This window comes from Malaclemys terrapin, chromosome 14 (assembly GCF_027887155.1).
Source record: "Malaclemys terrapin pileata isolate rMalTer1 chromosome 14, rMalTer1.hap1, whole genome shotgun sequence".
In the NCBI taxonomy this organism is placed as follows: Eukaryota; Metazoa; Chordata; order Testudines; family Emydidae; genus Malaclemys; species Malaclemys terrapin.
The window spans coordinates 6,941,426-7,084,512 of NC_071518.1; the positions used below are offsets into that span (position 1 = coordinate 6,941,426).

At 45.6% G+C, this 143,087-nt stretch overlaps 4 protein-coding genes across 8 annotated transcripts; 3 read left to right on the forward strand and 1 right to left on the reverse strand.

The window, feature by feature from the left end:
• Nucleotides 1-7,995: 7,995 nt before the first annotated feature.
• On the reverse strand, nucleotides 7,996-24,357 carry EMC8 (ER membrane protein complex subunit 8). The gene is made up of 5 exons (XM_054048543.1): nucleotides 23,896-24,357; nucleotides 14,739-14,815; nucleotides 10,440-10,509; nucleotides 9,800-9,894; nucleotides 7,996-9,465 (listed from the first exon to the last, which is right to left on the reverse strand). The coding sequence occupies exons 1-5, from the start codon at nucleotides 24,112-24,114 to the stop codon at nucleotides 9,306-9,308; spliced, it is 621 nt and encodes a 206-aa protein (XP_053904518.1). The 5' UTR covers nucleotides 24,115-24,357; the 3' UTR covers nucleotides 7,996-9,305.
• Nucleotides 24,358-24,468: 111 nt separating this feature from the next.
• LOC128848569 (cytochrome c oxidase subunit 4 isoform 1, mitochondrial) lies at nucleotides 24,469-32,007 on the forward strand. Of its 4 annotated transcripts, none has more exons than XM_054048544.1 (5): nucleotides 24,469-24,574; nucleotides 26,407-26,481; nucleotides 28,537-28,704; nucleotides 30,782-30,913; nucleotides 31,732-32,007. In XM_054048544.1, the coding sequence occupies exons 2-5, from the start codon at nucleotides 26,409-26,411 to the stop codon at nucleotides 31,866-31,868; spliced, it is 510 nt and encodes a 169-aa protein (XP_053904519.1). In that variant the 5' UTR covers nucleotides 24,469-24,574; nucleotides 26,407-26,408; the 3' UTR covers nucleotides 31,869-32,007. The 4 variants fall into 4 exon arrangements, with proteins under 4 accessions (XP_053904519.1, XP_053904521.1, XP_053904522.1 ...); XM_054048546.1 differs by having other exon boundaries at nucleotides 28,540-28,704; XM_054048547.1 differs by lacking the exon at nucleotides 24,469-24,574 and adding an exon at nucleotides 25,588-25,700 and having other exon boundaries at nucleotides 28,540-28,704.
• A 3,843-nt stretch (nucleotides 32,008-35,850) lies between these two features.
• On the forward strand, nucleotides 35,851-81,303 carry LOC128848797 (dual specificity protein phosphatase 22-A-like). Of its 2 annotated transcripts, none has more exons than XM_054048959.1 (8): nucleotides 35,851-35,980; nucleotides 36,120-36,195; nucleotides 43,808-43,841; nucleotides 50,012-50,094; nucleotides 59,178-59,227; nucleotides 70,091-70,165; nucleotides 70,819-70,990; nucleotides 78,098-81,303. In XM_054048959.1, exons 2-8 carry the CDS (start codon nucleotides 36,175-36,177, stop codon nucleotides 78,302-78,304), a joined length of 642 nt encoding a protein of 213 aa, XP_053904934.1. In that variant the 5' UTR covers nucleotides 35,851-35,980; nucleotides 36,120-36,174; the 3' UTR covers nucleotides 78,305-81,303. The 2 variants fall into 2 exon arrangements, with proteins under 2 accessions (XP_053904934.1, XP_053904935.1); XM_054048960.1 differs by having other exon boundaries at nucleotides 35,851-35,976.
• An 8,714-nt stretch (nucleotides 81,304-90,017) lies between these two features.
• On the forward strand, nucleotides 90,018-110,222 carry IRF8 (interferon regulatory factor 8). Its single transcript, XM_054049426.1, has 9 exons — nucleotides 90,018-90,101; nucleotides 95,758-95,932; nucleotides 98,604-98,787; nucleotides 100,610-100,698; nucleotides 101,306-101,417; nucleotides 102,200-102,250; nucleotides 104,145-104,531; nucleotides 106,254-106,369; nucleotides 108,904-110,222. The coding sequence occupies exons 2-9, from the start codon at nucleotides 95,759-95,761 to the stop codon at nucleotides 109,078-109,080; spliced, it is 1,290 nt and encodes a 429-aa protein (XP_053905401.1). The 5' UTR covers nucleotides 90,018-90,101; nucleotide 95,758; the 3' UTR covers nucleotides 109,081-110,222.
• Nucleotides 110,223-143,087: the final 32,865 nt, after the last annotated feature.

Sequence of the window (143,087 nt, forward strand, 5' to 3'; positions counted from 1 at the left end):
ATGAATTTGTTAAAGCCTCACAGTCCCCTTTGGAGGAATGTGTCATTATTCCTACGTTAGACACAGGTAAACTGAGGCACTGAGGCTGGAGGACCACACAAGGAGTCTGTGGCAGAGGCAAGGCTGGACGCTCAGATCCTACTTCAGTGCTTTAAACAGTACATACGCTATGCTTCCTCTGTCTCAACCCTGACATCCTTTCATTTCCTGCCTGCAACTGTAGCTACCACTAGTGGTCTCAAGCCTGGGACTGCGAGTTGCAATACAGGGTCTGAAGGTGTTTTTTAGCGCTGGTTGGTGTAACCAGCTCCACTGCCATTAGAATGGCTGTAAGGCAACAGGCTCATGGTTTAGTAACTTATTTAATTGTGGACATTTATCTAGTACTAAGTATCGTCAGGGAGAGGCAGACAGCAGCTAGATTCCCTGGATGGCATCTTCTGGGTGAGGCTGACAGTAGCTTGATTCCCAACTCTCCGGCTGTCTGTCTCCCAGGTGAGAAGTTTCAGAGTAGCAGCCGTGTTAGTCTGTATCCGCAAAAAGAACAGGAGTACTTGTGGCACCTTAGAGACTAACAAATTTATTAGAGCATAAGGTTTCGTGGACTACAGCCCACTTCTTCGGATGCATCCACGAAAGCTTATGCTCTAATAAATTTGTTAGTCTCTAAGGTGCCACAAGTACTCCTGTTCTTTTTTCCAGGTGAGAAGCTGCATGACCTCTGGAGCGGTGAGCAAAAGTATTTAGATTTCCTCAGTGTGCCAGCTCAAATACGCATTGTCCCTAATGACTACCAGGGAAAGGCCTGATAGTCCCATTCCAAAGGAGCTGGGAGGGTGGTAGCAGTAGATTGGTTTCCTGTGGGAGGGTAGTAAGGTCTGGCTCTGCTCCAAGGGGTAGGAGAAGCACCTCACCTATTAACCACTAAGGAAAGAGAGAACTGAAATCTATAAGTACATTAGTATGAATTATGAATTCATATAAGTACAAAATAACTGCACCTGCCAGTACTCCACACTGTGCTGCCTGTAACCCATGCAAGCAATCACTATCACTCAAGCATCCCAAGACATTTCAAACAGGATTATGAACAGAACTTTACTCGTCTCACATTTGAAGAGCTAGGTTCTTTGTCTTCCTATTCTTTTCCCTGCCAACCCGCCATTTTGCTACCTGGGCCACCACTCCCTGATAGATTTTCCTCCATTCTATGAACATCTAGCTCTGACTTCACCGCTATTAACATGCAGTAATGACAGTTGCTGGAGGTCATTATCCAAGAGCATACTGGTTAAAGGTCTGCCATATAGCACGTGGGTTGTTTTCTTCCGGGGGTTGTGCTTTTTTACTGGCTGGTTCAAATGACCTGATGCATTCAATACATCTCATAATCTTCCCTAGGCTAAATGTTAATTAAAACTAACTGAATGTAGTGCTGGTGAGGGGTGCTGTATTGATAGCATGAAGTCTTCTATATACCAGCACCATGGGAACCAGCAGAAGTGGAAGTTTCCCCTCTGTCCAGCCAATGTGCTTCAAGCCTGAGCAAAAGAGACCACATATAGGAGCGGGAAGGGAGCTCAGAACTGGATTAGAAAGCAGATTGCTTGACTCCTAGTCCTGTCCTTTAACCACAAGACCCTGTTCATATGGTGAGGATCAGAATCTTGGTCCGAGGGCCAATTAAACAGTTTGGATCAGTGAGTTCAGAGGACAACTTATTAGCTGGACTTTGGAAGACCCCAGGTTTTTGTCACGGGATACTTGCTTCAATGGACCATTTGAGATGTTTCACTGTTAAAGCATCATTCGGGGTGGCCATATATATACCTCCTTGAAGACCATCAAACTCCAGTAGAGACGTTTGGGAAGCCAAGACAGGATTGTGTCACATGAATTTTGTGGAACCTCTAGGACAGTGGGTCCCAAACTTGTTCCGCCGCTTGTGTGGGGAAAAGCCCCTGGCAGACTGGGCCGGTTTGTTTACCTGCCGCGTCCGCAGGTTCGGCCGATCGCAGCTCCCACTGGCCGCAGTTCGCTGCTCCAGGCCAATGGGAGCTGCTGGAAGCGGCACGGGCCAAGGGACGTACTGGCCACCGCTTCCAGCAGCTCCCATTGGCCTGGAGCAGCGGACCGCAGCCACTGGGAGCCGCAATCGGCCGAACCTGCGGACGTGGCAGGTAAACAAACCGGCCCAGCCCACCAGGGGCTTTCCCTGCACAAGCGGCGGAACAAATTTGGGAACCACTGTCCTAGGATAGTGATGTAGAGTCTTGGAGAATCACTGAGTACAGAAGCCAGTGTGTCTCATTAGGATCTCACAAATATTCCAAGCCAGTAATGACTCACACTAATTTCAAGGAGTTGTGACTATAAAATATTTCTGGCCCATGTCATAGTGTGTTTCAAATCTCCAAGGCATTGCTAAGATACAATCAGAGTTTTAGTGCACCAATTAAACATTTCATGTGCTGTCAGTTCCAAAAATCTAAAGGCAGTTGCTATGTTTCCAAAGGAACTTTAACACACACCTGTCCCCTTGGTAATCAAAGGGCTGAAGAATCATTTCAGTTGGAGAGGTCTTGTCTACGCATGCTCTGCTCAATTATCCATCAGATGATTGCAGCTTTCACAAGCCAGTTTTAAAGATGAAATGGCTTGTGCCTTCCACCTGGAATCATCTAATGGCTTTATATTACTCTGGAATTGTACTCTCCAGGCTGTTGCCTCCCTTCCATCCATAGCCTGACAAGGTTGGGGAAATGCCTAGCCCATCACTAAAATTTCTAAGAGACAAAGGCCACCTTGACCAATTGCTGAACAGCCACATGGAAAGGTGAAACAATTTCACCTTTCACACAATCCTATTAATGGAAACCCCAGACTACAGCTGACTTTCTGTCTCAGTTCACTACGGTTTTATATCTGTAATCTTTTGCAGAGTCAAAAATGAACTCAAGGATAAAACTGCCAGTGCAGACGCCGTTCTGATGAGAGAGCCAAGCTGGGTTAAAATAAGGGCTAAAGGGGATAAAGACAATGGCCTCAATCAAGCCCCTAGTGGATACATGTACATGGTGCAACCCCTACCTATTTTGGAATGTTTAGCATCCGAAGAAGTGGGCTGTAGTCCACGAAAGCTTATGCTCTAATAAATTTGTTAGTCTCTAAGGTGCCACAAGTACTCCTGTTCTTTATTTTGGAATGATTGGTTCAGGGGAGGCTAGAATGGCAAGGGATCCAGCAGCACGGAATTAAGATGTATTGGCAGGGCAGCATGGGGGCCTAAAACCAGAATTATGAGATGTTATGAGAGGGTAGGGAGAGCAAGAAGAAGCAACTCGCACAGCTTCTTTGGTTCAATAGATGGCCGGTGCTTTACAGTTCCCACACACAACTGTCAGTGGCTTAGGCCCATTAGGCTCCTCTCCAGAAGCTACATTAGCATGTACAGCAGAAGCACTGCTCACAAATGCAGGGCAAGCAGATTTCATCTCAAGAACATTTTCCAAGTTCCAATAAGATTTAAGTTACCAACTATTAAAAGCTTCCTGCATTTAACATTTCACTTACTCTTTCTCCATTGATAGCACCTTCCAGCTGAGGATCTCAAACACTTTACAAACAGAGGCAGCCCATGCCTCTCTTTCTCCTTCCACCCTCTCTGTGTGTCTTCTCCATTTAGATGGTAAGCTGTTTGGAGTATGGGTTAGTAAGCACCCAGCCTCACTGGGATCTGCCTCTCTGCACCGTCATACAAATAAAACACTAGCAAGTTAAGCCTCATCACACACCACTGTCTCTACTGTCTTTGTCTAGATGGGAAAACAGAAGGAATTTGGCAGCCTGGTTTTCAGAAGAGCTGAGCAACCACAAATCCACTGAACCCCCTGGCAGCTGCAGGGGAGCAACACCTTTGAAAATAGGCTCCAAGGCCCAGATCCTCAAAAGCATTTAGATGCCTAACTCCCACTGGCCCAATGGCAGTTAGGTGCCTAAATACCTTTGAGGATCCAAGCCTCACTGATCTGCACAAGATCTCACAGCAAGTTTGTGGCAGATCTGGGAACAGAACCCAGTCTCTGGCATCCCGCTCTATTTATCTAGGGTCTTATCATGCTGATGGGCCCCATGATATCTGAAAGCCAAGCGCTGTGTTTTGACCACTCTGCATCATGTGTCTCCTTATATAAACATTTGCTGTTGCAAAGAGTACCCTGATTAAAGCTGGCACAAGGCAGCCTTCGTGTCTGGAATTATGAAGAAGAGACGTGGGTCAAAATGTGCCAATTTGCTTAGGCTAACAGAAAACTGACAAAGTGCTCAGCCTCCCACTTCAATTGCATGGTAGCGGGAAAGGAAAAAAGCTTCGTCTTTATTTACAGCACAGCAAACTACATTATATAGGATAAAACATCCCCTGCAGGCCAACCACCATCCCCTAGTTACCAGATATTTGACATTCCTTTAACCATCACTGAGCACAGCCATCCCAATGTGCCACAGTACTTGCAGTCATGTGTACTACTAAAAAAAGAAGAACAGGAGTACTTGTGGCACCTTAGAGACTAACAAATTTATTAGAGCATAAGCTTTCGTGGACTACAGCCCACTTCTTCGGATGCATACAGAAGTGGGCTGTAGTCCATGAAAGCTTATGCTCTAATAAATTTGTTAGTCTCTAAGGTGCCACAAGTACTCCTGTATGTTACTCTGAAACATGTGTACTACTGATTACCAGCACCTTTTGATCCTACAGAGGGAGACCCCTGCCCACACAGAACTACTTAATCTGGCACTGCCATGCCAGCCAAGACTTTCAAAAGTGTCCAGTTATTCTAGGTGCCTCCATTTTTTGGGGTCTAACTGGGAATACCTTTCAAGTGGTCTGATTTCCAGACAGCAAAGGCTCAAGCCTTTTTGAAAGAGGTCCCTTTGAAGTGTCTCAAGCTAGACACCTACAATTCAAAATAAGTCACTTTTGAAAAGCTTGGCCCTGGTGCCCAGTGGTTAGAAGAACCAGGGGGCAGAGATATGGGAGTTGCACGCTGCATGCTCTTTAGCATGTCACCTAGCCTCCTTGGTCTTAAGTCAACTCGGACAGCTGCTTGGGAAGAAAGCAGGATTTCCTTCAAAACCATATGCTGCAGCGAGCCAAGCTCCCATCTTCACCCTGAAAGACTCCCGAATTAGTGCCCATTATTGCTCCGGCCACTAAGCCAGAGTCTGCAAAGCAGTAAATAGCACATTAAAAAAACCTAGCCACTTTACATTCAAAATCATTCAGAATAGCATCATTTCTGGTGCTGATTGCCTATATTTATTGAAAAGCAGCACTTTACAGATCAGATTGAGCTGGGTTTTTCCCTCCTTCTGTGCCAGTTTTCTATACATTCGTTATTTGGTAGAACTGTTCATCACAAATCTTTCAAACATTAATATAGCGGGAAAATAGCTTTGTAATACCAAGACAACCAGGAGGGCTTTTCTGCATTTCCAAGTGCTCATACAATGGTAATGGGTATTATGGAGAACCCTAAGGCAGGCAGACACTGCGGCAGGGCTAGCGTTTGATTTCTGATCATAGGAACTTGGGCTGGCAAGTCCAAAAGAGTGGTAGGAGCAGAAACGTAAGACATTTGTCAATGGGAGGAGGAGGAAAAAGACCTCTGCATGGCATTCACTGGCAGACAATTGGGGCGGAATAAAGGAAAGAGGGATATGCTCTGGAAGTAGTCTTCCCAGCCAGAAGCATGGTGGCTGTGACACTGAAGTAGACGTAAAAAAAATCATCAGGGTTCTCATAGGAATGTAGACTTTCCCCCTCCCACCAGCTTTTTCTTCCCTGAAAGTTAAAGTTACCTTGCATTCCTTTAATGCAGTTGCTGCCCAAGCCAAGAAATATACTGCTGCTCATACAGATCAGTGACCTAGATTTGCAGCAAGATCAACGTGTAGGCAGAGAGCCGTCCTCGCAGAGATTACCTGCTTCCTCTCTTCCTTTCACATGCAACCAACATGAATCAAAGCAAGTCCAAGGTTCACCTTTATAACTTTTTGTCCAGCTTTCAATGCAAATGAGAGGGGTAGGATGGAAATTGTCCAGGTGATGGGGCAAGTCTCATTGGTGCCCTGCTGCACCTGCCCTTTGTTTGTTTAAAACCAGCCTCTGGCTTTATTGATGGGCAAATGTCCAATGGACCTCACTAGAAACCTACAAGCAAACAAAAGAGGGAGAGGTGGGAGGGGAGGATAGCATATGGTGCTTCTCTCCTGTCCCTTCCTGCAAAGTCTCAAGGTTTAACAATACACTACTCAGCAAGAGCATTTATCTTTTCTATCAGATTAGAGCCCCCAATGATACATATTTTGCTTTGAGTTAATTTTATTTGACAACTATAAAAAAAATCGATCTTTACAAAACATTTATCATTTTGGGAAGCCTTAACCAGATAAGAGCTGAGTATCTGACAGAACGAATTAGAGTGTGTGAATGCATATGTGGCCAAATACTTGATTACATGACATCTAGTTAGGAAGAATGAGAAATGCATTTCCTGTAGCTTCAAAGAAATACCAGCTTGTATTTCAGTGCTGTTTAATGACTCTTCGTGTAACCAGTTCAATTCCCAGTGGCTTGTTAGGATAATGTTATCAGTTAAGTGAAACTTTGTTATGGGTTCAGTTTATACCTCTAAACTGATCTCTGAATGAGTCCCCCCTTTAAGTCAATTGTAAGAGACAGTTAAGGGGCCACCCTTGAAGGAGAGCCTAATAGTCTGCTCAGAAACTAGCACCAAGCGGGCAGATGGTTCGACTGGGTATTGTGACTGTGTGCGCGTTGGCAGGAGATAACACACACAAACTGAGAATAGACTGAGACAGACTGAAGAAGCAGCTGAAAGCCTGTGGCTGGACCCTGGAAAAAACCTGGAGACTTTTTTTTTGGGTCGGGGTGCAGGGTGAAAAGGCTGCTCTTGGTGAACAAAAGAAGCTGTTTCCTGTTATTTGATCCCTTCTGCATTCAGAGACACAGCACTTTGTACAGTCTTTGTAAATAAACAAAACTGCATTGAAGAAATACCCGACTATCACCAAATTCTGCTCCCAACTAGATCACCCACAGGGCCATAAACTTTGATTAGCCACTCAGGTCAAAAAGGGGCAAACAGTAACATCTGTCCCTGGAAAGAATAGCATATCATAGGCTTTGCCTTATATTCTGCAAACATCTTGAAAAGCTCTGTTTATACAATGTGCATGATTGGTAATGTTTTTTTCTGTACATGTACTACGGGGAACACTCCACGAGTTAGTATATTTAAATCTGTGGAATAGCAGCATGTTTTGCTGGTTGTCAACTAGATTTCAGTTACACTTGTTCAGCCATGACTATTCAGCATTTTACTTCCCCAAATGATGTCTGCTTCATCCTGCTCCAAACTAGTTTATCATCACTGTGAAACAAAGGGAGCACTAATTTCTGTAATCCTCATTCATAACAACTATTACTTTAGAATGGGATTTTGGCCTTAATTCTGTTCCCGTTGATATCAATGGTAAAACTCCCATCGACTTTAATAGGAGCACACCGAGGTCAACTCAAGAATGGTTTTGAAAATCTCATCCCTTACTTTTTGCCCAAGTTTCAAAAGTTTGCTTTAAGAAAAAAGCAAAAAAATTAGGAGATAAATACTGCATCTGGATCTTCATTGTGAAGGGTTTGTTTTGGTAGGGAACTTAGGAAAAGACTTTGAGCGAACTGTGTTGCAACGTGTGTGTGTGTACCAAATACTTCTTATGAGCAAGAGACCAAATTCTCTTAATTTCTGATCTAATTAAGAACTGAACTCAGGTCTTTCAAGGTCAAAGACAAGTTAGTGCATTAACTGCACTATGCAGTCAGTAATTGAGTCTACTTATCTTCCGCTCCTTTCCTCCCTACCCGCTTCTCTCCTCACCCAGCCCCACCAAGGATGCCACAAAAGTATCTGATTGACATTCCCCATATCATCAAGTTTATTTTCAGCTGGTGGGGGACAAGCTACAATAGCAGTTGGTCAGCGAAAGCATTTTCCTTCCATTTGTTGTTACTGTTAAAAAGTGTTGAATGATATAAAATGTATCCTCTCAAGTTCATTCGGTTCCCCAGGTTAAGTTGTTACAAGTTCTATAGTAACATAGCTAAAAGAAAGAGACAGAAGGTAAGGTACAATGCCTTTGGTGTACTTGTTACAAAATAATACATATAAAAATGACAAAAGAAATTCTGCTATAAAGCTTCCCCATCAACTGGTAAACTTTTGTTAGAAACAGATATTAATTAGATAAACAGATAGATTTAAGATGAACTAGAGTGTTTCAAGGTTCCTTTGAGTCATATGCTAAAGACAAATCAGTTGCCTTTAATTTACAGATAGGTACATTTCAGTCCTATTTGAATGGATGTGCGAATCAGCTCAGAATTAAGAGTATCTGTTTAAAATCCAGATAGAAAGATTGCATATAATCAAGATGGCATTTTACTCTTCTCTTGTTTTCTCAACTCCTACAGAGCCTTGTAGCTGATTCAAAACCGTTACTGTGCTCCAAGTCCTTCACAAACCATAAAGTTAAGATTTGTTTTGGCCTTGGTTGTAACTATTTCTGTAACTGTTTGTAGTCCCAGTGTGGTTGGGAATCTCTGCAGCATTTGAAATATTGCTTTCAGTATATGTTATTCTGTAGCTATGATATGCTAAACTGCTGCAGAACAAATGTAATATGTGCACAGAGTACAATCTTTAGCAGTTAGCATTATTCTACTGCATCAATAATAATGCCAGTTAAGAACCAGGTCAAAAGACCAGTTACCACTGGATTTTGTTTATACATTTGTGACTTAAAGAGTTTAAAAACATCTCATCTAAGGACAAGATTCATTTTTGAAAGATATTTCATAAATCTTTAAAAATTACTCTCTCTAAAGATTATAAAAGGTTAGTCAAAACTTTTTAATATGAACAATTTGGACAAGCAGAAGTAGTTCTGGTTTTAAAGGTTATAGCAACAATCACTACAACTGGGAAGGAATCCACAAGGATGGCTATAACTGACAGTTTGTATTTCTTCTAAGGATTCTCATTAAAAAGATTTGACTGCTTATGGGCACGTTACCTTTTCCAAGTGACATGCCGTTCTTTTTAAATCTGCTGTTGGCGTTCCCCAGAATGTACTGAAGATAACTCTATTTACATTCAAAAATATTTTTTTAAAGTATCTTCAACATAGTGGAAATGCCCATAAATCAGTCAGTGGAAGCCTCCCTAACATAGGTGTAGGACAGCTTTGTTGATCTCTGGGTTTGTCCAGTCATTCCGGATGTCATCTAGGTGATTATCGAAATCCACAAGGGTTTCGTAGGATTTGCTGTCCAAGAGAGATACGGCGATCCTCTGGGCTTCAGACCAGTCTTCACAATAATCACTAGAATGTAAAATAACTAGGAATTAATAGTTCTCAAGGAAAATGATCTCCACCAGCTCTTTCAATTAAAACATAAGCCATTGCACTATGCAGTGTGACTACAGCTTAGGAGGCAGAATACTGACAGAGTTTTGTTTTTATAAGCTAGATGTATCTCTCAACATTATGAAAACCAGGAAAGCTTTCAAAGCATGGTCAACTATTGCCTGTTTTCTTCTTACCAGGTCATTCTATATTATGTTGTTCAAGTGTAATAAGACAATTTTGCTCTTTACAGCTGTTTACACAAAGGAACATCTCTTTATCACAACCTAGATACAAACATATTACTTACAAATGTGGGTCTTTGCATCTCCATTTGTTTTCATGATGCTCATACACATGAATGGCAGGTTCTGCGCACTCCATCGTAAATTTAGTGTTATCCACCTAACATGCAACAGAAACAAATCATGTTCTTTCCTTCAAGATCCCAAATAAAGAGATGATATAAAAATGACAGTGTAGTTTTGAACATCATAGCATCTTCCATTCACCTCCATTAATCCATTCAGAGTTTCATCTTGTTGCTGCTTCTGAAGTGCCAATTTTTAAATGGTCTAAAGTGGCTTCTTTTACACCACCAACATTCCACTGTAGCCCACCATTGCTTTTGCCCGATTGAGAAGGTAAGCCATTATGTCATGAAAGGTTTTGGAAGAATGCCTTCTTTACTCTCCCACCACGTACACAGAATGCAGCAACTCTCTCTATGACCAAGGAGGGCCAGAAGTAGGCTCTCTTTAGAGCACAGAAACTGCTCTGCTGGCCAAAAGGGGTTGCTTGAATGCCCTGCAAGGGACTCCCCAAGGCACTCTGAGGGCTCAGCAAGTTAGTCATCACATTACTCTATTAACAGAGCCAAGAAATGGGATTTAAACGCTCATTCCAATATTGTGATTATAATCAGAAGAGAGATAAATGAAATTATATACCATTATGAGTGCTGGGTCACTAAAGCCCTCTGCAATCCTGGAGGCTACCTTTTCAGCGACCTGGTTTGGACTACAGAAGAAGGTCAAGTTAATTGTACTATATATTTCAGCTGAAACCAGTAGGAAATAAGAGCTGAGAAGAGACATGAGAAAAACAGTGTTGTAGCAAACAGGAACAAGATATTAAACTGATCTAAGTCAGAAGGGTAAGAAAACACTGAATCATCTCCCTTTAGCACATGACCTATATCTTAGCTGTGTTCCAGCAGTAGACATGATATATATTGATTTTAGTAAGGCTTTTGCTACAGTCACATATAAGTTCTCATAAGCAAACTAGGAAAATGCAGTCTAAATGAAGTTACTATAAGGTGGGTGGCACAACTGGTTGAAAGACTGTACTTAAAGAGTAGTTATCAATGGTTCGCTGTCAAACTGGGAGGGTGTATCTAGTCCCACATGAGTCAGTCCTCGATATGGTACTATTTAATATTTAATTAATGACTTTGATACTGGAGTAGAGAGTATGCTTATAATGTTTGCAGAGGACACCAAGGTTGGAGGGATTTCAAGCACTTTGGAGGACAGAATTAGAATTCAAAATGACTTTGATACATTGGAAAATTGGTCTGAATTCAACAAGATTAAATTTAATTAAGATAAGTGCAAAGTATTTCACTTAGGTAGGAAAAATCAAATGCACAACTACAAAATGGGGAATAACTGTCTAGATGGTGTTATAGTGGATCACAAATTGAATACGAGTCAACAATGGGATGCAGTTGTGAAAAAGACTAAAATTCTGGGGTGCATTAACTATGTAAGACAAGGGAAGTAATTGCCCCACTCTATTCAGCGCTGGTGAGGCCTCAGCTGGAGTACTGTGTCCAATTCTGGTTGCCACACTTTAGGAAAGAAGTGGACAAACTAGAGAATGTCCAGAGGAGAGCAACAAAAGTGATAAAAGCTTTAGAAAACCTGACCTATGTGGAAAGATTAAAAAAAACTGGGCATGTTTAGACCTGGGGGCGGGGGGTGGGGGGGGGTGGGGAGAAGACTGAGGTAGACCTTTTGATATGATAACCCTTCAAATATATGAAGGGCTGTTATAAAGAAGACAGGGATCAATTGTTTTCTATTTCCACTTAAGGTACAACAAGAAATAACGGGCTTAATCTGCAGCAAGGGAGATTTAAATTAATTAGGAAAAACTTTCTAATGATAAGGGTAGGTAAGCTCTGGAACAGGCTTCCAAGGGAGGTTGTGGAATCCCCGTCACTGGAGGTTTTTAAGACTAGATTAAACAAACACCTCTTAGGAATGGTCTAGGTTTACTTGGTCCTGCCTCAGAACAGAGGGCTGGATTTGATTTCCCGAGGGCCTTTCCGGAACTACATTTCCATGATTCGACAGTAAATGCTTACTCAGACTTGATGTGGATCCAATAGTTTGCAGCTTCCAAACCTTCCCACCAGATCCAGAATATCATGGTTATCTTTTGCTCCATTCCCAGGAACTTGGAAAAGGATATTTCTAAATTTGCTCACCAATCTACATCTAAAACTCATTCAATACCCAGTTCCACTAGTAAGCAAATGTACTGATATTTCTTTAACAAGGTAGTAAAAGGTACAGTCACTGTGTGATGCAAGGGTATCTTGGCAAACAAATTCATCAATTTAAAGTGAATAAGTGCATAATATTCCTCCAAATTACCCAAGTGCATGTAAAACACACTCCCTTGGAAGATCTAAGTTATGTGCTCCTCTTATGTTTCTAGAAGTCTTTAATGGATTTACTTTGCTCTAACTAATAAGTCCGGAGCAGTGATCCTTAAACTTCCATTATGGGTGAAACTTCTACTACAGATCCTCTTGCATACTAGCTTCTCTTCATTCCCAATATTCCAAATGCACAATTTCTCTGCAGGAGCAAACAGGATTAAGACAGTAGTCAGATGAAAAGTTCACTTTAATGGGATAATTGTGGCTATTTAGGCCGTAGAGGAATTTAACTGTTTTGTAGATTTGCTATTTATTTCTTCTGCCTGCATTTAGAGATTTACATTTAATAGTCCCAAATCTCCCCTCATTGCCTACAGCAATTGCTGCTTTACTCCCTTCAGGTCACTTTGGAATTCAGTTCTGCTGTCCTGTGTTTGCCACTCCTTCAGCCTTGGTGGAGAAAATCTGATCACAGCTGAATTTACCCAAAATAAAGCTGTGCTGGGTGCAGACAGGTGTGTTTTCAGTTTAGTTGGTCCAAAATACCTCTGGAAGTCTTAAAATGTCCCAGACGGTGCTATTATCAGAAGAATGCATCACAACTTAATAAGTGATAGATGCATCACCACCTGAGAAATGCAGTTCTGCAGACCACCAGAAAACCCTCCACAGACTAGAATATATATAAAGAGAAAGAGAGTGTATATAGACAAACCAAGAGATGAAGTTTGTATTTTTCAGCAGATTCAGTCTTCACTGTGAGTTTAGAATTTCTAAAAGGCATAGGCACATTTGCGTAAGAAGGATTTAACCCCTTATCTATTAATATTATGGGTGTCTAGAGGCACTGTTCTAGTCATTGTACATATACAGAGAGAGTCTCTGCTGAGAGTTCCTTAAATGCCTTATTTTATATTTCCTGCTAGTCTTGTGGCAATGTGAAAATCAACCGCAGCATCTCCAAAAATTCATAGCGTCTCTAGCAAGTCATAGGCTGAAGCATATATAGTATTAAAGTATTGTGGAAGTAACCCCCACTCCGTCCCGTTATGTTAGAATTAGTAGATTCCAAAGAAAATCTGCTTGCATCTAAATCATAACTGATCAAACTCTCAACTCCTCTGATAGCTTCAGAGACATGAGAATTTTTATTTGGAGCTATCCCTCAAGACCAGAAGAAATGTTGCTCCAACAAAATGGCTTGAATAAATTAAAATGTTTTTACTGAGAACAAGAGGTTAATATTGATTTAAAATGAAAGCATTTATTTCCTCTAATTAGTCTTAATACTGGATATGCTTAATGATTTAAACATGGGAAGAAAAAATATTCACTATACATGTGTAAACTTAAAATATTGTCCCTTAGGATGACTTTTATTGGTTATTTAATGAGCTGAATTAATGAGATGGAAAATATAGAATTACTCAGTTTTAAGATAAGGTACGCAGTTGCAGATGCATCTGAGTAGGAGTGTGATTTTGAAGCTTTTCCCCAAAATACTATTTGCTGAACTAAAGAGCCTAAGTAACTTGGTATTAATCTACAGCAGTGACACACAAAGCGGACAACAAATTCATTGTGTCACTACTGTATCTCAAAAAGCATAGTGTTTCTGACAGGACTGCAAATAAAATTTGCGGTCTACAGTGTTTTCATTTTTGCATCAGTATAGCTAAACCAGCACAACCCCCCAGTGGGTAGATGTATTGCACTAATGTACAAGTTACAAATCACACAATTCAAGTCTCCTCTGGCACTGGCAAAGTGTGTCTACAACAACATTAGGTGCTTCCATCACTATGACTACATATCAGTGTAGTTATAGTGACGCAAATTTCCCTGGTCTTAGTTGTAAAATATTTACAGTGGACTTTACTTTTAAAAAAGGATTAACACATGGCAGTTACAATTCTATAGTTAATTTACAGTGAGTGCATCTTGGGTAAAATTTACAAAAACAGCATAAGTGAATTAGAAGCTTAAATTCCATTTTCAAAAGTACATTAAGTCCCAATGACTTTCAATGGAATTCAGACTCTGAAATAACTGTTGGTTTTGAAAATTTTACAACTTGTTATTAAAGAGTAATCCTGGGGAAGTGATGAGTAAGAAATGACTTCTGTGCTCTACTTACATGGTGTACCATTGCAAGACAATTAATTCCATGACTAGCTGGCAAAGAGTTTCATAAAAAATTAAAGGCAATTAAATAATCTGATAGCGATTAAATCACTTCAAAATGAGTTCCTAAAAGATCTATAGATTCATGAATAGATCTGTGAATTCTAGTGAATTTCCCGGATATCTGCCAGTTAAACTGATTAGCAAGCACTGAAACATCCAACAATTCTATAACATCTACGATATAGGAGTAATTCTGGAAAAATGGAGGGTTGAGACTACACAAAAGACATTTCACAGATATCTAATAGTATTAAGGAAACAAGGTGAAACCACATGACAGTTGTCAAAGTTAAACAATATTCACAGATTATACGTGCAATTATTTTTGTTGGCATAGTACAAATGCAGCATGAGAGAGTAAACAGGAGGAGATATTGCATCGACACACCTGGCATCTTTCACACGCTCGTTAGCCTGATAATATCCAGCTATCACGTAACTATTCTCTTTGCACCAAGAATCAATCTGAAAGAGTAATCAAAACAACTGTGAGTCCAGAAAAATCACACAACAAAACTACCAAAAAGTATACATCTTTCCTGAGGATAAAATGGCAATTGAAACCTTATAACATTTTAGCCATTTGCTAATAAAGTTAACCAAATGCTAATATTCTTAACCACAACACAGGAAGAAACACAAATATTAGGGAAAAGATATATAAAACATTAATGAAATTAAGTTGAACAAGAAGATATTTGAATTGTGATGTACAGCCTGCAATTCAAAGAACAGAATTTGTTCTGAAGCGCTTGAGTAACCACTGGAATCAAATTTTAGGTGTTACTGGCTATTTTCTGTTAGTATTTAGTTGGCAGTGGGAAGTAGGGAAATGTACAGGATGTGAGACTATAACCCCATTTCACAAGACGGTTGCTGAAAATAGAAGTTCACAGTGTTAAAATGTATACATCTTTATATTGTATAATGTTTTCTTTACAAAGCAACTGATGCCTTAAATTTAAGAACTGAAAGATGTGACCAAAAAATTCTATTGTCTCATTCTTCCAAATCACCCCAGTTGCTAGGGGGATCTGCATTAATACAAGATTCTTTTTTCTTAATTGTTCACCTGTGAGGGTAATTAAACGTTAGACCAATTTACCAAGGGATGGTGGGTGGATTTTCCATCACTTCGTCTTTAAATCAAGATAGAATGCCTTTCTAAAAACAGGCTGTAGCTCAACTACAAAACACAGGCTTGATGCAGGAATTACTGGGGGTCAGACTAGATCAGTGATTCTCAACCAGGGGTACGTGTATCCCTGGGGGTACGCAGAGGTCTTCCAGGGTGTACATCAATCATCTAAATATTTGCCTAATCTTACAACAGGCTACATAAAAAGCACTAGTGAAGTCAGTACAAATTAAAATTTCATACATGACTTGTTTAGACGGTTCTATATATTATACACTGAAATGTAATCACAATATTTATATTCCAATTGATTTATTTTATAATTATATGGTAAAAATAAGAAAGTAAGCAATTTTTCAGTAATAGTGTGCTGTGACACTTTTGTATTTTAATGTCTGATTTTGTAAGCAAGTTGTTTTTAAGTGAAGTGGGACTTGGGTGCATGCAAGACAAATTAGACTCCTGAAAGGGGCACAGTAGTCTGGAACGGTTGAGAGTCACTGGACTAGATGATCATAATGGTCCCTTATTCTAAGAATAAGGCTTCACATATGCAAATACTTTTCAAAAAACTATATAAATTTCCATAGATTTTTTTTAATGAAAGGGACAAATTCAAACCTGGTGTAAAGCAGGAAAAAAATAACTGGAAAACAATGGATATCAGCTCTGAATTTGGTCCATTATCTCTGTTGTTTTGAAAATACACATCTACCATTCCTGTTGCTCACAATTAAGAGTATCAGGCCAGGATAATCCAGAAATTTGGGAGGTGGAGAAAACAACTAGTGCTTCCCTCCCCAGTTACTATGCATTTTAAAAAACCCAAATAGATTGATTAAAATGGATTCCAAAATGTATTTGATGTTGAACTTTGGCATCTGTAAATCAAAAATTTCATATTTAGTAGAATAATTACAGTATTAAACTGTCTAAGCAGAAGAAAGCCATGTGAATAATCCCTCATCCACAGGGGATGACACGGATTTGTATGTTTTATTAAAATGTCATCTTCTGGCACTGAAACAGCAGTTGGCCCTTAACTGGAGCAATTATAAACCCCATTTCAAGGGTTTATGATTTCAGTTTTAATTGCTAGTGGGCTGAAACCTTGGCACTAAAGCCAGCAACCCTGACACAAGTTTCCTTTTTAAAGTAAACTGTCAATTTAAAAATTACATTTGTCTGACATTTTTATTGTGTATGCTACTGAAAACAATTTCAAACAAGTGTAACTTTTAAGTTGACAGTTTTCTTTTTAAAGTAAACTTTCACCCAGTGAAAAAACTTGTTCTGTAAACAAAGATTGTTAACTTTCTGAATTTAACAGCAATTTCACTAGGTTTACACTAGCACTTTTCCTTAAATTTCACATTGTTGCAATACCATCAACTGGCCACTGATGTTTCTATTCCTGTGGTCTAATCCTGATCAGAGCAGGTCAACATGAGACAAGTGATAAAAACAACAATACCTAGCTCTTATATAGTGCTTTTCACCTGTGGATGTCAAAGCGTTTTACAAGGTAAAAATACCAGTGGCCAGTATACCCAAGGGGCAGATCCTCACCTTGTTTAAACTGTCCTAGCTCCACTGAAGTCAGCTTACTCTAGAAGAGGACCTTCCCCCAGAGCTTCTACCATTGCTCCCAGAAGTGGAGCTGCACCCACAGTACTAAAAGAAGAACAGGAGTACTTGTGGCACCTTAGAGACTAACAAATTTATTAGAGCATAAGCTTTCGTGGACTACAGCCCACTTCTTCGGATGCATATAGAATGGAACATACATCGAGGAGATATATATACACACATACAGAGAGCATAAACAGGTGGGAGTTGTCTTACCAACTCTGAGAGGCCAATTAATTAAGAGAAAAAAAACTTTTGAAGTGATAATCAAGCTAGCCCAGTACAGACAGTTTGATAATAAGTGTGAGAGTACTTACAAGGGGAGATAGAGTCAATGTTTGTAATGGCTCAGCCATTCCCAGTCCTTATTCAAACCGGAGTTGATTGTGTCTAGTTTGCATATCAATTCTAGCTCAGCAGTCTCTCTTTGGAGTCTGTTTTTGAAGTTTTTCTGTTGTAATATAGCCACCCGCAGGTCTGTCACTGAATGACCAGACAGGTTAAAGTGTTCTCCCACTGGTTTTTGAGTATTTTGATTCCTGATGTCAGATTTGTGTCCATTGATTATCACTTCAAAAGTTTTTTTTCTCTTAATTAATTGGCCTCTCAGAGTTGGTAAGACAACTCCCACCTGTTTATGCTCTCTGTATGTGTGTATATATATCTCCTCAATATATGTTCCATTCTATATGCATCCGAAGAAGTGGGCTGTAGTCCACGAAAGCTTATGCTCTAATAAATTTGTTAGTCTCTAAGGTGCCACAAGTACTCCTGTTCTTCTTTTTGCGGATACAGACTAACACGGCTGTTACTCTGAAACCCACAGTACTGCAACCATGAAGGATTTTGAAAGATTTGCGAGTATAGATAAGCCCTGAGTATACAGGCTGTGTCACTGTTGCTCATGTATAACCAGTCAGTGGAGAGCAACTGCACAACATCAGGAAAGAGTTTTTAAAAAAAGAAAAAAGTGTGGTTGTAAAACTACAACAACCGGCTGGGGGAGTCAAAGGCAGTAACTGAAACTTTTCGTAACTTGCCTTTTAAAAATGATTTGATTTCAAATTCAAAACAAAAATGTGCAAATTAAGAATGGTGCAAATTTATTCTTTCCAATCCTTTTGCTGAAAACGCCTGATAAACACTATGAATGTTTCCATTAAAGCTGTTGTGCCTACAGGACACACGTGGCTTGGTACATGTTCCTTTCCCCATGTGTAATTTGAAATTGAGCTATGACATTTCAAGTGTCATTTGATATCAATAGGATTTTTTTGGGTATTCCTTTAATACTCATTTTTAGAACTTTTTTTAAATGGACAAGGCTGGCACTGAAAATGTATCCTCTGAACTAAGAATTAGATTTAGAAAATATTAACTCAATTTGATACTCATGCATAACTCAGAAAATCCTCATTCACATAAGCAGTCCATTCACCTCCAGGGTAATGATTACTCACCCAAGGAAGAGTTTATAGTAAAAGGCCTTGGGGGAAAAAAAAATCCCCTCATTAAATTCAACCAATGCTGCAAGACCCTTTGGATATCTAGGTGTTTCTGGAAAAGGACATCAACTTTAACTGCATGAATTTTATTGAATTGTTCACTTAAAATGGTTCCTTAACTCAGGATTTTCCTTGTATTCATATTGCTACATTACATGCAAAACAGGCTCCATTTTAAAAGCCACTACAATGCAGTTACTGTGAGCTGTTACATAAATACTTAGCCTTTGTACAAACAGAGAAAGAGACTTTGGGCTCTTGATAAGTTTTTAAAAATTGACAAGTATTGTAATTTGCAACCCATCTTCATGAACTTTATACTTAAGGCTTGCAAAAATTGATTAATTGTGGGAAAGTTGGGGATTTCATGTCTTTTACTTTTAAAATCAATAACCAAGTACAAATAAGAAGTAGTGAAAAGGCAATAAATTGAGGATTTTAAGGTTTAAGTTACATAATGTACTAATATTTCAATTTTTCAGCTGTATAACAAACAGAATATACAGATTAAGACCCAGATCTTATAACGAGCTTCACATGTGGACCCATTAAGGATCAGGGTCCAATTTTGGATTAAAATAAATAAATAAATAAATAAATAAATCTTCCATGACCAGGGTACCTTTTTACACAGTTGAATCATTCTGTAATTGCACTGTGTCCCAATTTTTCCAGGATCTCCAGATAAAAAATATAAACAACAAAACGTTTGGTGCAGCAGTCTCCCAGCATGTTTGCAGGATTGGGGCTTTAATCCATAAACTCCTAGGTGTTTTGTTTTTAAAAAAAGCTTGGAAGCTACTTGCCCACATAGGGCCCCGACTGAAGTCAGCTGTGTTCTATGGGGCTGCAGCAGTCCCTCTGCATGCCACACATTGTAGGATCAGGAACTAAGAAAACAAGGCCCCCTTCCTAACAGTTTAGAATCTTAACTCCAGAAAAACAATGCTTCTGATACAGGCCAAACACTGAAACACTCCACTGCACTTAGGAGACTTACACACTCTAAGGCAGGGGTCTGGAACGTTTGGCACGCGGCTCGCCAGCGTAAGCACCCTAGCGGGCCGGGCCAGTTTATTTATCTGCTGACGCAGCAGGTTCGGCCGATCGCAGCCCCCACTCGCCGCGGTTCGCCGTCTCGGGCCAATGGGGGGCAGTGAGAAGCAGTGCAGGCAAGGGATGTGCTGGCCGCGGCTTCCCGCCACCCCCATTGGCCCGGGACGGTGAACCGCGGCCAGTGGGGGCCGCGATCGGCCGAACCTGACGCGTCAGCAGGTAAATAAACTGGCCCGGCCCACCAGGGTGCTTATCTTGGCGAGCCTCGTGCCAAACGTTGCCGACCTCTGCTCTAAGGGAGTGGTCCCCAAACTTTTTATGTTGCACCCCAGCCCCCTTACTCGTAATGTAATCTGTCCACACTCCCCTGGGTGCTGGGACCAGAATCAGAGCTGTGCCTAGGGCCAGGAGTGGAGCTGGGCCAGGAGCGGAGCTGGGGGCAGAGCTTCTCCCGCCAACATAACTTCTGTTGCTTGCAATCGATGGGAGAGCACTTCACCAGAGCATAGAGAATCTTCACCAGATGTGCTGCAGCGGAGCACCTGTATCGGTACAGCTGTGCCACTGCAGAGCTGTACGAATAGACATAGCCTGACATACTTATATAGCAATCTGTCTGAATTGAGTACTTCCCTATATTTTAAACCAATTAATCACTGGAAATGAACAAATATACAAACTGTCGCCTAGTTCAGCTCATTTAGACAGAGCTGGTGTTTCTCAAAAGGCTTCGGCTCTTCATTTTGTCTAAATTTTGCTGTTTCAGCCTCCAGTAACTAGACATTCTACAACTGTGTCCAATCATTTTAAAAACTAAGAGACATCATTCTCTCTTACTACAGGCTTAGTTTTCAAAGCTAAGCATCTAAGGCCCCAATCATGGAGTTCTGAGTGAGAGGACCCTTATACCCACATGGAACCGCACTGAAGTCAGTCGGCTTCTACACAGGGACAAGGATCTGCCCTTATGTATCAGCTTGCAGGACTGGGCCAAAATCTGAATTTAGGTATCTTAAAATCCGTGTCTGGGCACCCATGTTTGAAAGCTGAGCCTTATTTTGTTTCTTAAGCATTGTCACATCTTTTGCTTGTCAACACTGATACTTCATAACTTCAAGAGGTACACATTTAATATAATGAAAGCCACAAGCATACATCAGTCCTAAAATATTAGCTCAGTATATTCCAGTGCAACACAAACAATATAATGTGGGACACTCATCAAAGTACCAGGCAATCTGGGAAGTCACAATTTCAGTTTGTTTTAAACTGATGATGCCTGAGCAAACGTTCCTTAAAGCTAGTCATGGTGGGTGTCAGGGTATGTCTACACTACCCGGTGGGCAGCGATCGACCCCCGAGCGCTCTCCTGTCAACTCCTGTACTCCAGTGCCGCAAGAGGTGCAGGCAGAGTCGATGGGGGAGCGGCACCAGTCGACTCATCACGGTAAGTCGATCTAAGTACGTAGCTGAAGTTGCATAACTTAGATCGACCCCCCCCTCCCCCCCCGTAGACCAGGGCTCAGTCTGCTTGCAACTACATTATTCATAGCTCTGAAGGCTAAAAGGGACTGTTATGGTCTAGTCTGATCTCCTACATAACACAGGCCAGAGAATTTCATCCAGTAATTCCTGTATCAAGCCCAGAATTTGTGGTTGAGCTAAATCCTATCTTTTAAAAAGACATCCAATCTTGATTTAAAGACATTATGACCACAACACATCTTAAAAAATACAGTACAACATTTTATACTGTACTTCAATAACACCTTTCATCCAAGGAGCTCAGGACCCTTTAAAAACATGAATGAATTTAAAGTTCACCCATCTGAAGGTCACAGAAGGGTTAAACTAGCCCTATCTACAGAAAGAAATTCACACAAATGTGACTACATTGGCATATTATTGGATTAAATCACAGTACACTGCTGTGGTATAATCCCTACTTTGCACCGGTGCACCATATATACATTAGGGGTTTGCTTTGGCATAACTACACCAGTTATACCAGTGGAAGTTTCCTTAATGTAGAAAAGTTCTGAGTTACCCAGGGTGTCACAGCAAATCCATGGCAGATGTAGGAAGAGGACCCTCATCTCCTGTCCAAGTCCTGTGCTCTAACCACATCAGGCATTATGTAAACATGTATTTCTTTAGCTTCTGTGACCCTGTCTTGACTAGGAAAAACTGGTGCATTTTTAGAAAGAAATGCTTTTTTAACGTAAACATGATTAAACTGGAAGTCATTGAAATCAAGAATTTAAAAGGCCTCAAAAAGGGATTGGATATTTATATGGATATCAAGAATAGCCAAAGTTATAATTCACAAGAATAGATTTTGGAAGGGATATTAAAACTTGTGCTTCAGGGTTTAAGCCAATTTCTGTTAGAGAGCAGGATAACACATAATATGGGGAGCAGATTATCCCAAATATGCCTACGGTGAGGTTCTCATTCCTTCCTCTGTAGCATCTGGCACTGGCCACTGTCAGACAGGACACTGGATTAGATGGACCTTGGGTCTCATCCAGTAAGGCAACTCCTATGAGCTATCTCCCCACAGACCAGGACACACCAACTCAAAGCGGCACCAGACCCTGCCAGAACAACAGATGCAAAACCTGCAGACATATCTCCACTGGTACAATGATCAACACCCACCCACAATACATCTTTCAAGATCCATGGGTCCCACACATGCCTATCACAACATGCGGTGTACCTCATTCAGTGCACTAAGTGCTCCAATAATAACTATGTGGGTGAAATGAGACAATCACTACATTCTCAAATGAACACACACAGAAAAATGATACAACTATCACTCTATATCTGACCTCTCATTCCTCATCCTCAAAGGAAATCTACACATCTTCAAAAGATGAGCCTGGGGACTTAAATTCATAACTTTTCTATACACTAAGAACCATGGACTGAATAGAGACATTGGATTTATGGTTTATTACAACAATCTATAACCCACTATCCCCCTCCCCATATCACTGGCCACTTCACCTTGAATGGTCCCTTGCAGTATGTGTTAACTACTTACGTAGTATTTATTTATTTCACCTTGTATTTAGTTGTGACACTTTGGGTATATTTATACAATAAAGAAAAACCTGCAGCTAGCCCATGCCAGCTGACTCAGGCTGTGGGGTTGTTTCATTGCTGTGTAGACTTCCAGGCTCGGGCTGGAGCATTGCAGGTTTTTCTTTGCTGTGAAGACATACCCTTTGAGTACAGTTCCCAGACCTGAAGAAGAGCGCGTACTGTGTAAACTTGAAAACTTGTTTCTCACAAACAGAACTTGGTCCAATAAAAAATATTACCTCACCCACTTTGTCTCCCTAAGAATTACCTACCTTGACTTAAAATACCATTTGTAGCATGTAAACAAAGTTTAATGCCTGTTTACAACATGACTAGTAACACGATTTAAAAGGTGTTACATTAGATGCTAACTGTTAGCTAACATTTTAAAAAGCCTAGTTTTTTTTTCTAGTCTAGGAGGCAGACCTTGTCTACATGGGAAAGTTATACCTGTAAAAGCAAAGCTGTGAATTTAAACCAATCTAGTTATATTTGTATAACCTGCTGTGTGGCCATTCTTATTCCAGTATAGGAGTGCCTTTTTCAGTTTAGTTTATATCAATTTGGAAGGGGTAAACTGGAATAAGTGTGTCCACTTGGGGAATTATGCTGGTATAATTATACTGCTATAACGGTCAACTTCCTCTTACAGCCAAGCACTAAGTCTACACTAGCAAAATAGGAGCTGTACTTTTCAGCTGGGGCAGGTTTCAGCAGTGAAAAACTCTAGTGCAGACAGCGCAGAGCATCTGTCTGCATGAACCCCTGCTTTTCCACGGCTCAGTCTACAAGCCCTTCTGCGAGGTAGAGTTTGCATCTCTCTCAGCCACTACATGCCTCTCAGGATCCTTTTTGTTTTTGGGCCATTCCGTGCGTCTCAGCAATAAAGTGGTGTGTGTCTTTGTAGACCTGTGCGGGCGCACATGCGAGTCTCCCCCCTTTCAGCTTTGCCTGAGGGAGTCTTTCCACAACCGGGCTCTATCCCTAGCCCTTCCACTGATCTGACACGCGGTCTTGGGGCGGGAAATCGCTGAAGCTACTGCCTCAGTTTCCCCACCTGTCTAGCGCTCTAGGGGAGCCGTGAGGGCGCTGACGATGGGCCCAGCGCTACTCTCGCTCCTTACCAGCGTCAGCGCCACCTCCAGCATGGGGGCCAGGGCCAGGGTGCCGTGGAAGAGGGGGATGCAGTCCACGAACAGGGTGTGGGGCTGCGGCTGCCCGTGGGGCTGCTGGTCCTTGCGGGGCGGCTGCTTTTCGGCCACCAGCAGCCCGTTGACGGCGCAGTGCGGGTACTTGGCTCCGTGCAGCACCATCTTGCAGTAGGCCTGAGTGGTCAGCTTCATCCTGGGGCGCCCTGCTCCGCCGCGGGGCCGGCCCCCAGCTCCGCCCGCCTCGCCTCGCCTCGCCTCACGGCGCGGTGGGGGGCACCATAGGCGGCGGGAGCGGGGGGGGACGCTGCGGCTTCCCCGCCGGGCCGCGTGAAGCTCCTCCGGGCGGCCCCTGAGGTGCCAGCTCCTGCCTCAGTCCCCCGCACGCGACGCCCTCGCTCTCACCGCCGGCTGCCGCAAAGCGCTCCCCAACCGCCCAGCACTGTCGCAAAGCGGCCCCGGAGACAGTGAAGGGGCGGGAGTCCGCCGACGTCCCACTCTGCACCGCGGCGCGGCGCTCTCTATTTCCCTCCAGCCGCAGCGCGCTCCTCCACTATCCCGGCGGGCTGTGCGCCAGAGCGTTTCCGCCTCGCCTCTCTCGTCTCCGGCACGGCAGCCGCGTAGAGGACGGTCGCCAGGTCGTTGGTAGCGGCGGGTGAGACAGGCCTTGGGCCGGGTCAGACTCCGCCTCCGTGGACAGGGGGGAGGGTCCGCCCGGAGCTAGCCCGGTGTGGGGGAGGGGAGCTCGGTGAGGGGAGGGGTATCCCGGGCGGGGGGGGGGGGTGAGGGAGCGCTGTCTGGCCGAGGGGACACGCTGGGGCCTGGGGTTGTTATAGGGCCATGTAGGGGGTGGGGCCCCTTCCCCCCCCCCATGTGCCCCATGACCCTCCGCCCCCCCCCCCCCTTGTCTTGTCCCGCTTCACAGGCCCCTGCGGCCTCCGCTTCCAGCTTCCCTCGAGGGCGCCCCGCCCCCCCCCCCGCGGGTAGGTAATAGTCGGGCTGCCCGTGCGCTGGCGGGATCGGCTCGTCGCTGGGCCGGGCAGAGGGGGCAAGCAGAGGCCGAGTGGCGCTGGAGCTCTGTGGGAGGCCGGGCCCGGGAGATCGAGCTGGGAACTCAGCCCTAATCAGGTGGGGGTGAGGTCCCTAGCAGGAAGAGAGGATTTAATAATTGAATGCTGGTCTCTGGTGGACAGGACACAAAATACACACAGTCCCTGCTCCAGAGAGCTTCCTGCTAGACAGGAGAGATCGTCCTAATTTATTGCCTTCTCCGTGCTCCCGTTACTGTAGTATCCCAGCATTTTGGAAACATGAATTAATTTTTGTTTGGGATGCTTCTGTTGGGTAGGGTACAAACACAGAGATTGTATCTTACTACTAAAGTCGTAGTCTGAGTCATAGTCAGACATAGAATCCATCTTTAATTTAGTCCTAGATCAGTGTTTCTCAGTCACTGGATTCCCCCTCCCCGGAAGTCGCAAAGGGGGGGAGTGGTGTTGGACAGCATTGAAAATTTTATAACAATAATTCAAAGACAGGCTAGCCCTTCCACTTCCCCATACACCCTTACCTTTCAAGGTCACATATTCTGTCAGCCTCTTGTAACACACACAAATGATATAGGCATATTATAATATTTTGTTTACTCTTTTATAGTAAATGTAAGGGGGTCATGAAAACTTTTAATAAGGACTCACCTCATGAAGAAGTTGAGAAATCTGGCCTGAACCAATGCCTTTAACTATACAGTATTTAGGATTCATTGGGAAGCACTGAATAAGGTGTCTGGGATTTTTCTAAATGTATCTTATTGATTTGTCAAGATGTCTTCCTCATATTCTCCTCAAAATGTTATTTGCCTGTAGAATTGAAACCCCCAAAACAGCAGCATCTTGGTAGTGCAAAAACCTCTGTAAACAAGGTTGAAACTAACTGATCTAGTTTCATTAGTTAAGCTGAGGAATGAAAAGTAGAGAGAAAAATAAAGTTACTAAAGCTGAAAGAATTTTTAAAATTATTTTAAAGTGATTTTTAGTAACACGGGCAAAATATATTAAATACTCATCTTCATGGTGACCATTGGCATTATGCCTTTTTTGATGCTTGTTCCAATGTCAATCAAAATCTAATTTTTCTGTTGCTAGTAGGTCTCGTAATGACTCCATGCACAAAGGGGTAAGGTATATTTCACAACTCTTGAAATAATATTCTTAATTATTTGTAACTTCCCCTTCCAAGATTGCATCTGAAATCTCTTTCCTTCTTATCACCCTGTCTGCCCATGAGCCCTGGTTTGTTGAAAGGTCATGAAAGAGTTGAGGGGGTTTTGGCAATTATGTGATTCCTTAGGAGAAGAAGCCTAGAAAAAAACACATCGGTCTTCAATTGCTTTGTTATAATCTAGTAGATGGAGGACCGCATTCTTCCAATTGTATCTATGAATCTGACCTCTTTTAACTGGTAATTTTCTATCTTTTCTCCCCTTAGAAATGTTGGCTTCTAGGGCATTTAGCCTAATTGGCAAGCGTGCCATTTCCACCTCCATCTGCTTGAGAGGACATGGTAGGTAATTTGTTTAATTTTAAATATGACTGCAGAAGTAACTTTTAACCTTTTATGTGCCTCTTCTTAAATCACCCATTATGAGCAGCTTTAAATTTTGTAAAAACAAGCGTTTATGAAGCCCAAGCTAATCACTGGTACAAATAGCAAAGATGCTGGTAGGGGGGAGGGATAGCTCAGTGGTTTGAGCATTGGCCTGCTAAACCCAGGGTTGTGAGTTCAATCCTTGAGGGGGGCCACTTGGGGATCTGGGGCAAAATCAGTACTTGGTCCTGCTAGTGAAGGCAGGGGGCTGGACTCGATGACCTTTCAAGGTCCCTTCCAGTTCTAGGAGATGGGATATCTCCATTAATTATAATTATAATTAAGATTGGAAAGTCCTCTTAACAGAAGAAGCTGTCTTTATTTAAAAAAAAAAAAAAAAAAAAGTGTTTGGAAACACTTCACAAGAGGATCACAAAATTGCATTTAAAGAATTTTTGTAACTATGGCCATTAAAAATGCAATTTATCCTCTATCCGTGTTCTTATATGCTGAGCAATATTAAATTTCTCTGAAAACTTGAGATAAAAGTACACTGAGATCTGTAATTGTTCTGAACACAGACCTAGCTCTGCTATAACAGCAATTTCTATGAGAGCCAAATACGGTTTGTTGGCAGCACACCGTTATTTGGGAATCTTTTTTGTAATTTGGTACTTTAAGGATATTATTTATTGACCCAGCACAGGCTGGGCATTTCAAACTTAAGTGTGTTTGGAGATGATGGGATATTTATGCAAATATCAAGCAGTAACTGTGAAAACAAGGCAGCAAAAACCGAATCAAGGAATGGTGACACACACTGATTTAGAGTTTATCTACACTAAGGACTTGTCTACACTGGCAGCGTTAGTGCTGTCGCAGCAGTGCTTTAACGTGGCTTGTGTAGTTGTGGCAGAGCGCTGGGAGAGGCTACGAGGGGCATAGCTAGGCTCCCAGGGCTGGTGCACTGTCTACGCTGGCACTTTAGTGGTGAAACTTGCTGTGCTCAGGGGGGTGTTTTTTCACACCCCTGAATGAGAAAGTTGCAGCGCTGTAAAGTGCCAGTGTAGACAATCCCTAAAAAACTACATCAGCACAGCTGCACTTGAATTCTTCCGTCAACCTAGCGCAGTCTACACAGGGATTTAAATCGGCCTGGGGGATGCATTGCTCAGCATTGGCCTGCTAAACCCGGGGTTGTGAGTTCAGTCCTTGAGGGAGCCACTTAAGGGTCTGTGGCAAAATCAGTACTTGGTCCTGCTAGTGAAGGCAGGGGGCTGGACTCGATGACCTTTCAGGGTCCCTTCCAGTTCTGTGAGACAGATAAATCTCCACATATTATTATTTTATATTTATTATCTTAGCAACGCCACTCAGGGATGTGGATTTTTCACACCCCTGACACATCTAAAGTGACCTAATTTGCTAATGTAGACCAGGCTTTACTTGTCCAGTAGCAAGAAAGTTTAGTTGATGATCTGTGCCATCACCAGTAGATGGCATCACAGAGCTACAATAGCCCTAGAAGGATATTGGATTAATAGAACCTAGACAGGGTAATTGCATGAAATTGTGTAGGAAAATAAAACTTGAGGGCTTTCTAAGTATTTAAAGGAAGATTGTCAACTTTAAATAGAGTACATTTTGGGAGGGAAAAAATAGTTGACATTAGTTTCAGGTATTACAAGTTCCTCTGAGACCCTTTGCCAATTTTTGTAGTCTGAAAATGTTTACTAATGGGTATTTAAAAAATAAATAAATCTCTCCTTTGATGCTGTGATACACACACACACACACACACACACACACAGAGTACACAAATTGGATAAAGAATTACTCTTTTAATCTTTAAATTATAGTAATCTTAGGTGTTTCTTATAACAATAGTAGTTTAAAAAAATCAGACTGAAGCATTTCCCCCCTTTAAAACTTCTTACTTGGCTTTTTTTTAACCTTAGAAGTTCAGGTATGCTCTCCTGGTACTTTTGGCTTCTGTACATATGTGCATTTGACTCTCTCTTATCTCTTAAGCAGGTGTTGCGAAAGTGGAAGACTTCAGTCTTCCAAATTACATTGATCGTCGTGACATTCCCCTGCCTCAACTGGAATACGTAAGGAATCTCTCTGCTGAGCAGAAAGCCCTGAAAGAAAAGGAAAAGGCATCATGGAGTGCCCTCTCCATTGATGAGAAGGTTGGATGTAGGTACTCAGGGCACTGAAAAATAAAATACAACCCTACTGCCGAGGATGATGTAATCTGGTCTGTTGTGCATACAGTATTGATGGATATCTCTCAGGAAACAGATGAACAAAGAAGGAAACCTCCAACTTTCTAGTCTTAAGCCCTCATCCTGCAAATGGATCTGTGTGGGTAGAGACTCTTGGGTCAGTTTGGAGCCCCATTGAAGTTATTGGAACTCTTCTGTATGCAAAAGCTTCCCCCCCGCCCCCCCCCCCCCCCCCAAAAAAAAAATCTGATCGCAGTATCCGTCATCTGCGGTAGCAGTCTGAGTCCTAATTGTCTCAAAGGCTTGCCTTTTTTAACCCCCTGTGGTACACATTGATCCCTAAACTCATTGATCAAGGCCCCATGGTAGAGTTTGTATAGCGGTAACTCTGTTAGCAAATAGTGGTGTAGATGCAGCGTCTTGGTTACTTCAGAATCACCCTGCAAGTTCTCTCCTTCACTTCAGGGTGTCTCAACTACTTTAGCCAACTGATAGATGTTCTTAAGAGCTCCGAAATAACTGCTCATTTGTGATTCCCAACTTAAGCTGTAATGAGCTTAGGCTGTATGCTGTAGTCAAGGACATCAAGCTGTGCATGTTGCCCTACTGCTTACTCTGGCTTTCTGAGAATCCTCTTGCTCTCCTTAGAGCTTTAGAAGCTTCTGCTTCCTCCCCCCTTCTACATTCCACCCATTTTGCAGCTACCATCTGTGTGTCCGAATCCTTCAGGTGGAGGGGTGACTGCTCAGCAGTCAAAGGCACTTCTTAACTCCCACAGACTTAAGTTGCTGGCTGAAGGAGAGGGAAGCTGGTGAAACCCAGGTTTCACACTGGGTAGTGGAGAACATTAACACCGCTCAACTCCCCTGCTTATGTCATTAAAAAAGCTGAATTACATTATATGATTCTTTATTCTATGATGGGGAAACGGCTGGAAATATCATTTGTTTTTGCTTGTTGCTAACAGCAGCTGCAATTAATTGCAAAGGATACTGCACAGAACTGAAATATTTGCATACATTTAGTCTGTGATTAATAAAGTATTAAACCTTAACATTATTGGCTAAAGCTCAGACTTAGACACGCAGGCATCTAGAGTTGCAGGTGAAACTGTATCTTTATACCAGTCTGTGTTGAGGTATCTTGTGAGGGTTCCCAACAGCTTGGGATCTATGTACAATGTGTACTGTCATATCCTCTTTGCCAGTGGCATGAGTCTTGTGTCACTTCAACATTGTAAGGTGTAATATGTTTGTCTTTCTGAAGCTTCTCTACATATGCAATAAGCACTTTAAATGATATTTTTCAAGATACCTTAAATACGGATGAAACTAAGACTCTTTAGCAGAGTAGAAATAGCCTTTTAAAAAACTTCAAATGCAATTCAGCCCCCAGATTAGCTACGAGACAATTCTTATTAAAACGAAAGAACCATGCAGGGAGTCAGGAGATTTGGATTTTATTCCTGATTCTGTCACTCACTTTGTGACCTTGGGCAAGATCATACAATCACTCTAGTGCCTTGACTTTCCCATCTACAAGTGAGGCTAAACATAGTGTCTTAACTCAGAGGTGCGATGAAGCTTAACGTTTGTAGAGTGCCATGAGATCTTTGTGTGGAAGATGGTATTGAACTGAAAAGCTGTTACAACTTCTGTGCAATTTAGATCTGCTCTACAAATTAGTATCCTCTCTATAGGTATTTCCCCCCCCCCCCCCCCCCCCCCGCCCCCAGTCCTCATGCACAAGAATTTCAGCCACTTCTTTGCCAAGCTGAGTGATTCATACTGTTCAATAAACTGTTTGAAAAGGGGGATTAAAATAGATGTGGCACAGTTGGGTTCCACTATCTATAAACTTGTGGAGGAAAATAAGTGATTAAAAAATATTCCAAAAACCTAATAGACTCCAACAAATGTACTGTAGTTTCTGTAAGATGTATGTTCAGCCTTAGGAGCCATGTGCTAGTTGTTAAAACTCAGGGGAGAAGTCTTTTGTGTAGCGTACAAATAATGGAGTAAAAAAGATTGATGCTTTCTCCTTTTCAGTGTATCGTATCAAATTCTGTGAGACCTTTGCTGAAATGAATAGGGGATCAAATGAGTGGAAGACTGTTATTGGTGGTATGCTCTTCTTCTTCGGCCTCACTGCCTTTATTGTCATTTGGCAGAGACTGTATGGTAAGTAAACGACATGTAAGAACAACATGTTCTTTAATCTTACAAACTAGCTCATCTATTTTCAATTAAAAAAAAAAAGTTTTCCTACTATAAACTGTGCTTAGAACTCCAAATCTTGCATGATGCTGATAGACACTGTGATTTAGGAAATGCTGAAACCTTAAGCCATACTGGTTTCTACAAGGTTCTTTCCTATTGGCTTTAAGCAGGTAAATAGCTTAACCATCCCGGAATCTTAATCAGATGTGTTTGGGGAAACCATATTCATGTACCAGTGATCACACAGCTTTCCCTTCCTCCTTCAAAACACAGTCCCCACACTATAGAATCAAAACTCACCCCCTTCTGAGAGTCTAGCTTTATTTACAAGAAAGTGAAGAATCGTATAACAGACTCCAGTCCAAGCCTTCTCAACATGCTTGGCTGCTCCTAGCGTTCCTCTAACGCTCAGAACTGCCCAGCTCAGATCCTTTCTCCCAAAGTTAACTGTTCTCTGTGATGGAGGTTATGAGTGGCTAACAACCACCTGCAACAGTGAGTTGGCAGGACTCCTCTTGCATCTCCCTGCTAACGAGGTGAGCTACGGGAGAAGGCTGCCCTTTCTTATAGCATCCTCGTCAAGCCACAAATCCGTAACTGGACATTTAGAATTCATGCAGGAAACTAAATAGATTTTATGGGACTTATTCATTGGATGGGTCTTTTAATGTGCATTTATCAGCTTTGAGTTGATAAAAGTGCATTTTTCATGAGATCAAATAGATGACATTGAATGTCATTGTGTCACAATAAAATCCCAACTGAATTTTGAATTGCAGTTTATGGTCCTGTTCCTCACACCCTCTCTGAGGAATGGGTGGCTATGCAGACCAAGAGAATGCTGGATATGAGAGTTAACCCAATCGAGGGCTTCTCAGCCAAATGGGACTACGACAAGAACGAATGGAAGAAGTAAAATCACTCCTGGGATTACTGGACCTGCTGTTCACTTGAATTTGAAATGATTCCATTACCTACATGTGACCTCCCTGCTTATGTACTGGAACAAACTCCATTTAAATATAAATGCTAATAAATGTCTGGTTTACTTGAAAGTTTCTTGTATTGATCTTAAATGCTTTCAGTTGTGCAGGCTGTAATGATTAGTACAATTTGCTAAGGGGCGAAGTCTAAGTATTACTGTATTGTCATGGGTTGATACAGCATTATGGGTTCAGTAAAGGGGAATGATACACCTGTGTTGCCAGTTACTTTTAAGTTAGGGGGTCTTATTTTATAGAGAATAACACAAAAATTAAAAATGCAGGTTAAAAAACTCCAGTACATGACCTCATCCTCACTTATTTTACTGAAATAGTGAAGTTTCATGCTGCTGTGTACCAAGTGATTTTATCTAAGCCACTGGCCCTGAAAGTCCCACTATTAAGTGGTGATTTATCTTTCATTAGCACAAAGCATTTTGGAATTCTTGTTGCAAGGGTTTAACAGAAACAGTCTGAAGAAAATCTATCTAAAGTGTTTCTGTTGCACAGCCAGAAATCAGTATGGCTACATAAAGATCTAAACTGCATTCAGTACAAGCAGATCACAGCAGCTTTCCTGGAAGCTAGCTTCATCCCACAGATAGAATTTCACTATGCAGAACACAGTAGCTTGACAGATTTCAATCTAACTCCATTTGCCCCCCCACCTTTTTTTAAGGAAACTTGGCTGAGAATTTTCACTGTCTAGCTTCTGACCTCCATTGTCATTCTGACCCATGGTCAGTTCCACACTTGTACTGTCATTTTTGGAGGGCAGGGGAAATTTATAATAAAGTGGGATAAGGAGAGGCCATTAGCTCATCTGTGCTTGGGCCTGGACTATTGGTGGTTTTTTTTTTTTTTTTTTTAATGCAAATTAACAAAACTTACTTGAGGGAGAAGAGAAATATCCAAGATGTGGCGATGACTATATTTCAATATACACACTTAATACTTAGTCAGCCTCTCATCCTAGAGGGTGACCATGTAAATGGATCACTTCTTCATCTCTGGAAGAACGTCAGCAACACTAAAGTTTACAGAAATGAGTAATACCTTATCCAATAGGAATGAGCTGTTTACCTAAAATCCCTTTGTATTTACCTAAACTTGGTCTGAATGCATTCCAACGTCACACCCTTTCTCTTGCAGCAATGGCATAACGTGTGAAGTAATTTAGGTGTAAAAACAGTGCATCCAGCTGGGCAGGGGGAAGTGCCCCATAACACATCATGATATTTGATCAGTACTGGTGGCATTGTGGAGTGAGCCACCTCTGGGATCACTTTCTACATCCTGTAGCTGCTGGATTTTTCCTAGGGAGACACTTAACAGTGACCTGTGCCATAAAATTTCTGTGGGCAAGGCTTTAGGCCAAAATATTTACAAGTGGTCTCAGTTTGTGCACATTAATTTTTGGGTACCACACTTGAGTGGGGGTTTAAGTGTTGGTTTTAACTTCCTTTGTCAGTTTCCCTGTCTGCAAACTAGGAGACAGTGCTTCCCCTTCATGGGAGGGTGTCCTGATTCTAAAGCCAGTCACAAGTTTGGCATTCCTATGCTGGGGTGAGGATGGTCAGAGAAAAAGCTATACATCAAATAATTTCTGGTCCCTTCCTTGCCTACTAATGCCTACCCTACCAGAGGTCAAGTGATCAATCTTCGTTTCAGGAAATGAACCTTTCAACATGCATTTAATATAACAATTAGGAGATTTTCAAAGGCAGGCGGATGCCCATCTCCCATTGACTTTCAAGGGAAGTTGTGTACCAAACTCACCTTTGGGCATTTTGAAATGTCTCCTATGTAAACTGGACTGCCACTATTGGAATGTCTATCACAGAGGTGAGTGTGGTATGGTCAGTTTTGCAGTGGTAAACCTGGCAGCAAAATTCTGTTGCTCCTGACTAAGCTTGGAAGAGAATGACGACTGTGAAATTCAAAGCACCTGTCAGTATCCTGTGAACCAATGTTGGTACCTTTTGTGGGTCATGTCATTCAGTACTTTTTTTTTTTTTTGGCAGCCTAAATAGGGGCATTGTCATTTTTTCTCCTCCCATCTGTTTTGGGAATTAGAATTAGGTCTCTACCATTTTATTGTTTCCAAAGAATCCAACTGGTTTGGAAGATGATGATTTAGGGCAGGGGTCAGCAACGTTTGGCATGCGGCTCGCTAGGGTAAGCACCCTGGCGGGCCGGGCCAGTTTATTTACCTGCTGATGCAGCAGGTTCGGCTGATCACGGCCCCCACTGGCTGTGGTTCGCCGTCCTGGGCCAATGAGGTGGCGGGAGGCGGCGCAGGCTGAGGGATGTGCTGGCCGCAGCTTCCCGCCGCCCCCATTAGTCCGGGACGGCGAACCGCGGCCAGTGGGAGCCGCGATTGGCCGAACCTGCCGCGTCAGCAGGTAAATAAACTGGCCCGGCCCGCCAGGGTGCTTACCCTGGCGAGCCGCGTGCCAAATGTTGCTGACCTCTGATTTAGGGGGTAATGCAGACATTCCATCCCATGCTGGAGTGTAGATATTTGATTGCCAGGTTTTAACTACTATGCTGGATTGCTGCTGTTTTGTTTTTCTTAGTGCTAAGGGCCTCTGATGTGTGCTACTGACTACTTTTCAGTTTGAAAGAATGTTGCACCTCTTCAGAAGAGAGTTTGTTTTGGCCTCCACGGACAGGTTGATTGATCTAACACCCACTTTCCCCCCTCACCCGCAATACGTGCTCAATTACTTGAACATCTCCCCCCCCCATTGCAAAACAAACAAAAAAAATCATTTAAATACCATGGGCCAAATTCTGACTGTATCTCTCTGTAAATCTGGAGTAGCTCCACCAAGAGAGACATGCTTTGGAGCTTACACAGAGCTCTTCAGGTCTAGGAAATAGAAGGTGGAACAGATTGTTTAGCAGCAGTTAACATATTTCAAGGTGAAGTGGCCCATTAACACCCCTCCAGTCATAGGGTGGAAAGGAAAGGGGGGAGGGGGCCGTAACTCAGCATTAGGGGTTAATTCTCTAGTTATAACCCTGATTACAACAATCAGCCATAAAACCAGTGTCTCACTTCAGTCCATGATTTGTAGTGTTGAGCAAAGTTATGAATGTAAGCTCCCAGGCTCATCTTTTGAAGATGAGGTGCAGGTTTCCGTTGAGGATGTGGACTGATAGGTCAGATAGAGTGATTGCTTTGTGAAAAGTGTTCACCCGGGTGTTGTGGTGTTTTTATCTTCTATCATTTTCCTATGCGAGTTCATTCGAGAGTGTACACCACATGTTGTGATAGGCATGTGTAGGAACCATGGATCTTGAAAGGGGTGTTGATCATTGTAGTAGTAGAGATTTGTCTGAGTATAGCTTACGTGAGAATAGAATCTGGCCCTAAAAAAGGAGAGAGATGAATTGGTTCTGTAGGAGTTCTAGTCCAGACGGCACTTTAGCAGAACGTTGCCCACCGGGTGAGCTCAGCTGTGCCATGAAGCACTTGGGAGAGCAGTGAACAGAGATGCCTGGAGCAGATGGTGAAGGGAAAGTAGTGGGGGAAGGGAGGGAGACTTAAACTGTCAGGTGAAAGGAGCAGCCGTGGGGATAATAGCCAACTGCATGTGGGTAGGTGTCCTGCTGAATGCCCTGGGAATCTGCATCAGCATAGGGATTGCTTGCTGCTGCTTTGAACCTGCACTAACACAGACAGTGTCTCACTAAAATATTTAAATCCTCTTCCTGTGCTACATTTCTTCACCACCACAGAGTTTTTGAGCACCTTCCTTTGCAGCTGCAGCTGCTGCGGTGAGCTCCAGGACTGGACTGGCAAAGGAGAGGGGAAGGGCACAGTACTGCATGGAGATGAGTGAATGACTAACTCCAAAAGCTTCCTCAGAGCCGGTGTGCATGCGAGAGTCCCCAGAGGGACAGGGAATCCGGAAGAGAAACCTGAGCCACACACATCCTGGGAACCTTCCTTCGTCCAACTCTGCCCTGCACTGTCTGTAGTGCACAGTGCTCCCTCGTCCCGCTGAGACCTAGGCAGAGCTGCTGCAGCTGGTAGGTGAGCTGAATTTGCTAGGGCTCTGTAAACTCCCCCCAGTGCATGCGTCCCACTCTCGCTTCTTGGCAGCTGCACACACAGCTTTGATTTGTTCTTTTGGAGGAGGCAGATCTCACTGTCCTGATTTGTTTGTTTGCAGAGAGTCTTGGTTACGGAGAAGAAACCTGCACCCTTTGCCTTGGGAAAGAGCTGTCATGGGGTCTGGAATGAGCAAGGTACATGCACCTCAACACTGCAGCTGTTACATTTGAGGCAGTAACCCTGATGCTTATGAAGAACCTTTTCCTCCTGTCCCGCCTGCTGCACTGCCAGTAGGAAAGAGGGGATGCCCTAAATGTGATCTGATAAGTCTTCCCCTTCTATGCCCTGTATGATTCTTACAGCTTAGAGGCTAACTGTAGTTTTCCCTGGGAAAAGAAGAGAGATTTTAAAGACTATCATTTTTAAAACAAGCAAGGATCCTTGGGTTGCTTATATGTAGACAGTAGCTCCTTGGGGGTAAGGACTGTCTTTTTTCTCTGTGTTTGTTCAGCACCTTGCAGAATGGAGTCCTGATCCAGGACTGGAGTTCCTAGGTGTTACCACATACAAATACATCATTTCCTGGAAGGGAATAATAAAACCATTAGGAAAAAATGTTAAAAGTTAGATTGGGTCTGGACCCTCATTTCTTGTTCCTGGGGTAATAAGAACTCCACACCATTAGCATCACTAGAGCCAGTACTCACCAATCCAGTTAGCCTATTAAACCCTAATTCGCTATTGTGCCCATGTGAGAGGGAGTGAGGTTGTATTTTTTTCCCACTTTTTAGCCAGTTATACATATTTTTGGTATGTTGCTCTCACCTGAATATGATTCATTGGGAGAGAAAGTAGATTTTTATGGGGTGTTTGTTACTCTAGTGCAGGCAGTGGAATGATTGATTACTGTTCATGTCCCTAAATAACTGGGAGAGGCATGACTTATCTCATTTAAAATTAGATCCTGGAACTAAAATAGAGACACCGGATCAGCACAGACTCTCGCCACCCTGTCCTCATGCTGCTGCATCGTGGTATAACACCAGTTTCACAAACAGGATGGCTGGTATCCCTGCAAGAAAGGCTGGGGCGTTGTTTTATGAGAACTTCTCCAAAAACAGCCTGGATCTCAAAATTGTCACTCATCGGACAAACTGTGGCCCTGGTCCTGCAATAAGAGCTCTGCAGGGGCCACCCTTTCAGGATTGGGGTTTATGTCTTATGGCTCCAAATCCAAACCTCAGAACTGAAAACTCCCAAACTTTGGGGAAGATCAGTGCTGAGTATTTGGGGACTTGCTACCCTGGCAGATTCAGTGCTCTGCTAACAGCACTCTTATCTCCCAGAGAGGAGAGTAGGTATGTTATCCATAGGGCATCAACACTAATACAGAACTCCGATTTCTAATTCAGAGCCATTTTCAAGTCCGCTACTACTCTCTTGAGAGCTCAGTACCTCCATATAGCCATCAGAATCAAATAATACATATTTTTACACATTTTGGGGACCTATTCCACTGTTAAATCTTGTGTTGTTAGATCCTGCAGGTTCAAAGTGGGATTAATTATTAGGAATTATTTCCCCCCCTTTTTTGTGAGATTTTTTTCTACCCTAAGGTGTGTCGAGGCCTTACCTACTGCTGACTGGGTTTATTATACATAATTATTGGACTTTTATGGGGATAATATAGCTGTACTTTGTCTGTTATTGTTACAATAACTTCAGAAGTCCTAAGTAAAAAATACATCTGAACTATTTTCAAAAGAAGGCATTGAGGTGTAGCGGATTGAGGTGTAGGTAACAGGTATGTTGCAGGGCGAATCTCTGGGGAAGGGATATGTTTCCAGGGGCAGGTATTAGCTCTGCAGCAGTGACTAAGCCAGAAGATGAAAAGGAGAGAGCATGGCACCCCCCTTTGTGTCCATAGCCGGAGGAGGGAGCAGCTGAACAAGTGAGATGACTCATGTTGCAGCAGCCTCAGGGAGAGATCTTGGCCTCTCTACAGGACAGAAAACAAATGCACTGAGTTGCCAGTGGAATGATTATTTACTGACGCTTTAATTTTAGTATCCAAGCTTCTGTATGAGAGATCAGGAGTTTTTAGTGATACTTTGTAGAAGCACAGAGAGTAGATTTAAATAATTTAAGCAGCTCTATGACATTTTAAATGTTTATAAGTCAGGGAGACAGTGTAGAGGGTTTGACTGTGCGCTTTTCTGATAAGTTAATATTTGCATCACACAAACTGCAAACTTTTCTGATTTAGCAGAAACCAGACTGAATGACAGAGCAGGTCTGGACTTAGAGTCCACTTCCACTAAATGTGCTGGTGTGACATTTCTGTGCATAGAATGTCTTGTCATTTGGATGCCAGGAGCCCTAATGCAGGTACAGACCTGTGCCTCCTAAGGAACGTGATGACCACATTGTGTATTGTGCCATGATCAGTTGGGAAATCAGCAGTGGGGCTACAAATCAGATTCTCCTACTCCAAAAGCAGGAGTAGCAGACTCCTGCCATCTTAACTGAAGGAGAATCTCTGTTAGTTATTAGCAGTATGGGGCCAATGACGCACAGTTGCACTGTTCTGATTTCATTCAGTAGATGGCAGTGGTGCACATACATACTAGAAAGTTCATTACAATAATTTGCACTAGAACTGGTAGAAAGACAATTTTTTTTCACAAAATAAACAATTTGAAAATTTTCAGCCTTTCATAGTACATATGATGTTAAAGGACTCTGCAAACACTAACTCCCTATTTCCATACTACAATCCTGCCTCCAGCCCCTCTTCCTCAGATGTGCTCGTCGCCCTGTTCCCACCGTACATCAAAGCAGGGTCTAGCTTTCATGGTGCTTCAAAGGGGGGTGGGGTGACAGGAATCAAAGCAAGAGCTTACAGAGCATTCTGGGTGTTTGAGGAGGGGCTGCAGCAGGACAATGATCTGAGACAGGGAAAGGGAACCAGTATTGCCAGACCCAAATGTTCAAAAATCATGAGTCCAGCCCCTCCCCCAAATCATGATAATTGGCTTACAACATGAGGTGTTTTTTTAAAAAATAAAATAAAAGTTGGTTCATTTTCATTTGCCTTCTGGCTTTTGAGCCTTTCAGGTTCTTTGGCTTCCTGTCTTTCTCTGCAGCCACGAGGGCTAGCAACTTATTTACTGTGCAGAGAGAGATGCCCAGCTGGGCAGTAGGTAGGGTGCCCTGCACCCCAGTGAGAGGTGGGTCTGAACAGCCATCAAATGGTGTCCCACAGGACGAGTTCCCAGCTAAGTGGCAGGCAGTGTGTTTCTCAGCAACCCCAGGAAGATGCCCAGCTGTGCATCGCTCCATGTTGCCGAGGAGATATACAGCTTTGCCATGACTACCAGCCCCCTGCTTTCCAGCACTCGGAGTTTTCATGCTGGATGGGGACTCACACCTGCTGCAGGTTTGTTTCGTCCTGTGCCAGATGCTGCCTGTAGTTCGGGACTGAAAGCTGCCAGCCCCAGAATCCCTCTTAGCTGCCTCATCTCTCTGATTGTGGGCTCAGCCAGGTCCCAGCAGAGTGAGGCTTTTCCGGTTGCCTCTTTGTAGAGCGTGACCTTGAGGCAGAGATCCATTCTGGACGGTAGCGATGTCCTCGCAAGGTCCTCCAGCTGGCTGCATGGAGCGATCAGTCATGATGACACTGCCGGCTCGGCTGTTCTACCAGGAGCAACAGGGTGCTTGAAGACAAAGTGCCTGGTTTCTTTTCCTCCCTCCTCTCTCTTAGCTCCTTAGAAGGGCAAAGAGTTCAGTCCTCTGATGTCATGAGAGCTAAAGCCACTGCATAGCCAGAATCATTCCCAGACAGAGCCTAGCCAGGGCCAATCATTGATCATAAACCGTAGGCCCTGTTGGCCAGCCCCAATCCTCGGGGCCATCTGACCCTTGGTAACTGCTCCTCTGGCCTTTGCCTTTCTGATGATGCGCTAGAGGAGCAGAGCTCAACTAAGTAACTGAGCTGTTTCTGTCCCATCTCCCATTGCGTCCCATCTCCTGCCCTGAGCACGGTGCACTCTCCTCCTGCCATTCCCACCTCTGGGGTTTTCACGCTGCTCCCCAAACCTGGAGGAGCCTCCCCTGTCCAGTGCACCAGGAGGCCACGCTCTTCTACTGCAGTACCTCTCTTAAAAGCTGCTCCATTTACCTTCCTGTCTGCCACGGGCTGCTGCTCATGGGCTCTCTGCTCTTCCTGCCTCAGACTCTAACTGCAGCCACCTGAACGTACATGGCTCTCTCCGTCCGTTACCATGGTCTCTGCTTGGCTAATTCAGACTGCCCGCTCCTTGGGCAGGGACTGTGGGCTGGATCCTACCCATCTGTCTACCTCTTCTGACAGATCCCTCCACTCGCCCACTACCTGAGTGCTAGCGGCAGCGGGCCGCTCAGCACAGCCAAAGAAAGGTATGGGCAATGGTGGCTTTGTGCACTCCTGGTCCCGAGGCTGATGGGGTCCAGAGCTGCCCTAAATTCCTACCTGGCTGCAACGGCCCCCAGGAGAATCCTCTTGCAGCCTGTTGACCCAGCTTGAAGAGTGCTTTGTGATGCTGGAATGGTGCGAAGCAACCTTGCCAGGGTCCCAGGGACCCGATTGTTTGTCCCAGCTCTCTAAAGTGCCAGGGAAGGTTTACAACGCTATGTAAATCGTCGTAGCGATCTCCTCTCCTCTTTGGAACCAACAGGAGAGCACCAAAGACAAAACAAGTTGGCTGAAATATCCCCATTGGAAAGTATTAAAAATAGCCCAGGCATTTCCATCTCTTCCCAGCCCTGGATGCATCCCCAGAGCCATCCTTTAAAACTGTTTGCAAGAGGTTGTTGCTATAGAAACACAAAACAAAGTCCCAGCGTCTCTTGGCACAGCCCTGGCTCATCATCATTTAAAGGCAAGCCGAGTCTCTTGAAAGGTCACGGCAGGTGCTGCTTGTGTTTCGGTTGCCATGCAACTTGACGTGCGTGTGGAACTCGGCAGCGGGTCGGGTGATCTGGTTTGGCATTTGGGCCGCATTCCCCATTGGAGTCACTGGCTGGTTGGATGAGCTGGGTGCCTCTTCCAGCGGCGTCGGATGGTTAACATACTGGAAGTTAGGAGAGTGGGCAGCCCGGGACATGGGGATACAGGAAACTTTCGCTTTTGCTGCAGCTCACGGGGTTGTTGATGACTGAAGGTGTGACTGGATCACCTGGGGGAAGTGAGCTGAGATTCTCAGACCAGTTCCTGGTGCTCAGGTGTCCTCATAACACCACCTTCTCAGCCGGCCCCCTCATTGGCAGCCTCAGTGGGGAGGCCAAGGGCTGATTGGGCCATGGAGATTGAACTCCTGTCTCACCCATTGAACTGGACTCACCCTGTAAAGGTGGAGACGCATTGACTTGGTAACATGGGGGTGAGCTGGTCCTGCCACAGCCCATAAGGGACCTGCTCTGGGGATAAACAGAGACTGTCCAGCTCCAGGGGTATTGACCAGCACTAACATTTGGGTTCCTGAACCACCCATGTTGCAAAAAAGGCAAACATCATTCTGGGATGCATTAGCAGGAGAGTTGTAAGCAAGACCCGAGAAGTAATTCTTCCGCTCTACTCCATGCTGATTAGGCCTCAGCTGGAGTATTGTGTCCAGTTCTGGGCGCCACATTTCAGGAAAGATGTGGACAAATTGGAGAAAGTCCAGAGAAGAGCAACAGAAATGATTAAAGGTCTAGAAAACATGACTTATGAGGGAAGACTGAAAAAATTGGGTTTGTTTAGTTGGGAGAAGAGAAGACAGAGAGGGGACATAACAGTTTTCAATTACATACAAAGTTATTACAAGGAAGAGGGAGAAAAAATACTCTCCTTAACCTCTGAGGATAGAACAAGAAGTAATGGGCTTAAATTGCAGCAAGGGCGGTTTTGGTTGGACATTAAGAAAAACTTCCTACCTGTCAGGATATATAAATTGCCCACAGAGGTTGTGAATCTCCATCACTGGAGATTTTAAAGAGTAGGTTAGACAAACACCTGTCAGGGATGGTCTAGGTAATACTTAGTCCTGCCAGGAGTGCAGGGGACTGGACTAGATGACCTCTCGACGTCCCTTTCAGTCTTATGATTCTATGTGTATAAATGTAAGCCAGCAAACTAAATGTGTTAACGTCAAAGGCCTGAGTTTGACTGAACTCTACATTTCTGCATTCCCTTGGGCTTTGGGCAAGACACCCAGGGTCTTTGAAATGTTTGCTTATTAATTAAGGTAGTTTTTAATTATACACATAGCTTATAATTTCTCCAAAGGGTTTGCAACCCCAGGTCCTGATCCTACAAGCACGTATGCATGTGCTTAACATGAAGCCTGTGATCATTCCCATTGAATTCATGCCATGGGACAAATCTCAGGCTTCCAGCTAAGCACGTGCGTGTTTGCTGGATCAGGGCTCGAGAGAGAAGGAAGCATGTGCTGGGAAAGGAGAGAATGAAACAAACAAGAAAAAGTCAGTTATTCCCTCCTCTCTCCTACCTGTGTCAGGGGGTTCACTACTCATGGCTGGGGCGCCTCCTTGTGGCTGTGTCTGGGGAATAGCTCGCCTCTGACGCCCCCTTCCATGTCTCATTTGCACTGAGTCCCGCTCACGCTCCAGGAGTTGGGGTGCTTCCCCTTTGAGACTCGGGATGCTTCCTCTTCGGGACTGGGCCAGGTCATTCTAGCGTTCCCTTTCCTGGGTTTCAAAGTCTCACCAGACTGGCTGTCCGGGTATCGTTCCTGGCAGTCCTCCAGTTCAAGGCTAGGCCACTTCATTTGTGGCTAGAGGGGAATCCGGGCCTGCCCACTACTCAGGGTTCCAGCCTACGGACCTTACAATCAGCAGCCAGGGTCTGCTCCGTCCCAAACCTTGCTGCTGTTTCCCTGGACTGCTTCCTACTCTGTCTCTATCAGGCTTCCTTATCCACAACCCTTCTGAATAGGTGCACCCTTGCCTTAGGGCCCGTGTCCCAGGGCTTCTACTCTCCCCCTGAGTTTCTCCCTCATTCCTCTCTAAGCCGGGAGAGTGACTGCAGGTTTCCACGCTGCAGTCTTCTTCTGCCCTCATGCTTGGCCCCTGCTCCTGCTCAGCTGGGGGCTCCATTCTCAGTCCTCTCCCTCAGGTGTGGTTTATCAGGTAACTTAACCCCCTCTGAGCCACAACAATTTTTTTCAGGCTAGTGTGGGGTGAACACCCTGTCACACCTCAGCCACTGCCATAACCTCAGCATCTGTCAGACTGGTAAACCATTTGGGACCAGGAGTGTATTTGTCTTTGCGTCGTGTACAGCACCGAGCACACTACTGACTAAGCAAATCACAGTAACAACACGGCATCCTTTGTGTTACTCATCGACTAACTGCACCACAACCTGCCCTCAATCCAAATGGGAGACCCGCTGTTCCTTGTAGTTTGGTGCCCTGTCTCTGTCACAGGCCAGAACCTGATGTTTTTGAAGAAAACACCCCTAGCCCTTAGATACCTGGCTCATTGTGCAGAGCTGTAACTGGGGATCACCACAGACCACCACATGTCTTCCCCTAAGCATAAGGTTTCATTGCACAGGTGGGAAGGACAGTAGGGGTCAGAAATGATCCAACCCACTTTTTAAAGTCCAGCCACAGGATTGGTGCCAGGCTGAGTGACATCATGATCACAAGGTTTAATGTCATTATCAGTATTATTGCATAATCCTGCAATTCACCTGCCCCAGCAGCAGGATTCCTACACTGAGGCCGCTCTGAAATCTCTCCTTTCTTTGTCTCTTCTCAGGTTGTTGAGGGCCTCTACCTGGGAAACATCCGGGGTAAGTGTCTTTCGCTCATTCCATCTCCCAAGCACCATGGGAGATGGTTGACTAAGCACTATCAGTGCACTTGGCGTTGTACAGGAAGACGCGGTTCCTGCCCCACCGAGTAAAGAATCCAAGGGCCTGATCCTATTGGGTACTGAGTGCCTTGTGCAAGGTGCCGAGCATCCTCAACTCCCAATGATTTCATTGTGAGTTGAAGGCTCTCGGCACCCACCCAGGACTGAGCCCTTATGAGCCAGAGACTGTATAAATGGGCCACGTGCTATGAAAAAGGGCGCTCCCTTCTTCCCAAGGAGGCTTCTCAGAAGCTCTAGAGAGACCCCCCCCTGCACACACACACTCAAACACGCCTGATAGTCAGCAAGGGCCCTGCAGACAGGTTCCTCGGCAGGGTCCCGGGAGCTGTTCCCCATCGCTGTGCCACAGAGAATCTGCCTTCTGCAGGACTCACATCCTCACACGTGGTGAGACAATGCAAGGTCCCTCGTCCCAGTCCTGCGTGGCCTTTTGCAGAAGGAGCTAGAAGCAGTTCTGGTGCTGAGGAGAGAGACCCGTTCACTGCACTGAGGCCTTCGGCATGTGTCTGGCCCTGGGGAAGTTCAACAGACACGTTGGAGCCTACACCATTGTATTTACTGTGAAATTCCCACCAGGCCAACAACCAGACCTTCTTAGCAGTGCTTTCCAATCTGCTGGGAGCTTTGCCCTTTGTGGGCGGGGAGCCAGCCCCAGGCATCTTCCATGAAAGCTGCTGCCCTTTTAAAGCTGTTCTCTGGGTGGTGATTAGGTGATGCTAGGAGACCCTCTGGTTGTTGCCCATCAGAACAGCCAAGCTGCTTGTTGGAAGTAGGGCCCGGAAGTGTTTTATGTATCTCTTGTACCGCTGATGGCACTGTCATTCCCCTTTGGCTGGGCCAGGAGTTTTTCCACATAGCGTTAGGAGGATGAGGAGTAAAGAGAAGAGGCAGGAGGAGTGAAAAACGGAGAAAAGTAAAGAAAAGAAAATGAACGACCGAGCAGGGATAAGGTTGCCAGTTTTGGTTGGATGTGTTCCTGGAGGTTTCATCACATGACATAATCTTTCATTAAAGGTTAATACCTGGAGACTCCAGGACAATCCTGGAGGATTGGCAACCTGAGAACTGAAGCTCTTTGGACAATGCTAATTCTGCCTTCAATCTGCGTGTTTAGCAGATTGCAGCCAAGTGGAATTTACCAGGTTGGTTCCCTGAGCTGATGAGAGCTAGCACGGTGGAGTATGTACCCGGGCCGAGGTTACAGACCTGACCTAAATAAACTCAGCCCCCAGGTTACCAGCTCCTTGTGTCAGCACTGCTGAGACTGGTGGGATTCTAGCAGAGAAGTTGGCTGCTTGATGTTCTCATTTGCATATCATTACCCAGCGTGCCCTTGCAGCTGCTCTCTTGGAAGAGGCTGAGAGGCACCAGGGTGCATTACCTGATGACAGATCTGAACTGATTTTAATGTGTTTCTCAGGTGTGACGGGCGAATGGGGATAATTAATTATTAGATGAGCGTTTAGGAACTGCCATGCCAGCGCTGCTATGAAACATTGCCAGGATACTGTCTGTGGGCCCTCTCTGGACACCTCACAACCATTAATGTGTTTATCCTGTGAGGGAGGGCAGCATAGGCGCTGGCACTCGGGGTGCTGGGGGTGTGGCAGCATCCCCTGGCTTGAAGTGGTTTCCACCATATACAAGGTTTATAGTTTGGTTCAATGGCTCTCAGCTCCCCAACTGTACAAATTGTTCCAGCACCACAGGAGGGCAGTGCTATTAACCTCATTGTACAGCTGGAGAACTGAGGCACAGAGAGATTATGTGACTTGCCCACGGTCACACAGGAAGTCAGTGGCAAAGCAGGGGATTGAAGCGGGGTCTCCGAAATGGCCCACTAGTGCTCTAAACACTGGACCGTCCTTCCTCTGTGTGTGTTTTCTTTTGTCCATCTGATGTGTGGATCTTCGGTTTCTCCATCTCACTATCACCGGACTGTCTGAGAACCGAGCAGGGAATTTAAGCATGTGTGCGCAAGGCAGAGATTCCATAGCAGGTTGGCTCAGTTTACAAGTAAAACAAAATATTTTCTGGTGCATTTTTAAAGGCTGGTCCTTCGAACTGCTCTGTAAGGCTGCTCGCTACCCATCCCTCCTTTACATGTCCCCACCAGACCCAGCTCTGCTGTGGTGCTGCTATGAAATCAGCTGGGTCAAGGGAGGGCAGATGTCACTTCATCCATTTATAAAAAGAATCCCAAATGTTGTGTCTCTCCTTAATCCTTGTATGGTATCTATTTGAGTATATGCCTACCCTTCCAACCTCACACGCCCCTTCACTTCTTTGACTGTAAACTCATTAGGGCAGAAACAGTGGTTTCATATGTGTTTGTACAGCTCCTAGCACAAAGAGCCCGACCAGGGCTTCTGGGGGCTACCATAATATAAATATTTAAAGAATAATAATACCCAGCTGATATAATCTGCCTATTGGATTTATAGAGGACCTTAAAGAGATGTCATCCCTATGCTCAAACACACCTATAAGGAACCAACATTATATAGGCACTGCAATATATAGGCACCGAGGTCTTTATATTTACACTAGCATAGTGTGGAGCCTGCTCTGTATCCCAGGGCTTAGCCACTCAGGCTGGGTATTTTGTTTTTATTTTTAAGGGTTGTTTTTCAGGCAGCCCTGCACTTTAAGCATGAAGTCTGGGTGTCATGGTGGGCTTGCCTTGTACGCCACAGCAGACAGCCTGCATTTCCTGGACAGGGTGACATGTTTTCCAGAGAACGTGAAGGGCTGAGTTTGGTTCTTCAGTGATTCACACCCCCCTGGATTTCTCTCCCCTAGTGAGTTAGTGATCACCATGCCTGGAATGGCGTGGCTGCCACTGCAGGGCTGGTGTCCTCTTCAGGAGCAGGTAGAGAGGAAACATGGGCCAGTGGTTTGGGTAGCCTGGGCTTAATTTCCTGCTCCGGCAATGCCTTCCTGTGTGACCACAGCCTCTCAGTTCCCTGTCTGTGCAATGGGGATAACAGCACTGCCCTGGCTCCCGGGGGCGTTGTGAGGGTAAGTACGTGAATGGTTATGGGGTGCTTAGATACAGCAGTGATGGGGGCCAGAGAAGTACCACAGAGAGGGGGCTCTAGGTGACTGGTGTGTTTTCAAACTACTACTACTGCCCTGATGGGAAAAGCCCCTTGTTACTCAAGGATTTGATTACCTGGACTGAGGAATCCTTGCCTCCTGTTTGTATAAGAGGAGCGCTCTCTCTAGAGGTCAGGGAAGGGCTAGATGGAAGCTCCGTTCTTTCCGGTTAAATGATTTCTCTTCCCCCAGTGCTGGTTTCTAAAGGTGTCCGACGCTCCCTAAGCGACTGGCCATTGTTTGGGTTTAGATGAAGCAGTCGGGCGACAGAGCAAAGAAAGGAATGAAGAGAGAAGGGCTGTAAGTTTGCATGTCAATAGAACCTCTCCATGGAGAGACTGCAGAAACTAGAAAGGCCACAGCTGGTACGTCTACACTGCAGTCAGAAGGCGTGATTGCAGCATGGGGAGGCATGCCTGAGCTAGATCAAAACTCACTCGAGTAACAATAGTATCGAAGCCTGGCAGCACAGGTGGGTTAATTCTGCCCATCCAGGACCTAGGGGATATACTTGAGTGGCCATTAGCTCAATGCTAGCGTGGGTATGTCTGCAATGTTGACTTACCCACTGTGTGTAATGTGTAGGTGGGGAAGCCGCAAAATGTATATTTTTAGAGAGAGAGAAAAGAAGCATTGCAAAGCAGTGAGGCATCTTAATAAGGAGAGTAGTCTGTGGTTCTGTGGGATGCAATCTGAATTGTGCCCATGCATGGCAGAGTCCCCATGCTGCTAATGGAAACTCTCCTGTGGCAGGGGCCCAGACTTTCAGAGCAGGAGGAAACATGCTGTCTCTGGAGTAGCAGTGAGGTTCTGAAGGACACTGGTGCGCAGCAAAGAGACAGATGCAAAGTCCTGGGTGGGTGTGGATTTGTTCTAGTCCTCCGCACTTTTCATTCTCAAAACCCTTTGACATTAACTTGTTAACCCTCACTCCCCCTTGGAGAGGTAGGTGGAGAACTAAGTATGAGTATCCCATTTAACAATGGGGGAAACTGAGGCACATAGCAGTTGAGTGGCTTGCTTGAGGTCACAGAGGGAGTTGGTGTTAGCACTGGGATTAGAGCCTGAGCTGCAGCATCTACACAGGTATGTTTAAGGCGCTAGTGTGAGCCCTGCCACAGCAAGTCTGTGGATCCAGGCTGGGTGGCCTGTTCCCAGATGTAGTGTAGACGTACCCATATAGACTAGGTAGTCTTTGGAGCTGTTCTCCTAGACCTTCTTGGAGTCATAGCCTGTCGTGCTGCTGGTGGGTTTATTCCTTACCCAGTGTCAGGGATGCCTGAAGGAGACAGGCAGAGGGAACCGAAGAGGAGCTGTGATGGGGTTTGGAAAGTGTGTGGCACTGCAGAACAATCCAGCAGTAGGTGACGATGCCTGAGGCCGGGCAGGATTTGGGACACATGATGTAGCCACTAGAGGGAGCAGTTTATGTCTCTCTACAGGCTAAACCTTGTTGAATTAGTGACTGCTGCCTTTAAACAGGAGAATGGGCTATAATTCCTATCAGCTGGGCACATCTCTGTGCGTGTTTGTGCAGTTCCATGGGGTCCCAGCCCTGGAGGGGCATCTATGGGCAGGTCTTCACTACGGGGGGGGGGGTCGATTTAAGATACGCAAATTCAGCTACGCGAATAGCGTAGCTGAATTCGACATATCGCAGCCGACTTACCCCGCTGTAGGGACGGCGGCAAAATCGACCTCTGCGGCTTCCTGTCGACGGCGCTTACTCCCACCTCCGCTGGTGGAGTAAGAGCATCGATTCGGGGATCGATTGTCGCGTCCCAACGAGATGCGATAAATCGATCCCCGAGAGGTCGATTTCTAGCCTAAGTCATAAGAGCACTCCAGACTTGTCAGTTTTTCAGCTGGGCACAAGGCGGCTCGGCGCCACCAACATGGCTGCTGGAGGTATGAGCTTAATGCTGAGTGCCCTGGCATCTTCCAGAGTGAAAAGACGTCAAAGCAGTATGGAGAAGATGTGTCTGCATCCACAGTCTCCAAAGGGCTGGGAAAGGCTGACTGTAGGATTCAGAACATCTCAAATGCTGCTTCTGCTTAAATGTGAGAATGCACAAAGCCCATGACCTTGCCCACTCTCAAAAGATTGTGGGATTGGATTGAACAATCCCGTCCCTAAATGGTTCCTCAAATACCTAGGAACCCAAGCTGGCGCTAGTAAACAGGTATGTTTCTCAGGGGCTGATGACATTTTTCCATCAAAACTTTTTTTTTTGGACGGAAAATTGGATTTTCAATTAAAGTAAAATTTTCCTACAAAATGTCTTCTATCCTCAGAAGCGTTTCAGGTTTTTTTATTTGTCAGAAAATCAAAAGCCCCAAAATTGATTTTTTTTTTTTTTTGGCGGAAAACTGAGCAATTGGTTTTGGTCATTTTTGTCCAAATATTTTTTTTTGGCAAAGTCAAAATTTTCCACTGAAAATTTCCATGAAAACCAAGCAAAACAAAATTGCATTTTTGTTGAAAGAACAGGTGTACTTGTGGCACCTTTAGAGACTAAGAAATTTATTTGAGCACAAGCTTTCGTGGGCTACAGCCCACTTCTTGTAGCCCACGAAAACTTACGCTCAAATAAATTTGTTAGTCTCTAAGGTGCCACAAGTACTCCTGTTCTTTTTGTGGATTCAGACTAACACGGCTGCTACTCTGAAACCTGTCATTTTTGTTGAAATTTTCCATGGAGCTGGGGATGGGGAGGTGGGGGAAGAGGAGGAGAAACCCAAGGTTCTGACCAGTTTTAATTTCTAATAAGATCAGAGCTATTAGCAATGGGAAAGACCTATTGGATCGTTAATTTCCTGCCCCTCCTAGTGCAGAATGTAGTCAATGTAACAGAAAAGACTAGCATGTACTAAACTGACACTCACTTGATCTTAGCCCAGAGACCAAACGAATATTACTACTTAATGCTTTATGGGCCAGCTTTTAAAGAGAGGGCTGGGTGTTGATGAGACTTTTTCTGCCTACAGATTCTGAGGACAGAGAAAATTTGACAAAGAACAGGGTCACCCACATCCTGTCTGTGCATAACAACGCCAGACCTGTGCTGGAGGTGAGTGGGGGTGCATTCGCAGCTGCAGCCTGGGGAGATGGGAAGGAGGGAAATGTGGGAGGCGAGCATTGTTGCTATCCAGTGGGGATAATAATGCTTCCTGTAACTGGGTCTGTGAAGTGCTTGGAGATCTCTGGATACCACCAGTGAGGAGGATTGCTGTGCAAAGCAGAGGTGCCAGGCATAGACAGGGCCACCAGAGGGCACACCGGCTCTGTGCAGCGTTACAAGCCTTCTTCCAGGCCAGAGAAGGAGCCATGCATGCGGGAGGGGATGTTGCAGCCATTCAAGGGTGACTCGAGTGTTCCTCCTTTGGGATCCTGGCCTGTGTGCAAATAGCTTGGTACACACACAAGCTTGAATCCAGGCCTTTGTCAATTGCAGGCTTGTACTTCTGCCAAGCGCTCCACACGGGGCGGATCGGCGTGGCCCGGGGCCACTTGCGGCACTTCTCTGCGGGCAGCTGCGTTGGGCTCAGGAACCGGGTTTGTGATGGGGAGGGCGATGGGTGGGGCAGGTGCCGGGTGCCTGGCTGCCGTCTGGTAGAGTTAATCCCAGACATAGGTCCCCAGGTGCCGGTGATGGGAGTGGGGCGAGTTTCGGATGCCAGCCCTTTGGGTGTCATTGAGATGAGAGGCCAAATCTCAGAGATCTGTGGGTATACAGGGGCAGCTCGCCCTCCTTTCCAGGGCAAGGGCAGGGCTGGGACTCCTGGTGGGAGTAAGGTGAGGGTAGAATTGCACGGTGGAAAATAGCATGTTAGAGTGAAAAAGTAATCCGGAGGAAACCCAGATCCCATTTAGCCAGCCCCATATCTTCAGGCCCTTCTGCAGCACCCGCTATTGTGTAAATGCACTACTGCCTTCTGGTGGATAGGAAAGCAAATGTGTGTGAACTTTGTACCCATGCCTGCTGCTTCTGGGGAGGACCATGGTTCTGCTGGATGGGGATGCATTTAGCTGATGAGCTAAATCCTTACATTTCTTGTGCCTCTCAGTTTCTTCAGCTTTCTGGCCCTCCGTGCTTGTGCTCCCCACTTCCCTATCTGCTAGTCACTCCCTTCCAGCGACTGTTGTTGTGATTATTTCCCTCGAGAGAGATGAAGCCCCATTGTGCTCGGTGCTGTACACACACTTAGCCAGAGACGGTGACTGCTCAGGAAAGCTTGCAGGGCAAAACAGACAAAGGGAGGGAGGGGAAACTGAGGCACTGAGCCGGGAGATGACTTGTCAAAGGTCATCCAGCAGGTCAGTGTCAGAGCTAAGAAGAAACTCCAGGTTTCTGGAGGCCCAGTCCATTGCGCTACCCACTGGACCATGCTTCCTCCCTGCTGGGCCACTATACTGTTAGTCTTCCACCTCCTCTTGGGCAGGGAGAAGGCTCAGTCCATATCGCAGTGCAGGCAGGACCTTCTGCTAACCCCATGGGCTGGTATGGTAACCTGAGGAGCTCAGCGGCTATTCTGGACAGCAGCATTGCTATTCAAAAGACATCTCCTGTTACTGGGGAAACCCTTTCGGTGAGGGCGAAAGGTCAAAGGGCATTCTCCTGTGGGCCGTTTAATGGTAGCAATAGCAGTTCTGATGGCCGAGGTCTGGTGTCTTTGGCGTGGAAGGTTCTCGGGTTGATCCCTGCCGATGGCTGTGAAGCCCTGTGTGGTCGCAGAGGATCCTGGGATTGTCCCAGCAGCACCGCGCCTGCGCTCCTGGACCTTCCTCCTGGGCAGGAGGATTACAAAGAGAAATAACAGCGGGAGGGCCTCGTGAAGGGCCATTGAGTAATTTGTGGGGTAAAATCAAAGATGTAGAAACGGCTGCGGGAGCAGGGGGAGCAGCAGCTGCCTGGGAGCCGTCCCTGCCAGAGCACAGCCACGCCAGACGGGTGGCGAACCACAGCGAGAGCTTACAACACGTTTGAGCACGTGGGACCAGAGGAAAAGGGGAACCGGAAAGGCATGGTGGGTTGAGCAATGTGTCAATCACAGAGCCAGGCAGGGAACCGCAAACCCCAGTGCTGTTCCCAGGCAGGCAGCAGTGCTGTCCTCTTCCCTCCTCGGGCTGGGGGACCTGTCTCCAGCATGGCAGAGGAAACGGCTAGCAGAGTAGCAGTTAATCCTGGGGTGTGTGTGTGGGAAGAGGGGACCTGCTGGCAAGAAGGCTGGAGACTGTTGGCAGTGCGGCTTCCCTGGCTGCTGGGAAGCTGCATGTCCCAGCCAATACGTTTTTGGTGCAGTTGACTGCTTAGTTTGTTGCTGGACTGGGTGCTCTGGCGTGAGGCCAGCAGGTACCAGGCAAGCTGCAGCTACATGGCCCTGTCAATGCGTCTCGACCACGAGCTGCCGCACCGTGTGTTATTCCAGGGCTGCTCCCAACCTGGCACTGCCAGTGCACCTCACCCCTGAGCAATGCTCTCCCCCTTCACTCCCCTCCTGCATCCCCCGCTATTCTGATAGTCCACTGCTGTCACAGCTCTGCCAATGCACCCCACTCCCGACTTGCAGCCCCCCTGCCTGTCCAGGCCTGGGCTTGCCCCCCACAACCCGCTGTGCCACCGCACCCCAGTTTCCTTCAGCTCTTTGGCAGCAGCTGCCAGTGCGTGGCAGAGCAGACAGTGGTTTGATGATGTGTACGGATGAGGAAACCACCAAACCCCTTTTCCCCAAACTAATGTGGAATCTCTCGATTGTGCGAGAGGCGAATTCTCACGCTATGCAGAGGGCTTATGGAAGGGCAGGGCTCCAGGGTGACGCACCACAGTGCATTACACCCAGCCTTCTCTTTCTGGTTCCTCCGGCAATTCTTCCAAAGTGTGTGTGTGTGTACGTACATGCACACAGGAACACTGAGAAGCTCTGAAAGGAAACAGCCAGCCTTGGGGATCAACAGTTCTGATGGCACCCAGACACCATAAATATCTAGAGAGGAGAGACAGACCAGTATACCTCCGCTCCAAGGGGGACAGTAGAGGAGAGCGCAAGGAGATCCCTGAGAAGCCTCCTCTGTCTCTTACAGTCTGAGAGGTGGATCCAGAATAAGACTTTTCCCATAAGAAAAGGAGCAGAGTTCTTGGCAGATGCACAGGCAGAGCGAGAGATTCCCCAGGGATGGACTGTCTGATTGTTCTTTGGCCTGAATCTGCCAATGGATCCCAGCCAAAGACACGGCCTTCATAATCCCCACCCGTAGCTGTATTGATTGACATAGCATAGGCCAGGCCAGGCTTCCCTTCACCTGCAGGGGCCATCTCTAGGGGTACAAAGGTGGGTAATTCAGCCTGTAGCTTATTTGAACCTTGGCCTCTTAGCCAGCAGGGTGCTGCCCGTGAAGGTAACCTTTAAGATCTGGACAGCTGCCCCTCTAGAGACTGGACTGAGACCACCAAACTGCTTTCCCAGAGCGACTGTGCCATCAGATGCCTGTCTCTGCTGATGACCTGGTAGTGGAAAGTTCCATCTCCCATTCAAAGGCCCCTGCACCTCCTTCAGGTTTGTTAGGCCCAATCCATCCAAGATCACAGCAGCGAGGAGCTCTCCGACTGGAGCTGGGTCTCAATGAACGTTTGTGCTGCTGGAGACAGGAGGACGCCCCGTGCTTGGCATTGGCTGTGCTCACCCTACGAAAGTGGCCTTGTTGAGGACCATGTCTGTGGGAGACTGCGCAGCAGCTGCCCCCGTTGTGCCTGGCTCTAGCCCCCGCATTTTCACAGCTTCACGTTCACTGATTTCTCAAATCACTAGCTATGTCTTGTCCAGCCATCACACAGGGTGAGCGTCTTCCACAGGGCCTGAGCAGCACAGGTGAGATGAACTCGTGTGGAGGAGATGCACATCCTTGCAGAAGACCTGTGAGGTTAGGGTGAGTGAGGAATTGCTTTCCTTTTAGACTGAGAGTGTGCTACCCATAATGCCTTGAGAATACATCTTGGGGTGTATGTGTGTGAAGAGAATCCCTGAGATTCCACAGATACCGGCTGACTCCAGATCCACTTTCCCAGCAGTGAAGTGGTCCCAGTCCTGCTGCAGTGCAACAGGCACCTCCAGCGTCTCCGACCAGGCAACGAGCGGCTAGAACTGGCCCTGCTTGAGCTGACAGTGGGCATGTGAATCCAGGGCCTTCAGCCCTAAAAGCCTCTACTCTTGGACGTAAGAAGTGTGGGCCCAGAGTTTTAAAAGTACGTAGGTGTTGCTTAAAACCCCTTTGAAAAGGAGATTTAGGCTCCTAAATCAGGCGTTGGGATCCTGAGCGCCACAGTGGCTAGATACCTTTAAAATCCGGGCCGAAGTCTATTAACTGGCAGCAATAGTAGACTTTTATCCTCTGATGTGGACCAACCCTTCAGGAGGACTAAGACCCACCTTCTCCTAATCAGAATGACACCAATGGAGGGGAGCTCCCCTGGCAGTGCTGCTGGCGCTGCCTGATGTGGCTGGGACAGCCCAGGCGCCCCAGGTGATGGGGATTGGCCTAGCCAGCGAGTTTAAAGCCCCATGCTGCAGTGACACACTGAAGTGCTCTCCAGGCAGCTGGGGGGAGGGAGTAAGGGCCAGGTGCTTGTCCCAGTTGTGGCACAGGTTCAGATGCTGCGCAGTCCTTTGGCCAGCCTGCATACTAGAGATAGGACTGAGAAAGCCATGCAGGCTGCAGAGGGGCAGGGCGAGGAGGGTGGTGAGTCTCAGGGGAGACCTCTCCATAACTGACCAGGCAGTGCAGCTCCCGGCAGTCGGCCACTCAGTCCTGGCCCGTCCTCAAGACTGGACCCTGTTTCCTATCATGCTCTCAGCAGCATGCAGGGCAGGGGCTCTGTCCTGCTCTTGCCAATGGGAGATGTGGGTCTCAAATCCCCACGGCCCGTCTGAGTCATTGCTCCCGAGAGTCACACGCCCTCGGGGAGCATCAGCAACAGCATCGCCTGGGGGGCGGGTCACTGTCCATTCCCCATCTGTCATTTCCAGGTGAGGTTTGCTGGCCGTGCAAACCCACGGCCTGGCTGCAGCCAGCACACCCTCTTCTGGCCTGCAGAACTCCCTGCCACTGGAGCTCAGGAGAGGCCTGAGCCCAGCACTTTATAGGTGAGCGCTTTGCACAGGCGTCTCCTCCATAACGGAGCATCAGAATGGCCTGGCTAAGCTGGAGATGGCCCCCAGGTAAGCCCAGGCTGGGGCGGAGAGGTTAGGCCCTGCTGAGAGACTCAAGGTGCCTCCTCTATGGGAGTGGGAGGGCTAGAAGAATAGATGAGATTAGGGGTAACAAGCGCCGCCAGCTCATTGGCTTCCAGGGACTTTGTGTGACAGGGCAGTGGGAATTCTGGCTTCTAGTGTGCACTCGCACGTCAGTCACAGTGGGACACGTGCTCTGTGGGCTGGTTCACACGCGGTCTCGTTGGAAATCCCACGGGCCTGGGTTCAGTGTGGGAGCAGTGCCCAGGAGGGGATTCCCATCCTTGCAGACCTTGGACACCAGGGTCACAGAGGCCCGAGCTACTTCATCACCAGAGTCAGGAGGGGGCAGACACAGGCGGCTTGAGGCTCGAGTTTCCTCCACAAGCCAAACAACAGACCTGGGTCCCCAAATCCCATGCGACCTGAGTTACGTGGGGGGCCGGACTCAGCCCCGCTAGGAAGAGAGGAGAGTCTCAGGAAAAGGTGGAGAATGATCTGCAGCCCTGGGAGTGAGCTCTGGTTCTCTGCAGCGTATCGTGAGCTACGCACAGGGTGGACAGAGACGGGTAGTGTTACCATGAGGGCCACGTGTTGTGTCTCTCTGCTGGGCGCATCCCATGTAATAGAAGTTGATGAGAGGGGCTGTGTGGGAAGGTTCTGTGGCCCGGGTTCTTGTGGGTGGTGGGTATAATAGGCCAGAGAAGGCTAAGCCTCCCCAAACCCAGGCCACGGCCCCGCCCATGCTCTGGCATGAGGCCCCGCCCTTGCTCCGCGTCTGCCCCTGAAGCCAACGTAAGCTCAGCTCCAGCTGGTGGCCTGGGGCTCAGGGCAGCTCGGGCGGGCGGGCTGGTGTTTGGGCCGGCCGGCGTGGCTGGGGCGGGCGGGCTGGCTGGCAGCTCAGGGCGGCTCGGCTGGGGCTCCTCCGGCCACAGTGGGGGGCTCGGGCGGAGCGGAAGGGACAGGCTAGGGGTAGGGCCTCGGGTGGAAGGGGCAAAGCCGGGGACTAGCATCCTCTAAGAGGGGGTTCACACGTCACCCATGCAGGTCTGACTAGATGGTCTGTGAATCGATGGTCCCTGTTTCAGACATTCGGTCCCAGAGCCTTGTGTGTTTGTAGCACAGTGGGGTCCCGCTTCACTCCTTGCCGCTACGGTAATACACATAAATAAATCATAATTATAGTCGGTTTCCCTAGGGCCTGATCCCAAGCTCACTGACGCCAAGGCGAGCCTTTCCGCTGACTTCAGTTTGGCTTTGGGTCTAGCCCTGGTTGCTTACGGGTTGTTTTTATTGAAAAGTCCAGTGCAGCTGGTCACAGACACACAGCAAAGAGATCGAAGGAGAACTGCAGCAAACTGGTGTTTACCTGCTCAAACTGGCAGGATTCTCATCCACTTTGCTGTGGAGCGGGAGCCTTAAAAACATCCCACTTTCTGATGTCAGGGCCGCGCTGGGGAGGATCTGTGAAGCATTGTTTTAAAGAAAAGAAGTAAATTTAAACTTGCCCCCTCCCCACACAATGCAGCAGGCCTGATTTTATATATATATATATATATAAAGGTAAATAAAAAAGGAAATAATGCACTGATGAGAGTGATTTCACATGTACATGTTTACACACCATCTTCCTAGTCCAGGTGAGGCACCCATCTCCATGACAACTAGCTCCATGGCAGGCGAACTAGTTACAACGCGTCCTCCCCCAGCTTCAATACAGCATGAGGCCACGTTGAGGAATAGATGGGAACTATCTGCGTTCTAACCACGTTCATGAACTGTGCCAAATTCGTGGCTTTAGCGTGGTCTCAGCACTTGGTTAAAGTCCCGTTTGCAGCACCAGAGGGAACCATGGTGCAACTGGGTCAGGGAAAACTGTGTTGTAACGAGGGCCCCTAAATATGGGTTTGTGAGATTCCCATATGCTTCCAGTAGCTTCACCATGGGAATCACAAGTGCTCCAGAGCTCGTGCCTTGGCTGCGCCATGTGAATTTCACTTTATTTTGGGTACTATCCGTAGAATGCTGACCACTTTAAGAAAGAAAAGCCCCTCTTCACTGGGATCAGGACGGGGCTAGTTAGACCAATTCTGTGTTAAGCAGGTACAGTAGATGAAATCCTGGGGACATGATGATGTTAATGGCAAAACTCACATTAGCTTCCATGGGGCCAGGATTCCACCATGTTTTAAATATGGCTGCTGTTAGCTGGGTTTTAGTGTGATTACATTGTGAGCCCGGTGCAAGGGCTTTCCTTAAGTGCTTGGAAAGTGCCTGGCACATAGTGGATGCTACCCTTAATAACTCCTTTCACCGGTCTGGATAGGGGCTGGGTTTGTCTGAAAAGCATGTTATAAATCATCCAGAATCCACAAACTTGATTAAGCCAGGAAATTCAATGATATATTCCCATCCTCCTCTGGGGAACTTTTACCCATATTCCATCCTGGATTTTGTGTGGCCAGCCTTTTGCTGAGGCCTTTGACTTGAGCAGGGCCAGGATTTCATCCCAAGCTGGTTGTCATGCAGTCTGGAGTGGCTCACGACCGTGAGTGCCAACCTCAGGCAGGGGCGGCTCTAGCTTTTTTGCCTCCCCAAGCACGGCAGGCAGGCTGCCTTTGGCGGCCTGCCTGCGGGAGGTCCTCGGTCCCGCGGATTCGGCGTACCTGCCGCTGAATTGCCGCCGAATCCACGGAACTGGCGGACCTCCCGCAGGCAAGCCGCAGAAGGCTGCCTGACTGCCGCCCTCGCAGGGACCAGCAGGGTGCCCCCCTGCAGCTTGCCGCCCCAGGCAGGCGCTTAGAGCGCTGGTGCTAGAGCCGCCGCTGACCTCAGGGCAGACTGTCAGAAGCAGGGCAGATGCCCCAAACCGGTGCTGTGTTCTATAATTAGATTTCATCAACCTGATAACAAATGTGACCTCCTGGATCCCTGTACCAGTCTTACTATGGAGTGACAGCCCCCTTGGGCACTCCGGTCTATCTTGCCACCCAGGCAGGTTGCACTTGGTGATAAATAGTCACTTACACCAAAAAACAACAAAATATTCAGGTTGCTCCCAGTCCCAAGAGACCAGTCACTTACCCCAGATCAATTTGTACCTTAGATCTCACACCAGAGACAACACTGGTAGTCAATCCTATCGCAAACTAATTAAGAATTTATTAACTAGGAAAAACAAGGAGAGCGTTATTTACAGTAGGCAAGAGATGTGCACAAATGAGTTGCAGTATTTGGCTCCAAAAGCGACAGAGATGTAGTAATCCGTCAGCATTGAATGTCTTTTCAGGGCTAACCCAGGTTGATCCTGGGGATCTCTGCTTTTTGTTTCTTAGCTCCAGCCCTTGTAAGAGTCCAAACAGCAAAGAGATGAAAAATCTTCATGTCAGCTATCTTCATTTCCCTCTTCCAGCATTCAAACCCATGGAACGAGGCCTTCTGCACGTAGTTCCCCATGGATGCATGTTCTAGGATGGCACACCTAATTCTGATAATTCTTCTGGATGGGCGGGGGGAGCCACTCTTCCCATCTGAGTTCACAAGTTCAGAGCAGGCATTTTTACAATTATAAAACAAACATATTTTACCTGGTAGCCTGGAATACAGCCATTCCAAGTGAGATTAACGCAGGAAGCAATTTACAAGCATTTTATAGAGACTAAACACAGCCTTACAAGTCTAACATCGATCTTGAACAATATTAACATATAGGTGAACTGGTCTAGTTTCCAGCTATAAATTTGTCAGTGCTCAGCTGACACCTACAGACTTGGCAAGAGCTGGCATCTGGTTTAACAACGTCACACGGGTGATGCTGCAAGAACAATCTGGGGTGGGGTGGGGGGTTAAGAGGGTCGTAGGGGTTGGAGATTTCTGGTTACAAGCTTCTTGAAGGCATTTTAATGTTGTCTCCTTCCTTCTGTTTCAGGATATGACCTACCTCTGTATATCAGTGTCAGATTCATCCAGTCAAAACCTGTAAGTTCTTTCCAAGTTTTTAACCTACATGGGCAGCAAATTGTCAGTTTTCAATGAATGAAAGTTCAAATTCTAATGATCACCCCTTCATGGCTGGGACAATCTTTCGATCCTTGCTGAGCTTAAAGACAGCCTGCATATTAATAACATTTCTAGATTTGATCTATATGTACATGTGTGCAGAGCTAGTCAAGAAATGGCAAACTCATTTTCCTCAAGATTTCCAAGTCAAAGGATTTGAAATGGATCCATTTTTCATTTGCTTATATTTTTAATTGCCATTTCCCCCCCATTTTTCCCTCCAAACTTTCCTTGGAAACATTCCTGAAATAATTGTCAAAACTTTGCACAAACAAGTGTCGATAAGCATTTGGATAATGTTTTCAACACTGACTCTAAAAGAAACAATTGAAAAAAGGCACATTTTTCACAAAACCCCTTCCCCCAAAATCTGACCAAGTAGACAATTTTTTGCCAAAAAATACTGTTTCTGAAAAAAAGGCCATTTTTAAAAATGAAAATGCCTGCTTGGATACAGGAGAGACAGGGTGGGTGAAGTAATATCTTTTCTTGGACACTGTGTACAACCATTGGAAACAAGTTGAGCACGTCTGTTTGTGTGTGTGTGTTTACACATAGATACATAAAAACATAAGAACGGCCATACTGGGTCAGACCAAAGGTCCATCTAGCCCAGTATCCTGTCTTCTGACAGTGGCCAATGCCAGGTGCTTCAGAGGGAATGAACAGAACAGGTAATCATCAGGTGATCCATTCCCTGTCGCCCATTCCCAGCTTCTGGCAAACAGAGGCTAAGGACACCATCCCTGCCCATCCTGGCTAATAGCCATTGATAGACCTATCCTCCATGAATTTATCTAATTCTTTTTTTAACCCTGTTATAGTCTTAGCCTTCACAACATCCTCTGGCAAGGAGTTCCACAGGTTGACTGTGTGTTGTGTGAAGAAATACTTCCTTTTGTTTGTCTATTAATACTTCCTTTTGCAGCGTATTAATTTCATTTGATGACTCCTAGTTTTTGTGTTACTAGAAGGAGTAAATAACACTTCCTTATTTACTTTCATCACACCAGTCATGATTTTATAGACCTCTCAATCATATCTCCCCTTAGTCGTCTCTTTTCCAAGCTGAAAAGTCCCAGTCTTATTAATCTCTCCTCATATAGAGGCCGCTCCATATCCCCAATCATTTTTGTTGTTCTTGTCTGAACCTTTTCAAATTCCAATATTTCTTTTTTGAGATGGGGCAACCACATCTGCACACAGTATTCAAGAAGTGGGCGTACCATGGATGTATATAGAGGCAATATGATATTTTCTGTCTTATTATCTATCCCTTTCTTAATGATGTGCATTACTTTGCATTTATCAACATTGAATTTCATCTGCCATTTTGTTGCCCGGTCACCTAGTTTTGAGAGATCCTTTTGCAGCTCTTCGCAGTCTGCCTGGGACTTAACTATCTTGAGTAGTTTTGTATCATCTGCAAATTTTGCCACCTCACTGTTTACCCCCTTTTCCAGATCATTTATGAATATGTTGAATAGGACTGGTCCCAGTACAGACACCTGGGAGACACCTCAATTTACCTCTCTCCTTTCTGAAAACTGACCATTTATTCCTACCCTTTGTTTAGGAATAAATGGCTACAATGGGAGGCAGTGTGCTAGAGTGAGTAGAGCACTGGACAGGCTTCTATGCCTGGCTCTGCCACATGACTTCGGATAAGACATTGCCCCTCTCTGTGCTTCAGTTTCCCCATCTGTAAAATGGGGATGATGATCCTGACCTCCTTTGCAAAGTGCTTTGAGATCTCCTGAAAAAAACGGGCTAGCTAAGAGCTAGGCATTATCATCTCTGTGTTTAGGAATAGCTGCATGTGCATTTGGGGCCCTTTCAGGAATCCTGTCACCCCAGCACACGGTGCTGTACTCTGCAATACTAAGGTTTGCTGAGGTGCTACTGCTTTTGCATGCATGCATGATTGTCCTCAGTCAGCCTGGCAGATTTAGTAAATCCCCCCCATGCTCTGAGGTTCATGCAGCTGCTTCCACACTGCAAAACCCTCTTCCCAGGTAAGATATGGCTGGGGGCAGAGCTGATTACATCTCCTCCTTTGTGCTGCAGCGCTTGAAAGGAATGTGCTGGTGAGGGAGCGTGGTGGGTGTTATTCTCCAGCCACTCTGGAGCCTGCCTTCTAGGAACCTCTGCAGTGTTGTAACCCCAGGGAGATGGAGCGGAGTAGTGACTTTCTGCGTCAGACCTAGTAATGGTTTGTTCAGTTCTCTCTGGTGCATGAGTGGGAGGAGCTGTGCAGGCCCGTCTTTGGGATGGGAGTTCTCTCCTTACCCACAAATCCTTTCTGTCTTGCTTCGCTCCTTCTCACCCCATTTTCCCCTGACCCCCATGCCTGGGACGGTGTGTGTGTGTGTGTGTTGTGGGGGTGCAGTGGATTTTCTCTCTCCTGGGCCCCCGTGGGATCTGAAGAATGGGGCTAGTGGACAGGTCTTTTCCCACTGCTGAGCTTCACTCTGCTTAAGGCCACACAGTGCCTTCCAGATCCCAGTGGATCCATGTTAAATTCAGGACCATCCACAGCGGTGACTCCTCATTGGTGGATTTCATGGGCCACCAAACCCAGCTCCAGACAGAGGGTTGTGTGCTTGGAGTTGGAGGTTTTGACTTTTCTTCCCAAGGCCTCCTGCAACATGCTGGCCAACCCTCAGTGCGGTACCATCATCACTGCAAAGGTCACGGTATCGGCCTGCACTGAACGTAATCTAGGGTTACCATACCTCATAAATAAAAAAAGAGGACCCTCCACGGGCCATGGCCCCGCCCATTTCCCCACCCTAGCCCCGCCCCAACTCCGCCCCTTCCCCCACCCTAACTCCGCCCCCTCCTCCCTCCCACTCCCAGCCAGGGGGAAAGGGCTGCCCCAGTGCTACCAGCATCACGGTTTCCCGGGCAGCCCCCAGACCCTGCGCCCCCAGCCGGCGCTTCCCCAGCGCAGCTGGTGCCCGGGAGGGGAAGCGCCCAGCCGGGGGCGCAGGGTCTGGAGGCTGCCCAGCAAACCGTGAAGCCGGTAGCGCTCGGGCTTTGGGCATCCCCCATGCCTCCAGACCCTGCGCCCCCAGCCGGGCACTTCCCCTCCCGGGCTCCGGCGGCGCAGGGTCTCCAGGCACGGGGCTGCCCGAAGCCGGGAGCGTTCAGGCAGCCGGGCTCTTAAACAGAGCCGCCATTTTCCCGGACATGTTCCGCTTTTTGGCAATTCCCCCCGGACGGGGGTTTGACTGCCGAAAAGCCGAACATGTCCGGGAAAAAGAGGACGTATGGTAACCCTACGTAATCCAGTGGCAGAATCTCAAAGTGGCCTCTCCACAACACTTAAATTGCAACCCTTCTGTTCTGGGGCACATACCTTGGGGTGCTCCAAAGCTCATCTTTCCATGCACACACAGTATCGGGGTGCCCCAGGAATGATGCCAGTCCAACATCATCGCCACCCCATTTCCACATAGAAACACCATTTGCACATGCAATCCCGAGGCTCTGAGTGCCCAGAACTGGGGGTGTGAAAGTTCAGAGGCCGCTTTGGAAACTTTGTCCCTGGGTAGGGTGACCAGACAGCAAGTGTGAAAAATCGGGACGGGGTGGGGGGTAATAGGAGCCTATATAAAAAAAAAAGACCCAAAAATCAGGACTGTCCCTGTAAAATCAGGACATGTGGTCACCCTATCCCTGGGTATTTGGAGAGCTGCTAGTGTTCCACTGGAAAGTGCATCTTTCGGAGAAAGAGACATGCCCCAGCCTACTAATTCTGCTTGCTCATGTTCCCACTGAGCGGAAAGAGAAGCTTTACAAGAAAACCTTTCCTCAGCAAGATCAGGATTTTTTTTTTTCCCCTTTGTGACATGTCTACACAAAACTGGCCACAGGAAGGAAGAGTTGTTCAAGGAACTATTTTCTGCACATTGCTTTATACCAGAGATTTCACAATGCGGGAGCACTTACAAAGGATTTCTAAGGAGGGAGGTTTGTGACTGGAGACTTTGGCGACTCATAATGACCTGCATCCTGCATGCAAAGAGGGAATCTGTACCAGTTACTCTAGGAGATGGCTGGAAATTGAATATGTTCCTTGGGGCTGATGCCTGTAGACATAAGAGAGAGGATTCTGGTGGCTGACATAGTTTGGGAAGTCAACTGGGGTAGAGTCAGCAAAAGTGGATTCCCATGGTGAGGAAGTCAGCACTACATTAAAAACCTGAAGCAAACAATTATACAAAAAGGCATGGCCAGCAGTGCATTTCCGGGGCTGGTGTATTGTGGGACGTGAAGCCAAAGGCTGCAAGCTACCCAAGGAGAGCAATAAATCCATCATAAACGAGGCCCTATGTTTTTGGTTTTTATTTTGTTTAAAATTCCTGGGAATGTGCCCGTGTTTATTACAAAAATTAAAAACGGGGTAAAAATTGGTGCAAAAAATTAACTTCACAATTTTCTGAGTAAAAATCCACATTAATGTTAGGGGATGTGAGGGCAGAAAAAATGCAACAAATAGAGAAAGTAAGAGTATTGAAAGTAAATGCAGTTTAATGCTGTGGTTTATTTTATGAACTGTACATTCATAGTATGTACATATATGCGCACACGTGTGTGTATGTGTGTTCCACTGCATAGCTTTACTTTAACAGACAACCTTGCATTTACACTTAGGCTAACTCAGGGGTCGGCAACCTTCGGCACGCGACTCACCAGGGTAAGCACCCTAGCGGGCCGGGCCAGTTTATTTACCTGCTGACACGGCAGGTTCGGCCGATTGCAGCCCCCACTTGCCGCGGTTCGCCGTCCCGGGCCAATGGGGGCAGTGGGAAGCAGCATGGGCGAGGGATGTGCTGGCCATGGCTTCCCACCGCCCCCATTGGCCCAGGACGGCGAACCGCGGCGAGTAGGGGCTGCGATCGGCCGAACCTGCCGCGTCAGCAGGTAAATAAACTGGCCCGGCCCGCTAGGGTGCTTACCCTGGCGAGCCGCGTGCCGAACGTTGCCGACCCATGGGCTAACTTATTAAGATAAACACATCTACTAATGTAGTGTACTGGCTTTTTTTAACATAATCAGTATTTTCATGTAGTTGAATAGTCCAAAGTTAGGGTGAAAATCAGTAAAAAACAAATAATAGCTTTTGTAAAACACGGGACTTTTTCAGTAAAAATCAGTCAAAACTGAAAACAAAGGGCCTTCCCCATAACACAAGGCCAGCAGTGCCTTATTTCTATAATGGAATGGAAAGTATTACAAAGACATTCCTAGGGGTATATGAGCTGGAAGGAGTTGACTCATGGAAGACGTTACCCAACCAGGTAGCTGTATTTGGGCTAATTTCATGACCTAGCCATAGGACTTTGTGATGGTATAGGACAACTTAGGCTTCCTTCACAGCCTTTGCTTTTCACTTCCTTAGCCAGTAAGGGTGAGAGAGCTGGAGCAGCCCCCTGGAGATAGGCGGAAGGGGAGGAGGCATCATGTGACTCCGTGCCTCCTCATGGCCGATTGAAGAGTCAGGATGGTGGCAAGTGGCTGTGACAGGTGGGACAGTTAGAAGGAGTGCGTTTGAGGTGGAGAAAACAGGGGGCTGTTCCAGGGTTGTGTCAGGAATGCAGAGGGGTTTGGGATGGAAATGAAAGAGAAGATCTGAGAGATGATGATAATTTACAAAGCCATCCATTTGTTTCTATATGAGAGACGGCAGGGGGGTGGGGAACTACATAGCAAGACAAGAGGTGCTAGAGGGGAATTGATTGAGGACTTCAGAATGGTGAAGGACACAGTCCCTTTCCCATAACATGAAAGCAATGGGTCCCTGCGTGGATTGTTCTTCAAGTGACATATCCAATATGGAGGCTGTCCACCACCACCACCCATCTTTCACAGTCACAATAGAGTTATAAAACTTCCACTCTCCTTTGGATACCGGTTGATCTGGTGCTGTTTCTGACGTAGCTGGCTTTCTTTCCTCTTCTTACTGGTTTCCCTGGCATCTTGCCTGATAGTATGAATGCTCCAGTCAGGTCACTCTGAGATCAGCGTATCTCAGAAAGATGTGATTGACTTCCTAATGTCTCAAGTAAGTGGGCTTTTTAACAATTCATACTTCTCATTACCTCATTGTGCCTAGTTTTGGTGATCCAGCTCATTTTAATGTTCTTCTGTAATGCCCAAACTCAGACCCTCTGAGTCATCTCTGTATCCTCCTTAAGTGTTCAGCTCCCACATCCCTGGTGGAGGAGTGACCACATGCAGCCCGTCAGCAATCTAGCGTGGCTGAGTAGTGTCAACTTACGACAACCCCGGAGTCTTTGGAAGTTGTTGAATGTGTTTTTTGCAAGCTGTGTCCTTCTCTTGATTTCTTCTTTGCCTCTTCTGCCTGACACTGGATGGGATTGTAAGACAGTAGATGGGGGTTCTACCTACTTAAAAACTGATTGAGAATTTGTGGGTTTGGCTCACTGTTTAATCAGCCTAAGGAATTCACTGTCCCCAGAGGTTAAATAGTGTAGCAGCATTTTAAGATGTATACCTGTGCAACCATGGTCTAGTGGTTAGAACAAAGGACTGGAGTCAGGAGATTTGTTCCTAGATCTTGCCACTGATTCTCAAGGGAAACTCACTTAAACTTTCTGAGTTTTGGTTTACCCAGCTGCTGCATGGGGAATGGGAGACTTCGCTACAAGGTGTGACAGGGAATAGGGGTTAGCTCCAGTGAACAAGGGATTCAATTCCAAGGAAGGCACTACCACTGAGTTCATAGGACTCTGTTAAACACCAAGTTGCTGCCAACAGCTGTTTTCCCCCCACCTGCTATACCTCTTTAGGTGCTATAAAATGCAAAGTATTATCAGTTAATAATCTGATAAACCTCAAGCTGCAGATTATTAGCTGATTGCCTGTGGGCCAACTGAATTATAGAGAGTTGGGGTTTTTGTCTCCTTCCCTTGAAGCATCAAGAATTGGCCACTCTTGGCAGGAGGATACCACAGCAGATGGACCAGTGGTTTGATATGATGTGGCTACTCCTATGTTCCCAAAAGCAGAGAGACTTTACCTTCCATGAGTTAAGGAGAGGACTGGAAATCTACATGGGGATAAGCTTTTGTTCCAAGCCCAGGGGAACTCGGGACATTTCCAGCTCACTTTTAGCCAGCCTTCATCTGCTTCTCAGTCCAGAGAAAGAAGGAAAATTTGCTGAAGAGCTAACTGCCTTTGCTATAAGACAGACCGGAAGAGCCTGTTATAAACCCAAAGGGATTAGGGCCTTGAGTGTATCCAACCCATCCTTCTCTCTCTACATTAGCTTCCCTTCCCATAGAATTTCAAATCAACTGCAACGTCTCAGTCCTTATCTTCAAAGCCCTCCATGGCCTGAGCCCAGGGTGTCTAAAAGACCACCTATGCTCCAGGACAAAGCATGGTTGACAACTGTGCTTTAACACAATGGAGCTCTCAGCAATAAGGGTAGAGCCCATCTTTGTGGGAGACAGAAAGGGGGGTGGTCCGAGACTGGAATGAACTCCCCAGGAACAAAGATCCATTCCAAAACTCACCACTTGCCACTTCAAATGCAAGGTGCATTCCTTTGACTAGCCTTCTCTAACAAACACGTAGCAACAGGTATATTTATATTTAAAAAAAAAAAAACACCCTACCAAAACAAGACAGTCCACAGCACACGCTTTTCCCTCTGGGGAGAGGATGAGAGAACAAAACACCATGTGACAGATGTGTAGACATGTTGCTTAATGCACTACAGGAAGACGCTCAGGTACCATGGTGATGAGTGTGGGATAAAAACCTTTACAGGATAGTAGTCTCTCTCTGAGCTTTGGGCAACTAAAGCATTTGCTGCCATTGGCACGGTCTTTGGCTGGTTTCTAGAAGGTGTGTGAACTGTGTTCTTCCAGGAGGTGGGCAGCATCCCTTCTTAGCAGAGAAGCTCGAGATGGAAAAGATTTGTCAGATCCCCTGAGCCAGGATTAGAACCTAGAAGTCTGGACTCCCACTCCTGTGGTCACACATGAATAACAAGCTCTCCAGTATCAGTGTAGAATGAGTCGGATGTTCTACAGAGAAAAGCCACCCGCCTGGTTGCTGAGGAATGGCTCCGCTGTGGCTTTGTACAATCAATCGAATCTTGTCTTAACTTCTGAGAATTCAGGAAGGCTGTGGGAGAACATCCCCACCCTTCTTATGAGAAGGCTGAGGAAGTCAGGGTGATGTCGGAGAAAGCTTGTGTGGTGGGGGGAGGGAAGAAAGGAAGGAGAGGAGCTTCTCATGGCTTAACCTTGTTCCTGCAATAACAATAGCCCTTATCTCGGCTCCAAGGGTCCTGTTCCAGGGAGAGATGCTGGACTCATTTAATAAATCACCAATTCACTCGGATGGTGACAAAGGAAGCATTTTGCTGCCACACACGCAAAGGGTTAACGTCTCCTTGGTTGGGACTGGTGTTACGCCAGGCTGGCTGGTTGCCAGATCTCGGCTTGCTTTGTTTTTCTTAGAACTTTTGTTAATGGTTCACATATGGCCAGGAGCTCTGCAGATCCAAGAAGGGCAGAGAGGACAGATCAGATTCTGATCTCTGGCACACATGGGCATAAGCCAGGAGTAACTCCATTGACATCCGTAGCGTTAGTCCAGGTATAACTGAAGCCAGAATCTGGCCCAGTATATTTATGCAGAGGGCAGGAACCTTCCAGGATTTCCCCTACATCTTCCCCTGTCCGTTGTCCTGGCTCATCCTTATGGCTCCCAAGGAAGCCTGGACCGAACACCTTTCCAGAGTCCATCCAAGTCTCCCAGAGGTGGCTCCCTGCCTTCAGAGTTGCACCCATCATTACCAGGTCTGAATTTATCCCAAAGAATTGGGCAGGGAGGGCAAGAGGTAGAGAAAGGAGCATCTAATCTGGAACGTGAATGGAGAACACAGCGGGCGTGCTGATGGAAACAATGATGAGGGCCAGCCGCACACCTGCTATCCTGGGCCTGGGCTTTCCCTGCAGTTTCTCCCCTGACCTATCATCACCCCTCGGTTACCTCTCCCTTTTGGATTGAAAAGGGCCCCTTTGTTTTTTTAATGGGGAAAAAGATCTTCAGAATTCAGCCATCACTTCCTTGGCTTAGAGGCAGCGTCTGTCCAGCGAATAACAAGGAAACATTTACTGTAAACACTGACTTAGAAGAAGAAGAAGGAACACAAAGGTTTGCACCCTGCCATTATTCTTGAAATGTTCTTTGTGTTTGATGGGATTTAGCAGAGTGACGTTTACATTGGCACCTAGATACTATGATGCCAGGCGTGGGCGGATGTTTGTGATGGAGTCTCCTTCCTTGGAGGTTTTTAAGGCCCGGCTTGACAAAGCCCTGGCTGGGATGATTTAGCTGGGAATTGGTCCTGCTTTGAGCAGGGGGTTGGACTAGATGACCTCTTGAGGTCCCTTCCAACTCGGGATATTCTATGATTCTATGATTCTATGATCTGAATCAGCATAACACCCCACCTTTAAATCTGGTAACATATCACTGGCGTTCTTGTTATAATTTGTATGAGGGTAATACCTATAGACGCCAACTGAGATCTGGGCCCCACTGTGCTGAGCTCTGTAAGGAACAGTCCCCACCCAAGAGGGCTCACAATCGAAATAGACGAGAGGTGGGAGAAAGGAATCATGATTATCCCTATTGTACAGAAAATCAGAGAAATAGAAATGGTAGGCAGGAAGGGACCTCGAGAAGTCATCCAGTCCAGTCCCCTGTGCTGAGGCAGGACCCAGTAAACCTAGAGCCTCCCTGACAGGGGTTTGTCTAACTTGTTCTTAAAAACCTGCAATGACGGGGATTCCACAACCTCCCTTGGAAGCCTCTTCCAGAGCCTAACTACCCTGATCGTTAGAAAGTTGTTCCTAATATCTAACCTACATTGTTTGCTGTAGGTTAATCCCATTACTTCTAGTCCTACCTTCAGTGGAGAGGAAGAGCAATTAATCCCCATCCTCTTTATAACGCCCTTAACAGATTTGAAGACTATCAAGTCCCCCCTCGGTCTTCTTTTCTCAAGACTAAACATGCCCATTTTTTTTAACTTTTCCTTATAACAATACCTAGCTCTTATCTAGCACCTCTCATCAGCACATCTCGAAGCGCTTTATAGAAGAGATCTGTATCATTATCTCCATTTTACAGATGGAGAAACTGAGGTGTAGAGAGGAGAAGTGACTTGACCAAGGTCACCCGGAAAGTCTGTGGCAGAGCTGGGGACTGAGCCCCAATCGCCTGAGTTCCCAACCAGTGCCTCGTTCCCAAGACCATCCTTCCTTAGTGGAGGCGTATGGGCCAGTGTACTGAGTAGGGGACTAGTGGCCAGGGAGTCCTGGGCTCTAACCCTGAGGTGCAGGGGAGCTAACCAATGGAGATCTCTGAGTCTCAGCTGCCTAATGGCACGAAGGGGTTAATTTACACTTCTCTCTCACCGGGTTGTGGGGGGTCTCCAGTTAATGGCTGTGCATCACTTTGGGTACAGAACCGGCTATCCAGATGCAGTGCTCCCCTGGCCCCGATGCTAACTCGCCAGGCCAAGCAGGGCCGTGCTTAAAAACAACGTCTTCCTGCAGCAGCACGAGACTTGGCAGCTCTCTTTATCACACCTCCCCATGGAAAGGAGCTCAGTGTCTTGTCCAGAGAGCCAGGAGAGCGCAGCTTCTCTGGAAACGGGCTGACCCAGAACAACGGGCTCCGCAAAGTGTGTGACCTCTGCCTAATCTCGCTGTTTGCTTTCTCTCCTAGGATCCAGCATTTTAAGGAGAGCATCAGGTTCATTCATGAAGGCCGGCTCCATGGGGGAGGCTGCCTCGTTCATTGGTCAGTGTTGATGTCAATTGCCCCCTTTGCGTATATTCACTGTGTTTTACATTGTTATCAAAAGCTCTATTAATACTACGGTGGCCCCCAAAAGCCCCAGTGATACCAGGGCCCCATTGTGAAGGTGCTGCACAGATACACAAGGACAGACAGGCCCTGCCCTGACTGGGTCCAGGGTCCCATCGTGCTGAGTTCTGCACGGGCACAGACAGAGAGACAGGCCCTGCCTTGAAGAACTTGCGGTCTAAATAGACAAGACAAATTAGCAATGGGAGGGGAAATAGATGCCTAGAGATTGGAAGCCTCTTGCCCAAGGTCCCCCAGCAGATCAGCAATAGAGCTGGGAACAGAATCTATATCTTTTGAGTCCCAGTGCAGTTTCCCATCCACTGGATTAACGATAGCTCTTGATAGGAAAAGCATTCTCGAAAGAGGCCCCCTCTGAAACAGGGGACTGGCTTTCCACACACACTTTGTATCGTTCACAGGGTGTTGGTGCAGGGCTGACCGATGCACTCCATGCAGGACGTACTTCTAGCCAGGCAGCTGACTTGGGGTTGCTCCTCCTGTTCACCTGCATGGGGCTCTCCCACCTCCTGAGTGCACCATGTCACCCTGTGCTCTTCTTGTTTTCAATCCTCCTGCTATGACAGCCTGGCTGGAGTTTCCCGCAGCACCACCATCCTGGTGGCTTACCTGATGACTGTGACTGACCTCAGCTGGGAGGAGTGTCTGGCTGCCACCAAGGTCGTCCGTTCCTATGTCAGTCCCAACTTTGGCTTTCAGCAGCAGCTGCAGGAGTATGAGAGGACTCTGCTCAAGGAGGTACATCCTTTCCTCTCCTTGCTCGTGGGCTGGCATTTACCCATGGGACAAAACAATTGTAGGCCATGACACTCAGATGTTCCCATTTTACTGGTGTGACGCATTGTTGACGCGTGCATGGGATGTGGTGAGAGTAAGTTGCAATGTCATTATGTCTTGGCCTCCAAAATAAATCAAGAACCAAATTTGCAGAGGGTCCCTTGTCTGTGTCAACAAAATTCACAGGCACATCTGTTTTGCACCCATAAAATAGGTAACGGATCATGCAAAAATACCAAATGCTTGCAGAAGTTGGGGGTTGGGCCTGCTTCTTGTTATTTGGGGACTTGGTTTGTTTTATGTATGCATGCAAAAAAAAAAAAGTACCAACACATTTTGTGGGTGCATTTTGTGTGTGAAAATTTGGGACTGTAATTGTCTGATGAGCTCTGTTTGTGAGGCTGACTGGCGGAACAGAAGACGCTGCTGGGTAGTCCAGGATGGATGATGAGTGCTGGCTGGGGCCCGAGCAGCAGCAGCCGCCCAGAACTAGAATAGTGGGGAGGGGTGAGGTCATTGCAAGTCAGGATAGTGATGCTTGGATAGTGTGTGCGTCTAAGCAGGGCTTCATTTGACAGCAAGTCTCCCATGTTCAGCAGCTGAAGGACATAAACAAATGTTAATTAAGAAATCCAACCTCCAGTAAACAAAGCAGAGGATCAGGGATAAGGAAAACACGATCACTGGCTGAGCCCGGCCCGATCGAAGAGAAGGATTCTTTTTGGCTTGCATTAGGTTAAGTTAAACGAACCCTAGATGTCCCAAGAGGAGCTGTCATAAGGAAAGATGATGACATCTGCATAGTTCTTCTGCATCTGGAACCACTTGGCGCTCCTGAGCTGGAATGCAGCTTTTTAGAGGCAGAGGCTGACGAGCTGCAGCCAACTCAGTGTGAAGAGGAGTGAGGTTGGCTGACTCTGGCAGTAGCACCTACCCCCAGAGGAGTCAGGACCTGGCAGGAAAGGGCTGGGATCAGGTAGCCAATGTTACTCCTCCTTGAACATCTGCTAGTGCCTGCAGGCCAGCAGTGAATGGGTGCACCTCTTGGAGTGTTTAATAAATGTCACTTCCACGCATGCTCCCCACGGTGTCCCCGGAGCCATTCTGCCTGCCTCTCCCCCATGCCTCCTGCCAGCATTGCCAAGATGCTTCACGTGACAGTCCTTAGTTTTGTGACAGGTTGTAGCTAGGGCGTGCTTTGTTCCATTCCAAGCCCCAGGGTCGCTAGAGGGGATTTTTTAATCTTGTCCAAAGGAGCCAGCATGTGACACAGCTCAGAATGTCAACAGCTTCCCATTGAGTCCCGGGCTGTGTGGATCGGTGCCCTGTTACTTCCCTTCTGGGCCTGTTGTTTTGATGGGTGAACTTAGGTCAGGCCCTTCTGAGCAAACTCCCATGGGGGTGCACTGTTGTGTCACATGATAAGCAGCAGCCTGACAGTCACCAGCTTTTAGGAACTTCTCCAGAAAAATGTCAAACACATTACAAAATATGCCACACCCCGGAGATTCCCTCTGGGGCTTCCCCCCAGTGAACAGAGCTCACCCGGACATCAGGCACTCAGCAAGGCTGGATGGAGTCCGAACCGAGAGGGCCATCAGGACACTGCTGTGATGCAGGCGCCGCTGAACTAAATCCCCAGTCTTCCAGAATCAGGGGTCAGCCCCACCCCAAAAATCATGAGATTTAAAAAAAAAATCCGTTTTGCATTCCTGTTCTTTGCCTTTGGCTTTTTGAGTCCTTTGGTCACACTCGGATGCCATAGGTGCTGGAACTAGGGATGTGGGGGTGCCGCCGCACCCTCTGGCTTGCAGTGGTTTCCATTCTATACAGGGTTTACAGTTTGGTTCAATGGCTCTCAGCACCCCCACATTGCAAATTGTTCCAGCACCCCAGCTTAGGTCAAATTTTTCAAGCTTTTCTCTGCAAACATGAAAGCTAGAGGTATTTCAAAAAAGAATGCTGAGAGTCTCAGTTAATCACATGACTCCAGAAGTTGGGCCTTTAAGAAGACCCCAAAACAATGGCCTGTGCTGCTGCGTCTTTGCTATTATTGTTACCTGTGCTAGCTAGATAAGAGCTGACATGGGTATGCTTACCCATGCTACAATCACACCTTGATTTTGTGGTGTAGATATACCCCCCGTCCAGTGTCCTGCCCACTGCACCACATTACCTCTCATCCTATGGGCCCCCCTTATCTTTTAGACACATGCTGCCTTGTCCTCTGACTGCAACCACAGATGAGTGGCCTGTTCCCAGGCAGGTGCTGATGTTGATCTATGCACCGGGGTGCACAGGAAATATTTGTAAATCCATTGATTTCCCTTCCCCGCCACAAAGCTTCATGACACAGCCGAGTTCCCACTGGCCCAAGGAGCCCCAGACCTGAGAATGCCCCTGGCAGTTGCTCTGGGATGTGCCACCCCTCACACGTTCAGTGAGACAGACCCAGCTGCATCAGGTGATGGAGATAAATTTGGTCCTGAAGCAAGGTCCAGCTGTGAGATGTGAGGGGAAGACTGGCTCTTGCTGGAGGAATTGTACTTGAACCTCACCTTATTTGACTTGATAAACAAACACTTGGCAGCAGCTACAACAATCAGTCATGCTGCCTCTCGCTTTCCCCTGGTGGGAAGTCAGAGACAGCTCAGGGGCTGGGTACTCTTGAGCCAGGGAGTGGAAACTTGGGCCTGTCAGGCTGCTGCATGGTGGTGGCGCACCTCTTCCCCGCTCCAGATTATTTACCCAGAAGCAGTGACTGGAAATGTACCTCTGGAGGTGAGCCACACAATGAGAGACTAGGAACATGCTGCTGTAACATGCACAACGGTCGCTGCTAAAACCAGCTGGGTACGCCCAGCAGCGACCTGCTCTGCAAACTCAGGCCCTGGCCTGGGCGATGCTGAGCACCTCCATCTCCGGTCCTAGCCAAGGGGAGCTATGAGTGCTCAGCCTCTCACAGGGATTAGGCCGTCAAAGGGTTAACCTTGGCACTGTTTCAGAGCTAAGCTTAAGGCAGAGATGGCCTCTGGCAAGTGAATTTCTTTCTGGGAGCTTCCTCTTGGCAGGAAGCAGCCGTGCTGTCTGTTAATGCCGGTCTCCTTGCAATGCATTGTCCTAGCGCCCTCTCCGGTCCTCCGGTGACCCATCGACCTGTCCTGCTGTTAGTGACCAGTGCAGATTGCCATGTCAGATAAGCCATGTGTAGTGTGAACTCATGGTGACCTGACCTGAACTGGATGTATAACTAGACTCTTTCCAAGATCTAGTGTCACCAGGACCCATGGAAACCTCTGTGCAGAAAAGCTTGTGCCAAGAACATCAGGACTGATTCTTCTCTCACAGTGGGGTAAATAAGGAGTAACTGAATGGCAGTGCAAAGAGGAGAATGGAGTCCATATTATTACAGGGCAAAGTTCTCTTTGCACTGAATAAGCATGCAGGATATCCTGCTCGTTCACATTTTGGGAGGCCAGTTCCCATCCGTTGTTTTCTAGCAAGGAAATTAAGCCTAGTCTTCTGGCCTACGGCCAATATAGCAATGTCTCCACCCTTAACAAAATGTTGAATGTCTTCCTGATTCAAGGCAACGAGTGCACATTCGATACAGTGGGTTCTGCAGCCTGCAGGCCTGGTAAGTGATTAGACCTGGAATTGCAAAAATCCCCACTGGAAAGCCCCCGGATTTCAGTGGAAGCCACCACCCACTCAAAAGCTTGAGCTATCATGGAGGGCTCAGCTCGGTGACAACCATCGCTGCTCCAGAGAGCAGAGAGGACACCTAGCAAGGGATTCCCCTGGTCACAGCCAGATGAATGCTGCAGAGGACTGGCTCTCAAATTTTTCCTTATTGTGCCCTATTTGAGACCAAGACCCAGTCATGGCTATGGCTCTTCCCAGGTGCTCCCACGTTTTTCGCTGAAGCAACTAGAATGCTTGGCTAGTCAAAAATGTAGGAAGATTATTTGTACCGTGGTAGCATCTAGAGCAGGGGTAGGCAAACTTTTTGGCCCGAGGGCTATATCTGGGTATGGAAATTGTATGGCGGGCCATGAATGCTCACGAAATTGGGGGTTGTGGTGTGGGAAGGGGTGAGGGCTCCGGCTGGGGGTGTGGGCACTGTGGTGGGGCCAGAAATGAGAAGTTCAGGGTATGGAACGGGGCTCCGGGCTGGGGCAGGTGGTTGAGGTGTGGTTGGGGGGTGAGGGCTGCAGCTGGGGGTGCAGGCTCTGGGGTGCAGTAGGAGGCTCTGGGCTGGGACCGAGGGGTTCAGAGGGTGGGATGGGGAACAGGGCTGGGGTGCGGGAAGGGGTCAGAGGGGCAGGCTCCGGGTGGCGCTTACCTCAAGCAGCTCCTGGAAGCAGCAGCATGTCTCCCCTCTGGCTCCTATGTGGAGGTACGGCTAGGCAGCACTGTGTGCTGCCCCGTCCATAGGCGCCGTCCCTGCAGCTCCCATTGGCTGTGGTTGCCAGCCAATGGGAGCTGCGAGAGCTGCGCAGAGCTCCGGCAAGCGTGGAGTGGGGCAAGCCCCCGACCCCACTCCCCGGCAGGAGCTCGAGGGCCCGATTAAAACATCTGAAGGGCCAGATGCGGGCCCCGGGCCGTAGTTTGCCCACCCCAATCTAGAGGCCAGGGCACTGTGCAAAGAGACAGTCCCTGCCCTGAACAGGTTACAGCCTGAGGAGTTTATTAGCGTATATGGGGAACACAGGAATAGCCATACTGGGTCAGACCAATGCTCCATCTAGTCCATTATCCTCTCTCTGACCGTGGCCAGCACCAGCTGCTTCAGAGGAAAGTGCAAGAAACCCCCTAAGTGGACAGTTGACTATAAAGTTTGCTGACCTTGCAGAACCCTAAACTGGCCTCCTCCTTCTATCTGTGCCCTCAGGGATGGATTCCCAGAGCATAGGGCTCTTCCTGACTGCTTCATGTTGCAGCACGATGGGAGGGATGGGGGGTGTGTGTGTCACAAAGATTCATATTAGCAATATTTCGTTTTCAGACAACCCCACAATCTCAGCCCAAACCCAGCTGACCATAGACGTTAGCAGGAACTGGAGACCCTGATGAGAAATCAGACTGAACAAATATGGTACAAAACCAAATAGTATGACAGGCAAGAACCGACTTGTGTTGGTGACCTACTGCAGTGACGTCAGTTGTTTCCGGTGTCACCATCAAATAAGAATGTGAGGTGTTTGTTTATGGTAATTCAGCTGTACTAGGAACCAAGGTAACTTCTTGGCAACAAGAAATAAATAACCCCATTGCACTGTCATGACAAAGTGGAATCAGGAATGCGAGTGACTGTGGTTACATTTTCCAATGGTGTCACCATTATGTTTACCAAGCTGGACTTTGCACAAGAACTTGACAGCATTTATCTTGCCACTCTTTGCCTGTATAGCACTAGGGGTGGGAAACAGTTTCTGAGACGTGGACTAAACAGCTCTGCTCTTAATGGAACCACTGTTGGCTTAAGAACCGGCTCCTCTGTAGCTCCCACAGCTTGTATCAGCCGCCCTGTATCCTTCCCACCTTGTTTACTCATAATCTTCTTTCACCTCTCTTCTGACAACATCTCTCTTCTTCTTTACGTTTCCCACTGTGTATGGCCTTGGGAATGAAAGCTTTAATTTATTCCCCATGCTAAACTTTTGCACCATTGCTTTCTGCAATTTATATCACAGCCTAGTATCAGAGAGGTAGCCGTGCTAGTCTGTATCCACAAAAACAACGAGGAGTCTCCTCGTTGTTTTTATATATCATAGCCTGTCCATAGGGGGCTGGAGCACATGACTTATGAGGAGAGGCTGAGGGAAATGGGATTGTTTAGTCTGCAGAAGAGAAGAATGAGGGGGGATTTGATAGCTGCTTTCAACTACCTGAAAGGGGGTTCCAAAGAGGATGGATCTAGACTGTTCTCAGTGGTACCAGATGACAGAGCAAGGAGTAATGGTCTCAAGTTGCAGTGGGGGAGGTTTAGGTTGGATATTGGGAAAAACTTTTTCACTAGGAGGGTGGTGAAGCACTGGAATGGGTTACCTAGGGAGGTGGTGGAATCTCCTTCCTTAGAGGTTTTTAAGGTCAGGCTTGATGAAGCCCTGGCTGGGATGATTTAGTCGGGAATTGGTCCTGCTTTGAGCAGGGGGTTGGACTAGATGACCTCCTGAGGTCCCTTCCAACCCTGGTATTCTATGATTCTATGATTGTTCATCAGTGCTTAGGGATACAGTTTATATGTAGGTTGCTACAGAAGAAAAGAAAAAGGGTTGTGGCTTCCCTCATTAACTTAAGTACGAGTTTAGTATCTAATCATTGTGGGCCTGAGTTCCACAATTATGCATGTCCAAAAGTGCATGCACAATTGCACACCTAACTAGAAAGTGAAACCACCACAAACTGGATAACCGCAGGTGCAAATTAGTGCAGTTAGTAATTTGCACATGTACATGCAGCAGCTGCAGACACAAATTAGGTGCACAATGGTAGGTGCAAAATTCTGCAAACTGGGCCCTTTAAATGCTGTATGATGATGGACATCCAGCAGCACAGTGTGGAACCCGCCTATAAGCTTTTTTCACAGAATTTCATGGAAAGCAAAGATTCACTATAATTGCAATTGCAGTGCGCAGGGCCGGCTCCAGGCACCAGCGCAGCAAGCAGGTGCTTGGGGCGGCCAATGGAAAGGGGCGGCACATCCGGGTCTTTGGCGGCAATTCAGCGGCGGGTCCCTCAGTGCCTCTCGGAGCGAAGGACCCGCCGCCGAATTGCCGCTGAAGAATGAAGTGGCGCGGTAGAGCTGCCGCTGAAGTGCCGCTGATCGCGGCTTTATCCTTTTTGTTTTCCCTGCTTCGCCGCTTGGGGCGGTAAAAAAGCTGGAGCCGGCCCTGGCAGTGTGCACGGGGACAAGTTAGGATTTCATTCTACATCCCAATAATTCTGATTGCCTCTTGTATCTGGATCTTTATCTGCAGGTTCTGGTGTAGGGCTAATGCTAAGCAGAGAGATTTTGCACCTTATCAGTGGCCTTCACAACTCATTTTGGTTTTGTTTTGGCAGTACCGAGCCTGGGTTCGACAAGAGTATGGCAAGAATCCATTTAACGACCAAGAAGAGCTGCAGCACTTAATCACTGAGCAGGAAGAGAAACAGAGAGAACAGCAGCTTGGAAGCAGGGAGAATCACTGGATCAACTCCCCGACACCCAATTACCCGCTTCCCTACAATGCCTATGGTACCAGCAGCAACAGATGGATGAACAGATAAAAAAGGACCGCTAATTCCACAGAGATGCTATCACTGTTGGATGAAAGTCTCTGCATTCATCTTTCAATGAGAATAGCTTTGATATTTATGGCTAGGGTGGAGAGCAAACTGAATGCCAACTTCCAAAACATGCTATGTCAAGCAATGTTATCTAATGGTTAGAGCCAAGGATTGCAATCAGGTCTCACGGGTTCTACTCCCAACTTTGCTACTGACTCATAATGTGAATCCAGGCAAATCACTTGATCTCCCCATGCGTCAATGTAACCATCTCTCAGGGGTGTCGAGTGGTTTCACTTATTAACGTTTGTGAGGGTGCTTTGAGACCCTCCGATGAAAGATCCTATGGAAGTGAATTTATTAATGTCACTGAGTTGGGTTGAACCTTTTCCTGTAAAACTTTTAGCACTATTGCACACATGAAGGGTGAGTTTTCTGCTTTGCCGATGGATCACTTTATGATCCAAGCTTGTTTTGTTGTAGGGCTGCACTGGAATGATGGGCATGCTGTCAGGTACACAGAGCCAAATTCATTGCTGGGGTAACCAGGCATCAATCCACTGAAGTCAAGAGTTGCAGCTATTTACTCCATCAGTAGGTTTGGCCCACAACTTGCTTTCAGAGTGTTTAGAAAACAACCAACCACCATGTTTCAGTAAGAGGACGTGTGATAGCTTTTGAAACTCCTTCCTAGGAGCTCTTTCCGACTGCTGGGACTTCATCTCCTTGGTCTCTGGTTTTCCTATTATTACCGGTGTGATAAATCCCATTCATTATCTCTTCAGTTGTTGGACACTGAGGGCCAATACGGGGCCAGGATCTCTCAAAACAGATACAGCTACTGCCCAGTACCACTCTCCATTTTACTCCACACACAGCACAGCAGATATACGGACTTCACTTGCTGTCCTAGTCATTGTCAGTTCAGATTGACCTTACACTACAGATGTATCTATCAGAGCCTGGATGGGGCATCTACCCATCTCAGAAGAAGGAAGCTTGGACTGCAGAGAGCCAGTTAGGGGTTGCGGGAAGGATGCTGGAGGATTTTCACATCCACAGCTCTCTGAGGTCCATATTCTGCAATGACAGAACAGTTGCAATCACATTGCCGTCGCTTTCTTCAGCAAGCAGACCCATGCCTCTCACAAACGTGCCACAGAGTCACAGAAACCGGAGATGGAAAAGGCCCATTAGCCCACCTTTTCCACTCCCCCAGCCTTTGCGAATGCACATTCCCTAATACTTGGTGAAGCCCTGTTTTAAATGACTCAGGCAAAGGGCTTCCACTGCTTGCTTGGGGCTGGATTGCACAATCCCTTGGCTTCAATAGGCCTGTTCGTATAAGTAAATGCTCACCAGCATGTGTAAGGGTAGCATTATCCATTGCCTTGGGGAGGAGCCTACTAATGGACCTTGCAGTCAGGAAACTTTTCCTCTTGTCCAGATTACGTTTTCTTGTGACCTGTTTCCTCCTATTCCTCCTCACTGGACCACCCCAAAGAAGTCCTTTGTTTCCTGGGTGCCTCCACCCTTCAAAGCTCAGAACCCCGTGGAAAATTCATGATCTTGGGCTCCTCACCTGTGTCCGATACATGAACTGTGCAAAATATTTTCTGAGCTGTGCTTTCTTTTATAACTGTAACTCTGAAGATTTGATCACAAAGGCCAACATCAAATCCAGTCTACAACGAAGGCTCCACACACATTCTCAACTGGGGTAACTCGGTGTAGTTTCATTAGCTTCTTTCCCCATCCCCCCCACGATGTTTGTGTTGCTGTTGTTGAGTGTTTTGACCCCAATTCCATAACGATGACAATGTGACAAGTAACAGCTTGGGTTGTCTGTGCCATGGTTAATGTGGAGTACAGGAAGAGGTCGAGGTGTTATCATTTGCCCGTCTTGTCTGACATTTAAATAAGATTGGAAAGCCGACAGTTCACTCAAACAAGAAATTGTTGAGCCCCCCCCAAGGATAAAGTGACATTTCTGGGGGCAGAGTAAGGGAAGCTTGCAGTGTCGCAGGCTGTGCAGCTTTTGGGGTGTGGATAAACAGAGGGTGTCGATGGCAGAAGTTGTCAGCCCAGCAACTCAAAATTCACAGATTTTTTTTTTTTTTTTTAACACACAGTTAGGGCCATGTTCTGCCACAGCTCTGGCAGTGCAAAGGGGCTTTAAAATGAACGGAAATGTAATAAAGTGGGAGAGATTGGAGTTGGTTCTCACCCCTTTTACATTGCCAAGGTGGTGTGACGTAGTGGTTAGTGCAAAAGAGAACCAGGCCCAACGCTATTTAAAAACTTTTAAAAATCCAGGCGTGAACAATGGTTGTATTCAGACGTAGAGGACCTGATCCTTCAGTTAATAATTCAGGAAGATACTTATGGAGGTGACTAACTTTAAGCAACTGAGCAGTCCCACTGACTTAAATGGACTACTCATGTGTTTAAAGTTAGGCATGGGAAAAATACTTTGCTGAGTTGCCGCCTCAGAGTTTTCCTGAGTAAGGATTGCGGGATAAGGAATGAAGTATCCTGCAATGTTTATGATGCTAAATAAGATTAAGGGGAAAATAGCATGGAATATTTTATAGAAACCTTGCCCTAAAATGTAACCAGCCCTTGTTTATTATTTGTTCTGTTTCATTGCTAAAGACAGGCTACTAGTTTTATGTATTGACTTAAAACCCAGACATAATTTCCATCCATCCATCTGTCCAAGAATGTATAGGACCCTCACTATTATAGTATCAGAAATATTTAAAACCTACATGACTGATTTTTGTCTTTCACTAAAAAAGTCATGTAAATAGCCGGCCTGGATTCTCAACATTATCTGTTATCTGCAATCCGTTTTTAGACAACAAGTTGTTCAAAATATTTCTAATAATTCAGTTTATCGTTGGTTCTGGGTGCTGGGATGTTTTGAGTGTGACAAAATGGTAGATAACTTGAGAGATCTTTAACTCAACATGAGCATAAAAATGAGATTTATTATACATTGGGAATTCCTGTTCTTGATCTTTGCTGTGGTCTAATTAATTCCTGGCATAACTTCAATGAAATCAGTGGAGTCTGGGTAGGAACTGGGGGCCTGGGCACTATTGCGCTGATGTCATGTCCTGTGTATTTTTTCAGAGAACCACGATCAACATCAAAATAATTTCATTTAAAAAGAGCCAGATCATTTTTTTTTCTGATACAAATTGAGATTCTGGAAAAGAAATTGATGGAGTTTTTCTTCCCCCTAAAGCAGGAAAAAGGCCTCTTATGTTCTTGTCTTTCTCCATCCATTACTCTCTAGCATTCAAAATGGGAGCCTAAAAGCCAGCTGAAAACATTAAAAACAAAACCTGTAACAGACACTACCTGGGAATGCACCCTTAACAATTAGCTAGATAAACCATCATAAATGCTCTTAATCAAATGGATTGAGAGGAAGTCAAACTCATAGACATTGCGTCTAGTAACTTGGGTAACATTTTAGGAAGCAGAAATGGAGCTTGTGTATAGGAAAAGAGAACAGAGTCGGTTTCTCTGGTATTAATAGGAAGTTATAGTAGATATGTGATAAGCAGAGATTACATGTGCAATAGGTGTTACAAACTCCCACTGGCAACGCTGAAGCAAACTGCTAAACTATTGCCCTGTTAGTCATTTATGTGCGGCTGTATCACTGAGCTCTTTTGATAAAGGACTGGTCAGAAGTTCCAAACTATTGCGAGTTGCAGGTTGTGCGATTCGAAATTCACTTCTCCCTAGACTTACCACAAGGTCTCAGATTTGGCTTAAAGTCTCGACGTCACAGGGTACAAATGATATCCAAGCGGGTATCATATAATGAAACAACTGTCTCACGTTAAAAAACAAACAAACTCTGTCACATACAAGAGTCAAGGGCAGTACTTCTAACGCAGCAGACACATTGTTCAGTGGTGTTAACTGAAATCTAGGTTCTCAGACTGCCGACAACCAACAATAGCCTGCATGATTTATCATGTATACACATTGCTTTTTTGCCTAGCTAAAAGGATACCAAGTCAGCCCAAGCCTTAGCTACTCATCTGCCAGGATCCAGCATGCTGAACGGGTCATGAATCAGAGAGAGAGTGTGTGTGTGTGTGATCCCAGGATATGAGAGAGGAAAGGTGGTTGAGGTAATATCTTTTATTGCAGCGACTCTCAACCTTTCCAGACTACTGTGCCCCTTTCAGGAGTCTGACTTGTCTTGTCTACCCCCAAGTTTCACCTCACTTAAAAATGACTTGCTTACATAATCAGACATATAAATACAACATTTGTATGTTCTCATGTACACCAATAGTTGGGGCTGATTCTGCTCTGAGCAGGGGGTTGGACTAGATGATCTCCTGAGGTCCCTTCCAACCCTGATATTCTATGATTTTATGATTCTAAAAGTGTCACAGCACACTATTACTGAAAAAATTGCTTACTTTCTCATTTTTACCATGTAATTATAAAATAAATCAATTGGAATATAAATATTGTACTTACAGTTCAGTGTATAGTATATAGGGCAGTATGGGGGGAGGGATAGCTCAGTGGTTTGAGCATTGGCCTGCTAAACCCAGGGTTGTGAGTTCAATCCTTGAGGGGGTCACTTGGGGATCTGGGGCAAAATCAGTACTTGGTCCTGCTAGTGAAGGCAGGGGGCTGGACTCGATGACCTTTCAAGGTCCCTTCCAGTTCTAGGAGATGGGATATCTCCATTAATTTATAAACAAGTCATTGTATGAAATTTTCGCTAGTGTTTTTTATGTAGCCCGTTGTAAAACTAGGCAACTATCTCGATGAGTTGATGTACCCCCTAGAAGACCTCTGCATACCCCTAGTTGAGAACCGCTGTTTTATTGGACCCACTTCTGTTGGTGAAAGAGACGAGCTTTTAAGCTTCACAGAGCTCTTCTTCGGGTCTGGGAAAGAAGTGCTCTGTGGAGTTTGAAAGCTTCTCTCTTTCACTAATAGAAGTGGGTCCAGTAAAAGAGATGACCTTGCCCACCTTCTCTTTCTGTGATCTGGTTGCAGTGAGTAGGTGTCACTGTAAACATAAGGACAGGTTTCAGAGTAGCAGCCGTGTTAGTCTGTATCTGCAAAAAGAACAGGAGTACTTGTGGCACCTTAGAGACCCACACATTTATTTGAGCATAAGCTTTCGTGGGCTACAGCCCACTTCATCGGATGCATAGAATGGAACACACAGAAAGAAGATACTTATACATACAGAGAACATGAAAAGGTGGGAGTAGCCATACCAACTGTAAGAGGCCAATCAATTTCATGTTCTCTGTATGTATAAGTATCTTCTTTCTGTGTGTTCCATTCTATGCATCCGATGAAGTGGGCTGTAGCCCACGAAAGCTTATGCTCAAATAAATGTGTGGGTCTCTAAGGTGCCACAAGTACTCCTGTTCTTTTTGTAAACATAAGGAGAATTGGATGCAGTCTGATGGCCTGGCAATTTTGAGAATGAACACTATGTGCCTGATTTGTCAGAAGCACCGAGCACCCACAATTGTAGCTGAAGTTTGATATCTGTGGATGCTTCAGCACTTCTGAAAATCGAGATCTATGGGACTGATCCAGTGAGGTGCTGTGCACTCTCTACTTCCATTTACTTCAATGGGCATCGAAGGTGCTCACCATCTTTCAGGGTCCTTATGTTGCGTAACTGTTGTCACACACACACAGTCCTGGCAGCAAATGGCAGACTCCCCATCCGCTGAGGCATTCTACCATTCAATAATTTTCATAATGCAGAATTCACAATTTTTCAGAATTCACAAGTTGTCCGTAGGCAGCGTTCCCAAATCATCACAACTGTCTTTTATTTCTGTACGTTTATTTTCTGTATTCCGTGTGTGGTTGTCTGTTGCATATTTGGAAGTCATCCGATATCAGTGCCGGACCTTTATTTATACGTTATTCTCACATGGGGAAATAGGTCTCTTTAAATAAATACGTGGCAGTTCCGTTTGCACAGAAACTGGTTTAGCTAGTTTTGTCCAGCCGTTGCCAACTGCTGATGGGAATGACTTGGAGTATTTCTCAAGTACATGTGTTTTGGTTTCAGACATAATAAGCTTCACATGTTAATGTGTAGATACGGCAATATAAGCAAGTGTTACTGGAAAGGAACTATGTGGACTGAGATTTTGAAAAACCTCCAAGGAATTTTCAGGGAGATTATCATTCGACACTAGTAGCTCTGTAACTTCTTTCTAGACTCACCATTCACTTATTACTACCTCAATTAGGTCACCGCTACAGTATAAAGTACCTGATTCTGATCTTGCTGATTCTGGGGTTTGTGCTTGTGTAATTCCATTGAGTTCAGTGGCGTTACTCCTGATTTACACCAGTGTGAGAGCAGAATTTAATTGTGGGTCTATTTCTGTTCATCTTCTCATTTAGATTGTCATTGTAAGGTCTTTGGGGTGAGGACTATCTTTTAGTCTATGTTCGTAGAGCAGCTAGTATAATAGGTTTGGGACTCCTAGAGGCCACTGTCATACAAATAATAACAACAAATTTCTGTTATTATTAAGAAAAATGTAGAGTGATCTCTGAAAGATCTCTGTTGCTTAGGGATGATTTGAATGGCAATCTGTTCATATGGCTCACTAATGCTTTGGGCCCAAATTCAGACTTAATGTGAATCAGTGCAACTCCTTCGGGCCTGTTTCTGATCTCACTTACATAGGTGTGTTATATCTGTAAACCCATTGACTTCAGACATGTCACTTCTGATTTCCATGGGTTTACATGAGATCATGACAACAGAAAGAGGCCACTGGCTTCAATGGAATTCCTTTGGCATGCAGCAGGATTGGATTTTGTCATCGTTCCAGAGGTTCACAGTCTGTGTTGGACATAGGATAGATGGACAGATAGATCTGGTAAAACAAAGCTCATTTGACAAGGTAACAGAAGGTTGTTGCTGTTTTTGGAAAAAGAAATGTATATTTATACTCTTTTATGTTTCCAAAGTAGATATAGCCGAAGGGCCCAATCCTGAGTGATGGTGTTTGCCTCTTGTCCAAGTTGTTGAACATCTTATCTTCCAAGGAAGTCAAAGGGACTACTTATAGATTCATAGATTCTAGGACTGGAAGGGACCTCGAGAGACCATAGAGTCCAGTCCCCTGCCCTCATGGCAGGACCAAATACTATCTAGACCATCCCTGATAGACATTTATCTAACCTACTTTTAAATATCTCCAGAGATGGAGATTCCACAACCTCCCTAGGCAATTTATTCCAGTGTTTAACTACCCTGACAGTTAGGAACTTTTTCCTAATGTCCAACTTAAACCTCCCTTACTGCAGTTTAAGCCCATTGCTTCTTGTTCTATCCTTAGAGACTAAGGTGAACAAGTTTTCTCCCTCCTCCTTATGACACCCTTTTAGATACCTGAAAACTGCTATCATGTCCCCTCTCAGTCTTCTCTTTTTCAAACTAAACAAACCCAATTCTTTCAGCCTTCCTTCATAGGTCATGTTCTTAAGACGTTTAATCATTCTTGTTGCTCTTCTCTGGACCCTCTCCAATTTCTTCACATCTTTCTTGAAATGCGGTGCCCAGAACTGGACACAATACTCCAGCTGAGGCCTAACCAGAGCAGAGTAGAGCAGAAGAATGACTTCTCGAGTCTTGCTCACAACACACCTGTTAATACATCCCAGAATCATGTTTGCTTTTTTTGCAACAGCATCACACTGTTGACTCATATTTAGCTTGTGGTCCACTATAACCCCTAGATCCCTTTCTGCCGTTCTCCTTCCTAGACAGTCTCTTCCCATTCATAGATTCATAGATTCATAGATTCTAGGACTGGAAGGGACCTCGAGAGGTCATCGAGTCCAGTCCCCTGCCCGCATGGCAGGACCAAATACTGCCTAGACCATCCCTAATAGACATTTATCTAACCTACTCTTAAATATCTCCAGAGACGGAGATTCCACAACCTCCCTAGGCAATTTGTTCCAGTGTTTAACCACCCTGACAGTTAGGAACTTTTTCCTAATGTCCAATCTAGACCTCCCTTGCTGCAGTTTAAACCCATTGTTTCTGGTTCTATCCTTAGAGGCTAAGGTGAACAAGTTCTCTCCCTCCTCCTTATGACACCCTTTTATATACCTGAAAACTGCTATCATGTCCCCTCTCAGTCTTCTCTTTTCCAAACTAAACAAACCCAATTCTTTCAGCCTTCCTTCATAGGTCATGTTCTCAAGACCTTTAATCATTCTTGTTGCTCTTCTTTGGACCCTTTCCAGTTTCTCCACATCTTTTTTAAAATGCGGCGCCCAGAACTGGACACAATACTCCAGCTGAGGCCTAACCAGAGCAGAGTAGAGCGGAAGAATGACTTCTCGTGTCTTGCTCACAACACACCTGTTAATGCATCCCAGAATCATGTTTGCTTTTTTTGCAACAGCATCACACTGTTGACTCATATTTAGCTTGTGGTCCACTATAACCCCTAGATCCCTTTCTGCCGTACTCCTTCCTAGACAGTCTTTTCCCATTCTGTATGTGTGAAATTGATTTTTCCTTCCTAAGTGGAGCACTTTGCATTTGTCTTTGTTAAACTTCATCCTGTTTAACTCAGACCATTTCTCCAATTTGTCCAGATCATTTTGAATTATGACCCTGTCCTCCAAAGTAGTTGCAATCCCTCCCAGTTTGGTATCATCCGCAAACTTAATAAGCGTACTTTCTATGCCAATATCTATCTGTATCTGTATGTGTGAAACTGATTTTTCCTTCCTAAATGGAGCACTTTGCATTTGTCTTTATTAAACTTCATCCTGTTTACCTCCGACTATTTCTCCAATTTGTCCAGATCATTTTGAATTATGACCCTGTCCTCCAAAGCAGTTGCAATCCCTCCCAGTTTGGTATCATCTGCAAACTTAATAAGCGTACTTTCTATGCCAATACTTGTGAGTATGTGTTTGCAGAATCAGGCACCAAATGGACAAATGCTTTCCCACTAAATTAAAAACAATCCACATAGTTACATTTGACCCCTAATTTTTTTTATAGTTATTCCCCAAATCTCCTGGAGGATACAGATCATGCTACAAGTGTGGATATTTAAAAAATACTTTAAAGATTAGGGTTGTGATTTAGGTCATAAACTAAAACTGTGTTTCTATAATGTAGGTCCTAATTTTTATTATATTGTTTGTGTATAGCTCCATACACTCCCCTTGTGGATAGCAATGTCATCTCTCAGTGTTAGCCACAGTGAGATGTACATATATTTCTTCTTCTAAAAAGGATGTATACACCTGTAATCTGTGTGCAGTGTGTAGGCCCCCTCTTTTTGTCCTGTGATTGCAGATGTGTTAATGAGCCACTTTACCTTGAATGGTCCCTTATAATATGTGCTAACTACCTATGCTAAACAATCTGTTCCACCTTGCATTGTGCTGTGATGCTGGGAGTGCCTTTCCTAGACCTGAAGAAGAGCTCTGTGTGGCTTGAAAGGTTGTCTCTTTCACCAACAGAAGTTGGTCCAAACAAAGATATTATCTCACCCATCTTCTCTCTCTGTATTTAATTTGGCAGCCCTAAAAACAAATGTCTAAAATCATCAGGAAGCAGAAGTCTTCTTGTCTCCGTTGTCACAACTAATCTACTTGGGGAATAGCTTGGCACATTTCTGTTCCAGATAAAACATGGAAAAGCATTATTCAGTTTGAGAAAGAATTTTCTGTTCAGATCTGCAGGTGCAATGGAGACCAAAGTAAAAACACTGGCAAAACAGTCACAAAATGACATTTTCCCTGCTTTTTCCACATCATAAATCATAGTGTGCATTTCAGGTCATCTTACTCCTGAGAATCCTTTTCAGATATAGGCTGGCCTTATCCTGTGCAGTGCTGAATACCCGCAGCTTCTAGTGACTTTAATCAAAATTGTACATTATAGAATCAGGTCCTTAATCCCTAAATGTTATAGAACAGTGATACTCTGCCTACGAGCTGCCAGTAGCTCATGAATTTGTCTCCTGGGGCTCTTTGCAGCACATGATATTAAAACACTCTGTAATTTAATTATTAACCAACCAGGATGCTTTTATTGTTATTAACCAATTCAGTTATCAACTTGCACTAACAATGAATTCACTCTACTGTGGCTTTTTTGGGTAATGTTGATCACTAATTCGGCTCCTGAACCTCTCTCCAGTTTATGTAAAAGAAACTGGCTCTAGTGAATCTTGGTTTTACAAAATCAATGCTTCTTTCTTTCTACTTTATAACCAGCAAGCAATTCCAGTGTTACAAAGTATCCATGAATAGTAAGCTACACCTCCAGCTGTATACATTATCCACCTATCAGTGTACAGCTATTTTACAAATACTGCACACACTTATTTACATGCTGATGATCTCTTTGAATTATATTTTCTTTGTGCCAGCAGTGCAATAATTATAGGAAAGACAATAAAGCTGGTGAAAAGATATCCAAGATAGGTGCCTTATACGTCCACTGATTATAATAAATGCCCTAGAGGTTCTACAGTTTCAGAATTCCCCTGGAAATGTTGTGCAACTTTAATATTTTAATAGTGCCTATTAACCGGATGTATTGGGTCATGTGAAGTCCATTTTCCTGTCAATGCAAGATCACTTGCTACAGAATGTCACTCTGTGATTTGTCTGACTTAAGTTTTAGATGATTCCCACCACAGTCGAGCTTCCGATCTTTTCTCTTGGGATATTGTTGCACTCTAAAATTGTCCCAGTGCTGCTGGGGCGACACAAAACAAACATCTGTGTTATTAGATCACTCCATTTACAGTCTCATTTCCCTTCCTACCTGGTAACCTGCCGCGCGGATGCCCCACCTTTCCCATCTCATTGTTTGCACTGGAGTCAGCAAATGTGAGGTGCTGAGCGAGTTAACCGTGCAACTGAGCTGTAATTTAGCGGCAGAGAGAGCAGCGCTGGAGAGCCACCCTGCTGCCCGGAGCTCTACAGAGAGTCACTCTTCCAAGACACAAGGTGTCTGGACACGCTCCAGGAAATTCCCAGCCACACTGCAAAGCGGGGGCAGCCTTCCAGCAAAGCTTGGGTTTCGACGAGAAATCCCCTCTTCGAGCTCTGGCCCCCTCACACTGAGCAGAGTTTCAGAAAACGCCCCCAGCTGCTGGCTCCCTGCCTGTCCACCTCATGCAGCCTTGCAAATGACACCCCCGGGAAAAGGGACTGGGAACGAAAGCCGGGCTGAGATCCCTGCCAAGCAGCCAGGGATCCTGATGGGAAAGGGAGGTTAAGAGCATGCTGGCTGCTGCTCGGCAGCCCTGCGCTCCATGGGGCCGAGGAATGGGACCCGGGCGAGCTCCCGGGGGGATGGAACGTTGACTCGGGCGAGCTCCCGGGGGGATGGAACGTTGACTCGGGCGAGCTCCAGGGGGATGGAACGTTGACCTGGGAGAGGAGGCTCCAACGTCGAGACCCCCTTTGCGCCCCCGCGCAGTCTGATTTCTCGGAAAAGAAAGGACTTAGAAGAAGGCGCTCAATTCTGTCCCATTCCCATTGGCTAGCCGGAGGCTTTCCGCCGCTGTCCATTGGCTGCAAGCCCTGGCGGAGGCGGGATATCGCAGACCCTCCCCCTGCTTTTTAATAAATGCGAGGAAGGGGCGGGGGAGTGCCTACTTTCGCTTACCCTCTCTGGCTTGCGAGCGCTGTGCGCAGAGCGAGCCAGCTGCGCACATCTGGGTGAGCAGCGACCGGGGCGCAAGCCGATTCTGCAGACCGCTGACAGGTATTTGCATCTCACCCCTTCCTCCTCCGAGCAGAACATTCTGCAGCTGGCAGGGTAGTTGGGCCGGGCAGAGCCCAGGTGGTGCGTCGTTAGCACAAGGGCTTTGCTAAGCCTGGCCTCTTCTTTTTAAAACCATTAACTAACGTTTGCATTTGCATTGATTTGAGGAGCTTTTTATTCCTTTGCAACCTCAGCTTCCTTTTTGCAGGTGAGATTTGAGCTTTGGAGGTGGCACGTTTCTGCCTCACGCTGGCCAGGGCTGGGCTCCCCCCTTGCCTTATGCTACTGCCTTTTGACCTAACTTTAAATGAAAGCATGGAGTTCGCTCCAGGCAGGAATCAGAAATGACCCTTAAGAATGTGGAGTGCAGCGCGTGTCCCAGGACTCTAACTGATTAAAAACAATCGCCTGCTGTGTTGACAAGAAATAAATCAATGATTCCTCAGTGATGCTGTGGAGAGGGATAATTGCAGATATTTTCCATATATGTTCTCTTTTATGTTTAAAGAATGTAATCTGGACTACACCTGGGTGAAACACATTCAGACTGGTGTCTGGGAGAGCATTTGCTAGTTTGCAAAGGCAAGGTAAAAGGTTTTGCCCATAGCCAGAGTACTAAAGTATAGGCTGGAGGAAAAGCAACATATGTAAACCTCTCTATTAACTTAAAACAAGACCCCAACAAAAATGACCCCCCCCCACCATCCTGCATTAATGCCAGCAGTGTTACCTCTTGAGCAGTTTCATGAAACAATGGAGAAGCTGGGAGCTTAGAAAGTTTTCCCCCGCTTCCAAAATTCCAAACTCCCACCTTAGGTCTCTGCTTAAAAAAGTGCATTGGGCACAATACACACAAACTGTGAGGGTAAGTGGTACTTTGAAACTGCTTTGAAGGGATGTGCAATGTCCTGTGACTGCCTAGTGACGGGCTCTGTCACTCGCTATGGGTCAAGGTGGTCAGGGACACAAGCCCATGCTCTAGGTGTCCCTAAACCTCTGACTGCCAGAAGTTGGCATTGGATGACAGGGGTTGGATCACTTGATAATTGCCCCGTTCTCTTTATTCCCTCTGAAGCATCTGGCACTGGCCACTGTCAGAAGACAGGATACTGGGCTAGGTGGACCATTGTTCTGAACCAGTATGGCCAGGCTTATGTTCTTTTGATCCCTATCTTATTGTCTCCTGTTCCCTAAACAGTACAATAATGTCTTGTTCTAATTGTCCTATTAAGAATCCCACCTGAGCACAAATAGGAACATTTAGGCTAGACACAGGTTATGGGGTCTATTCAGCACACCCTCTAATGAGACAGAACTCTGGCTAACCTTCATAGGAATCTGGACAGAATGAATAGTGAGCAAGCAGTGCGATGGAGCCTTGTTGTTGTCTTTTGCTCCCAGACCATATTATTGAATGGAGCTGATCTCCTCTTATTTAAGCAATAGGTAGGGTGGCCACTTTTTGGCTCTGGGGTAATAAAGACAGAGTAATATTAAAGGTTTGGGCTAAATGTACAAAAGGCAAAGTCATTCCTATGTCATGTGTGCGCCCAGTCTTTAACTAGCTCCATTGTCTCTACATTTTGTCAGGGATCACCAATCAGCATGTGGCTTGACATGCCACCAGCCTAGTTCTGTTAAACTCCATCTAACTGTTGCATCATGTAAACCCAAAAAATCAGTCATTCAGGGTTTGCATGCTTTGCATGGTGTGGAAGCCAGGCCAATGTGTCAGGGATTCTGGACTAACATGAAGGATAGCATTTATGAACAATCGTGTGAATTAGAGAAGAGTTGTTACCTTTAACTGCGTATTTCCCTGATAGTGTCGGTTAAGTTGGACAGTTAACATTAGTTTAATTAGGCCCAAAGTCATTTGGCCTGAGTTCAGCAGTGGCCCCAAAATGCACCTTGTCAAGTTAGTGCCATTGGTCCCTATTAAAAAGTTACAAAAGACAATTTGAAGCATTAACAGTTTATTCTCAAATAGAAGAATTTGCCTAAATATCACTGAGTAATTCAGGGACAGATGAGAAGTGTGGACACATGATCTTTTTGACTGTTTATATGGTTTGTCTTTAATGTTACTGTGGACCCTTTTTCAGAGGAATGAGCCAACAAATCATAATTTAGGTGGTCTTGGACTTTGCCGTGGACTTCCTAATGATTAAACTGTTTAGGACCTGCTGCGGAAATGGGAGAGGGGTGAAAAAATGCCATTTCTAAAAGCGGAAGAAACACTGAAAACTGATCAGTTGTTTGAGCCCTTGTGCTGCTATTTAGGCTGATCCCATCTCTGGTGTGGAGGCCAGGGAGGAAAATGCTGGTGGTAGCATCCTGGGAATCTCTAAATCATGATCTGCAGCTCCCCTTGAAGAAGAAAATGGGATGCTAATTGGTGTCAGACAGGATAAAAACACCTTTCAACAATTGGAAGAAATGAGTGGTTGAAATCAGGAAGCAGGGTGGGTGGGGGAAGTTAGACTAAGGCTTGGGATTATTTGCTTTACATATTTATTTGCAGCAATGAAGTCCCTGGGGCCTCCCACCACTGGGAGATGTTGCACAAAGTGACATCATCAAAAAGAACCAGCCAGCCAGTGCAAACATTGGTTTGGGTGATCCATGCCCTAACCCATCCTTCTGCAGTCTTAGGTCCTTTGAACTTACTTTCTAACCCCGGTTGGAATATTGTGGTTCCTTAGGTGTGCAGGTCCTTAGCATGCAGTTGTAGAATTAGGACCACTCTTCCATTGACATTGTCATGGCTCTGAATCTATTACCTGAATTTTTGCATGGTGTCCTGAGTGTGAGGATTTGGCCAATGGAATAATGTATCACTCAGAGGAACCTCTTGAGCTTGGTCCACAAAACCCAGTTGAAATCCATGTTTGGAATGTAGGTTTTTCATGCATAATGTGTGGACAGATTTTCCCTGGGATAAACCCACACAATCCCCATTGACTTCAGTTGTGGGCCACTATGGAACACAATTCTTGTTAAACTTAGTTGCGTATGTGCATACAGGTGCTTTTCAAATTGTGCCCGTTACCAGCATGCCAATGACCTGCTTGCTTAATTGTTTAAAAGAATACTTCCCTTCCCCCCATTTTGTGGTGTGCAAAAACAGCTTTGGAAATTCAAATAATTTACATACCTATTCTCATGCAACAAAGACCCTGATCCTGGACGACTTGCTCACATGAGTTCTCTCGTTGAAATCAATGGGGTTTATGGTCTGACTAAGGATTGGGCCCTAAAACATAGCCAAACTGACTTACAGCCAAAATGGAATAAAATTACACTGAGGCAGAGAACTGTCTCTTTCAGCATGATGTATATTAAAACTGCTGAGCTATAATGAGAGGCCCAGTGATTAGGGGAAATTCTCAGGTTCTCACTATAGTGATGCTGAATGCACTATAATTGGATGATTCTCTGAAATGCTAACTGCATTTTACTTTAGTTCATTAGTATATGTGCTAATTAATGGCTCAGTCCTGCATTCCTTGCTCAGCCCAAGTACCAGCGAGAGGTAATGGAGTCTGTGTGAGGAGCAAGGATAGGGATATAGTAAGCCAAGAAATGCTAACCATAAGAGCATATCCACTTACTACATAGACTTCAGTGCAAACTCAATGGATTTCATTCTCCTCTCACACCAGTGAAGCGCAGGAATAACTCCACTAACATCTTCAGTGGTACAGCAGCGTCATGCCCCATAGTCCCTAGCAATGAATACATCAGGTAATTGGTAAGATCTTCCGCTGGTGAAAGTGGACATGGCTCCATTTAAGTCAGTGGAATTGCATCAGCTTACACAGCTCAGGTTCTTGCCCTCAGTGTAAAAGTCCGAGAGAAGAAATTGTAATAATCCAAGGGAACCAACTCATACAGTGTGTTTTGTTTCTTGTTTCTCTGGCTAGACTGATTCAAATAAGGCTTCTTTTCAATAGTGCTCCTGAGAGTTTCAGTCCGTTAATTGGCTAGCTTTCATCATCTTTATTAGCCTGCTATTAGGCAGGCATTCAGTACAGTGTGAGGAATTTTTCACGTCAAAAATAACATGGGGAAATAGTCTATAGCACTGAAATGTTGGCAAGACAAATGTTTAGTTAAGGGCTGAGCATCTTTCCAGCTAGGGGGGGATTTCCAGCTGTTGTTCTTGTGACTGGCACCTGAATTACAGAGAAGATGATTTTGTACAATATAAAGCAGCATTTGTCAAGATCTGCTGCAACGTGCATATTATGTGAGGAAGCGTTTGTGAGCGGGGACAGAGGAGTTGGGGAGGAAAGCTCTAAGCTTCCTGTACCGCCTGCCATTTTCCAAGAGGGACAGTTCTGTGAAAGTATTGGACACGTCTGATTCACCGAGGCTCTGCCTAGAAATGTTCGTTCTATGAAATGTCTGTTTTTATTCATTTCTTTGGATCCTCCCCTCCCCAATTTACAAACAGATGCATATGGGCCCTGCAGACTGCACTTCAAGCAACTTTAGGCCAGGTTCTGCTCTTGGTTCTTAAACATTCTCTCTCCACTGAAATCAGTGGAGTTACTGTGCATTTACACCAGTGTAACTGAAAGCAGAATTTGTTTTTTTACATCTAAATTGTGCTCTTTTCCTTCTTTATTAGGTATATTATGGTAGCACTTAGGAGCTCTGCCCTGGTCCAGGACCCCATTGTGCTAGGTGCTGTACAAACCCAGAACAAAAAGATAGTCTTTGCCCCAAAGAGCCTTGAAATCAAGTTTCAATCCACAGTGTGAATAGTGGGCAGCATGGTCTAGTGGTGAGAGCTGGGGAGTTCTTGGTTCTAGTCCTGACTGACACCCACCCCCATTGTGGCCTGGGGCAAATCACTTATCCCCTCTCTGTGCCTCAGTTTCTTTATTTGTAAAATGGGGATAATAATAGTGAGCGTTGAGATCCTTGAATGGTAGTTACTATATAAGTGACAAGTTTCAGAGTAACAGCCGTGTTAGTCTGTATCCGCAAAAAGAACAGGAGGACTTGTGGCACCTTAGAGACTAACAAATTTATTAGAGCATAAGCTTTCGTGGACTACAGCCCACTTCTTCGGATGCATATAGAATGGAACATATAATGAGGAGATATATATACACACAGATTAAGATTAAGAATGAGCTCTCAGAACTGGATACTCTCATAAGATTCTCTCTGTATGTGTGTATATATATCTCCTCATTATATGTTCCATTCTATATGCATCCGAAGAAGTGGGCTGTAGTCCACGAAAGCTTATGCTCTAATAAATTTGTTAGTCTCTAAGGTGCCACAAGTACTCCTGTTCTTTTTACTATATAAGTGCAAATTATTGCTATTAATAGTAATTTATAATGGGCTGTCTGTCACAGAGTGTTGGAGGCATTTAATAGTTTTGGCGTTGGTTATCTGTACACAATAATTAGGACATTTTGATATCTCTGAATATTGTCTGTTCAGTGCTGACCATGTACAAGACATAGACAATGAAGACCGCCCTGGCCAATGGTGCATAGTCTGACCCCCCTCCAATTGCTGCTGACTCCTGATGTCTGCGTACTGTACAGAAGAACTCCCTGAAGTGTGCCACTTGATTTCTGTGTGTGACTGGCGGGAGGCATTTAACGGATCCTGTGAATTTCACTTTCAGCATGTGTGACAGGAATGGTGGGAGACGGCTCAGGCAGTGGCTGATCGAACAGATCGATAGTGGGATGTACCCAGGACTGATCTGGGAAAATGAAGAAAAAAGCATGTTCCGCATCCCGTGGAAACATGCTGGGAAACAGGATTACAACCAGGAGGTGGATGCTTCTATATTCAAGGTAGGAGAGACAGTAAATTTCTTTTCTTAACACTGCTCGTGCACCGGGACTTGCTCCTTCATTGCAAACATATTGGACACATCCCCTTCCTGCCTGAGCAGCACTGCCCTGGCTCTGATTTTCTAGGCTGCCGATTGCCTTTGTCTCCCACTGACTTTGCAGGCAGTGCTCAACCTGCTCCTGTTTTTGGCAGTATAACAGATTTCCATCCTGACATGCTTTTTTTTCCCAGTGAGAATTGCCTAGAGCTGCAATCCTCCTTTAATTGAAAGTAATTCGGGCATTAATAATACATCACCTACCTCTTCCTAAAGGTGCCGAGCCCCCACAGCTGTTGTTGATAGGGCTGCTCTAACATTTTTTCATGGAAGATTGGTGTTGGCAAAGAACTGCCTCTGTATAGAGATGAAACTTAGTAGGCTAAATCTGGCTCAGCCGTACCGCCGGAGCCCTGTTGACTGCATTGAGGCTGCACAGGTGTAAGGTGGAGAATTTGACCCAGTGAGTTAACGTCTCCAACTTTTCAGCTAAGATTTTGAATATGGAGTAGATTGGTGGTACTAACTGGTCTTTTTCTGGTTTTTATTATGGATAGTTGCTGTAGACATTTATTTATAAACAAAACTCAGCCTCCATCCTGCAAATGCTTATTCATGTGCACAGCTTTATTCACTGCAAAATGTCCCATTGATTTCAGTCAAGTCTCTGCAGGATCAGGGCCTAAAGAAGTATTTTTACACACCAAAACGGCTCCAAAGGGATCACGCCTGCTAATTTAATACTGTTTTCCAAATCAATATGTGGACATTATATTGCGAGACACCATGTTGATAAGCTTTTTCAAATGTCCATAAATATGAATTTTCACTAGCCTGTAATAATAATAAAAAGCTCTTATATAGATCTTTCCATCAGGAGATCTCAAAGTGCTTTACAAAGAAGGTCAGTATCATTATCCCCATTGCACAGATGGGGAAACTGAGGCACCGAGCAGGGAAATGACTTGTCTAAGGTCACCCAGCAGCTAGTGGCCAAGCAGAGAATAGAAACCAGGTCTCCTGAGTCCCACTTCTGTGCTACAGTCTATCAACTGGGCAACACTGCCTCCCCTGCAATGAAAATCATGCCAGCCTTGAGTGATAGCTTTTTAAAAGCACTTAATATTGTGGATGTGATTTCCGAGAATGAATGCACCATTGTGCATCTGTATGCAAAAGCAATTTAAAACCCCCCAATTATTGCTATTATGCCTGAGCTGAGCACAGTTGTGTTAATTGCAAATGTAGTTTTTGGAAATCAGACCTTCCATGGGCAAGAGTATTGAGCACACAGAAGATTGTTTAGACTAGTTTAGAGCTGGGACACACCAACGAAAAGAAGAGAGTGCAAAGCTTAAGACTCTCCCCTCATCTCTCACTCACCTTCCCATCATGCTGAGGGTAATTACAAGGCTAATTTTGGACTGTGACAGATCGTGCAAGTCACAATTTGTGGAAAATTCTGGAAAGAGAAGAATTTCGTGTCAGGGAAATGGTGGCCCTGTACACTCTATTTGCATGCAATAGTCTCCCCTCTCGGCTTGTTGTCCGATTTTGGGGCAAGAGGTTTTTTGTTGTGTTTTTTAAAAACTTGTTCGAAACATATTGCAGCTCCCTCTTTGCACTGGCGAGTCAGAGCTTACACTGATATTGTGGGCCAGATTCCCCTGTGCCTTGAGTGGTCACTTCCACCTGGACAAAGTGACTGTAAAACACTACAAGGGGGTGAATGGAGAACTCTGAGTGGGAAGCATTTTACGTGGCTTTAAATGATGACGGCAGAAGCTGCAGTGTCCCGGAGAATCAGGCACTTTGTGAGTCAGCGTGAAGGATAGTACAGTACAGTAGTTAGGGCCCTGACCTAGGAGATGAGGCTTCAGGTCCCACCTCTGATGTACTTGCTCAAGGTTATCCAAGAAGTGTATCTCTGCCCCTCAGTTTCCCATCGGTGAGAATGGGATAACAGCCCTTCTCTGCCGAACAGCAGTGTTGTAACTGAAGATAAATCCAGTGACAATTGTGAGGAGCTCAGACACTGCAGTGACAGTGGCCAGGCAAGTACCTTGGCGTGGTGGTTAGATCTGCGGTGGAAGTCACTAGGAGTTTCCCTGAGTGACGACATCCGGAAATGGCCTTGAGGGACAAATGTGAGATTTGGCCCTGAAGTTATAAACTGAGGTTCTGATTTTAGCCTTTAACCAATCAGAAGACCATGAAATTGGCGTTTAGCCAATAAACACCAGAAATGGTTACTTGGATCTAAGGGTTTGTCTACACAGAGCTGCAATACGGACTATGGGGCTGTGGTTTCTAAAGTGCTCTAACATGCTGTGCATTAATTGGTCTGTGTAGACCCTGCTGGTGCTCACTAAAGACTCCCTAGTGTGCTTTAATGTGGTGCTGTTTGAAATGGTACTACATTAAAGCACCACTTGGGAATAGTACCAAGAGATTACTCATTGCTGTAGACACAGAGAGAGCCCCAAATCACCTGATTTTTTTGCCATCTGCATAAAAGTTCAAAAATTGCTAAAAGTAAACCCTGAAAAATGAAATTAATAAACTCCGTAAAACAGAGCTCTAATTGTAAAGCTGGTTCTTCAGTCCTGTGGCCCTTTTCTCTTTTGTTTTAGGCTTGGGCAGTTTTCAAAGGGAAATTTAAAGAAGGTGACAAAGCCGAGCCAGCCACTTGGAAAACGAGGCTACGCTGTGCTCTGAACAAGAGCCCGGACTTCGAGGAGGTGACGGACAGGTCCCAGCTGGACATCTCGGAGCCGTACAAAGTGTACAGGATCGTCCCAGAGGAAGAGCAAAAATGTAAGTGTCCTGATAAACTAAGTGACTTATTCCAGAGCCACTTACCTCCTGAGCATTGAACGTCTGGGGGATTTATAGGAGAAGAGAGATTGTGTCTGGTTATTAAAGCAAAGGGAAAAACGGAAGTGGACTTACGCCAGCTTTGACGTGCATTCAGCTGCATTTCCTGGGCCACACCCCACCTCCAGGTGATTCCACTGGGTCAGGCTGTACCCCGTAGATCAGTGCCCGGAGAGCTGCCGTGGTCATGAGATGGGTGGGTGGTGGGTGTGTGTGTGGGTGGGAGTCAGTCACCTCCATGGCACTGTCCCACTCTTCCCTAGAGCTGTGGGCAGGGATCCATGGCTGGGGAGGGGCGGGCAGAGGGCAGATATGGGAAATCAAGGGGTTGGAGGAGGAGAGGCCAGGGGGTCATGCATTCTTTCTTCCTCAAAGCCACCTGGGGAAAGGTAATGTAGCTTTAAACTGCCTTCACTTTACTGTAGCCACATGGACGGTGGAACCTTTTCAAGGAGGATTCTGGGGTTGCCTCTTAGCAAGGAAAGGCCTGGCAGGAGGCAGTGTGCTGGGGAGAGGGACAAGGGCCCCAAAGCCACTGCAGATGCACAGGACTCTCATGTGGAGAGCCACTGGAAGTCCATGCCATCAAGACTATTTTTCTTTCTTCCTGGGGGGAGAAGAGCAAACACTCCTCGACCCCCACTGGAAGGATCTGGGGAAAACTCCACCCTCCTCCCCACAGCCTCATCCCACAGCTGTTTGAGTAGGAGAGGCTATTCCTGCCGAGTAAAAAACCAAACAGAGCGTGCTGTCTGTGACATTAGCTGACAATACTCTATGGCAGTCTGACTCAGAAGGTCTGATCCTGTTCTCACTTACACCAGCATAAACCTAGAGTGACTCCATTAAGTCAATGGAGTTCTTTCAGGGTAAGTGTGGGCTGAGATCAGAATCAGCCCCAAAGTCTGTCCTGGTGAAGGTTTTAGTTGTGGTTTTGGCCTTACATTTGGTTCTGATGCCCCCCTCTAACCTAAAGGTGCATCTGCTTTAATCTGTACAGATGCTGAGGAAATAGAATAACTCCCTCACATTGCCCAACAGTAAAAGCAGCGATTATAGTAACCAGGGTTCAGCAGAGAACAGTTGTTGCTGTGAGGTCCGGTCTGGTGTTAGCTGTGCAAAGTTTATTTTTATTTGTGGTTTTGTTTGTGCTTTTTTTTTTTTTTAAGCATGCAAAATCTGGTTGTCAGGAAGTCTACCTTTAGCATTTTGGTCTCTGTCAACTTCATTCACGCAGAAGGCTTTATATTTCTGTACACTTGTTATAAGCATTATGCAAATTGCATTACATTTCCCCCTCAACAATGTAGAGCTGTGCTTTGGCAGGGAAAAAAAGTCTCCAATGAAGGTTAAATTGTTCCCAGCCGCAGCAGAACTGTGGCTGTTTTCTGGATTTAATCTTATTCACACCCATGCAATCCGCTGGGCTCAATCCTGCAGTCCTTGCTCTGGCAAAACTGCCATTGATTTCATTGGGAATGGAAAGGACTACAGCTGCAGGGCCAATGGGGTTGCACAGTTGTATAGCGACAGGTTGGCTCTAAAGTGGTACATTGTCCAGTGAATTCCCCATACATGGCAGTGAGGGGTAAGATCCCATGAAGGATTCTAGGTTTTTTTATTTTACAATGGTAAATATTTCCCCAAAGCAAGTCACCCCTATCCCATGGCCTTCTCTTGCATGCTTTATGGTCTGGTTCCTTGTTAGATCACTGCATGTGGTATGATGCGTTGAGCACTGAATTGTTGTATTTCTTTCCAGGCAAAGCGGGTATTGCTAATGGAGGCAGCTTGAATGAAGCCACTGACATGGACTGCAGTCCTTCTGCAATAGATGATCTAATAAAAGAGGTAACTAACTGCTATAGCAAAGCAATCTCTCTTTGGTTGGAAGGGCTAGATGGTAAAGTTTCTCCATGAAATTGTTTATTGCATTTTTCTAATGATAGGACCATACGGCCAGGGGAACTAGATTTTGATATCACTGGTGCAAGAAGAACAAATCTGCATGTTTTACAGACACGTTCGTTACATTCATTCATGTAACACCATGCGCAGACCTGTGGCTGTTGCTTGTCATATCAATGCATCTCACATTTGCATACAGTTCAATAAGAGTTTCGCTAGAGGGTCAGACTTTTGCAGCTCTTGTCTCCCTTCATTGTGATGCAAAATTGTTGGGGTAAATTCTGCTTTCAGCGTGCCCATGAAATCCAAGGCCCACTCCTTCTAACCAGTCACAAAGCTGAAGAGTTCGCCTATGTCACAGTATCCCTGCTGCCCTACTATGTTTGTTTTTTTACTATTCCTGTTCAGGGGCCGGTGAGCAATTTAGATAACTACTTCTTTTCCATACGATATTGATTGCCATTTATATGATGTTGATTGCCTGAAACTGCAAAACTGCTTAACCTGTTTTGTTGCCTGGATGATCTAATGGCTTTTCTGTCTTCCTCAGTCCCCCACTGTAGATGAATACCTTGGTATAATAAAGAGAAGCCCTTCCCCACCTCAGGAGAATTGTAGAAACCCTCCAATACCAGACTGGTGGATGCAGCAACCTAGCCCTGGTAAGACACTGACAACATATCCAGGACTTATAGAACAGAGTGTCTAGTTTGATTGAGTAATCCCTCGAGGACACAACCAGGATAGCAAAGACTAATTTTGGTGATCTCTGAATAGCTCCCTCTATATTTGGTGCTTGTGGAGGATTTTTTATGTTTGAGGAACAAGTTTATTAAGAATGTCTAAAATATCATCATACCTCGAATTTAAATCTTACTGTAAGTACAGGAAAATCGATCTTTGCAATGGCATGTGTCATGACCGTCGATGCTTTGTAGTTGCGCAGGGGGTTACGTCTGTCTCTACAGACATTCAGAAGCCCCAGATCTAAAGTATAAGGTTCATTTCATGATCACCTTGGCAGTGAGATTGTAGTCCGTGCTCTGGCAAAGCTCCCATTGATTCCACTGGGAATGGTAAGGATGACAGCTGCAGGCCTAGTGGGGTTAAAGCGACAGGTTGGCTCTAAGTGGTACATTGTCAAGTGAATTCCCCGTACACGGCAGCTCCGTTCTGGATCCCGTGTTGGGAATCCCCGTTCTGTCGCTGCTCCCCTGGCTGGGGAAGTGGAACCCCTGATGTGGGCAAGGCTCCTTGCAGGGTTTTCTTCTCTCATGAAATCGTGGAGGGATCAGGAGGATATGGAGAGGAAGAATTTAGGGGTGGAGAGGAAACGGCACTGGGGCAAAATGAGCGGGTGGCCGGGTCGTTGGATTTTACCAGAGATCCCGGTGCTTGTGTCAAAACTTGGCACACAAATATAACTTTATTTCTTCTCCCGCAGCATCTGTGCCCCTGATGAATGGGTACTCCAGCTACGAACCGCTGCATTCAGGTACTGGAAATCCCACTTCCTTGCTCAGTTACGTACTGTGCCCTCAGTCGGTGTGGTGTAAGCGGCCTCTCATGTGGCACTCCCAGGCGGGACCTGGCTTTGCTGCCATTGTGGCCCTGTTCATGCACACCCAGAGAAAATCATCCTTAAAAATAGCAGAGCCACCGAAAATGGCAGCTTAGGGCTTAATTGCTCAGAAACGCTCTGACTTCATAAGCCGCTGTTCCATTCTCCGCACCCAGGCAAAGGAATTAAAGCGTCTAAGCAGTAGTAGAGATGCATACGCCAGGGAGGAGGCCAGATCCTGCCCAATAAGATGATGCCTTTGCACTGCTCCAACAACACGTAAAGTTGGCTTAAAGAGCCAGCTGGGGATTCCCTGGGCCTAGGGAAATCCCCAAGTGGCATGAAACTACCATAGCCCCGGCTCTGTGCCAGTCCTTCCAGCCCTCCCCGGGTGTTGAAGATATGCCAAAAGCTGGAGGGACTGTGGCCAGAGCGCTCCATGCTTCAGTGATCTGGCCAGCACAGCAGCTCATAGGTGCCACCTTGAGGCGGGTCTGACTTGTGCTGAGGACCAAACCAGCCCCTGGGTGCCACCAGCATTGGGGAAGAGGAGTGTAAGGGTGACATTAAGCCTCCTTTGCTCTCCCTATCAGCCACAGCGAGAACTGGGCTTGGCATAGCTGAGGACTGGGCTCTTGGTTGCAAATCCACTATGCAGGTTGCTTACCCACGGCAAATCTGCTCTGCATCGGTACAGGCATTGGTTTGGAGACCTAGCACGTTCTTTAGATAACTGACAGTAGCGCAAACGAAAGGGCAAGTTTCAGCAGAGGTGCAGATGCAAACACGTAGGGCAATATAGTTAGCTAACAAGGGACAAAGTCTGAGACACCTTAAGGGCAGAGAGTTTGTTGGAGGAAGGATCCCAGGCCCACAGGGGATGCCCCCCTGCACACCTTTGTGGCAGCATAAAATGGCTGTCCTGGTCTTCCACTCCTTTACATTTGCTTCACTAAAGGCAGGAGCAGTGCAGTCCACTTGGATGGAGGCTCTTCCAGGATGATTGTTCCCTGGATAATGAAATCTGGAGTGGGTGGGGAGTTTCCAAGGGGCAGTTTATAAACCCGTTACCCCCATGGCTGAGCACTTACCTGAGTCACGCTGTTGGCTTCAGTGGGGCTGCTCATGGAGTAAAGAAATATTCAAGGTGAGGAAGGGTGTTAGAATCTGCTCCAGGGCAGCTACTGTGTGAAGTATGCAGCCACCTGCTTCTCCAGTTCCCAGTGAAAAGGTAGAAGGATCCTGGTGCGTGCAATCTGTGCCCACCATGCTGACGTGTAATCACGTTTGCACACTGTTCTGCTGGCAAGTTCTACCGAAATCTAACCAAGGGGTAACTGGTAAAACTAGATAGGTCAATCTAACTGGTCAGACCTATCAGCTGCAGATAGACATGTGGGACTCTGGAGGATTGGGAAGGTAAAAGGTTGCTTGCTACAGAGCATGCTGAATTCAGAAAAACTGTGCTGAAAATCAGTGTCCCCGGTGGGAAGTCTGAGAGGGTCAGGGAGGAAACAACTGGAGTTCTTCCTCACAGGAGTAGACCCATTAAAGACCATGCTTGCTGAGTGAGGTCTGCTCATGCGTGCCGGGGTTATAGGAGCAGCCATTGAATATCCTGCTGATTCTGGCCCCCGAGAGCTGTGATGCTGACACTTTGTCTAGCTCGACAGCAGGGAATGCACAGAGCATTTCAAGGGCTTCACCGCTTAAGTGGAGCTTCGCTGTCGTGTGCAATGGGATGGTTATTCCTGCAGCCCTGGGTGAAGCAGCGGCGGGGGTTAGCTGCGTCCTCTAATTGGCTGTGTGCGGGCGTGTCTCCCTGCAGTGTACTCGCAGATGGTGATCAGTTTCTATTACGGAGGGAAGCTGGTTGGCCACACTACTACCTCTTACCACGAAGGCTGCCGAATTTCCCTGAGCCACGCCCCCGCCCACTGTGACAAGGTGTATGGCCCGGAGAGCCTGGAGCACGTGCAGTTCCCTTCCGCCGACGCCATCCTGAATGACCGCCAGAAGCACATCACCAAGAAGCTCTTCGGGCACCTGGAACGAGGGGTGCTGCTGCACAGCAACAAACAGGGTATCTTCATCAAGAGGCTGTGCCAGGGGAGAGTCTTCTGGAGTGGAAACAACGTGCTGTACAGGGACAGGCCCAACAAGCTGGACCGGGATGAGGTGGTCAAAATATTCGACACCAACCAGTTTGTCCGAGGTTGGTGAAACATTCCCACCTCGCTTGATCCACCCTCTTCATTACAGCTGACTTTTCTGCCCTCCCTCCCCCCTATTGTCCTCGGCACACTGACACCCGGATAGAGCCATGTTGCTGTAGGATGGTGTCTACATCTTCCTGTACTGATAGGGGTCAGATCCTCAGCTGGTGTAAATCCGCTCCAGTGAAGGGCTGTTGGTTTTTAAGGCGCTTACGATGGGAACAGGCGACCCTGTGTCTTGAGTTCTTGGCAATCTTTAGCATATCTTTAGCAATCCTTATCGCACCCACGTAAGGTGGGGCAGCGGGGATTGGAGCCACAGAGACGCTAAGTGACTCACCTGAGGTCACACAAGAAATCGGTGGCAGAGCAGGGAATTCCACCCAGGTTTCTTAAATCCCATAGTAGTGGCCTAACCACTTGACCATCCTTTCTATGCCTGAAGTCAAAGAACCTATGCTGATTTATGCCAGCTCAGGATCTGGCCCAGAATGTATAGACCTCAGCCCCAAAGTGCTCACGTAGTCTATACATCCTTGCCAACACTTATAAAAACAAACACAGTAGTATCCCTTTCCACCAGACGCTGTGGCTTATCTCTTGTGAGCGGTGGTGTTTGGAGATATTGTATAAAAACCCCACTGCAGTGTTTTACATCAAGCGAGGGCACGATTGATAGGTTCCAAAAAAAAAAAAAAAAAAAATCTAAAGCACAAAATAACATTCCTAAAGGCACTGTATGTGATACTGAATCTGTGTTAATACATATTAATGCAGGGCCCAGTTCTTTCTCCTCAGGGTACAAGGAATGTCTGTGGACTTACCTGAGGTGGGAAGATAAGACTTTTAGTCATTCTTCCTTTTTTAGTCCTCCCCTGAAAGCACTAGATCAGCAGTTCACTACCAGGGGTATAGGGCCCCCTGGGGGCCACAAACGGGGTTCGCCAGGCGGGGCTGGCATTAGGCTCCATGGGGCCCAGGATAGAAAGCCCAAGCCAGAGGCCTGGCGTGTGGAGATGAAGCCAAAGCCTGAGCAACTTAGCTTTACAGGGCACCCAGTGGTGTGGGGTCCTGGGCAGCTGCCCTGCTTGTTACCCCTTAAGGCCAGCCTGGGCTTTTATATACAGAAAAACACTTGTGGCACAAGTGGGCGGTGGCGTTTTTATAGCATGTTGCGGGGGGGAGGGGCTCAGAAAGAAAAAGGTTGAGGACCTCTGCTCTACATCAAATCAATCTTCTCCCCAGAGAAGCTCCATCAGTCTCCTGTGGAGGGATGGGATGTGCTCGTTGCCAGACTCGGAGGGGCAGAGGGCTCTGCACCCAGGATCTTGACTCTTCTTGGTCTAAATGACTACAGAAGCAGTACAGCTGGCGCACTGGACTGGCCAGGTGCCCTTGCTATTGAATAAGAGATTATCTTAGTCTGCATCTCAGCACAGTGTCACTTATACAGCTCTTTAACGAGGCTTTCCTGCACTGGGATTTTTAACCCCCCCCTCTAATTTTCTCTCTCCATAAAAGCTAAATACCTTTTGCTGAGTGTGCATGCAGTGCTGCCAGCAGGTGTTTGTGTGGGTTTGTATACAACACTTGCTGCCGAGGTGTGTGTACGCAATTCTCCCTGCAGGTGAATAAGCCACCTGCTGCAGCTGCGTGTGCTAATGTCTCACTGAAGTGAGTTGGTTTCCATCCTTTCCAACCATCTGTTTTTCTCCTCTTAGAGCTGCAACAGTTCTACAGCAGCCAAGGCCGTTTCCCGGAGAGCAAAGTCCTGCTGTGCTTTGGCGAAGAGTTTCCCGACACAGTCCCTTTACGCTGTAAATTAATCCTGGTACAGGTAAGGCACATTCATGAGAAACAGCCATTGCTTGAGCTGCCCCTTCGTTCTCCTACAACTCAGAAATGCATCCCCAAGACTACCTGGTTTCTGTCTCTTAACTTTCAGAGCCAGATGTTTCCAAACTCAGAAGCATAGGGCTGCATGCAATTTGCATACCTAATTTTAGGGACAGATTAACGTAGGGGCTTTAGGGGCTGCAGCCCCGGGCTGAGTGGGACCCCAGTGCAGCAGGGCTCAGGCAGGGTGCCTGCATGCCATGGCCCCACACCACTCCTGGAAGAGGCCGGCTGCTGGCACGTCTCTGCGTGCCCTTAGCAAGGGTGGAGGCAGCTCCACACGCTGTCCCTACTGCAGCATCGTCTTCGTAGCTCCCATTGGACAGAAACTGGCCAATGGGAGCTGCGTGTGTGGTACTTGTGGGCATGGGCAGTGCACGGAGACACACTGTCCCTCTCCCCCGAGGGGCGCGCAGAGATGTGCCAGCAGCTGGCTGCTTCCAGGAGCAGCGTGGGGCCAGAGCCTCCACCTTGCATCCCCTTCTGCACCCCAACCCCCTGCCCCAGGTCAGAATCCCCTCCTGCACCAAACTCCCTCCCAGAGCTCGCACTCCCCTCCTGCACCAAACTCCCTCCCAGAAAGAAACTCATAACAGCTGTTCTAAGGTCAGAGGTAGGCTATTTTGAATTAACTTAACTATATTCTACATCTTTTAAGACTGAAATGTAACCACAGAACAACTTCATTAATTAAAAGGCAAGTTTAATATAGCATTAATAGCCTCGTTGCCATAATTGTGATCATCTTGTTTTAAATTGGAAAAAGACTTAGATTTTGTGGGGCCCCTGTATACAATAGCCCTGGCCCACAGGAGAGTTAATCTAGCCCTGCCTAACTTGTTTACATATGTGCATCAATTGCATGTGTAAAATAGGTATTTGCTTGCACAAATCATCAGTTAGGCATCCAGGCTGCCAGTTAATTTTCTTAATTTGCACACACAAATCCCCAAATAGCCCATGTCATCACATTGATTAAATGAGCAAATTAAGCACAAAACTGCACACAGACTGTCGGTTTAAAAATCTGGCCCTAAATTAGGAAGAAATGTATTTTCCCCCCTTCCCCTCTCTGTTCTCCCCCACCCCCTGTGCTTTGCATAGTCATTTGCTAAATATGTTAACTATGTACTGTGCTCCTCAGCCTGGTGATGACCTTTTTCTGGCCTCCCACTCCTGCCTGCTAGGCAACTGTCCAATAAATCACTGCAACTGGTTATGCTGTTACCAGCAGGATTAGGGCTTCATGCAGAGAAGCAAGCGTAAGGGGTGAATGAACTTGAGAGTAATGGATAGTTTGCATGTAAAATCTTACAGTACAAAGGATATGGAAGAAGTGAATGGGGAAAAACTCTGGTGGTAAATTAGAAACAGGAAAATGAGTTTATTACACCCAGAATGGCTTTGTTCAAAGACTATAAAAAAAATTCAGGACCACTGAGTCTTTAAGTTAGACATCTTTGCTTTCTTTTGTTGATGACATCCTAATATATTCACCATGTTATGTATGTATATTACAGCACCGCCTAAAATCTCCAATCAACATAAGCCACAGAGCAGGCAGGGCCAACCTGGGTCACGGCCCGACCAGTTTTTGGCTGGGCCAAACCTGAGCGGTGTTGTGACCCTGTGCCAGTTCGCAACACCACTCACTCAAATTTGGCCCAGTCATCCATCTGTCATGAGGGAGGGACTGCCAGGCCAAACCCGAGTGGTGCTGTTATCCCATGCACCACTCACTCAAAATTAACAGAGGGTCCTGTGGCACCTTTAAGGCTAACAGAAGTATTGGGAGCATAAACTTTCGTGGGTAGGAACCTCACGTCTTCAGATGCAAGATTTTTTTACCCACGAAAGCTTATGCTCCCAATACTTCTGTTAGTCTTAAAGGTGCCACAGGACCCTCTGCTTTTTACAGATTCAGATTAACACGGCTACCCCTCTGATACTTGTCACTCAAAATTGGAAAGGATGGGGGCTCATGGTCAGGCTGCTGGTGAGGGGAAGGGAAGCAGAGGGCTAGGTAGGGTGTGGAAATCTGCACCCTCTCACATTTTCAAATGGATCTCCGCAACCCCTTCCAATTGAGATTAGAGCTCTACTGTGCAAGGCACTGTGTATATAAAAAGACATTTCCTGTCCTGAAGAATGTACAATTTAACTAGACAAGAGGGACAAATGAGAGTTAGTGACTTGCCCAAAGCCCCATAGGAACTGAATCAGAGACCAGTTGCCTTAAGCACAAGACCATCCTTCCCCTCTTTTCCCAATTTCTCTCTTGAAGGAGGTTTTCCCTTTTAGACCGTTCTCTTCCTTGTGGTATCTGATGTACTGTATTGACAGTAGCTTGTGTACCCCCACTAGAGTGTTCAGTGAAGTCTGGGTGATAGTGGTTATGGTGAGTTGGAGGAAGATGTATGTCGTAAGTGTTCTCATCTTATTTAAACATCTTGGTGGTCTTTCCTTCTACCATAGGTTGAGCAGCTGTGGGTTAGACAGTTGGTGGAAGAGGCAGGAAAGGTCTACAGCAGCGGCCCGATGCTTCCGATAGCTGATGAGACCCAGCATGACCAAATATTCAGGATCTTCCAAGATATCTGCGGGACACACCAAAGACCTGTGTTTAGAGAAAATCAACAGATCACTGTCTGAGTGCTTTTTAAAATAATGGTGGGGTTAATTTAGCCCCTGGTTGGTCTCAGCACTGTTTGAATTTCCCCCGTGGAAAACATTCTGATTTAGAATCTAGATGCCCAGGGCTTTTCTTTGTTGTTGTTTTAAAATAAACTCAGCAATTAAAATTTTCATTTGTGAGCAAAGGAACTAGACCAGAACGGTGAATTCTGGCTACATTTTATTTATATGGATGGCTTTTGTACCATTCTTTGTCTTCATCTAGTGCCGACAGCAAGTGGATGAGGAAAGTTTCTTGAGTGTTGTGGGAGAGTGACTAGAAAGATCAGTAATGCTACTCTAGTATATTGAAGCTGTCACAGAACAGCTCTTCTTAGTGTCCGTGACCCATCTGGCAGTCAGAAAACTTAGGAGCAGATCCTGAGCTCAGTTGTAGTCAATGGAGCTATGATGACTTACAGCTGCAGTTTCATCCTCTTTTCCAAAAACCTCAATTTGGGAAGAACTGAAGCTTGTGAAAGATTTTTAAATGCTCAAACATACTGGAATGTCACTAGGGATCAGGTCGTCCCACTGACTTCCAAACAGAGTTTGCAATACCACTGATGGTAAAAGACAATGGAAACTTTTTTAGAGCAAATATCCTTTTACTTCCAAAGGACCCGCTTCTGAAGTAACTTCTTGTTTGCCTTTATGACTGAGGTTTTTTTGTATATTGAAGTATTTTGCAATTTGGAAATAAATCCCCAAATTATTTGTAAATATTGAATGTAGGAAATGATCATTTTAATTGTCTTAGCCAAAGAGATAAGAGTTTTTATATATGTAAATGCAAAATAAGTTTGTAGTAAAATGTTCATGTTTAGTTGGCTTTAGTCTCAAAAATGCATGTGCCCAACCTCCAATGTGTGTGCAAGTTGTGTGCCTGCTATGGTATGTGTGTGCATGTCCTGACTAACACCCATCATCATGCTTTCTATGCATGCACAACTAGGGAATGGGAATTTTTAAGAAACAGGGTCGTGTGCCTTACAACTGAAAGCCCAAAGCCAGTACTGCGCCCCCCCCCTCTCTCTGCTAGGCTAAGTATTTATTTTATGCCTCTTTTTAAATGGTTTTGTAATTTGTATCTTGCAAATAAAGTGCTCTATTTTGTATCTTTTTATATCCATTCTTCTTTAATGTCCTAATGACTGGCACCAATGGGGTGTCACTTGGAGCCAGTTTCCCTTCCAAGGGGCAGTGTGCTGACTATTGCATTCTTTTGGGGTTAATCATGGGGAGGGATTTACTATCCTGGCCTGCCATGTTGGTGCTTTAAAGCCCACCGTTCTAAGGAACTGACCCTGTGAGCTGGGCCCTTGCAGCTCCCACAGAATTGATTTTGGCCCCCCTTTCTCCTCTCAGCCCCAGCGTGTGAGAGGAGAAATCAGTTTCCGCTTGCAGTTCCTTAGTCACTAAGGCTATACTTATTGGCAGGGATTCTAGTTTAAGGACCAAACAATTTAAAGTCAGCCTCTGAGTTTTGCCATTGATTTGTACACACACATTTTTATTAATGTGCAAAAGTCAATTATTCTTCATTATTTGTGCTGCTGTCATGCCTAAGAGCCCTAGCCATGGCCCAGGACGCTGCTGCGCTAGGCGCTGTACAAACACTGAGCAAAACCAGTGTGCAAGTATTTGTGAAGACCTGTGGCTTTCTGCAGGGGTAGAATAGTTAGTGTCGATTCCGGGGATGGGACCTGAGGGCAACTTGATCTGTATTCTCCCTTTATGGTCCAATAAGGGCACTCAATTCAGGCTTCTGGCTCCCCTGCCATGGCCTCTTTTAGGTGGAGACGTGTCTATCTCCCTTCTGACCAGAGTATTTCCAGGATGCACAGTTTCCTGACTCTCGTGTGAGATCCCCAGCGAAGGCCAGGCTGCCTAAGCAGATTTCTTTTGCCTTCTCTTCAGAGGCTAATAACAGAGTAATTGCCAACCCGTGGTAAGTTACCACACAGCTCTTTCTAAGCAAGCATGTTTTATTCTTAAAGTGAAAGCAATACGGAGAAAACATTAAAAACCATAAAAGAACCGACACGCAGGCTAATAAGCCTGCCAGAGATCAAATCCAACTCCAGCATGAGCTCTGGCAGGATGATTAACCCGACAAAGGGGTCTCTTCTCCGATCACCGGTTCAGAACTGCCTCCCTTTAGAACCAGCACACACATGACAGATGTAGTCCATCCGTTGTACAGTTCAGGGGGATTTGATCTGCAGTTTTCAGGAGCAGGTAATAAGTAGACAAGGAGGCTTTCTCCTCAGGACTTAGCTTCAAAAGGCCTCCCAAATACTGCCTAGGATACCCACTTCCCATGTATTGTCCCAAACAGTTCTACCATTTCCCCAAGGTTTGTAGGAGTCACGGCGCCTAGAAAAATTACATACAATCCTACACTAACCCATACACAGCTGCATTTTTAATATAATGGACCCCCCCCCCCAAAGGTCTTACACTGAATTCAATAAGGTTTAGCTTAATTCCATGAGGTCTACCTAGGGTAGTGCAGGAATTTGCCCTCTGTCACGGCCTTCTGGAGAATCTGCCACCGCCCCACAAAGACATTACTGTGGCCTCTCTTTCCAATCCCATGAGCACCTGCTCCAGGCACTCTGACTAACGGGACCGTGTGTATGCTAGTTGCTTGGCAAAGTGATGAGAACGTCTAGCTTGTGTATGTGGCACTGTGATTTCAAAAGCCACCTGCCAGCCCATCTTCCCTCAAGTGCCCTGCACATCCTTCAGGGCTTTGTTCTGCAGCACAAGCCGAAGCCAACGGTGACTCCACCAAACCTAACCAGGTTTGTTTGACAGACTAGATCAGTGTGTTTGCGTACACCATGGCTTAGGTACCTCCTAAATCAGGATTTTAGGGGATGAAAGAAGACAAGAATAATCTTTGGCCCCTCTCTGGGTGTCCTATCCCAAATAAATGTCTTGCAAAGAGCTGGAGGGTGTTGTCCTACCCAAGAGGGCTCAAGCTAGCTCATGGTCCTTTCAGCTTGAAAGAGGAGTCATTAATTTTTCACATTGCCTCTGCCCCGGTTTGCCCTCCTCCCGCCCGATCCCGTGTAGCCAGGGGGTGGGAAGGAGGCAGCGTGGCACCAGATCTGGGTTAGCTGTGTGTGCAATGGAACGATGCATGCCCACTTGTGAAACTCATGATGGGTCACAAGTGCAACCGTGGCTTGTGGTTGTAACAAGCCCTTCTGCAAAAATCACCCGTGTGCTTGTCTGGAACCTCTTTCTGTTTCTTCCTGGTTTTTCCTCTGGCCACAGCAATGCTGCTGACGGGCATGAGTGATAGGGCGCGGTGTCACCTTTGGACGGGTCAGGCTATACTATTAGTGTATTACAGCAGTGCCTACGAGCTCCCGGCAAGGACCAGGACCCTAATGTGCTAGACACTGTACAGACAGTCCCTGCCCCAAACAGCTTCCAGTCATAGTATAAAGACAAGAGAAAACTGATGGATACAGACCGACGGGGGGAGTACAAGGAAACAGTGAGCCAATATTGGTCAGCATGCCAGGCAAAGGTCTAAGCAGAAGGGTGGGCCAACCGTTGTCAAGTTTTTTGTAGGCCTCGTGGCAAAGGAGATTTGTAAGGAGGAATTTGAAGGCAGATAACGTGGCTCAGTTTCTGATGAGGACATGGATAGATCTAATAACAACATTCAGTGAATCATGCCTGGCTCCATAGACTGTTGGCTCCAAGCGAGGGTGTATCTGCTGTATTCCCCTCTAGCAATCTGACCCCAAAACACCCTCCCAAACTGCGATCACAACGAACTGCATTTCTAGCTATTTGAAAGCAAAGGGAGGCGCAGCTAATGTAAACTGAGTTCAGTGGTGTTACACCAAATCGTGCAAGATCAGGCTCTGCCTCAAAGTTTTAGCAGCCCCAATAAATAATATGCAGCATTGCAATACCAATACTTGGCTCTTATACTGAACTTTTCAGCTGTAGCTCTCAAAATGGTTTACAAAGGAGATCAGTATCGTTATCCCCATTTTACAAATGGAGAAACTGAAGCACAGAGCGGTGACATGAGTTGCCAAAAGTCACCAAACATGCTAGTGGCAGAGCTGGGATTAGACTCCAACTCTCCTGAGTCCCAGTCCAGTGGTCTTTCCACTAGGCAACGCTGCCTTCCCATAATGAAAGCTAGAAATGTAAACGACACTGTAGACGCCCATTGTGACACGCTCACAATGCAGTACAAACACTTATTAAGCCTTGCCGCAGCCCTGTGGGGGAGCTCAGTGCTAGTTCCATTCTACAGATGGGAAAAGCAAGGCAAGTTAATGGACTTGCCCAAATGCAAAGTGTCATTGCTAGCGCCACCATATTTTGTACTTTAACCCACCCGCACTGCCTCGCTTGAGCATACGGACAGACCCAGCACAGCTGCATGAAACTTAGTGGTTTGGGGCTGCAGGGAGCTGTTCAAACACTTTCGTTGGTTTCTGTTCACTTGGGTTCTTCTCTCTGGTCCCACTGAAGTGGAACCTTGGTGCCCTGCATTTATTCTTCTCCATTGGCACATCCCAGTAAGGACCCTCACCTTTCCCCAGCCAAGCGGTTGTAGGCAGAGCGCAATGCTCCAGTTGGTCTCTGCAGTGCAGGCAGAGTTCTTTCCGCTACTTCCATTCAGCACCAGCGAAAAGGACTTTGGGTTCAGAATTCAGCTGTTGGTGCTACTTGAGACCCCAGAGCTGCCTCCACAAACATGTGCCCTCCGGCCTCCTGTCAGGTAAAACTTGCTCGTACAAAGCAATCAGTGTTGCATGGGATTTAGCTGCTCTGTTCTGATGATGTTAGCCAGAGCTGCTGTGCAGCTAAATACCACACAGGTCTGAAACCATAAGGGCTGGGGAAGACCCAGCCAAAGAACCGTTTCTCACTGACCCTCTTGGGACCATCCCTGCCCATGTGAACATTGGACATTCTCTTTGTAGAGCGACCGGAACTGAAGTCCTGAGCTGAGATGGTTTCGGGACCCTGCAATAATCCTGGCAGAAAGGGGGTTAAAATCCCCTGGAGCGAAGGAAGGGAGCAGACCGCACTCCTTTGATGTCTTAACATTAGTGCATGGAAGTAAGGGGCTACACGAGACGCCATTACGGTCTCCCAGCCAAGCAGGCAATAGCTCAGAGCCATAAAGGCCCCATATACTGAAAGCAGAAGAACCTGGGCTTTCCTGGAGTTGGGCCTGACCTTTTCCCCGGAGGAGCTGCTTGAGTCGCCCTGAGAGTTAGGGGAGCTGTGCCTTCACCAACACACCCTCTTGGCAGGATGAGCTGCCTTTTAACCCGTTCTTAAGAGCCTCACACTGAAGGGACAGTTTTTGCATGAGACAGAGTGGTGCTCACTGCCTTCTGGGGGCACAGAGAGGACCTAGTACCTGATGTAACACTGCAACGACAAGCCTGACGCGGCCCACTCTGGCTTGGCGCGTTGTTGGGGTTCAAAGGCGGCTTTAGGACTGACAGATTTAATTTCAAAGCTCCATGGAGAGGCACGCGTTCTGGAAGGAGAGGTGCACGACTGACACGTCAGTATAATTCACTATTTAATAAGCTTTACATATTTCTCCAATGTTTCCAATGGCCTGGTCTACGTTAAGGCAAAAAAGGGCTACACTACTGCTTTAGGGCTAAAGCCAGCTTCTTAACTGGCCACCAGCATGCCAAACACCGTCCTTCCCTAACGCTCTGGTGAAACGATGCTGCAAGAGGAGCTATGCTGAGATAATTAATCAGTCTGCTGAAGAGGAAATGGACTCATTTGAATGGTGTGTGTGTGTGTCTGTGTGTGGGGAGGGAGGTGAACTTGTAATTTAGGGTTAGGACCAAGTAGCAAAGCTTAGATCCAGATCCATGCTTCCCCAGATCTTGGGAACATTCAGATCCTGGGATTTGGTTCTGCTCGTTATGGAGAAAAGGGTCCAACCAAGCAATGCCGTCACCATTTAAGGGTGTTTGGAATGGACCCACCTCTATTGTCAGTAGTTGGGTAACGTTCCTGAAGACCAGTATCTTTGCCCGGGATGCAGAGGATTGTATATAGAGAGATGGCTAGCCATTACCTTTTACAAATAAATAGCCCAACCCAAACTTGCAGTTGAACTGCTCAGGAATATGAAATAAACCAGCTACATCTGCTTCCTCTAAACCTCTTGCCTTTGGTTTAGCCTCCTGCAGCCCCCCTGCATTATAAAACAAACAGTCACTTTTTATTTCTAGATACTGGGTTTCCAACTGGTTTGATTGCTCAATGCACCATTTCAGTGCGGCAGCCCGTCTACGAAGAGAATCTCTGGTTTCTTCCTGTCCTCATGTTGTAATATGGGAAGCACACTGTGGATGCACTCTCTTCCTCATGGTCAGCAACCTCAGAGATTTTCTCCTCTCCATCTGTCTGAAAGAAAGAGAGATTGAGGGAGGGAGGAACGGACAAGTCTGTTTGCTCAGGAATCCTGTCTGCCCCATGTCTTATTTACCAGATGTAAACATTGAAAAGTCAAGGAAACTTCAGTGACTCAGGGAGACCTGAACGGGGGAGCTAGTTCAAATCAGAAAGGGGTCCACGACCGACAGGTTTGGGTCCAGATCTGAATAGTTCTGGGGTGTCGTGTTGTGGTCTATTAGTTTGGTCAGTTATAGTCTTAGACAATGGGACTGTAAGGAGATTTCTTGCTCCTTCCTGGGCAACTTTGAGCCCTGACATATTTTGGGGAGATTTTTAGAAAAGATTTCCTTAATGCTCATTTCACCTGGCACACATCCACCAGCCAGAATGTAGCAGCTGGCAATCAGAGCTCTACAAATCCTTCGTTGTCAGACATGAAGCCACTTGAAACTGTATTTCAGGTACCTTCTCTGCCTCATTTGGATCAGGGATTGGATGTGGTTTTCCCCCATCAGAAGTGAGTGCTCTAAATAGCTGTTGGCTATTTTAGGGCAGTGCTCTCTTTCTCATGCACAAAAGGTCTCATTTTCCGCCCACCTCCCACATTGGATTGAAAATTAATTTTGAAACCTCAAAATTTTTCATGAAGCGGAATTCTTGTTTTCCGTTCAGCCCTACTTAAAACTCATCTGATTTCTGGAATTGGTGACACATCTGAAACCTGAGGTTCATCTGAAAGTTTGTCAAAGTTGGAAACAGTTTAGAGTCAATCTGGGTTGGGTTTCAAGCAAACCATCTTCCTCTTGTCAGGGCGAAATTTATAGTATTGCTTGAAGTCACATGAAATGAGGCTAGTCTGAGCTCAAACCAGGCACAATCACGTTCTTTCAACTGATTACTGATGTATTTTCAGACCCCAGACTCTAAGTGGAACCTGGGGGGTGCACACACACAAAAACTGAAAAGGCTACTAAAATGGTTGATCCCCACCATGCGTGCTGGAGCCACTGAGTTTTGTGCAGATCTAGACGTAAGAGGAAAGGCACAAGGACCAGTAGGCCAGGGTGGGGTATACTTGAAATCCAGCCACCATCTGGTAATTTAAACCTCCGACAATAATGCCGAGTACATTTTTCTCTTAATCCATTTCTGGTTTATGACATTTTCACTCTGGTATTTAACCCTTCTCTTTACTATTCAATTATGAGAACATGAAAATAGACCCTGCTCAAACCACAGAAGCAAAAATACACACGAATGAAAAGAAATACAGCTTTAATTATTATTTTGCTTCATCAGACTTCACTTTCATTTAGGATAGGAAAGTCTGGGAACTTAGGGTCCACAGCTGAATCTTCTCCACATATTGAGATTGTGCAGACAGAGGGTCCTGATTTGGATCGATCTTTGATTTTTCATAAGCAGTTTGTAATGAACTAAATTCACTGATGCATCAAGGTGAAAAGAAGGACACAATATGTCAAATTATGCAGGAGTGGCCTGCCTCTTTTCTATGGCAGTTACAATGGTAACCTGCTACACTTTAAGATATTGATATTCTGGGTCTGGTTTACATTTAATAAGAATAAGAAACAAGAAATTTCTTAGCTGAGTCTAATGCAGGCGTCGGCAACGTTCGGCACGCGGCTCGTCAGGGGAAGCACTCTAGCGGGCCGGGCCAGTTTATTTACCTGCTGACGTGGCAGGTTCGGCCGATCGTGGCCCCCACTGGCTGCGGTTTGCTGTCCCGAGCCAATGGGGGCGGCGGGAAGCGGCGCAGGCCGAGGGATGTGCTGGCCGCGGCTTCCCACCACCCCCATTGGCCCGGGACAGCGAACTGCAGCCAGTGGGGGCCGTGATCGAACGAACCTGCCGCGTCAGCAGGTAAATAAACTGGCCCGGCCTGCTAGGGTGTTTACCCTGGCAAGCCGCGTGCCGAACATTGCCGACCCCTGGTCTAATGGCTGGACCAATGAATAGCAACAAGAAAAAATAGTGTGTTTAGGACCAACATAAGGAGAGATCCTTAAAGAACATGAAATAAAATGTATAGAAAGGAGAACAACTTCATAACTTAATATTCTTCCTTGCTTCCTAGAAATAGATGATACCAACACAAACAGAAATTCAAAGGAGTTTGGAGTGGTCCTCACTATGAACGTAACACACATGAACTATGCCAGGGCTGGTCACAAAAGCAAATGATTCAGGATTCAGAGGAACAGCGTAATAACTGAAGGCTGTAATAGGGCATTGATATGCAAACAGATTGCCTCATTCATTTCAATGAGAATTTTTGCTTGATGGTGTGTTATGGCTTTTGATTTTGCTTCTGAGCCAGTGACATCAATGGGAGTTTTGTCTGAGTGAGGACTGCAGGATTTGCCCAATAGGCCTCAGTGAAATAAAACCAGTAAGAGAGGGAGAAAACAGAGGATGCAATGACAAACACAGAGCTGGACTCGTGAGGTTCATGCACCCACTGGTTTGATCTGCAACTTTAAACATTGCCTCGTCATACTGTGAACCCAGCTGCTTTACCGTATGGATCACGTAACTAGATACGGAGGCATAGCAGATGGTGATGATAAATTGCATTATATCAAATACTGATACATACGTATCACTCCAGAAGGGACCTTTCCTGTTTACACCAAGCTGAGAGTCTAGTGACACGAGAGACGGCTGCTCTCTCTGCCAAGCAGATGCTCTCAGAGGCCTGTTTTTGTTTGGAAAGGGAGAGGGAAAGGCCGAGCAGTTCCAGCATCCCAGCTGGAGGATGTTTTCCTTTAAACGTCACTCACTAAACAGCACCCCATGGACTCAAATACTGTAAGTAGCCGATCCCATTGTAATCATCAAGTGTATCTGACTTTTAGATTAAACAAAGGGGCCAACGAAGGGGTCACCGGTGTAATTTGTTAATGATCTATGAGCTCGTGCCTTAGAGCTGTACAGGAACCAACCCCACTTTGACTTATAATGCCCTACAGTGGCCTGGACCTTGCCTCCTGGAGAGACCCTGTCTCTGTATCTATGCCATACAGTGCAGCGGAGATCAGAGAAAACGCTTGAACTTTCTGTTGATAAAAAGGAGTGGCCAACGCACAATGATTTACGTGCTGGCATCAACCAAAGAGTCACGGGGATCAAGCGTGTCTCGGCTTGTTAAACCGAGACATGCACAAGGATTTTGAGAAGGCTCCTGACCCCTTACACTATGACCCGGTGTCACCTGTATTCACACATCTTGTGATCTCTCCAAAGCCCTTCGTAATCTTTCCCTCCTAGGCCCCTGTGGGTGCCAGATCTCTGATTAAATATCTTGAGCATGGGGATGAATATAAAGTCGCATCTTGGGAGGAGTATGAAAAGGACACTGAAGAATCCTTGCACACGTTGCTCAAAGGGGGGCTTTGTCAGAAATGCATCTGGAGCTGCACGGAGAAGATAAGGAAGCCTCTAGCACAGTGGTTCTCAACCTGGCCCATCAGCACACAGCTGTGGCCCATGTGACATCCTCAGGGCCATACAGATAGTGTTGGATGCGGCCCACAATGGTAAATAGGTTGAGAACCACTGCTCTAGCAAAACTTCGGGCAGCCAGAGTCCAGCTGATGTGTCTTGCTGCATGCATTTCATTTGGGGCCTGATTCAGAGCCCACTGCAGTCAATGGGAGTCTTCCCATCGATTTCAATGGGCTTTGGATCAGGCCTTAGCCTATATTGCCCCAAAGCACAGGTAGTTACAGGAGTAGTTTGCAGGCCATTGTAACGCTCCTAGCAAAGCAAATATTTACCATTTTTGCACACAATTGCTTCTATGGGACAATCAATTCCAAATTAACTTGGCATTTCACTGATTTACTACAGGAAACCGGAGAGCCATTGGGGTGTATGTGAAAGCCACATAGAGGTTCTGAAACATAAGGTGATTCCCTCTCCGCTGTCTTTCTGTTCTGTATTTCTCTTTAGAAGTAACCACTTCTCCCAAGATAAATCTGGCTCATGAATGTTTATGCGGGTTGCAGAGAAGGTCTCCAGATTATTCTATCCCTGCTTCCCAAGGGGTGAGATTAGAAAACAAAGTGTCAGAGAAGTTAGAGCAGAGAAAGACCTCATGCTCTGGGCATTTATGGGGCAGTATAATTTTGTAAAGGCATCACTAAAGTGGCCATTTTTAGGGTGGAGAAGGAAAGACATAGGGATGCATTTGATTCAATTCAATTTTGATTTCCAAAAAAAGTTGTTGTTTTTTTAAACAATTCACCTTGCCTCCTATAAATGATTGAGGAAACCAGAGGAAGGGGTGTCATGGAGAGGAGGCTGATGGTAGTATTTGGGGGCAAAGCAGGCAATGCTGAGGATAGGGAGAAAAGGAGGTGCCGGGAAGGATTGGGTGATGGGGTGACAGACCGGTGAGTGTGGCGGAGCAAAGAGGATGGGGGTGGGGGAAGGTGGTACTGGAGGCAGAGGAAGAGAGCAGTGATCACGAGAAGAAAGGAGAGGCAGGGGACAGGATGACTGTGACAAGAGATGATGGACGGGGTGGCTCCAAGGTCATGGCGATGGTTGTGTGGGGAGGGGAGGAATCTCACACACTCCTCCTGTGCATTTTTTAAAAAGACCTCTACGTGCAGCTCTGTCTCAGTTCCTCTTTTTCAGCCACCGCAGATTGCAATACCGAATCTCATCCTCTTTGTGAAGGTGAGATGTGAAGGCTGCAGGCTTGTGTAACACCAAAGAGAAGGGGAAAATAAACCCTGGGTGCCTGGTCTGAGACACACTCTGTTCAGGGTGGATGGGGGAAACTCTCAGTCTCTACAAGAGACTGGAAATTCTGATACAATTATAACCTCGCCGTGGGTTGTGAGAAATGAAGGGGCTTTACAGGTTGTCATGCTGGGCAGTCAAAGTCACGGTTTGCAGTTCCCACAGGAGATACAGCTGAACATTGGTCCGGATTCGAGCATTATCGATCAGAAACTAAACCGCAGCCTGGATAGCACGGCACTTTGGAGAAGTCCTTAGAGTCTTCAACGTGACTCTCGTAAAGTTGTCAGAAATAATTCAGAAAACAACTTCCCATTGCTAGGTGGTACTGTAATGGAGTGACTCAGTCCATAACCTCATGGCAACGAAATGTGTCATAACAATAGCTCAGGGCAAATAGGTGTTTGAGACGCAAACGGAGCAGAAGCTGTGGAAGGTCCATTGCTTGGGACATTTAAAACAAGACTAGACAAAAAAGCACTAGAAAATGTGCTATAGGGGATGATCCTGCACTGGCCTGTAAGGGATTTGAAGGGGATTTTCTATGTCCAATTGCTCTGATTGAAGTATGACAAGGAGCATAGTTCTCCGCTGGCCTTCATTTTCACCTTTAGAGGTAAAATTTCCCCCCGTGCAGCGGGCCAGCCACAAGGCCCAGGCACCACTCAAGTTACATCCTAACAGCAGAGTTTAAGTGGAAGTGCTGCCTAGACCTTGCACAGGGGAGAATTTCAGGCGATGGGCCTAACCCTGCAAGCCTTCAGCACACAGAACGCCCACTGATTTCCGGGCAAGTCCTTTGCACTGAAGCTTTGCAGGATTCTACCTTTCCCAGACCCGGAATCATCTCACAGTTACGGTAAATTAGTGACATCACTCAGAAATGCGGAATCAGGAAACAAATTCCTTTTATTAATAGATCTGGGTTTTGGTGCAATGTTTTTCTTGAGTCCAAGGTTCAGGGGCTCTCGCTCACACATTTGGCCTCAGGCATTACCAGCGCTCAATTTATGCCAGGGCTTGCCAGGGCTGAGCCCCGGAACCTTTTTTCATTACAAATTAAGCCAGGATGGGCAAAAACCACCCCAGCACGCTGCGCTCTCAAACTTCCCATCGAAAATGTGAAAGGGTGAATGCCCCGATTCTACCTAGCGCTGCCCACGGGGCTGCCCCGGAGATTGGTGGAGTCACAGGGTTGAGCCAGATCTGGGAACTTCACTCCACAATGCCTGATGCGACACCATCAATTGTGTTCGCTCTGGCTGGCGCGACAGCTCTTATGTGTGGTTGATGAAGATGATGCCCAGATCCTCAACGGTATTTGGGTGTATAAATCCCATTGAAATCAATGGAAGCTGAGCACCTAAAGTAGCGTTGAGAATCCGGGCCTGGCAGCTTAAGACATGTATGGAGGTGGAATAAAACCCTGGTTAACGTTTTGCAATGAATATGTTCAAATGTGATGGGATGACTCTGATTTTTATTCAAATTATTTACAAGAGCTCATTGTAAATGTAGGTGAATAGCGATGAACTCTGCACATTAAGGGGAGTCAGTGAGGGTCTGACCATTGGCTTCAATGAAGGCAGGTGCAAACCCTGATACAATGATTGTTTATTAAAAAAAACATGTTTATGAGGATTAACAGTGTGTTAATTACTGAAGCCTAAAAATCATTTGGGGCCAGATTCTGAAACACAAAAACTCATGTTGGGTGTCACCAGACCCACCCCAAGTAGTGCCACTTAGTTCAATGGGACTATTTGTGGAGCTGGGTGTTAGATTGTCCTTTTGTTCTGTGTTTGTACAGCGCCTACCACATGGGGTCCCGGTCCATGACTGGGGCTCCTAGATGGTATGATGATGGTGGTTCATAGATTCAAAGATTAGAAGGTCAGTAGGGAACATTGTGATCATGTAGTCTGACCTCCTGTACAAAACAAACCAGAGAACTTCCCCAAAATAATTCCCAGATCAGATCTTTTGGAAAAACATCCAATCCTGATTTGACAATTGTCAGCAATGGAGAATCCAACACGATCCTTGGTAAGTTGTTCCAATGGTTAATTACTCTCAGTGTTAAAAATGTATGTTTTATTTCTAGTCTGAATTTGTCTATCTTCAACTGCCAGTCATTAGATTGTGTTATAGCTTTCTCTGCTAGATTGAAGACCCCATTATCAAATATTTGTTCCCCGTGTAGATACTTATAGACTGTAATCAAGTCACCCTTTCACCTTTTCATTGTTAAACTAAATAGATTGAACGTTATGAGTCAAACACTATAAGAAGCAACAGAGGGTCCTGTGGCACCTTTAAGACTAACAGAAGTATTGGGAGCATAAGCTTTCGTGGGTAAGAACCTCACTTCTTCAGATATACTTCTGTTAGTCTTAAAGGTGCCACAGGACCCTCTGTTGCTTTTTACAGATTCAGACTAACACGGCTACCCCTCTGGTACTAAACACTATAAGAAACATTTTTTATTCCTTTAATCATTCTCATGGCTCTTCTCTGAATCATCTCCAATTTATCAACATCCTTCTTGCATTATGAGCACCAGAACTGGACACAGGATTCCAGCAGTGATCACACCAGTGCCAAATATAAAAGTAAAATAAACTTCCTAGTCCTACTCGTGAGTCCCCTGTTTATGCATCCCAGGGTTGCAGTAGCCCTACTGGCCACAGCATCACAGTGGTAGCTCATGTTCAGCTGATTATCCACCACAACCCACAAATCTTTTTCAGAATCAGAATCACTGTTTGCCAGGATAGTGTCTCCCATCCTATAAGTATGACTTACATTATTTGTTCCTAGATGTAGCCATTTACATTTAGCCATAGAAAACACATATTTTCTTGTGCCCAGTTTACCAAGCAATCTAGATCACGCTGAATCAGTGACCTGTCCTCTTCATTATTTACCACATCCCCAATTTTTGTGTCATCTTTATCAGGGATGATTTTATGTTTTCTTCCAGGTCACTGATAAAAATTTTAACTAGCACAGGGCCAAGAACCGATCCCTGCAGGGCCCCACTAGAAACAGACCTGCTTCATGATGATTCACTGTTGACAATTACATCGTGAGACCAGTTTTTAATCCATGTAATGTGGGCCATGTTAATTTTATATTGTTCAATATTTTTTAATCAAAATGTTATGCAGTTTCAAGTCAAATGCCATACAGAATTCTAATGATGATTAGTAATAATACAGACATAATTCAACATGAGCAAGCATATAACAGGCTTTCTCTTGCTATTTAACATTGCAACATCACACTTGCCTTATTCAATCTAAAAAGTGGAAGGCGTTGGTAATAAACAAGTTATAGCCTGTCCCTTTAAAATTCCTTCTTCCCTTCAGAAACATTGAGTTTCTGTCAGACTCTCCTTTCAGGACAAGACGAAATATTAAAGGACCAGGACTGTAATTAATAGTTATGTTTGGTTTTTCTTTCACAACAATCCTCAGTTGACACGTCCTCTCCTAGGTGATGTTCCATAAGGCACATATACATGTCAATAGCTGTAAATCATGCAGACGTATATGAACCATCTGATTGCTTATGATGGTACGTGACCTCATCATACATGATACCCTTGTTTGTTGAGGGTTAGCCCATACCACAATCTGAGATTACTTTATTAGCCAATTGCTACTAATTGAGGCTAGGCATGATTTTCTCATTGGAACGTATATCAGTATTTACAAGGAAATCTAATCGCTCTGTGTTACTTTCCTTTCTGCAATATTAGCCTTTTGCCATTCTAATCTGCTATCTCAATGCATTACGTTGTGGAGCTTGGCTCCCCACTGCTGTGCCCCGTGTTGAGTCATTTACACCAGTGCAAAGGGAGTGGAAGGGGCAATTTAAAATGCAACAAAACCAGATTGGAAGTGGTCGTCACCTACTTTGCGCTGTTGCAAATTAGTATATAAAGTAAAGAGCAATGGAGAACCAGGCCCATTCGTTTGATATTGAAAATCTCATCTCCTGACTGCTGCTGTACATACAAGGGAGACTCTTGCAAAAATATATCTGTTATGGAGCCAGTTCCCACTGAAGTCAATGGGAGCCTTTCCACTGACCTTAATGGCCTTTGGCTCTGACCCAAATCTCCAGGTTTGGGTATTTCAAATAACTCTTGCGGCACTGCCTTAAAAAAAGAGGGTAGCTAGATTTCAAAAAGCAAAAGAGCAACAAAAAACCCATCCCCACAACATCAGAAGCATCTGAGAAACATGAAGAGTCCATCTCATAGAGCTTGTAAAGTCAATCAAGTTTTAATTAAATGAACTGAGTAACTGCATCATCGTCTTTCTGTAGCCTGGGTCTTTTCCCCAGCTGCTTATTCCAGCAGTCTATCATAATCTCACTGATATGTCAAGCCCATTGTTTAGTGTCTGATTTTGTCACCGTTACTCGTATTGAGTAGTTCCTTACTCGGTGAGTGGCCCCATTGAAACTGACACTCATGTAATTGATTTCACGGAGTAAGGCACCAGATGCCACTGTTAAGAGTCTGAGAAGATATCTTTCATGTTGAAGCCCTGTTGCACTTCCTCAAAATGCTTTGAGGATTTTCCTTTTGTGCTGACATATCAAATGCATTGACCCATCCCAAAGGTGATCTAGTAAGTAAACCCATGTAAATTCTATCCTGTCAGTTTGAATTAGGACCTAACACCTCTGCATTTTGCTAATATAAGATAATCACTACAATGTGATCAGTTTTGCCTTTTGGCATCAAGTTCCTCTGGGTGCTTTTTAAAAGTGGGATTTGTATCTCAATGCCCCTGTACTCCTGCCCCTGTTTGCTGAGTTGAATCCTCAAATCTCCAGGCTTTAGCTCTGAAATCTCAAAATACTGTGCACTTGTCTAGCCCACCTGTGACAGCAGGTGCACGTGCTGTTTCTCCACCTGTGAGAGGAAGATACGATGTTGCACAGCAGAAAGCCAAGTTGGTTGGTGGGCTGGATTACTTATGACCAAAGTTGGACCTACAGCAGAAAACATTTCTGCAATTTTTCACCTGCATTTAAAAATGGAATCACTAAGGCTGTGTGTGCACATGTTTGTGTCAGACCTTGTACATGTGAATTTTAGTAGCTCCGTTTGTGGAAAGTGAATTTCAGATTTGCTTTTCCTGGGCATTCACCCTAGAGATTTGTTTTCATACTTATCCATTTGGGAAGCAGAAACTGTAGCAGGTGATTTGTATGACTAACCATTGCAAAGGGACAGCTTGAATTTCAGATTTGAAATTTCAAATAGTAAGTCATAGAATAAAACAAATTCCATTGACTAATGAATACATTCCAGAAAATTGAGAGCTATTTGTAGATATCCTGCGAATGGAAAAAGAGGGGAATTCACTGAATAACCTGTTCATTGAGATCTACTTACGACTGAGATTGAGTTACTGTTCTGTTCCATGTATGTTATATAACACGTCTTCATTCTGGAACGAATCAAGTCTGTAGGATACACAACTCTTTCTGGGCTCAAAGTCCACAGTTCCTTTTGAGGATAAGTAAGACTTTACTTTAATCTTGGAATTTGTAATATGTGAGGAATGAAGTAATGTGCATTGCCACTGTTGTCTTCTCCTGATTTCTACTATTTAATTGCTTGTTTCGCTATATATTATACTGAAGGCCAATTGACACAAATAAAAGATGATCACTTGATGATGACCTGTTCGGTTCATTCCCTCTGAAGAATCTGGCATTGGCCACTGTCAAAAGACAGGATACTGGGCTAGATGGACCTTTGGTCTGACCCAATGTGACCATTCTTACGTTCTTATGATGACTACAACATTGTTTTAGATGCTTCTTCAATGTGATGCTTGGTATAATTTGAATTCACTATTCAATACAGCCTGAACTAACTCTGGCCCCTTAACTATCTCATTCTGGGGGTCGGGGCATGTCCCTTATTTTAAGCCCAGAATTTCCTTACAGAAAACTGATGTTTCCTTTCTCTTTCGTTATTGTAAATGACTTGCATCAGAAGTGGTGACTCAGTGAAACTGAGGCACTGGACAACATGAATTATGTTAAGGACGTTGATTCCATCGCCTTGCAAGCCTCCCTCTGGCCCACATTTTGACTTTCCTAGATTGAGATGTAGGGTGTGAGCTGATTTCATGTCAGGTCTCAGGGTGATCTGAAGCTCATGTTTGCTGCCCACTGCTTGGTGCTTGTAGTGTAGATGGGACCTTGTAGTATAAAGAACTCCTCCAAGCTAATTGCATGAAGAAAATGAGGTAGCTCCTTTTGTTTTATTCAAACAAAAGCCTAAACAATAGACCACTACTCTTCAAACAGACACATCCCCCTGCTATCTCATACTGCTGCACACTTATTTGACCAGATTATCTCCACTGAAGCATTACTATGTGTATGTTTACTTAAACTGGCATGTACAGGTGCTAGGCTAAGTCACGTGAGGACAAGGAAACAGCTGTGAGCTTTTAGCTCAGGAAGTCAACTTGTATCTCTGAATCCTTTTCTAACCAATTCTCTTAATACTTTCTTAGCACTGGGTTGTGTGTGCGTGGGCTCTCAGCTGTGAAGCAAGATGGGATTTTCCATTATTGTCGATGCTGCCAATGATCTGGCTCATTTTCTCAGCACGCAACCCGTGACAGCATCGGACAGGGCGGAAAGAAAGTTTGGATAGAGCCCAGAGGTTGGGCATTCCTCAGCATGCAGACAGCAAGCTCTGCTAGCCAGTGCATGGGATAGGTCAGATTCATGGTCCCCCTTCACAGAGGAGTTGCAGTCCCTCTGTTCACCTAACCGAATGGGCTGTAGTTCTGCCTGGCCTTTATGTAAGCCCAGCACTGGGGTGTGTGTATGTGTGTGCACACGTGCAGAGGCTCTGTATGCCCCACTGCACACCTGAGTCCAGGTGAAACAGAATCTGTCTCTTGGTCAGCAACCGTAGACTAATCAACAGTGAAGACTCCATTTGATCGAGGCACACCTCTTCCATGAAGCTGTCAGAAGCATCATGCTATTGTTGGCTGGTTATCTGAAATCACTCAGGGAAGGGATTATAAGATTTATTAAGTTTCCTCCTGGAGGTGGGTGGTTGCCAAGGAGTTCACATAAAGCAAGTTGTAGCCTGCATCTGCATCAGTAGAATTAGGTAGAAGCAATAAGGGGGCCCCTCCTATACAATCTGGCGTACTCTGGCCCCTATTCAGCAAAGCACTTAAGCACTTTGCCCACAAGAATTGTCCCATTGAAGTCAGTAGGACAACACATGGGCTTAAAATTAAGCATGCGCTTAAGCACTTTGGTGGATCAGGCCAGAGTGTTTAGTGCCTAAGGGTGTGTATTCTTTAAATCATCTCTCTGTTGGAGGGCTTAGAAGCAACTGGCACAAAATAGGACTGAGAGGAAATAATTTATTTTAAAAGCCCATAAATCAATCAAAATGCAAAATACTCTGCTTTGCATTGAGGAGAGAGTCGGAAGCAAACGAGAGCGAAAAGGGAGACCATAAACTGCCATGAGGATGTATAGTTCTGTCAGCTGACCTGGAATAGATACAGTTGTGCTGTCCTCTATATGAAAAAGGTGTCTCGTATTATAGTGATGTTTGCTTAATGCTGACTAGAATGGGTTGACAATTCCGACAGTTTTTTAATGTCAATCGCCGGACATGTAAACAATTTGTATGCGGTAGATTTTGGCGTCATTCAAATATTTGAATAAAAAAAAGAAAAACTGAAAAAAAAATTCAATTTAAAGTATTTTTTTAAAAATTCATTATTTGGTTATTATTATTATTTTTTTAGTTTTCAAAAACTGTTTTTTGTTTTTATCAAAAACTGAACATTTGTAGGTTTTTGGTTTTCAAAAAAACCCGGATACTTTTAGTTTTCAAAACCCCCAAACTTTTCAATTTCAGTATTTTGAAGTTACCCATGAATAGGAATTGTCATTTCCCAATCACTTCTAATCCTCACTCTTCCAGAAGGGTGCATAACCTTGCAGTTCAGTGATTGCAGATCCTCTGCAGAACTTTCTAGCCAATAGGAAAGCTCTTGATCTACTGCTCCCTTAGGATTCAGTCCTTCAAGGCATGGTGTTATTTAAGAGTTCCCTCGAGAGCACTTCAGCACTGGACAAGCTACAGGGCTTGGAAGGGTGGTTCTGGCTTCACTGCCCTATTGAATTTGCCCATGAAAGAGATCTTCTTATTATTACTTATTTATGTCATGTCAATGTAACGCTAGACACACAGATTTTATGTGAGACTTCATGTTTCATCAGCTTTCAGGTGGAAGTGGCTGACAGGTGCATTGGCTTTTTACCTCTTAAGCACTTTCAAAGACCTCAATTCAAATCTTGTTGTATTCCCCGCTAAGGATGCTGCATCTAGAATAGCACTGGGTTATGTGAAGCAGAACTGGCGTTAGAGATGGGCGACCCTCCAGGCATAAGCAAGTTTGATATGGATAAGCACTGAAAAGTTCAGATGCTTATCCAAGCCTCTGGGGTTTGCAAAACAGCTGGAAATCTCACAAGGACAGGCTCTCTCATGAGATTTCTGATACTTCCTACTTCTGGCTGGGCCAGAAATACCACAAGAACAATGCTGCATCATCATTCTCAGCTTTTGCTTGACGCTTCCCACAGTTCTGGCAGGAATTTTCCTTGCCACATCTTCTAGGCTATGGACTTGCTTGGGCCAGCTGGAATTTCCAGCTCATAAAGAAGGCAACACTAGGCAGGATTTGACGCTCAAACTTAAACTAGACTATGTCCTAGAGGCTTTTACTGTAAGAGAGATGAGCCAAAGGGGAAGGTTTTGGCTGAGAAACCAAAGACCCGTTCATGGATCAAAAGAACTAGATTAGGAAAAACACTGAGGCGGAGAAAAAGACAAATCTCTGATTTAAACCAGAGCTCCAGGTTTTTGTATATTTTAATTTAATGTAACTTAGATGGGAGTAAAAAACAGCACACACGCACTGCTGGTTCCTTAGACCATGGATGCTGGTGTAGCAGGGTTAGATTATGCAACCCAGTTGTACACAATAGATTTTGGTTCTTACCCTTTCCGCCGTAGGCCTTTGTTTGTTGTGCAGAGGAAGCTTGTTCTGAGCTCTGACAAACAGACAGGAAACCAAGTCATACACTCTGTGTACACATTGTCTGTCTTGTTCTAATTTTGAACAGAAGACTATCTGTTTCATTTATTTATAATCCAGACCCTTTCAATTTGAAGACACACACATTGTCTCCTGAAATTCAGGATGTGCCAGTGCAGGAGGGGAACAAAAATCATGGCCCAAGAATGTGTATTATTGCGGGGATATTAGTTATCTTATACACCTCGTGATATATCACAACATGTTAGGACATAGTAACAGCCAGATTGTGGCCATCCCTAGAGGGTTGCACAAGAGGGGGGATGGGGGGATGGTTGAAGGCCATGCCCCTGGTGCCCCTTGGGCTGGGACTGGCCACTGCTGTAACCCTAACCCTGTAATCTGCGTCAGGCTAGTGTTCCCATGGGCTCTAGTCTCTCTAAAAGAGCTGGGAAATGGCCCATCAACCTGCACACTAGCCACCAGAGCTGGCCGGCGCCAGGGCTGCCCCCTCCTGAAGGGTGGTATTATACCTCCTGGAACTCCCGCGGGGATGGTGCCACTGCCCTCTGCCCCATAGCCACCTATTAAGGTCTGGATCTTGGTGGTACACTCTGGCCCTAGCTCCCCCGGTGAAATGGTGCAGCTGTGTAGCATCTTGCATTGAGCAAAGTGGGAGAAGCCTGGCCACACATGATCTATCGCAAAGGGTGGGGAGTGAGTCCTGTGTCACCACTGGAGAGTCTATTGCAGTGAGACTCAGATTGAGGTTCGGGAGCTGCAAGTGACTCTTTAATGTGTCTCCTGTGGCTCTTTGCAGCACATGATGTTAAAACACGGTGTGATTTAATTATTAACCCATCTAAGTCATTAACCAATCAGGATGCTTTTACTGTTTATTAACCAATTGTAGTACACTTGGTCAGTCATTTTGCTGTGCGAATTGAGACAACGAATTCATACGATTGTGGCTCTTTTGGGTAATGTTGATCACTAATTTGGCTCCTGAACCACTGAGGTCTGAGTATCACTGGTCTTCTGTGGCCATCTTCCGAGATCCATCATTTGCTTTCACTGTAACAAGGGCTGGATTCAAAACTCCAACAGCCCCCCAACAAAACAAAAAACAAAACACCCCAACTTTGGGCGGGGGGCAGCACAGCCGAGTTGTGTAGGGATAGGATAGCTGTAAAACAACTAGTTTAGAAAATACATTAGCTGTTCAAAGCCAGTCAAGCCAAAAAACCAACCTAAGTTAGCTCCTTAGCTTCAGAAACACACACGTGGTAGGGGGCCATTGCAACTGGGCTGAAATTAGAGCAGCTTTAAGGAGCATGTCTACATGGCACGGTGAACCGGGGTCTGTGGGAGCCAGGCTTATGGATTTGGGGTTTCCACGCCCATGCTTAAGTGTCCACTCTCCATTGTAAACCTGGGCTTGCAATTGCTGGACCCAAGTTTCATAGTCGTGCTAACACGTCCAGACTGCCCTATGCAGACATTCCCACTTGGGTCAGCAGCTTGAGCTGCATCCACACTGGAAAATGACAGGGTTTGGACCTGTGCCATAGCGGGACTTGGGTTCTGACCCAACCCCCCTTAGAAGGGCCATAGAACCTGGGCCCTGAGTGCTTGCTGACCCGAGTCAGACTGAACTGTGTGTGGTTGGAAGTGGGGCTTAGGCTCAATCCTGAGTCAGAGATTGGGCTTAGAGTAGAGTGAGTGTAGACATACCCAAGGAGGCTCTAAATTTTTATGCAGGGCCAAAGCAACCCCTGGCTGGAACCCCTAGATTGGAAGGCTGTAATGATGTGGAGCGTCATTGAGTCTTGCACTGAACCCAACGATTGGCCTATATTTGAGATGACATTATTGTTGCTGGCTATATCGTCTGTAGTTTTAAACACTCAGCATGGTTCCTAGCTCCTCAGGGCACTATGGTTTAATATAATTTGTGATGAGTCCCCTACTGTCTGTGTTACCAGCTACATTATTCTGGACACTACTGTAAAAACAATTGGTGGGATGCAGTGGGCGAGAGACATTTGTGTTGGGGTCGCTAGCTTTTCTGGAGACGGGTTAAATAAGTGGAGTTGTTTTGCTTGTTAGCTCCTATGGAAACTATCATTCAATAACTGCAGTTGCTTTGGCTGCTAACTGTTAATTCTGTCTTCTTGATCTTTCTTCTTGAGGAAGCAGAAGGTCTCAGATTTCAAAGAAATGTTCATATTTAATAACAACATCATCATCATGCTGGATGGAGCCGGTAGAGAGTCTCGCTCAGAGAACTTGAGAATGCTGTTGCTGTGTCTCTCTTCAGTCTCCTTCTTAAATATCTACACTGTCCACACTTCCATTTTGACATAGTCAACATTGTGGGAGTGTTGCTTAGATGAAAGGGGGAGGTTGCTTTCTTTCCTCTGCCCAGGTCTGGGGAGGTCACCAGTTTATCATCACTGGGTATTTGCAGAAGCGCCACCAGCTTTTCTGCTGCCCTAGGCGGCGGAAGGTCCCGCCCCGAAGTGCCGCCCCCCAGAGAGGCGGCGGAAGGTCCCGCCGCCGAAATACCGCTGCGGTCGCCGCCCCCCAAATTGTAGTGCCCTAGGCGACCGCCTAGGTCGCCTAATGGGTTGTGCCGGCCCTGGGTATTTGTAGCCTGGAATCACCTAAAGGCCCCAGATGAGATCAAGGGCCCACGCTGCTGGGTACTGTACAAACATGTACTGAGAGATCATCTAAATAGCTGAGACAAATGGTGGGAAGGGAGAAGTGAAGTGACTTGCCAGAGGGCATGAAACAGGAACCAGGTTAGCATCCATTGGGGACTGGTCCTGCTTTGAGCAGGGGGTTGGACTAGATGACCTCCTGAGGTCCCTTCCAACTCTGAGATTCTATGATTCTATGATCCAGGTTGCACGAGTCCCAGGCTACTGATCTATGGTGACATTTTGAAGTGCTGCTCCGGCTGCTGGGCTCTGCATCACGCTTTTGGGCTCGTTGACTCCTTCTGCTGCACACTTCCTCATGGGCTGTTGCTCTTAGCAGATTTCTCTTTATGGTTAGCAACCAAATAGAAAAACATCCGCCAAGCGTGCTGCATGTCAGTAGGCATTGTGCTTCTCCAGCCTGGCCCAGATTTGCTGTAGGCCATCCAAGAAGCCATCCCTTTGCATCAGCCTATATTTCTGTGGCTGCTCATCAGCTAGCTCAAAATTCGGTGATTTAAAAAAATAACATTTAAAATTAACGCTCTGGTTCCACACAAGGTACAAATACAGACATGGGCCATTCCCCAAGGAATTTACAATCTAACAGACCAAATCGCCCAGGGAAGCCCAGAGGCAAAGGAGTGCTTAGACGCTGGGATGGTGATGACAAAGCTGTCATGGATTAGTGTCTGTGCACCTCACAGAAGAAGTGGGAGTGGAATGAAGACAGGGAAGGTGATTGGGGCTTTCGAACAATAACAGCACCCTGAGCATAAAACTATATAAAACATCATAGCTCATAGTAGAAAAACAGTGTGGCCCAAGAGGCAGGGTGCTGGGCTGATAGATAAGAAACCTGAGTTCTATTCTCTTGTGGGGCAAGTCACTTCTGTTGTGCTGATTTAGGTGGAATAAATGTGTTGAAAGTATTAATAAAATCCCTTCACTGTCTAATGTTAAACAGTTGTAGACAAGATTCAGGGACCTCAGCCTGCTGAGGACCAGGGCAAATGCACCATATAAAATCTCTTTTTCCTTCTTTCCTGTGTCCTTAATAAAAGGCTAAACAGTTGAAATGTAAAGCATTAAATCAGGTTGTCATTTCAACAACATCCAGCGTTAACTTACCTTTTAGCTGGAAAGAGCATTTTATGAAGAACCCCCCTTATTTAACAGTCTTGTAGGTGGTACTGAAGATGGTAATAACTATCCTTTTGGTTTCAGAGTAGCAGCCGTGTTAGTCTGTATCCGCAAAAAGAAGAACAGGAGTACTTGTGGCACCTTAGAGACTAACAAATTTATTAGAGCATAAGCTTTCGTGGACTACAGCCCACTTCTTTTGGTGAAATGAGAAGAAGTTAGCTGAGATGGGCTGAAGCAGTTGTTAAAGTCCGATCCCATTTCCTAGATGACCAAGACAGACACACACGAAAGGGGAAAAAAGAGAACAGCAAAGATAGAAAATGCTGCTTCTGTCTCTGGTGTTGCCTCTCACTTGCAGTCTGACTGCTGGAAAGTTACAGGTCCAGCGCACAGTCGTTTTAGCCACTCTGAGACCTGGCAAACTTGTATGAGGGCATTGATTTTAGCAGCCTCTTTGGTCACAGGGTTACAGCAGTGCTGCAAAATATATGGTGTTGGACTGTTAAGCCAAACTGTTATTAAACAGAAGGCAAAAGGAGAGGGATTGAGTAGAGAAGGAATAAGGTGGGGAAGGAAAAAGATACAGTGTGTATGTGTGTGTGTGTGTGTGAGAGAGACAAAGTCTCACATCCCAAGTGTTATTTGGGATTTAGCCAAGGCAGGTGGAGGTTGCTATGTCATCTGAGAGCCTCTCTCTGGTCTGGTCTGGTCAGGACATCTCTCAGGATCACAATGAAGACCCAATTGTGTTATGATGGATCCTAGGGTCCCAGGAGACAGTGGGCCATGGCGGTGGTGTGTGCTTTTATTAGTCCATTTGTCTCCCAGCTGGCAGTGGTTTTCAGGCAGCCCCGGTTCTCCTCCTAAGTCTCATTTTGAGGACCCCAAAGGGAGCGATGGGTGGAATGGCCCATCCACTTATTATTTTGTTCATCACTTAATTTCCAACATGCCAATTTTACTCCATTGATTTCTGGTCCCACACTTCTTTTGTTTACCAAGCACGATCTTAACACAGTCCTTGAGTTATATCTGGAGGCCTTTTTGTTTGGACTAATTCAATCTCTCTCTCTCCCTTTTGCACCTTTTCCATGAGCATTTATTATTGTAGATTATTGGACCATTTCATAAACTTTTATCACCTTCCCCAGAATTGGGATTACAAATAGGGTAAATGTCTCCTCTCTGTAGCTGCGTCTGACGAAGTGGGTATTCACCCACGAAAGCTTATGCTCCAATACATCTGTTAGTCTTAAAGGTGCCACAGGACTCTCTTTCAGGGTAGCAGCCGTGTTAGTCTGTATCCTCAAAAAGAACAGGAGTACTTGTGGCACCTTAGAGACTAACAAATTTATTAGAGCATAGATGCATCCGAAGAAGTGGGTTGTAGCCCACGAAAGCTTATGCTCTAATAAATTTGTTAGTCTCTAAGGTGCCACAAGTACTCTTGTTCTTTTTACAGGACTCTCTGTTGCTCTCTGTAGCTGTTTCCCTCTCCCAAGCCTATTACCTTGTCTATTTAGAAGGTAAATTCTCTGAGCATGGACTGTCTCTTACTATGTACATTGGTGGCTCTGAGTGGGGGCTTCAAGGGGTGACCATACGCCAAATAATAATCTAATTTTTAATTTGATGGTGGGTATTTCCAGTGGCAAAGCAATGTGATTGGGCTGGTTAGAGAATTAGTCATCTTGCAATAGTTTAAAAAGTGAAAAAATGAAGTTGAAAGCTGCAAACCTGTGGCCACTTCCCAAATCCCATCCAAAAGTAACAAGAGACACCTAAAAAGGCATTAAAAAGTAAAAGTCCTGGTGTTTAAAAAAAAAATTTATTCAGAGAAAGGGGAAGTGTGCAGGAGCGTATTTGCTTGTGTTTGGTCAAAAGCGCACGCCCCTCCATCACCCAAATGTTAATGAACAAACTATCAGTGGGGCCAGTTCCTAGCAGGACCTCCACATCTCCGACCCTTGCAGGCACTTGGACCGGCCTCTGACTCCAGTGGCTTTGGGTGAGTGCATCTGCTCCAGGCTGCTGCAGTGTGGCTGGGACCAAGTCATTGCAACACCAATACTGAGGTTTCTGTGGCACTGCTGGTCACAAAGCGGCCCAGGTGCTGTGGGAAAGGATGCACATGTGCTATAGAGTTGGCGTCCTCATGGAGAAACTCCCCCCCCACCCCCGATCTGTTTAGCAGCCTGCACAGATGGGGTTGTGCACATGAATGGAAACTGTTGCTTAATAGTTTCACATGCTCCACCTCATGTGTGGCAGCTTCTAGGAGGCTGTTTTCGGCTGAGGGTGCCAGGTTCCCAGATGTGAACCAAAGTGACATTTTTCATGTTCCCTCCTTTCTTTATTTAATCCTCCCCAACCCCAATATTTAATAGTCACTTCCACATTTCCACTCACTATGATATAAAAGGCCTGGCAACATCTGAATGCCTCCCTGCTGTATCGCTATGCTCCATACAGATGTATAAACCACATGGGAGTTGTCCCACCCCAGGCCACCCCGTCCCTTTTGCAGATGGACTTTGGTAAAAATAATACCCCACCGCACCCTGTTTGAAACCAGTTTCCATTTGGTTAAGGAGGGGCTCTTGTGCTGAGAGCAGCTGGTAACATGGAGAGCGGTTAAAAACAGGGAAACTGTTCGGGTTTCAAAAGATCCCCAAGCACAAGGAGAATTTTAAGTCAAACTCGAAGAGGGTTATAGTACGTTTAACAATTTATTTCTATTAATAGCGGGCCGAACATGCTCCCTGTATGGACTAGGGAGCAGACCCTGCGGTCCCCATGCAGACGAAATTTCCACTGCATGCAAGGCTGAGCTTTAGGGTTGGTATCAGAGTTTAAATATAATGTATCGACACAGCATCTTGAAATCGAACATTGACCCTTTGGAGACTGCAGAGGTGATGCATTATCATATACACTCATGACATCTTAAACAGTTGTTTGGCTGGCAATGAGGAAAATGCCAACATTTTATGGGTTAAAATTCCACTGGGTCAGGTATAAACAGCTTTGTTTCTTTGAAGTCAAGAATCTGGCCTCATGGTTATTGGGAGTACCATTCACGACCTCCAACAAAATCCTGTCCTATTTGCAATACTCCGAGTTTCTGATTTGAAGGACCCAAATATACATATAATATAAAAATACAGAATCAGTTTTAGAGAGACAATTGGAAATCAATACATTCAGATTGATAGCTGCTCTAACTAGCTAGTAGATTTACCATGTGCACCAGCAGGTAACTTTCACTTTATTATTTATTTGTTTCCTTAGTCTCCACCATCTTGAGACATTCTTGTCCATTAATGAATCATACATCTACAGCAGCCTCAGTGAAAATTATTGCTTGCAATAGCGTCTCAAGTCCTGAAATTCCGCTTGCAATTAAATTCCTCACAAATCTCCCACCCCAGAAATAATTGCCTGTTTGTTCAACTAAACACAACAGGCTTTGTACCCCACTCCATCTAAGCTCTGCTGGGATGGAAGGCAGAGAGACGGCTACAGGGCACTGGTTGTGGTTCATAGAGTCCAAGGCCAGAAGAGATCGTTGGAGTGAGGTAGCCTGACCTCCTGTATAACATAGGCCGTAGGACTTCCCTCCGAAAAAGAATCCTCTTTAGAATGCACGTAGAGATCCAGGAACGTGCACAACACACAGTCTCTGAAAACTGCTTAAGGGTAGGGCTCAAACTCTCAGTACATGAGTAGAGCGCAGGTTTAAGGACACAGAATATAACCTTGAGGCCACCTACCTATTATAGCTCCCTGAGTCAAAGCTGAGGGGCCTTGGTGCATGTCAGGATTGCACTGAGACTGTTCTAACTTATGCCACTGCCACTACTTCCTCAGTGTACGTGATGCAAAGTGGCCTTAGCAGACTGGAGGATCCTGCCTGACCACTCAAAAAATGCATGTACATGTGACAATGACCAGTAAAGCAAAGGTTCTGCTTGGCCATTAACGATCTTTTTATAAGGATATGTGTGTTGCTTTGATATCTTTGATTGAAATTTCCTTTCCCTCCACTTGTATACAATGTGCTATTCACTGGTTGGTTGCCACCCTCTACCCCAGAAGTAGCTGCATTTCAGTGGCACTGTGTGTTGCTCATCGGGGAAGCATGTTGGGATCTCTGGAGAGGAAAAGATGAAGTATCAATGGAAAACATTTGTTGGAATGTGTTCTCTTCTTCAGGGCTTAGGGGCACCTTCAATTCCAACTGATTTCAAAGCCTTTTTAGTAGGGGCTCAGCATTTCACAGGATCAGGTGCAACGTGCTTCAGGTTCTGCTGTCTCCCATTCTCTCATGCTCCGTTAATTCATGGGCCATGAGAAAGAAAGAGCATTTGAGAACTGACAAAACTCTCCAATACATTCAAACAGAGCTCTCTTCACCGTCACAGAAAAGGGAACTGTACCGCTTGATGGACAGCTCTGGGACGCTATCTAATAGGGATGGGCAAACCTCCCAAAATGTGGAGGTGCAGTTGGGACAAGCACTCAGAAGTCTGGATGCTTAAGTGTGGATGACTGAGCTGAGACTCTCACAAAAACCTTAATTTGGTGCTCCAAATCTTTCAATTTCTCTTTAATGCTGGTCCCCAAAAAGCCCAATAGATTCCTGGTCCCTCAGCTGACAGCCCACTGAAAATTTGGTTTCAGTGGTAAGTAGGGTATGTGCTGATTTTACAAACACACACATGTATAAATGGAGTTTAGAAACAGAGGTGAATAAAACAAGTCTGACTTAGGAAAAGGTAAATATTAAAATAACCCCATCCTGGCTGGCTACATGTATGTACGGTATCCCAGTGGCTGAAAACCTTGGCACAATCTCTGAAAGATGCCACAGAGGAGGCAAACCCCATGCCATCACCTTCAAGAATCATAGCTGGTTGGACCTCCAGGAGAGACATTCTGTATTATGATGGCACCTCAATATGTCAGAGGTACTTGCTGTTTGTCTGGGTGAGTCTGGTTGATTGTATGAGTTCTTCCATCAGCCCATATAGTCCCATCCAGGGGCCAGATTCACTGGGAGGTTTAAGCAAATTTATGGCTGCTTTTGCATCACCTGCGTGGTATAAAGCAACTGGAATATACCAGTGAATTGGACCCCATAAATTCAGATTTAATCCTGATATTGGCACTGATTTGCCACCTCATCACATCAATTTTATAATCATTTAACTCAGTTTCCTTCAATGAAGTTGAACTGTCATTTGACTGGTGAAGTTAGACCTGGTATTTCAAAGTGATTTGTGATTTCCCTCATTAGTGAAAATTGCATGGCACAAAAACACTCAAAATGGTTCAAATCAGTGGTAGCTAAAATAGTGACCATAATAGAAAAGAACAACTATAAAACAAAAGTTGTCCATTTTCCTTCTGTATCCTTTATACCCTCGAGGTTTTTTATTTCTTCAAACGAGGAGCAAGGCAATAAGGTTTTCTGCTGCGCTGTGCAAAAATAATTGAAAAAAAGACCTGTATTTATGCTGAAGCAGCTTGTGTTTGTTGGTTTCTTTGCATAATAAACACGAGTTGAAGGAAAAAACCCTCAGAACGTCTAAAACAAAGGTCAACAGAAAAACTAGAGAAACTGGTTCTTTCTGAGCGAGGGTTATACTCTAGGTAAAGAGGTTTTGCACTGGTGGAACTGAGAGCAGAATTTAACTGTTGTCTTGCCATTTTAGCTTTTCCATACATTAGTCTTATTACATTTATCTGTAAATCTACTATATACCTGTTGGGAAGCTGCTGCACAGTTAGGCATTGATTAATCAATGCATGAAAGAAGTAGTCACAAGTAGTATTAGCATAGTCCTACCTTACTTGTTTGTTTACCTCTATGTAGGGTTGGATTCAATACAAATATACATACATTTGGTACAATATAGAAAAGTCCCAAGCTAAGCCATGAGAGATCTGATTACTTACCAATCCCCAGTATTGCCAATCCCAAGCAGCCAAAATTCATGTCAGCCCCCCCAAAAACATGAGATTATCTTAAAAATCATGAGATTAAAAGAAAACCAAAAACTCGGAGTCTGTGTAGGCTTTAAGCCTTTAGGCTTCATGTTTTCCAGCTTTTTTCTGCAACCAGGATGGCTAAATATATATATACTGGCTGTGAAATGGAAGCTGAAATTCTCATATAATCGTGTGACTTTAAGAGCTGGGGATTTACGAAAAACACTAACTACTGTGAGACTTGAGGTAAAATCACAAGTTGGCAACACTCCCCCGAGTTCATCACTCTGCTTTTTGAGCTTCTCATAAACTTTAGAAGAAACCCAGCATTTTCTAGTTTCCCATTCTTTACCTCGCCAAGGAGAATATTTTCCTCGGATTATTTTCCCTCAGAATGACTGATGGGAGCTCTGCTTAGCCTTGCACAGTGAAGAAACTGGACAATAATCCTAAGAAATGACAAAGCATTAATTAAGCCTGCTACCATGCACTTGAATTGTTTTCATTAAATCAAATCTTTGCAACAACCCAGCAGTTATTTAGACATTTATTAACAATTATTTATTTCCTTCCTCATTGACTGTTTATGGTGCAATTTTCCAAAAAGTAGAGTTACTCAATAATAACCTCTGCAAAAATGCAATTATGAAATGTGAAGAACTCTATTGCAAAGGCTGTATGAAATGATCTGATGCGTTTTCTCAGACAGACCCTGGATTCCAGGCATGATGTCCTTGAAGTCAGTCCTCAATCAATCAAATCTGCCATTGACTTCAGGAACTAGCTCAGAGAGCCTGATCTAAAGCCAAATGAAGGCAATGGAAAGATTCCCATTGACTTTAGAGGACTTTGGAGTGGCTCAGAATGAAGACACCGAGTTAGTTAAATTCACTTACAGTAATTGCAAAGCAGATAATAGAAGCTATTGGGGAGGCAGTGTGATCTAGTAGGTAGGGGGCTCCACGTGGACTCAGGAGACCTGGAATCTATTCCCAGCTCAGTCACAGTCTTGCTGTCTGACCTTGGGCAAATCACTTCACTTCTGGGTGCTTCTGCTTCCCCTCCCACCCTTTGTCTGTCTTGACTATTGGCACAAGGGCCTGTGGTTGTTAATGTAATCCAAATAGTGCCAATATTATTACTAAGCTTACTCATTTTTCTGAATCACAAATGTAGATAAATAGTGGCATAGGATCAGAAGCCGGGGCTGAAAACCTGCCAGGTCTAACCATTTTGATGGCAGCTCTGCTTTCTTTACTGTATGCTGTGTCAAAGGGTTATCCTGCAAACCCCATGTCCGAGCTGAGACAGGTTTGTATTTCTCTCAGTGTTATTTATACCTGTGAAACACAACCCTGATAGAGGCATATTTATTGCATTAAAAAAAATGCTGTCTGAGTCCTTTAAGTACTGCAATTATTAGTCATCCAGTCTAAACTCCACCAGGTGTCAATTGCTAAAATAAATGAACAGGATTAATGAGGGCTATTTGGATTATAAGCCCTCTAGGGCAGGGGCTGTGTTTTTGTTGTATGTGTGTACAGCGCATGGTACAATTGGGTCCTGGTCCATGATTGTGGTGCCTGGTCACTACCGCAATAGAAACAAATAAATAACACTACTAATAATGAATACTATGAGAGGTGGGTTGCTCTGCCAGCAGCCTGCAAGCCTGATTCGACCTATGGGAGACTTCCACCAGCCCCCAAATGCATCTGCCCCGCCAGCAGACTGCTCTACAAAATGGTATCCTCCATGCAAGCTCACAAAATGGCATCCTCTGCACAGCGTGACCTTGCATGCACCGTATGTGTGAGGTCACGCCACATGGAGGACGCCATTTTGTACAGCACGTACTTCTGTATGTGGCCCATGAACGTACCCCAAAACTAGCATCCATCCCACAGCACTGAAAAGGTTGGACCACCCATTCTAGGGTGTGATTTCTTTTCAAAAGCACTTAAGAGATTTAGGCCTTTAACTGCCATTGGTTTTCAATGAGAAATGGGTGCTGCCTTCCTCTAGGTGCATTTCAAAATCACTCCCATAAATGCTAAGTTGGGTGCATTGAAGCCTACTTTAGGTGTCAAAGTGCCCATCTTTGGAGGCCTAAATGGAGATGCAGGGTCTAACTTTAGACATCCACATATGAATTCTGGACTCCCAACTGGCTGTTAAAGCATACATTGTGTATTTCTCAGCAACATCTAGAACTCAATACATTTCCTAATAGTTTGATAGATCCTGGGCTTGTCTAGTTTAGCACCATCATGTTTCAGTCACATTTGCTTCAAAGAATCATCCACTTGAGTAATTCAAGGCAAATAGTTGATGAAGAGGGCTTGGCTGTAGTGCCCTTCTATAACATCACTGTCCATGCACATCACAGGTAATCCCTGTGCCATATGAGAATCTGGGGTGAAATCTTGACCCCACTGAAGTCAATGTGAGTTTTGTCATTGATGTCAATGGGACCAGAATTGAGCCCTGATGGTCTTTATAAAAGGCTTCTGACATCACAAGGAAAACACTGAAAAACATGTTATTCAGAAACAACCCTTTCTCACACCCGCTGTGTTCTTGCTTCCCTCGGGTTTTGTCTATGAGGAAGGTCTGTGTGAAAAGAGCATTTTTGTTCCTTAATGAAAATGTTCCTATCTGAAAACCTCCCCCAACCTCCCTCTCAGTCACGAGGGAGTACGAAACAAGAAATTACCCTTTAAAAATGGAATTTAAAGACTATTTTCCATTTTGGGGTGCACATTAAGACCATTAGACAGCCCCCCCACCTTTCTAAAACCACTGGAACAAATCAAGGAATTGGAGGCATTTCCGTACATTCATCATGGCCTATTTTGGGCCTTCAACCATGACGTGATGCAGAAGAAACTGCATTTAAATAGTAAAGCTTTTTAGATAAAAAAAAATAAAACCACCTCCCACTAGGCAGAACAATTAGCTCAAGTTTCACTTGGCACCCTATTCTGATACCCGTACGCTTACTTTGAATGGTTTCATGAACTTCAATAGGACTACTCGGAGTAAGGTGCTGGTGGAAATGAGTAAGTGTTACTAGACCATCTCACCTTTAATTGTAGCTATTAAAGTTAACACCCAGTCCTCATGGAACAAGAAAACATTCTAGAAATGTGTCTCAATTCTTTAGCAGTGAGAGAAAAAAACATTGCCCTCTTGGGAAACATTTGTGGGCTGTCTTTGACAATAGCACTTAAACAAGGTGAAGACAGGAAGCACGCTAGAGAAGTGTGAGATAACAATGTGTGCTGCTCGAAGGTGGGGACAGCCCATGATTAGTTCTGCTTGATTGGAGAAATCACCTAAAATATCAACTTTTCTGCAGTATTTTTGCTGTCTAGATCACTTAATTTTTATTTTCTGACTGGCTCCCTGATCAGGACTCAGTACCGCACATGTTAAAGGGTTTTTCTCTGCTGTATTATCTGTTCAGTAGGCCTAGTGTAATATTTAGGGGGTTGTTAAGCATTAAGCACTGGTGATCTGAAATGCTGATTTATTTTTCCATATACAGTTGGTGCTGCACTTTAGGAAAGATGTGGACAAACTGGTGAGAGTCCAGAGGAGAGTGACAAAAATGATGCAACCTTTAGAAAATCAGACCGATGAGGAAAAGTTAAAAAAATGGGGCATGTTTAGTCTTGAGAAAAGAAGACTGAGGGGAACCTGGTAACAGTCTTCAAATATGTTATAAAGAGGATGGTGATCAATTGTTTTTCCTGTCCACTGAAGGTAGGACAAGAAGTAATGGGCTTAATTTGCGGCAAGAGAGATTTAGCTTAGATGT

Bases quoted from the DNA above. Each gene is read 5' to 3' on its own strand.
- EMC8 (XM_054048543.1), bottom strand. From the start codon at position 24,114: ATGAAGCTGACCACTCAGGCCTACTGCAAGATGGTGCTGCACGGAGCC. The intron at 14,816-23,895 runs GTAAGGAGCGAG...TTACTCTTTCAG, and splicing joins TGGAGGTGGCGCTGACGCTG to ATTGATTCTTGGTGCAAAGA. The intron at 9,895-10,439 runs GTATATAATTTC...GTTGCATGTTAG, and splicing joins GTGACCCAGCACTCATAATG to GTGGATAACACTAAATTTAC.
- LOC128848569 (XM_054048544.1), top strand. From the start codon at position 26,409: ATGTTGGCTTCTAGGGCATTTAGCCTAATTGGCAAGCGTGCCATTTCC. The intron at 26,482-28,536 runs GTAGGTAATTTG...TTATCTCTTAAG, and splicing joins CATCTGCTTGAGAGGACATG to CAGGTGTTGCGAAAGTGGAA. The intron at 28,705-30,781 runs GTAGGTACTCAG...TCTCCTTTTCAG, and splicing joins CATTGATGAGAAGGTTGGAT to TGTATCGTATCAAATTCTGT.
- LOC128848797 (XM_054048959.1), top strand. From the start codon at position 36,175: ATGGGGTCTGGAATGAGCAAG. The intron at 59,228-70,090 runs GTAAGTTCTTTC...TTTCTCTCCTAG, and splicing joins GATTCATCCAGTCAAAACCT to GATCCAGCATTTTAAGGAGA. The intron at 70,991-78,097 runs GTACATCCTTTC...TTGTTTTGGCAG, and splicing joins AGAGGACTCTGCTCAAGGAG to TACCGAGCCTGGGTTCGACA.
- IRF8 (XM_054049426.1), top strand. From the start codon at position 95,759: ATGTGTGACAGGAATGGTGGGAGACGGCTCAGGCAGTGGCTGATCGAA. The intron at 100,699-101,305 runs GTAACTAACTGC...TGTCTTCCTCAG, and splicing joins TAGATGATCTAATAAAAGAG to TCCCCCACTGTAGATGAATA. The intron at 102,251-104,144 runs GTACTGGAAATC...GTCTCCCTGCAG, and splicing joins CTACGAACCGCTGCATTCAG to TGTACTCGCAGATGGTGATC.